We start from the raw sequence: 123,495 nt of genomic DNA, 5'->3' as shown, positions 1-123,495 counted from the left end.
GGCAGACCACACAGCTTGGATCTCAGCTGAGCTTTGTGTTGATCAGCCTGAGAACAGGGATTTCGTTATTCCAAAAGAGCGACCTTTACTATCTGCAGGATCTCCTCAGAGCAGCTCTGAGCTGAACGCAACCGGTGTGCCAACCTCAGCAATAGAGATAATCTTTCCTGAGAACAGAAAGACTGGTCTCTCACATTCAAGCTGAAAACACGCAGAGAGCTCGACCAGCACAGTCCAAGGTCAGAGGAAAACACAGGCTTACCTTTCTGCTGTCAGGTAGAGCAGGTGAGGGGTGTTATTTCCACACTGCTGTGTTTGCTATTGGCCGTGAACACACAGATGGTAAAATCCTCTATTCCCCCTCTATGACAACCAGTCCACTACTCTCCCTTTGTTTGACATTCTTTAGCGTCACACCCAGTCCAGCCACAATTACCTGGGAAAGGCTTTTTTTCTGCCCTCCAGGAAGTAGAGCTAGGCTAACGGATTGTCACAACACATTTCTTTCTTTCACCCTCACCTGCCCTCGTGGGATCAAATAACTGTTTGTACTGTGTTCTTGATAAAGTACAAAAGCAAGCTCTCCCACAAAACAAACCTCCCAGGAACAAAAAAAAAAACTGATATTGACTTTGGAAAACTGGCATTTAAAGAGAATGAATATACTGACATTCAGCATGTGCTGTATGTCAGCACTGGTGAAAGTGCTGATATAAAATAAATATATTATATGTACCAATCTGCCATAACATTATGACCACCTGCCTACAGTAGTATTGTGTTTGTCCCCCTTTTGCTGCCAATACAGCCCTGACCCTTTGAGTTCTGACGGTAACATGCAAATAACCAATCAGAGAGCATCCTCCTCTTTCTCTTTACGAGTCGTGTGGTTGTAAGAAAGAACGCCTCTCAGCACAGGAAACCCATTTAGTTGCACGACGACAACAGTTTTTCATTCTGCAGCCTTATTTTTGTTTTGACTAACAAATGGCAGTTGTTTGGCAAATGTGCACTGACTGATCAGCATCGAGTAACCGACCAGCCTGATTCAGGTGGATGTGTGCAGGCCTGGCCTGTTTTCAGGCCTTTCAATGATTCCAATTACGCCAATGAGCCAATTAAGCATTCACAGCCTCGTAAATTTTATATATTTTTTTTAACATTCATTTAATTTCATTATAGATTATTCTGAGTAGACATCGAGGTTTGATTGCGGTCAGTGGGTTTGCAGCCACCTCCATCTGCATGCGGTTTCAGGTGGGTGTGTGCTGACAGAGTAAACAAGGTACTGGTACAAACGTACAGGACATGCTAAAACAACAGAACCCTTTGATGACACTCCTCACTAATGATTAACATGACGGCCACATGGAAAACATGGACATGGAAACTTCCTCTTGGGATGAAACTGAACTAGGGAAGTTTAAACTTTCAAACAAAAAGGTTGTCTCTCTCGCTCTCACTTCCTCTCTGATAACTTCTGTTTTATTTATTATTCATTTAATAGACAAATTTCCTGAATGCATATAAATGGGTGGGAAATGAAAGGAAAGACAAATGTGAAGTGGAAAAATAAGGTTCGGTTTCGGGTCCCCAAAGGCCTCTGCAGTTGCTGGAGGACCTAAAGAGGATGATGGTTATGCTTTTAATGAGTCTTTCCATCATCATCCATTATTCAGCACAGCCAGATATGTAGCAGATTTGACTAATAGGTTCCTACATCACTTAGTTTACTGTGCCGTTCATGGTATTTTACTAAATGGTCTCATGGTTTGTTTTTCTTCTTCTGTTTAATGGCCAGAAAGAGAAAGATAATGTTTTTTAATGTGCTGTGTTTTCTCTGTGCAATGACCTCCGGTGGTGTCTGTCTTTTTATTAATGATTGTATTTTACACCATACAAAATAAAATATTTGATTAAGTCGAAAGTAAAATAAAATGAAACAAAAAAAAAACAAAAACTACTTTTACGGTTCGATTGAAGAGTGTCACCTCTTTCTGGCACAGGGTCATTAAGATCCTGGTACCACCTGCTGGTTGTCATCATCAACAAGCTGCACGGAAGGGAAAAAAAAAAAAACAAAAACAAACAAAAAACACACCAACCAACCACCTTCCTAAATAATGGCCTCACGAGAAGAATTTGACTCTGAGCCATAAAAGTCCTTCAGGAGTTTTTTCCCCTTCAAATTCCTATCACATACACAGTATGGACTAAATTATTGCTAACACAAAATTCACATATTTTCTCAGCTAACAATTTTTGGGCCCACAAGGAGGTTGTGCATCTTCACTAAAAACAAGCGCACACATAAACACAAAGACCACTGCCAAAAATAGTAAGCTCCTTCAACCTCCGGCACAAACTGTCCTCCTCTTGCTGAGTAGAATATAGAGAGCTTCAGCTCCTGTGCCATCACACAAACATTCAGCAGCTCACCTATATGGGAGAGGAGAGGCTGCCCCTGCTCACACCTTTCCGAAATGCTGGTTCTCCTGATGCAGGCACCATCTGAACTTCTTGGGGATCAGCTCTATGGAGATGGGTAGCACGGGTACTGCTGGAGCAGTGGTACCTGTGAATCAGATCTTGGGGGATTTGATGCCCCATCTAAGTCTGACTTGGAGCAACTGATCCACCAACATGGAAACATAAAAATGATGGATGCCACACATACCAGGATGCAATGAGCTGCAGCAAATCTCAGACAGCTGGTTAACACGGGGCTACTCCTGCCAGAGAGCTGGGTAGCAGAGCGCCAAGCTTGATGCTGATATCCTGACGTTTCCTCTCTGTCCCTTAGGCTTCTGGATAGTACGGCAGAGGAAGACCAGGCCTGACTGCTCAGACTGCCAATGGTGTCATGATCAAATCTAATTTAGATTTTTCTCACCTCCTTGGTTTCAGTATTATAGATTTTCATCTCTTTTTTTCGCTCCCCGATATGCAAATGTGTCCTCAGTGTAAATGATTGAGATATATACCAATGTTTCCTTGGTTCCTGTGGATGATTTATAATCAATTTTACTTTTACCATTTGTATTATGTGTATGAAAAAAGTCTTACTTCTTAATTGACTAGTTTTTTTCATTGGGCATGTTGATCCTGTATTCACTGGGAAAAAAGGAATGGACACACGTTGAACGTCTAAAAACTAACAGATGCACAAACCCTTGGTTAAGCCTCTGTGGCCTTACAGTTATCCTTCACACCACTTCACAACAAAACAAAACATACATCTGTTAAACACCTTCATCTTTTATTGACTGTACCTGTGCTAAGAGCTTTAGGAGTGAAGAGGGGTTATATGGGAAGAGGTTCTTCGCCTGCAGCCTTGTCACAACCTGTCTGAGCTCAGACAGACAGAGGACTGCTCTGGATAAAGTTTCACAGGGCTCCTGATCTGACTCAGCTGCCATCTTAGTGCAGGATGTCGGCTTATTCTCTGGCACTGGCCTTTGTTCCATTGAGCAGCTGGATTCACTCTGTAATCCTGCTGAGTCGGATGACTCATAGTGGCTGTGTCTGGTAAATACTGGTGGTCCACTAGTCTCCTGTTTCATATTGACGGATCTACATCTACTTCTTTCCCCTGCAGACATTCCTGGTTCATCCTCCGAAATCTCCATGCTCTCTGAATCAGACTCATCAGTTTCATTATATTCTACAAGGCGAGGTCCGGAGACCAGGCCAATCCTCTCCGCTGGTGGGTTAACAGCTGGGGGCTGGACTAAACAGTCAGAATGTATCGATCCAGTCAGTGACTCTGTGAGTGAGAGGTGACAGTCTGACCTGCTGATTCTTTCACATGCTGCAGTGAAACCCTGCCAGTCAGCTCTGAGGTACTTCAGGTAACGCACTAGGTACTCCAGGAAGCAGGTCTCTGTGGAGATGAGAAAGTCGAGGAGGATGCTATGGTTGAAGCAGATGCTCTGAAGCAGAAGCAGAAAATGGCAGTGAGGGTTGCAGCCAGACCCGCAGGCTGCCTCCAACACTGTGAAGTCATCCAGCCCAAATGAAACTCTGCAGGGAGAATGTGGGTGGGACATTTTATTATTTAGTGAACATTTTTCTGGAAAGCCTTCATTTACCATTCTGAATGGTGTGACTTTACAGTGAATGGTCTATTCAAACATCAGCCAAACGTTCTACCTGTGATGGAAGAATATGGAAAGCAAGGCCTTGGCTGCTTCCATCATGTCATCATCCTGTTCTCCGAACAGCAGACTAATCCATGAGCAAAGGTGAGTGACTTCCCTCAGCTGAGGACTGCACCGCCTAAGGAAGCTCCACAGACTCTGCAGACATCTCGTAACTTCTCTGGCACAGTCCACCTCTGCTGTAATAGGGCAAACAGGGGATTATCAGCAGAGCCACCCAAACGTTGAGTGAAGAGACTGCTCCCTGCTGTTGAAATGCTGTTATACAGACTGTCAAGGTATTGCTCTTATGAGGCCCTGTGGCAACTGGGTGTGTAAACATGAGAACATTTTTCTAATTCAGTTCACATTTCAAGTTTATCAAGCCGGTAATATATCGTGCCACACAAATAGAAAAATAATAAATAAATGGTGATTTAATGAAAATGTCTTGACACAGTGTAGTTGAGTTTAAAGTGCACAACAGACTCATTGCTCTTAAATAGGAGCTGTATGTAAACTCACGCTATTGCTACATATCCGGTGTTATCATTTACAACTGATTACTTACCAGTCTAAAAAAAAACATTGAGGCTTCAGCATCAAACACTATTTCTTTACTTTGAGCTCCCAAAAGCTGTAAACTATGGTCTTCATTATGTCCTTTCTTCCATTAAAAGGTAGCCATTTTCTGATAGTGAATTAGTGGAGGCCCCAGTCTGCATTTAAGACATGGAGCCGCTAAGTAGAACTATTGCAGCCTCTTGTGTGTCTTGTGAATGCAACAGTGGCAGACGCTCTTGCCAGTCAACAGTCCGTAACCAGCACCCGCTCCCAGGAAGACACCATGTCAGCGGCAGAATAAGGGTTCAAATAGGGCCTTTTTACTTTTCCCCAGTAAGATGAATCTAATAAATAAAATGTGCGTTCAGTTTGGACATTCACCTGCTTGAGCTGTTTGTGTGTAAAGCTCCATGGACTTGAGAAGAAGCAGGCTGACCGCTCTCAGCATCACACAGTCTGCTTTTTGACCCTCACCCGCTCGGAGGCGTCTGGTCCCGCCAAAGAAAGAGGCAGACTCCACTTGAAGACTTTGCAACCAATTATCAGCCACAGTTGTTAACACAGTCTGAGCCAGCATGTTGCTATTAGAGCTAAGGTGTTGATATCTCAGCCCTGTGGACAGCACGTCTCCTAGAGCCCAGTCCTCACCTGCCTTCTGAAGCACAGCCCTCTTGAGGAGCAGCAGCACTCGTTTCTTTACAAAGTACTCTGGGGAGCAACTGACTGTAGTTAAGAGTGCTGAGGAATGAAGGTAGGTTAATCTTTGACTCTTCAGACCAGTGTCACACATCAAAGTGGATGCAGTCAGCGCCTCCAGCAGGTCCAGGAAGAGGCAGAATGTGGTGCCCCTGGGTCTGCCCTGAGTAAAACCCACCAAACCCTGTGCAGCCTCCTTCCTTTGCTCAGGGAGAAAGTTTGAGCACAAGGTGCACAGGCTGGAGTCAAAAGCTGCCAGAAGTCTTTGCAGGATCTCTGATGGGATAAACACATCAACTCAAAATAAGCCATTTGGACACAATACAATAACAAAATCCTAGATTTGTTTGAAAAGTTGTAAATAGAAAATATACTCAACAAATTAATGTAAGTATTGATAAACCTACAACCTCCAACCATGTGTTTGATTTCCCCTTCATACACCAAAAAAGAAAAAAGAAAAAAAGTGGGGGGTTACCTTGATGAGCCTCTTTAAGAAGCTGTTTTAGTACATCAGTCAATGACCACAGACAAGAATCCAGCTCAGGACCAGAGACAGAGCTGTTAAAGGCCTCAACACACTTCTGTTGCCAGATGGGACTCACTGCTCCCTGGGAAATGACAGCATGTGTAATACACAAAGACACTAGTTCAGTTCTTCAAAGTATTGTTGGGTCTTGCGCCAAACACATTCTTAGACCTCTGGAGAAAATAATCTGTAAACCTGGTTATGTCTGTAGCACCACAGTGTTTATGGTTGTAACAATACATAACAACATTGTGACATATTTTACTTTTATCGAAAAGGACCAGCTCCTATAATTTTGATGTTGCGCTTGTGCACATTGTTCAGTGTAAATACATTATGGTAAGGGAGATATAGTGGAATAAAGTTAGACATTTAAATAAATACTTAAGAACAGATACTTAAAAAATGTGTGTACAGTATTCAAACAAAGGTACGACAGGATGGCCAGGACGGCCTGTCAGGGCTGACATGAGAGACGGTCCCAGATAATTCTCTAGGAAGTAGCTGTGCACTGGTGGAGTGAATAACCAGACTGGAGAACCTGGAGAAGACTTAAAGATACAGGGAAAGCAGGCTAACGCCACACAGTGAGAACCCGTAGATAGAGGTCACATCACCTTTTATGACCATTTAACTCAGCAATATGTTTTCTTTCTTCCTGCTTTTGTCTGTTACATCCACAGCTTAGTAAAAGTGAAAGAATTAAAACCTGTAATTAATTTTTATCTTTTTTTTTTTTTTTACAGCATTTAACAGAGCTTAGACCTGAGCAGGATACTCACACACTTGTGGAGATGATACACAACATTGGTGGATACAGTCTTTGCAGCCAGATGACAGACAACCTGCTCCTCGTGGTTAAAGTGATGGACCTGTGGACCAAACCGCAGTTAGTTATTAATCAGAGGTGGACAGAGTACACAACTTCACTACTTGAGTAAAAGTACAGATACTTCTTGTCAAATATTACTCCAATACAAGTAAAAGTTGCTTAGTCAAAATATTACTTAAGTAAAAGTACAAAGGTATTTGCTTGAAAATTACTTAGTATAAAAAAATACCTCAGGAAATACAGGAAAGGAAAGTAGCTTTATTGTCATTATACAACACACTGATGCGATTCTGCTCCTGACATGTTTATAGCTCAAAAATTCCTTCAGATGAAGAGGCCCTACAAGAACCGGTCTGTGGAGGGATCCGGTCTAGTCTCTAGTCTCTGGAGGGGTTTGGTCCAGTCCAGAGGTCTCCAGCTTCTGTACTTTCCTGCAGGTTTTAGATGTTTCCTGCTCCAACACATCTGATTCAAATGATCAGCTCGTCATCAAACTCTGCTGAAGTCTGATCAGGAGTCACTCATTTGAATCAGGAAACATCCAGGACTGGATTTGGGTCCGGTCTAGTCTTTAGTCTGTACAAAACATATTTTATATGGGCACAATAAACAGTCTCAAACTCCAGGGGGGTCTGGGGGACTCTGCTGGTTTGCTATGTGTTACCTTGTGTTGCTGTCTCTGTTATTCACCTTGATTCAATACTGGTTTGTTCAAAATGTAGATCACTGAAGGTATCCCACCATGCATTGCGCTCGCGGAAAAAACGGCAAATTCCAGAGAGAATATAATAAATGTAAAATATACAAATAAAAAAAATATATCATAAAAAAAGACCAAATACGAGATAGAAGTTACAGTGCAGTGCAATAATATCAAAAGCATTTAACGTAATGCAGTGACAAAAAGAAAAGTTTAGCCGTGAGTTGGGCACGTTTTAATTGCGTGACGGCGCCAAAAGTAGTGACTGAAAGCGATCGTTCATTTGGTGAAAGAGTTCACTATGCAGACGAGAATTATACATCGTGGCCATATATTTACCTGGACTACGCACGGAGGTGTGCCACAAAAACAATTATAATTAAAAACAATGAAGGAGTAATGTTAGCGAGTAACGAGAGCATCAACAGAAATGTAGTGGAGTCAAAAGTACAATATTTGTCCTTCAAATGTAGTGAAGTGAAAGTAAAAGTATCCCCCAAAAATAATACTCAAGTAAAGTACACATACTCAGAAACTGTACTTAAGTACAGTACTCAGGTAAATTTACTTCGTTACTGTCGGCCCCTGTTATGAGCCTGAACGGAGTGAGTATGGGACTCACCAGCACAGCCATGAGGTCCATGTGTTCAAACAGCAGCATCAGGACCTGGGTCCAGTAGGCCGGGGCTTGTGTTGGCCGGCAGCTCATCTGCTGCACCAGAGTCAGGCTGCAGCAGCTCAGCTCCACGCCGAGCTCACGGCAGCACTCTCCGCTCTCAGCCGGCATCGGGCCCCGCACCCCGGACAATATCAGGCCCGCCGCATCAGCGGCGCTCCGGCGGGGACACGAGCCGGCGAGGAAACACCTGTACGCGTCGGTGAGACCGTGAAAGCGCTCGGCCGCCAGTCTGCAGCTCGCCGTGTGCTCCATGGTGCTCCTCTTCCGTATACACCTGTCACGTGACCAACGCGGAAGCAGCACGACAACAATCGGTTGAGGAAGCTGAGTCGAGTCACTGAGAACTAACACAGAGAGCGGAAATGCGATTTTAGCCTTCAAAATAAACTAAATCAATTTCTTTTTGCGCCATTTTATGAGGCCTATGTGAAGCAGGACTTTAGGGTTTATCGAGGCAGGGCTGCTTATTATGATGTAATATCTGTGTGACAGTGATATGACTTAATAGTAAAATAACTTAAATGATTACAGTGTGACAGCTTTAAGTTAAAAAGGGTATTTACTTTTTGACAGGCCTACACACTACTTTATATTCAAACAGCCTGTTTTACTTCTCACTCGTTATATTATCCTGAACATTCACATTTAATTCTAGTCAGAACTCTTGTGTATTTCCATCTTCTCATTTCTTTGTGGTCCATACTTGCTTATAGAAGTGAAGAGTCTATCCCAGCCACTGTGGATGTGAAGGAGTGAATTTAGGATAGATTATACAAATGGATTTCAATGTTGAGTGTTTGTAGAGGGAGGATGAGATGCAATAAAAAATGACAATTTCCTAAAAGGTGTGTCTCCATCTTCCATAGCAGTGTTTACCAGTGAGATGTAGTGTTGATTTTCTAGATGCAAAGGATGTTTCATTACCCATTTCTTCTTGTTTATCTTTTATTTCCAGCAATATTAGTATAGTATAGTATAGTATTAGTATATATATTAGTATTAGTATAATATTAGTATTTTTTTTTTTTTAAAGTCTGTGTATAAAAGCGACACAGACTTTTGGTTTGAAAAGTGAAGCCAAAGCTGAAATGCCTTACACCTTTATTTTGTATAATGGCCATCAGTGGTATAATGTCAACTGATTGTCTTCAAATAATAACTTGTTAACAGATATTCAACGTTTTGGTTGGAAGTACTGAAGCTGACTGTCTTGATTGGTTTTAATATTGCAATTCATACTTTACTATACACAGTGGCTACTTTTGAAAGATTGAGTTGGAAATTTGCATACATTGTGAACACAAATTTTAAGTCAGCAGCAGCATTTTTAAATAAGAAAGGTGCCTCAAACATTTTATTTGTTTATTTATTTAATTTTTACCTCAATGTTTTGGAGTTGCTGGTGCTTTTATTTTGAAAGACAGTAGCCGGAAGCCCTATTGTTTTGACTGATGGGGTCACGCTGATGTTGTTCAGTGAGACTTTGTTGTCAAAGCTAATTGTTTAAAACCGAAACGATGCCCAATGCTGCTGAAACGGATCCAGAGGGAAGTTAAGAGAGACAAAATCGCCGATTCGTGCTGGATTTGGGGGCGAAAGGACAGAAATATGCAGCTTCGACAATTCTTCCCACCTGGGAGCTGATTGGCTAAGTTGAACGTCGGCGCAGCGTCTGTCATGTAAACCTTTTTTTTTTTTTTTTGTTAACAGTTGTTTAAAGTTGCTGTGTTTGTGATTGACTGTGTCGGATGGACTGCGCTCTCCTTTCACCCAGTTCAACGCGGTTTATGTTTACCCAACTGTGCCGGTAGAAAAAGTCAACACAAGCTAGCGAGCTAGCACTCGTGAATGTGTTAGCTCGCAGGCGCTAGCTAAGAGCCCGGTGTAAATATAGCTCCGGGTCGTGAGGTTTAGCAGCACAATCTCGGCGGTAATCACACATTGTGTCACTTATGAAATCAGTTTAATTCATCCGTCCGGTCGACGAGCTCCGTTCTTCGTGTCTGTCGGTGTTGTTTACTTATGTGTCGTGTGCACTGTTGGTATTGTGGGGGAAATAAAGCCATTACATTGTCCACTGTTTCCTTCAGTGACCTAACCCGACTGACCAAGTTAAATGTGGAGAGAGAGGACATACTCTGGACCTTACTGTCTTAGGTCAGTTTGGCTTTAACAACAAGATGTTAGCTGATTTTAAACTCGATATATTTCAGTTAGCAAGTTGTGCATTTGGCCACCATACTTAAAATGTGAGTCATTTGCATTGAAATGATAATTACGATGCGTACGACGATAGTAAATCCGTACTAATGTTTTCGGATGTCAATTATGAATGCATAACAAAGAAAATCAGTTGACCTGCTAACATTGTTACTGTTTTGTGTGTTGCAGGAATAACTGCTGATTAGACTGAAGTCCTGGTTTCCCTCTCAGCCTCCAGGTCAGTGCAGCTGCAATATTACAGAGGGAACTCCGATATGACTAAGAGAAGTCCATCTTTTCAGGTGGTCAAAAGGTACTTTCTTTTTTATTTTTTTTATGTCTCCTCCTTTTATTTGAGCGTGGCCAATAAGAGAGGTCCAAACACTTGTTAGCGAATAGTCATTTCTGTCAACAAAGGAAATTATAGGCATTATTCCAGTTTGTCGCTCAGTCCTAGGCTTAGTTTAAGTTAAGGTTAAACTAAGCCCAGTAGTGTCTGGTAAAAAAACATTGTGCTCTCTGAAAATCCACTGCTGTGTCTTCAGATGCTCTAAACTGCGCTTTATGTTTAGGTGTTTACTCGTAAATGTGATGGGAAAACAGGTGTGGTTTTGTTTACATAGCACAAGGTGTCTGACTTTGTGACTGCATCACCAAGGCTACCTGAACCCAAAGTGTAGAATTTGTTTCTTCACTAAATCCAGTCGAAACTAAAGTGTGATCTGCTGACCCCAGGTGGTCCGTGAGCAAATTTGTCAAAATATCATGTTTAATGTAGTGTTCCTCCATCTGTCTGAGAGGACCCACAGTTTAGTGAGTATTCCACACAGAGTCAAAATTGTACGTACAGGCTCAAATATATACAACCACCCTCACTAATATTTGGTCAAATGTTTCACCTTGATGAAATGCTTTTTGTTGCCATCAACAAGCTTCTGGCATAATTCTGGCTTAATGTTTGACCACTCTTCTTGGCAGAGTTGGTAGATTTCACTTAAATTGCCTCCTGGCAGGGACCCGGCTTTTAAGCATAGCCCACAAATGTTCAATAGGGTTGAGGTCGAGGCTTTGGGAAGGCCATTCCAGAAGCTTAATGATTGCCTGTTTTATCCATTCCCAAACCAGCTGTTGGAACCCAGTTGTGTCCAAGTTTCAGCCATCTAGCTGTTGATTTGAGGTGAATCGTCCTTCCTTATTATTCCTTCCACTTTGTGCAGTGCACCAGTACCACTGGCAGCTAAACAGCCCCAGAGCATGATGCTACCACCACAGTGCTTGGCAATTGGTGGCGTATTAGGAATCTTGTGTTTGAAAGCTTGACTCCTCCAAACAAAATTCTTGTCATTATGGCTCAATGTCACGTGACCAAACATTTCCCCAGAAGGTTTTTGGTTTGTCTATGTACACAGTTGCAAATTTCAGTCAAGCTTGAAGATGTTGAATTCGGAGCAGGGGATTGTTTCTTGCCCGGGCACGCCTTTAATCCATGGCGATGTAAAACTCGCTTCACTTTGGACAGTAATACTGGTGTTCCAGTAGTTTCCAGTTCATGGCAGAATTGAGCCTTGGTTTTGGTCCTGGGTTGTTCCTGAACATCTCAACCAATTTCCTTTCATCTGAGGGTGACTGTTTGGGTCTTCTTCCAGACCTTGGCAATGTGGAGACACATTCAAATAACTTGTACTTAGCATGCAATTGTTTGAACTGTTGATCTTGGAATCTTAAATTTTTTAGAAATGGCTCCAAAAGACTTTCCCAACTTTTGTAAATGTACACTTCTTCTTAGATGTTCAGTGTTCCTTGGACTTTTCCATTGTTCTAAGTATTGGACAAGCCAATGAATACTGTCAAACAAATCCTTTTTATGCCAGCAAACAAAACTCCCATCTGAAGTCAATCATGGTCACTAAAGAGAAGTTAACAGGGCTTGGAGTCAAGTTAAGACATTCTACAACCTTCAGCACCACTTATTAAAAGATTTGGTTGAATGCATGTATATATTTGAGCCTGTATGTTTAATTTTGACCCTGTGTGGATAGAGAAAATCATTCAGTTGTCCTTTAGTGTCTCAGTCTGAAAAGTCTTAAAAAGTCAAAAGGCCTTGATGTTTACTTAAAACCTGCTGAAAGTTTTAGGGCAGATACGTTGCTGTCATTTACAGACTTAATGACCAGAGAGGATGGGTGCAACACCAATTTAGGGCCTAATTGGTTGTTACTGCTTCATCTTCTCGTGTTTTGGCTTTGCACTAGAAAGATACTTGATAGTTGTTTAAGACAAAGGGTTAATTTCATATCAACCCTGAATGAACTGATCTAGCCAGGTACCACAAAATGTCCTGTGAAGGAAACAAACTGCAATGAACTATATCATATATGCCGTCATGACTAAGTCATATTGCAGTTATAATGTAGATCGTTATGTTTGAAGGAATATTCATTCTACATTATCATTATACTCCAAATATAAGCAATGTATTAATTTTTAAATTGATCTTTCCAATGTTCTTCAGGCAGGTAGTGATATTGTTGGTTGCCCCAGAGCATCACAAAATTGACATAATATGACATTTGAATTGAAATATCATCATACTCTACTCAGGTATTTGTCAGGTTGTTGTTAGAATATGAGAATTTGGCAGGTCTTCTTTCTCCTGAGCTTTTGCCTATTAGATGTGCATTAGACAATGTTCGATGTTTCTACGTGAGTCAAAGTGAAACAGAAACATCACACACCCTGCACACAATAGACGCTAAGGCACACAGAATGTATTCACCAGTTTTTCCTAACGACGGTTAGGTACAGATGAACATTCCCATTCCGAAATGTGACAGGATGCTGAACCATCACTGCAGAAGGAACCCTGAGCTTCACGAGGAGCTGCAGATCCAGGCTGCAGTGGCAGCTGGGGATGTCTGCACTGTCAGAAGGATGCTAGAGCAAGGTTACTCACCCAAGATCCGAGATGCCAACGGCTGGACACTGCTCCACTTCTCGGCTGCCAAAGGCAAAGAAAGATGTGTCCGAGTCTTTCTGGAGCACGGAGGTCAGAGGCATTTTTTTTTTTTTCTCTCACAGGGTTGTTCAGGATTATGCCTTGATAGGTTCATCTACAAACACTAGAGGGCATTATTTAACTGGATAAGGTAACCTGTTGTTAAAATTTATTGAAAGCCATTCAAGTTATTTATCTTTAAAGAAGTCCATTATATTTCACACAAATACTCATACAAATGTAAGAAATGTTTAATTATTCACCTTTCAACCCCTGAAAGCCACAATAGATAATTGCATGAATCAATATAACCTTTGAGTGTTGTTGGCCAACTCAAAATAATTTTATGTATTGTAGTTCTAATAATATATGTTTAATCAAAAATGGGTACTTATTTGAAAATATCCAAGAGAAATACTTATCCTCTTCATCTATCACTGACAGGGGTACTGATTTGTGAGTTGTGTGTTGAAAAATGAAGAAAAAACACACAAGGTTTTGTGCCTTCTGTAGCTTTTAATGAGATATGTTGGATTTCCATATTCATAGACTGATGGTCATTCATTTTTGCATCACAGCTGGTTTTAATTGGTTTTGTTTTTTCAGATGGAAATTACAATTTACAAAATCTAAGTAATTTACTGTTTTTTTTTTTTTTTTGCCATTTGGGGGCAGCATGGAATCCCAACAGAGACATATTATCACCTGTTAGGACACTGGGAACTGTCTCAGAATTGTTATCTAGTACTTATATGAACATTTCGTCTGTCAAAGTAAATCAAATTTAAAGGTGTCCAGTCAAATGACCCTTGTTTTTTAGTAGAAGTCACATTATTATTTGATGGGAACAGTTAAAGAGGGTTTTGAGGATTCACATTGATTGACCCAGACTGAACTGACAGCAGAGGAAGATCAATATTTCTTGTAGAGAGATCACATGTCGATTCATTCTTGACTTCCCGCAGTTTCTTCCTCTGACATGGAATCAGACTCAGATGTGAAAAAGTATACAAAGAAGTCCTGTCAGCAATGGCAGAAAAGTTTGAGTCATTGTCTTATCACAATGATTGGTGTAAGGGTAAATAGTATAGACAGATAGTTGGTGAACTGGTGAAGATGATCTTTGCGGCTCAGTTGTAGTGTCCGTTTAAGTCCCAGCTGATCACACACCATATCCCTATCAGCTCCTGTTGTACTTGACATTTCTCTCATTTCAACTCTGTCCTCCACACAGCTGACCCCACAGTGAAGGATTTTATTGGTGGCTTCACTGCCCTTCACTACGCTGCTATGCATGGAAGAGCACGCATTGCCAGACTGATGCTTGAATCTGAGTTTCGCAGTGACATTATAAATGCAAAAAGCAACGATGGCTGGACACCACTGCACGTGGCTGCTCATTATGGTAGAGACTCATTCGTACGCCTCCTCCTCGAGTTCAGGGCCGAGGTGGACCCTTTGAGCGACAAAGGAACCACACCACTACAGCTGGCCATTATCCGTGAACGCTCCAGCTGTGTACGGATCCTCCTGGACCATAGTGCCAACATTGACATTCAAAATGGCTTCCTGCTGCGGTATGCCGTCATCAAAGGTAATCATTCATACTGCCGCATGTTCCTGCAGAGGGGAGCAGACACTAATCTTGGACGTCTTGAAGACGGCCAGACACCCCTGCACCTGTCAGCCCTCAGGGATGATGTTTTGTGCGCCCAGATGCTCTACACATACGGAGCTAACACCAACACCAGGAACTATGAGGGCCAGACACCAGTGGCTGTGTCGGTTAGCATGTCTGGAATCAGCCGGCCCTGCCTGGACTTCCTCCAGGAGGTCACAAGTAAGTCCCAACTCCACACTTCTGGTCACGCAAGCAGCTCCTAATGACAGCAACGATAGTAAGTTTATCATCAATAATGATTTAAGACATTATTTTTGTTGTTAAACATGAGGAGGGTTGAGCTCAGCTCTCTTAGTAGACAATGAAATACAACTCAAGAAGTTGTCTGTCATGTTCGACCTCCTCCTTCACTGCATGTAAATAAGGTGATGAATGGAAGTGATGTATTCATGCACACACCCCCCCCAAAAAAAAAAAAAAAAAAAAAGGAAAAGAAAAGAATCTTTTTGGGGTTTCACAGAGGTTTCCTTTGCTCAATCATTATTTCCTCTTCTTCTCCAGGATACTTGTAAGGAGCTTCTTCATAATTTTTCTTTCAATCCAGACCGGACACCTGAAACACAATCAAAAGATTTCCTTTAATGGAGGTTGTTGTCTCAGTGGCTGAAGTAAATTTTTTATTTATAAGGATGGATACTGGCTGATGTTGCATGCCTGTTTGTAAATACAGCAAAGCTCAGTTAAAAGTTAACATCCTCATCTTTGAAAAGAGATCCCTAAAAGTGGGTGGAGTGCAGAAATGGTGTCCAAGTTTTGTACAAAAAGTGATGGAGCTTTTTAATGTAAGTTGAGAGGAGCAAAAGTTGAGAAATGTATAGAGTGACAGAGGGCTGCGTGCCAACACAAGGTTATAATGACCAGTGTTCAGTCACAGAACAATTCCAGGTCAGAGGAACAGGAGAGCACATTACCTGAAGCATTATGATTTAGGAGGAACAATGGCTGCATTCCTCCTCTGCCCCCTGAACTTTGATATCAGAGGTATCAAAGAGCTGCGCACTGATTCAGACAAGCCCTTTCAGAGACTTGAAACCATCAGCCAGATCACATGTCTGCTGGGTTATTGATTACACCTCTGCCCCGTGGATTAACTCCTATGCCATGAAAGGCTCATCCCACACAGAATGACAGGCACCCTCAGCTCTTTTCAGCCGCTGCACTCGTCACAGTTTTTTCTCCTGTCAGACATTTGAACATGTACAGCTATCTTCATTTAAAAGTTCCAACTTCAAGGATAACACTTAGTTCAAATTGTTTAAATTTCAGGTGATGGCTCAATGTGACATGTTAGTAGTAATAAAAAAAGTAATAATTGACTGTGCCTGATACAGTCAGACATAATGTTGGCATTACTTTTTCTTCATGTTTACACAGACCCTTAATATAAGTGGGGAGAGCAAAGAAAACCTTCAAATTTTAAACTGTTTTCCCACACTGTTGGGCCATGTTCTTGTGATTTTTTTTTTTTTTTTTTTTTTTTTCTTTGGTAATCGTCTTCTTTGGGATCTGACATCACACTTCCCTGGCCAATCAGGACCGACAACCCCTGAAAGTAGCTGTCAGGTCAACCGTGTAACTATTCAGATTTTCTCCTCTTTTTTTGTTTTCCCCAGGATGAACTTGCACCGTTTCTGAAGTAGGGTGTAACTGTAAAACACAGACTATGCAACAAATACATATTTAAAAAAACATATATACATTTAAAAATACAAATAATGCAAAATATTTTTTTTTTATCTTTAACAAATTAAAGAGAAAATGCAGCAACACTTCCAATTTCAATTGGTTTCAGTGAGAATGAAACCATGTGTTTCATTCCACCTGAACCAATAACAGAGTGATGATGATGTCAAACAAATGAACTCAAAAGTAGATTATGCCCTCTACTGTGTAAACGGGGTATCGTGTGGGGTGCTTGTGACATAGTGGGTAGAGCATGCGCTCCACAAATAGAAGGCTACAAGCTCCTTGTCTGCAACACTGGTTTGGATCCAGCGGGGGTCATTTGCCGCATATCATTACACACTCTTACTCCATTTCCTGTCACTCTTCGAGCTGTCCTATCAAATCAAGCCAGAAAAAGCCCCAAAATTGTATCTGGATGATTTCGCCATCTCAGCCAATGCGTAATCACACATTTGTCTCGTGAAGCGTCATTATATCGCCACGAAATACATTTCCTAACCATTTCATCGCAAAATTTTCCTACAGATTAGAATGTTTCCAGTGGTGGAGAGCGCCATGTCATCCATATCAAACTGATAACAACCTTACACATCGCTTCCTGGAAGCAAGAGGTTTCTTCAGCTGTTTGCATACGTCTGATAACACCAGGGTGCTGAGTGATTTGGTGAGGTGATTCATGCCTTTAGCAGAGGCTGTAAAACCATTCAGATGAACAAGGAACTTTGGTTTCATGATGGATGTGCACCACTGGAATATGGGGATATCCAGTGACACAGGGGTAATATACGGTGTATATAAATTAGCAGAACAGATTTCAAGGCGACGCATGCCAATACCTGCGGCTCCTGAGACTCTGGTGCCTCCAAACACTGTAGATGTATTTCTCAAGCTAATAGGGTGGATGAACTTCTGCTTAAAAAACAGGACAGACTTAGGATTTGATCTGTAAATTTTAATGTCAACATTGGTGCGCCAGCGAATGTCTGCAAGATAAACCCCTCATGTTAGATAATCTGAGTCAAGCAACGGTACAAACCCAGATCCACTGGCCTTTTGTCCAGACCACATTTTTAAAATTGTTTGGAGGGAGGAATCAGAGTTCAAGGGGCCTCAAACTCCTGTGGTGTGAGTCTGGTTTAGGACTCTTACTTTCATGTATTTCACACACAAGTCATCACAGTGACAAAAGATTCTCTTTTGTTAAGTCCGCATACATCTCACCTCTGTTGCCTGATTTTATTTATTTATTTATTTTTGTTATTAAGTGACCAATGTGAAAACTACTACTGATTTTGTATGCAAATATTGGGCGCTAAAAGCAGCCAAGCTGTAGTGGCCCGTCTCTCAGGTCAGGTTCCACTGTGTAATAACTGTTTCTCTTTCTCTTTCAGGACAACCGCGGACTCTACAAGACTTGTGTCGAATCAAAATCCGCCATTGCATTGGTCTTCAAAGCTTGAAATTTTTGGAAGATCTACCGATTGCAAAGGTTATGAAAGACTATTTAAAGCATAAGTTTGATAGTGTGTGACAAGGAGAAGAGCAGAGGGCGACTAAAATCTCTGTGCTATCTTTTATGAAGACTATGCAATCAAGTCCCCAGGTTTATTCCCTACATGCCGAAGGAGAGTTAGTCAATTTGTTTATCCTGTTAAACATATTAAAATTAGTTTCCTGCTTGTGTTCTCCATTTCAGCCTTTTTACAGAAAGAACATTTGCTGAAATGTGAAAATGAAGCCACCTTATTTGATTAAAGGTTATTAATTTGTGGGAAAAGAACGATCATTTGCTCATTTGACTTTCGTTACCTTCTATCATGTTGCAGCACATGGTATTGTCCCCACTATATTCTACTTCCAAATTTGTATATTTTGTTATAATAACGTAATTTATTTCCTCCAATCTAATTTTACTAAACTGTAGGAAGTTTGACTCATTAAAATTCTGTTTATATCACAGCATGAAGCTACTTTAATAATGGTAGCTTTCCCAGAACACCTGGAGAATATGCCCTCACTTGGTTTGGTGCCAAACCCCTGACTTCACCACCCGCACCTTTTGAAGTTAGCATTAATGTCCCTAATCCTACTTTATTATTCAGAGCATTGTAGGTGGGATGAGCCATGTGGGCAAAACTAGTTAGTATGCTCACCGTGTAAACAAAGAGCAGCAGTGTTCCAATCTTGCTTTGAACAGAAAGCATGGAGGAAAAACAGAATAACAGCATGTTGGATTAACAACATAGTCAACATAGTCCAGTTCCAGAGTACAGTGGTCATACCATGTAAAAGACTTTTCCAATAATATTAAAATAAGGCAGCAGCAGTCTGATTGTTGAGCTTAAAAGTCAAAATTTGCCATTGATGTGTAAATCTGAATCTTAATATGACAAATAGCTAGAGTTTGGAGTTAAAGAAGCAAATGTAAGTTTTGCTATTGCTGTTGTCTACAAGAAACCTTGTGAGTTCGTCTTTATCGTGCTACTGAAGTGATCATTGCCTACCAGCTAGTCCACTTTCTGGTAGCCCCCATTCTGATATAGGAGCTATTAAAACCTCATGCAACGACTGGAACTGTTGCCAGGTGACAATCGCACTAGAAACGACCTTTAGAGTCAGACAAAATACAGCTTAAACTGTAAAGGTGGGCTCACTTTCTGCAGCGTCCCTAAACATCTAAACTACATTTGTGCTATAAATAAGAGTAACAGTCTGTCATGGATAGCACGGACACACAATTGCAAGAAGCTACAGTCAATGTAAATATACATGTACAACAGATATTTTTGTAGCATTTATTTAAGCAATGATCTCTGGTATTGTTAATGTATTTAAAGTTTGGATATAATATTATGATCTGTTGGGTGCGACTTGCATATTTCTTTTTTGTGCATTTCTGAGTTCAAATACTTTGTTGTACAGAAATCATTTGGAATCAAGTGTTTTCCTTTATTTCTATGGCAGAAATGTTGGGTGCTTTCTTAAAGATCATCTGATACATGTTGCAGGTAACTCTGTTGCAGAGCTTATACTGTGAATTTTTAATTTTGACAGTTGAAAATAAAATGTAGGGGTCTAAATAATACCCAAGACACAATTTTTTGTTTTGTCTCTGCATGTGTTTTAAGTTGCATCGTGATCTTATGTGACACCTGAGGTTGCTTCTCCTTAAAGTATGTTTTGAATAATCTGTTAACACTGTTGGCCTGCATTACGGTTATTGTCATGGTCATATTACAGTATTATTGTTTGCCTGCAGCTTTGTATCAGGATATTTAGAGTTTATTTTATTTAAATTTTTTAGTTCAGTTGAGACAAATACCTTTCGTCTGTTTCATAAAAAAAAACAAACAAACAAACAAACAAAAAAACCTAAAATGCAATGACATTTATAGTGGGATAGGTTAGCTTTAGAAAAACTAAGATCGCCTTGGAAAAGTACTTGTGTATTCATGGGGTCAGATTGCACCTTTTGAAACTAACTACAGCAAAGCAGGACGTCGTTTTACTCTCACTTTCTCCTGAACAAAGTCGACTGTTGTTGGTGGTTAAATCTGGGGTCATTAAAATGGCCCGCCATGGAATTTTCTGCATAAACAAACATTATTTTGTTGGCTCTCAGTATTGCTTACTGAAATGCACCATTAAATGTTTCCAAAGATGAAAAAGATTTGGATTTGTACTCGCTAGCACTCCCCTTGGTGCTCAGCATTTGTACCACCTATCAGTCGGTGGAATGGAGTGAATATCTGGCTGAAGCATGAATGTGCATTTGCATCAGCACTAATACACCAACAAGAAAACTGTTCCATAGCAGCATTAAGGTCGAAAACATTTCACCTGACAGAAGGTGTTTGATGCCAATCAATGAATAGCCTCAAATGAAACAGAGTTTGAAAAAGATTTCTTTGCGTCCATATAAACACATCAATGCCACATTTGGAGGAATATGTCTATGCTAGGTGCCACTTTTTAATTTTATTTTGGAACAAAAGTGTTTGTGGATAAAATATGTCTTTGGCTTCATTTTGAAAATGTGATTTTTGCAATTTATATCTGTTTGATACAGATTGCAGCTGAGTTGCTCATCAGTTTTTAGCTGCTTGGACAAGAGGAAGTTGTCAACACAGACTTAAAAAGCTCCACGCATGTTTTTGTTTTCCTAACTTTACCTCTGGATTGCTCCATTTGACCACGTGAGATCTAATCTGTTGAGGAGCATCTGGACTTTGCAAGGTTCAGCTGATGATCCGCAGTCTTTTGTTTCCTGTAAACCAGTGCTTCTCAAACTCTATCACATCAAGGATCCGGAAACTGACACAAATTAGACCACAGACCCCTTCGGGTTGTTCATCTTTATTGAGCGAAATGACCTTTATATGGCAGGGAGGGCGGTGCTACACCTCAGTGACTATCGGGGGAAAAGGTCAGAGAAGATGCAGAAGGATGGACAGGGGAAGGGAAGCAGCTGGTGCTGGTAGGAAGGATGCTGTCCTTTTCCTGTCACCTCCCTCAGGATTATGAGAATCCAGAGTTACTGTGTAGATCTCTGGAGGGATGGTGAAGGTGTCCCAACAGAGGAGCCCAAATCAAAGATGGACTACATAGTGATGGAAGAACAGCTCAGCCCATTTTTGGCAGGATTCATCAATTCTTCATGATGTGACCCAACCAGAGTTGGCAAGTGAAACCACACATGCATGTGGGCATTCCCTAAATATGAGTGAGACCATCACCAGGGCCCAGAGTCAGGTCGGGCCCAGGCCTGCCACCAAGCGTGTGGGAGCACAAGAGGCACCACACCCAGAGAGCCACCTCAGCCACACGTCATGCTGCAGCCCCCAGTGATCCAAACGGGTAATGGCGAGCACCACTGATGGCCCAAGCAAGCACACAACGAGTGTACAGGAGGACCCCCCTGTGATGATCTTTGAGGTTGTTGCAAGTAGAGTAAGACATCGTCAGCATATAAAGTGATTTTGTGTTCGGCTACCTTTGATATTGGTGTTCTGATGTATTGCATCAGTGGTTTGAATACAGCGAACGGCAGGGGAGAGAGTGGGCCTCCTTGTCTAGGTCCCCTCTGCAGAGTGAAGCTTTGCGATGACTGTGGCCTTGGGTGACTTGGACAGTGTGGATACCTGGTGGAGAAATGACTCTGCAAAGCCACATTTTTTTGATGGGCAGCAAAGAGGAAGGACCAGTTAGCTTTGTCAAAGGCTTTTTCTGCATCGAGTGATGCAACAATAGCTTCTGTGTTGCAGCGCTGCGACATGCTGATCAAATTAAGGAGCCTTCTCATGTTTGGTCATTGAGAATTATCAATGAGATTATTGTCTCCAATTTAGACGCAGGTGCTTTGGAAATCATTTTGATGTCGGTACTGATCAATGACAGAGGGCGGAAGCTGGAAGGGACTGTTGGATCTTTATCTGGTTTTAAAGTAATTTAATTGCAGCTGTATGAATTTGGGCTCTTCTGTAACCTGTGTTTTTGATCTCTGTCACTGTCCTGAAGAGCAAAGGTTCCACCACTGAGCAGAAATGTTTCATAAATGTGGCAGTGAAGCCATCCGGTCCAGGAGCCTGCAGGCATACTTTCTACTGCAGTTAAAAGCTCATTAATGATCAGAGGCATATCCAGAAAGTTCCTTTGTTCTTCAGTCAGTTGAAGCAGATTTAGATGAATGTCAGGCCTGAATGTCTTCTAGGTTTGGGTTGTTTGTTGTTGAATATGGGTTTTGGTTTAAGCTGTAAAAGATATGATTGATTTCCTGGATGAGTCCTGAATAGCAGCTATAAGAGATTTTTCTTGGTCAGCTGGAGTGGATTTGCAAGAAATTTGGTATCTTGAGTTGTTAAAGTGAAGTTGAAGTTGAATTATGTTTTTTGGAGGGATATTTTCTTGTTGTAATTTAACATTTTGTAGTTGGGTCCATAATTGTTTGTTCAGTTTTGTTGTGTATTCTTCTGTTGGTTCTTTAATCTTATCCTCAATGTTTTTTTCAGACTGTTGTTCCTGGTTTTTCTTGTAAGAGGAATAAGATATCATTTGGCCTCTGATCACAGCCTTCCCAGCTTCCCAAATCAGAGAGGGAGATGAATTTGGAGAGTCATTTGTTTCCAAAAACGTTTTTCCATTCCTTCCTTATTAACGAGTCAAATTCTGGATCCCTTAGTAACGAGGTGTTAAAGCGCTAAGTGGGTGACGGTTTCAGGGTGGGTTCTCTTTGAAGGTGGAGGGACTCCACCTCCACATAATCACTGGCTATAATTGTGTGTATACTGGTGTTGATTTTTTTTGTCCAATAGAGTTGTTTGACAGAAAAAAGTCAATTCTTGAAGAAGGTGTATTCCCTCTTTGAATGAGATCACCAAGTCCACAGTCAAAGGATTGCATTTTTAAAGTTTTATTGCCGAAAGCTTTTCAAACATTCTGCCATTGTGTCACGTAGGCAGAATTATATTGAATTATTCCCTCTTTTGTTGAAAAAGACTGCTCTAAAGGGGGGAGTTATTAGAAAGGAAGAAAAGCAGGAGTGGGATCGGCATGTGAATTCAATGGTGTTGGACTCACATCCTGTTTCCTGTGTTTTCCTGGTGGCCCAGACACAGTTTTTAATGCCTTTAATACAGTACATTTGACTATCACTGGTGGGTTAATCCCAAGGTTCCTAATGCAGCCCTCTCCCTTTGACTCACTCCACTGATACTGGATATTCCCAGATCTGAAATAAAGTAAACACTGGAGGCGCTTCCAGAGTGTTCTCCACATGACAGCTCTGTTTCATGTTTCACACTGTCCATCTTTCTGTATCTGCTTTTGATACGATGCCATTTTTCAGCAGCAGTTTTGTATTGTATGTGAGCGAGCCTGTCGCACATAGACTGCCTTTCCTCAGCAGACTTTGGTCGTCACAGTCAGGGAAACACTCGAAATGTCATCTTGTGGCCATCAAAAGTCTTCCACACCATCAATACTGAATGTACAGAATATGCAGATTTTCAAATGTAAAAAAATAAGATGTGAAAATAAACTAAAATGAACATTTCTGGGTTGTTAGCTGTTTTTGTTTGCTGAATGCATGTGATGAATAAAGATTCATCAACAGTGACAGTCAGTCAACAGTCAACAGTGAAATCACCAAAAGGAGTTCAGACATGTAAACTAAATTATTTTAGAATAATTTTTTTAAAGACCCCCTTCTCATAAATGTAAAGGAGCACACTCGCTTTTTTTTTTTTTTTCTTTTTTCTTTTATCTGCATTTGTCCTTATAATTTAACACCACAAGGCTTGTCAACTTCTCATGATATTGATGGACTTTTAGTCTCGCATCCAAATGTTTTATTATTTCAGTTTGTGTCCGTAAACATCACCTGCCCTCCCTGGAGGCTAGTTGGTTGAGCTTTATTGAGGATTATGAGAGTCCAGAGAATTTGTTGATCATCAGAGAAGTGGGAGTCCAGATACGACAGAGGAACCGAGTCAGAGCAGTGTAGACAGTGGATACAGTGATAGGTTGAGACGATAAACTGTAACTATATCCACTGTTGAGATCAGGCTTCAAACCTTCATGTAAAACAAAGCCTACAGTTAAAAATGTAAGATTTAATTACCGTTTCTTAAGTCTCTGCAAGTCCTGAATAATTTCTGCTCAATACAAGCTGCTGCAAAAGTTATCATTAAACGCCACTAATCATTCCCATTGTTCCTTCCTCTGCTAAAACCCTACTTCCCCTACTGCTAAGATTTACCGGTGCACATTTAGTGGTACCAGGTTACAATCACTATTTACATCTGTATGTTTTCCTTGCATTTTTAATGGCACCTTCTCTCCTCCTGCTGTAGTTCTCTCTCCCTCTCTCTAACACCCCTCCGCTCCGGTGGCAGAGGCAAAGTGCCGGAATGCCTGCCAGTGAGACCAAAGAGGACGATACAGATCCACCCTAGGCACCTTCCAGCCCCACAAGGGGATAGATGTAGCATCGGCTCAAAGAGAAACACACAGCACACTGCAGGAACAGGAACAGGCCCAGGCCCCCGCAGCCACCGTGAACCAACCCTCAGTGACTCATTTTTACTGTAGAGGGTTTGGGTTTTCTTTCATGTCTGACCCCAAGTTATGTTACTGTGCTGGATGACGATACTGACTCTTACACAAGTACGTAAATTTGAGATGTTTTGGGAATTTTTCAGAAATGCACTTTTTTATTCAGTCAGTGAGTTTCTCAGGTGATCTCAGCAGATCATCCAGTCATCCGTCCCCTGTGGACACAGTGCTGTCCTTCGTTGGATCAAATGGTTTGGTTTCGATATCTTGGACTCAGCAGGTCTCCAGAGAACCAAGTGATTTGGAAACTTGTAAACACTGTTAGGCCACTAGGAGCGTTGTTAGAGGCTGGGGAGAACAAGGGGGAAATGTAAGCACACCCACCTCTATCCCATGAATTTGAACCAACAACCCTATAGGCAAGACTGTTCGCTGCGTTGTGCAGTGTGTTTGAGCAGACACCTCGGGTGCAGAATGAGTGAAAATAATTTTAAAAAAGGATTTTACACGCGAGCACACAACATTATTGTTTCACTGTCCCTACAGATTAAACCTTCAGTAACTGAGGCCCGGACACAAATCCCTAACAAAGGCACTGGGGCAGGATTTGAACTTGATAAGGTACTTATGGAGCAAATTTTTGATTTATAGTTCAGTCAGATTCTGGCTGTTAATAACATCAGACAGATGTGTACAATCAGACTGTAATGTTCTTTAATTACCTGTAGGGACTAGAGTCACATGATCCCATTCATTTTGTGATACACAGCGAGCACATTGAGGTTTGTCTTTTCTGGTTACTGAATAGTTCTTTCACTCACTGTGATAGAGAGAGAGGTAAGAGCAGTAAGAAGAAGGTCCACAATGACGATGGTCTCCACAAATATGCCTTTACACAACTTTGATGTAGTACTACTGTAACCCCAGAGAATAGTCACCTAAACCCTGGTAATGCTGCGTTTAGCTACAGGAATGGTCCGGTGGGTAATGTCAGCGACCATCACCTCAAGCTTACTGTGTGGGGTCGGCCTGTTGGATGTTCGACAATAAAAAGAGAAATGATTTCAGTTTTATTTCAAAGGAAATACAAACAGGTTTTGGAGGCAAGCTGCTGTGGTGGATGTCAGTAATCATCTGATTATGATCCCCACTGAGCCTGTTCAGGTCATTCCTCTCACGCTGGCACACCACCAGGGTGTTACCTTTCAGAGGATAGCTTTGCACTTTCCCCCACCTATTTCCCCCCACATTCTCACCTGCAACAACAACAACAACAACTAAATGTACAGGTGACAAAAACATTTGAAAATTGCACTTTATCAAACATTCCCACTGAAGCACTTTTTCTTTTCTTTTTTTTTAAACTTTCCTCCGGAATGCTGTCTTAAGAGTCGGTTTCTGCTTTCACCTCCATTTGTTCTCTGCAGAACTCATTCAAACCCTGAGCTGAGGTGACCTAATAGTGGCTGTGATATACTTCTGTCTAACTTTACCAAACATAGGGTGCTATCACTGACGAGATCACTGGTAGCATTACATGATAAAACAATGCCATCCCTCTGTGGGCCAGCAAGCCTTCAAACAGCGGGAACAATAGCAGCTTTGTCTCTACAGCTGTGTGCTGTCTAAAAATACCTAAATGCCTCTTCCTGTCATATCTGATACAGCACCTCCATACCGTCCCACCTAAATATGTGCACATATTACTTATGATTAGTTTGCAAAAAAAAAAAAAAAAAAACGGTCATGCAACCCCAGTGCATGAATGTTTTTTAAGTCCTGTATGTTTCTCCGTAATGTAATGTGAGACAGGGAGCTCCTTTCTCCAGGCCACATCAGAATAATACACTCTGCCAAAGTCTTTCTATTGTATTAGGAGAGAACAGAGTTGTTGGTAAAGTTGGCAAGGTATAAAACTTACAGGGAAAAATACAATACAAACTTGTTGTTGTCAGTTTCAGATTTTACAGTGTATCTATTACACCAGGCTTGGAGGCAATGAATAGTAGAAATGTGCGTTTAAAGTACCCAGAAGATAGAAAATCAAGATCGCGATAAACAAGCCTACAGCAGAGGTCAACAAATCTGCATTTATTATAATTATTATTGTTAGTGCAATCACAATTACAGGCAACATCATGGTCAACAATTATTTTGACCAAACTGACAGAGCAATGACATTTTCAGATGTGACACGTTGTTCGTTCTGAAAAAAAAAACAAAAAACAAAAACAAATCTATTAATCCATTTGAATTAATAGTATTTCTTGTGTTTGTAGCCAAATTGATATCTGCAAGTACTATTGTTGATGAAATTAATGTAGAATTTGGTTTCCTTGCAAACCAGGAGTCACAATAACAGAGAATGATCATGCCGCTGTTGATCGTGAACTTGATATAAAGAAACTACCATTTTTTTCTGATTTGAATGCGAAAGCCAACAGGACACTTCATGGGCCAGCTCTTTTAGTGAGTGCCAAGCAATTCATAAACACACAAAGCATTCAAATGACAGTCAGCTGCTATAAATTCTGAATTTTACTGTCCCTATACATGGCTGCTGCGAGATGAATGAAACATATTTGTCCTCCAGGAAATGAGAAGGCATTCCAGGAGCTGGCGTTGGCTCGTTTCCACGGGGTTTGTCAAGGAACTCTTTCTCTTATTGCTCGGTCCAGGAGACAAGCAGCTATCAGGGGTCAGCTGTGTGACATTCAGCCGCCTTGTGCCCAATGATGAGAAAACAAAGAAGCTCTTTCTGATGGCCTTCGTCCCCTGTTACCATAACCAGCTATTAGCTGCACCATTTTATCAAGACTTCATTTGGTGGTGAAAGCAGCTCACCTTCTTGCCATCGGCAGCCCAGACACCTCAGGCAACAGAAAGTAACTGGGAGTCCACACTGCTTCCTGCTCTTACTGAGGTTAACTCTCCCTTCACGCCATGTCTATGCTGACCGTGCAAACTCTGTTTCAGCGTAGGCCTGCTGTCGCACTGATGTTGATCCTTTTTTATTTTATGTCTTCACGTTTATAATCTTGTTTAAATAACTCTAGTGGGAAAAAAATCCAAGGAGATGCTAGTTTGCACTGATATCGCTGTGTAGCTCACTATCATAGCGAAGGATGTGGATCCCAGTCCGTCCATCCCCAGAGGTGGACGGAGTACACAACTTCACTACCTGAGTAAAATTACTTCAGTAAAAGTATTAAAAAAATAAAATAAATTGGTAACCATGGTAACCAGCAGTCCGGGCTAATTTCACACACAGAAGAGGAGAGACAGAATAGTTGAACACGTGGACCGGCTTCATTCAGCTCTTTTCTTCCTTCAACATCACAACACAGGACTTTTAGGAGTTTCATCACACTGACTATGAAGCTTACAGCGGCTACAGCTGGAGTTACTTCTCACACAGTTCACCGTAGAGAGGGACAAACACACAACACAACATGGCAACAGGCTGACTGCGTCACACATTACCCACAAGCCCATCTGCTTAAAGGGGAATTCTCAGGTCGGTCACACTGAGCAGCGGCCATGGGACAAGTGAACAAGAGACTCAGGACATAGACCTGGAGTCGGATCCCCTAAAGTGGAGCTGTGTGGATATTAACCAGCTGTTTTAGCACAATAGCTCTTGTGCCACAAGAATCAACATACATTTCAGTATAGTTCCCCACTGCCGAGCCTATTTTGTGTTTGTAAACCTTTCGTCATCTAATCTCTACAAAAACAAGCTGTTTGTCATGTTGGGAAGGAAAGCACATTGCAGTGTAAAAGTGTGGCAGCATGTCTGTATGTCTGATTGTTTGTCTGTTGTGTCAGTGATGCATGTCAGTGAATTACTTCTCTTTAATGTTTTTTTTTTTTTTGTGTGTGTGCAGAACAGACAGAGATGTATTCAGCTGTGACTGATGAGGAGTTGGACCGTGTTGTTGTCAGTGATGTCCACAGATGACATCCAAACTCTGGATACAAGCTAATGCGTGTTCCAGGTAATAATATGACCAGGTAGGATACATCGTGGATACATCTTATTCTTACCTGGAACACGCGCAGAGGTGTGTTACAAAACCAATTATAATTAAAAACAATGAACGAGTAATGTTAGACTAGCGCAAAAATAGCGAGTAATGAGAGCAAAACATACAATATTAGTCCTTCAAATGTAGTGAAGTGAAAGTAAAAGTATCCCCCAAAAATAATACTCAAAAACTGTACTTAAGTACTCAAGTAAATTTACTTTTGCTGTCCACCCCTGCCCATCCCAAACAAAAACATATTTTCTCACTTTGCTCGAGATAGTTTTGGTTTAATTCTGTAGTTAAGGCTCCAGTTACTGGAGTCAGAAGTATCCCAGACCACTTTCCCTGACACTTCACGATACCCCCCTGTCTAATTTGGATATTGAAATCTAGTTAGATGTGGGCAGAATGGAAATAATGATAATACCTATTAATGCAAGGTGGAAATGCAAATGGATGTGATCAGGTGTCGTGATACAAATGGCACACACAAACAATGGATGGCAGTTTGGATGAAGCAATCATTGACCTCTGTTTGTTTCAGTCAATAGAGACTAACAGAGAGTACAGTCATTATTCTAATTTAGTGTGAATGATCCATAAGAGTCTGAAGATTAGACCCCACCGGGTTCATGACTTATAGGTCTTTATTATCTCATAAGCTGCATATTAAAGTGAAGATCTGGGCGGATGTGCAGCTGGACATCTGATGAAACCAGGACAGGAGCAAGATGAAGACAGCTGATAACAACAACAAAGTTCATAATTTTATCTCACAAAGTAACCCCGGTTAACCCCAGGTTAGACAGCCTGCGTGACACAGAGCTGTGATTCACTAATGTGAACAAATGACGCAGTGTAACACAAAGGTCGCGTTCAAGGGCAGTCATTACCAACACACACTGAGCAATTATGAAAATCCTCGCCCACACATCAACCGCTGCATGTACACCACACGCTACTGTTCTCTACATGCTCAGGTTTTGTCTCTAACATCCATTGTCTTTTAAAAACAAGTCCAAACAGTATCGCACTGTGTAATTTTCCCACTATGAACCAAATGGTTCTCTGCACGTTATTAATATTTCATGTTTCTGTTTACATTTTCAGCTTTGTAAATTCACTGTATTTAGACAATGGAATTATTATTTTATCACAGCTATATTGTAGCTTTTAATTTAAAATGTCCTTTCTTTGGTTATGAAGCTCCACTTATCTGATTTTTGGAATTTATGTCAGGTCAGAGGACTTGATCTTCCCAGAAACATTGATAGGTTTAAGCCTTGGATAGGTTAGTTCCTGAGTGGTCAGGACCGGTCTTTTCTTAAAGGTCCAATGTGGAGCTGCAGCAATGCTGCCACTATCAAAACCTCCACCTATTATATTTCGTACCTTTTTTTAAATTGCCGTGCTAGCCAGCTAGTTCAGGCCCATCATATCCCGTCCATACATCTGTACTGCTTGATATTGGGCAGTTTATAGTGTCTGATTACCTCTAGTGTAGCGCTGTCAGGGTTAACACGTTGTAGTGGTCAGTTAAAGGCATTATTTTTTGAAATCTCATTCTTTGTATTCTGCTATTTTGACAATCAAAAGTAAATAGCAAATCAATCGCAAATCGATAGCAGAATGTGATGAGTGCAATTTAAAAAAAGTAATTAATCACAATTAATGCATTAACGCTGACAGCCCTATTCTAGCTGTATAACTTAGAATTGAGCCCAGATAATCTTAATATTGCTTTCATCATACCAGGCAATCACGAGTCTCAGAGTTTGTTTAGTCCATTTGGTCCACTTTGCCACTCAGCCCAGATCAGTGGAGCTGCAATGCCCAAGTGCTCCCATATCCACACAGAATCTCTGAAGTCTGGCAGCCATCCGGTTCTTAGTCTTTGGTCTTACCTGGCCCTATTTCCTGCTTTACAGCCAGGAGTGTCCCGAACCTTTTCTTCGGTTTGCGCTTGTTAGCCATATTTAAATTAATGACAGGGCCTTTCAATCTGGAGAACATCACTGTATCCCTTAAAGTTTCTATTATTTAAAGGGTCTTTATTATTCTTTGGAACAGACATTTTTAACTTAATTCAGCCTAAAGAATAAATGCACCTTTATGAAAAACACTTCCTTTGGTTCTGAGTAGTATCTGCCCAGTGTTTCATGGCAGACCCCATGTTCCTTCACTGCTCATCTGACTGATTTGCCCTTCTTTGTGACCCAATAAGATGCTCTTTTTTTTTTTTTTAGACATCAGCAGGCACAGCTCCCTCAGTCTATCTTTCCCACTGCCCAGGCATGCTGTAACACGATTCAAATCGAGAAGGTGTTCTTAGTTTTATGTAATGGGGTGGTTTTACCACTTTTAAAATATATGTTACAACCCACCCCACACCTGTCAGCCAGTGTTTAGCTAATTGGATTGGCATAGTGGTTTGGAATACATCACATTTTGCCTGAGGAGCTACAATTTAATCGACTGTAAGTCACGTGATATTATCTGCAACTGTCTAAGTACTAAACAAAATGTAGTTTTGGTCAAAGAAACTACTTTCTGCTTGCACCTGTTTCCAGCCTTGACAATTGGGGATGTGAGGTGCAGAATGTGGATTGATGAGAAAAATGAACATAACAAAGGGTGAGAAATTGAAGGGGATTTGTATGCACTGTATATTAGGGTTGAATGCAGCGAACATTTAATTTGAAGACTGACCTGGATACACAGCACCACAATTTACTATTCCCCTAATAATGTAAGGAATCTCTTCCCAGTCAGGCCCACTAGTGGCCTCTTGCCCAGGCACAATCTGAGGCTGATGTTCATGCGATCAGTCCTTCTCCTTTTATGTCCCTAACATCTGTTGCAGCGAGGCCGTGAGTCTCAAGTGAATTGACCAACAGATGATATTGTGATAACTGAGAATGGCCCACTCCTGTCATACGCTCCAGTATCTGTAGTGGTTTCTCAAACTCCCACCCATGGTCATGCTGGGGTTTATTGCCAAATCTCAGTATGAAGTCATTTCTTTTCAGAGGTGGTCTCTCCAAATTTGTTTTCATTGGAATATGCCTACATAAACTTAGTGAAATGGTCCATGAAAACAAATGCACTCATATCCCTTCCAGATGCTTCCTGATGTATGTCGTCTACAGAGACTAACCCTGATTTTTACAACTGTACATATATATATATATATATATATATATATATATATATATATCCAGCAGTACTGGTTTGTAACAGTCCTCTTTGCCCACATTAACAAAGGATCAGTCAAATTAAATAATTGAATAACCCCTCATTTACTTGTTGGTCCATACTGTGATGGATATGTTTCAGGAAGTTTGTACTGAATGATGAGCATCAGATAGTGACTAGAACATAACTGGTTTGTGTTGCAGTATTTGTGTGAGATTGTGTTAGAGATAGGTGCTATTTTCTCAAGATTTCCCCAGCTTGGGTTCAGGACACCAGCGACAGTTTGGCAATCCACCTACACAGCTATTTGCTGATGGACAAATAGGCAAAGAGCTGCGGAAGAGTGGAGGTTAGAGGAGTGTAACAGGAGGGAAGAGGAGTTGAAACATGAGGGGAGATTCGTGCCTGGGTGGATGTCATGACTCCAGTTGGCTGAAGTGGACATAACAGCATGAGAAGTGTTCACCAAGGGCAGATTAACGCCGTACACAACTGTGACACATGCATCACTCCCTCAGTTTTTCTGTGTCCAGTTTGAGAGAGGTTGGTATCAATATGGATTATATATTAAAGGGAGGATGAAACACGATGAAGGAAGAGTAGGCGGTTCATTATTCAAAACAACAACTGTAACAACTGACTGTAATCTATGTAGCTGTAAGTAATCTGAATCCCCTGTACCGATATGTACCAAGATGTTCCTGCTCGTCAACACGACTTGAACCAGAGCCTGGAGAAGATGTGCCTTCTGACTCCCCATGTAGGGATGTAGTTAAAATGATCTGGAACAGGAATGTGTTAAAAAGCCAGATATATCTGTTTGTACACTGCATGTAAGTGCGTAAGTTTTGTCTCCTGTAGACATATTTTATCCAGCCAATCAGTGGTCTTTGTGTGTTTGCTAAATTCTGGTTCAGAGTGCAGAGTTTCGGTAAAAAACTCCACAGCACTGACACCAAGAAACAGCCTTTCTTTGCCTCAGAGCGTTTTGGGTGAATGAGAATACCATCCTGAGACCATTCTCCCTACATCTTCGGCCTAACTTTTGGAGAGTTTGCCCTTGGTTAGCTGCTGCTTCATTCAATGGGTTTGAAGGGCTCCACTCAGCTCCCTAGGAATATTATTCCACAGAAGAGGGTGTCATCAAAGTAAATAATTTCTATTTGACGGGGCACCAGCGAGGCTGAGGGGGAGAGATTAAACACAAGGCAGTGGAGGCCGTACCACTCATGCCGCATAAGGTGATTTCGAATTGCTATTGACATCTTTGCCAATAGAACTCAAACTTGACCTTCTTGTATTATGATTTAGGACTATAACCATACTTTCTGTCCTGAGTTGAAATTGACTTTTGTTGATGTCAGCTTTTAATTCAAAAGGAGGGTGGCGATATCAAATCAAATCAGATGTATTTGTATGGCGCCAAATCAAAACAAAGTTACATCAAGGCACTTTACATATAGAGCAGATATAGACCAAATTGTTCATAAAATGATTTAAAGAGACCCAACAGATCCCCTGATGAGCAAGCACTTGGCGACAGTGGCAAGGAAAAACTTGTGCGGGGGGTAGCATAGGGTGAGAATAAGAGCAAGACGGAGATATTGAAAACAGGTGTAGGCAGGAACTTGATTGCATGGAGTTCATGGAGATGATGCTGTAGTATGGAATTCATAAGGATAAGAGAGCAGCAGGCATTACAGGAACATGGAATGGCAATGAGTCACCACCTGCAGGATGAGGAGAGGAGGTGGGACGGTGAGACAGATATTTCGGGAAAGTATGGTTAGTAAATGCAGTACAAGGATCCAAACAAGGATTTCTAAGAAGCATGGTTATTGTCAGCGCATGAAATGGTGGGGGGGTGCTCAGTCCTTCCCCCAGCAAGCAGCCTAGCTAAAGAGTAGATGGACTAACTTTTTAACTATAAGCTCTGTCATAAAGGTCAGAAAGGTTTCAAGCCTGGTCTTGAAAATTGCTAAAGAGTCCGCCCCCGGACCAATACTGGAAGTTGGTTCCATAGAAAAGAAGCCTGATAACTGAAGATTTTAAATTCTACTCTGTATTTTACCGGCAGCCAATGAAGAGCAGCTAATACAGAGAAAAGATGTGATCTCTTTTCCTAGTTCCTGTTAATATTCGTGCAGCAGCGTTCTGAATCACACAAAGGTCTTACAGAGATTTGTTTTAACATCCAGATAGTAATGAGTTACAGTAGTCCAGCCTAGAGGTTACAAATGCATGGACTAGTTTTTCTGCATCATCTTGAGAGAGCATGTTTCTGATTTTCCTAATGTTTCTCAGGTGGAAGAAAGCTGCCCTACTGACTTGTTTTATGTTACGGACAAAGGACATGTCCTGGTCAAATGTTACCCCAAGGTTTCTTACAGTGGAGCTGGAAGCCAAACTAATGCCGTCCAGACTGATTAGTAGATTAGATGTTACTCTAAGGTGCTTAGGGCCGAGTACAATAACTTCTGTTTTGTCAGAGTTAAGGAGTAAAAAGTAAAACGTTTTGGGTTATGTCTTCAAGACATGTCTGCAGTTTGACTATCTGACTGACTTAATTTGGCTTCATTGATAAGTACAACTGAGTGTCATCTGCATAACAGCGAAAGTTGATGCTGTGTTTTCTCATAATGTTGCCTGGAGGAAGCAGATAAAGAGTAAAGAGGATTGGTCCAAGTACCAAACCCTGTGGGACTCCATAACTTACTGCGGTGCATGAGGAGGAGCTATTGTTAGCATGAACAAACTGATGTCTATCTAATAAATAGGATTGGAACCACCTTAGTGCAGTTCCTTTAATCCCAATTTCATGATCCAGCCTCTGTAGTAAAATATGATCTATGGTGTCGAATGCAGCACTGAGATCTAAGAGGAGAATTATGGAGGCTGATCCATTGTCTGAGGCCATTAGAATATCATTGCTGTTTCTTTACTATGATGGGATCTAAATCCTGACTGAAACTCTTCAAACAAGCAGTTCCCATCCAGATGGTCGTGTAACTGGTTTGCTACTGGTTTGCTAGGGATAAATGGAAGGTTCGATATGGGTCTGTAGTTGGCCAAAACATCATCATGATTCGGCTTTTTAAGCTGGGGTTTGATGACTGTGGTCTTCAGAGCCTGAGGTACATAACCCAAAGATAAGGTCAAATTAATCAGATCTAGAATGAACGACTCAATTAAGTAAAAAAATCCCTTTAAAGAGGCTAGCAGGTACTGGGTCTAATAGACAGTTTGACGTCTGGATGATGAAACTATAGAAGCTAGCTCTGAGAGGTTCAGAGGTGAGAATGATTACAGATGTAAAATAGGTGTTGCAGTTGATTCAGGAGTTGCTGTATTCAGTAGAAGATTATTGTCTAATGTAGGTAAGAGCTGATGAATTCTTTCTCTGATTGTGAGAATTATATCTGTAAAAAAGTCCATAAAACCATCACTGCTGAGAGCTAAGGGGATCACTGGCTCAGCTGAGCTATGGCTCTCTGTCAGCCTGCCTACAGTGCTGAAGAGCAACCTGGGGTTGTTCTTGTTTTCTTCTATTAGTGCTGACTAATATGAACTTCTAGCACTGAGCTCTTTTATACGTTTTTAAGTCTTTCCAGTCTCTGTGAGACTCTTCCAACTTAGTGGAACGCCAACATCTTTCTAATTTCTATGATGTCTGCTTTAAGGCATGAATTTGGGAATTATACCAGGGAGCCAGCCTCGTCTGTTTGATTACTTTCTTTTTGAGAGGGGCGGTAACATCAAGATTTGAACACAGTGTGGCCATAGTGCTAATCACAAGGTCATCAACCTGTGTATCAATTTTGGGATTTAAAATAACAGCCTGGCATCACACCTGAGGGCCGTTGGATCAGGTGGCATGATGTCACTGTGCAGTCCACCTTCAATGAGAACTCATTAAGGCAGTGAGCACGCTCTTGAATGAATCTGGTGTTTCCAGGCCGCTGTGGTAAGACTTATAAAGTTCAGTGAGCACATGGGAAGCATAGGGAGTCATAACCGAATGATGAAATGGCTGGTGTGTGAATGATCATGGAAGTTCATGTGACAGACAACAGGAAACGAGTGAGGATCAGGATCAGGTGACCTGGATAGGGACTAACCTCTGTGGACATTTGGCAGGTGAAGGGAGAGGTCGAAATTAACAGGGCTGAGACATGAATAGGGCAGTAGTGGTTAGCACTGTTGCCCCACAGTGTGTTAGGCCTATAATGGACTGGCTACCTGTCCAGGGTTTAACCTGTCCTCGCCCAGTGTGAGACGGGATTAGCTCCAGCAACCCCTGTGATCCTTAAAGAGATAGTGGTAGAAGATGAATGAATGAATGAGAGTTGAATACATGTAGGAATAGTAGGTCCACAAGACAGGCAACCTTATTTGGTTGATGTCCCACCCCACCGAGTGGACAGTCCTACAAGCAGCATCCGGATCCCAGCTCGGGTCCCAAGGACCAGCTCTTCTACCAAGACGGATGTGCTGCAGTGGGCCAATTCATCTAAACTCACCTGCCACCCCGGGGCCAACCAAACACTCCAGTTCCTGCATCATGGCTTCTGGTTGATGCAGGAACCTCCCTCCAGACTCCCTCCAGACTTCTGCAGCTTCTCCCTGTTCCCAAGTGCGCCTGGTCACATCTTTCCATCGACTTTCATCAACTTCCATCAGTCCAAGAAACTGCGGACCCCCTGGTGTTCCAACTCCACCGTCTCCTGGTGGACATAGTGTCAGACGGTGGACCCCAGTTCACAGTCCAGTGTGTGGCAACCCTAACACAAGGCCATTGGTGCCTCCTCCAGTCTCTCGTCGGGCCATCACCCTTAATCAGACGGCCAGTCTGAGAGGGCCAATCAGGGCCTGGAGTCAGCGCTTCAGTGTGTGTCCGCACGTCACCCTGCCTCCTGGAGCCTACATCTCTCGCGGGTGCAATATGCCCACAACTCCTTCACCTCATCCTCCACGGGCATGTCTACTTTCATGGTGGCCTATGGGTTCCAGCCCCCGCTCTTCCCCTGCCAAGAGTGGGAGGTTGCGGCCCTCAGTCAGGACCCACCTACACCGCTGTCATGATGTCCAGAAACATGCAAGAGCCGCTCTGTCCCGCACTGTCCAGTGGGACCAACTGATGGTGGATAAACACTGGGTTCCTGCTCCTGAGTATCGCAGGGACAGTGGGTCTGGCTCTCAAGCAAGGATTTGCCACTACCACTAGACTCCCGCAAACTGGCTCCCAGATTCATTGGACCATTCCTGATTAAAAAATGAATCAGCCCCACAGCAGTCCAGCTTAAACTCCCAGCTTTGCTTCAGGTTCAACACACCTTCCACATCTCACTCCTGAAGCCCCCTCAGCCCTCCTGCCGAATTTTTTGTTGTTGGATTTTTCTATTTACTCTAGTGTTGCTAGTGATTTCCTGTTCATAGCATTTAGCTTCCTCTCCTAGCATTGCTAGTGATATTCTGTTGAAACTTTCTTATAGCATTATTCCCCTGGAGTTTCCAGCGCCTTTTGTTTATTTACCCAAAAATTCAGCCCCATCCAGCCCTCCGGTTTGTTTGTTACTTTGTTAATAAAGTTCCGTTTAACCATCTCCTGAGCCTCCCGTATCCACTCTTGGGTCCAGCCACTGTCTGTCCCATGACATTAGTGTTTCCTTGCTTCATTCAATCTTACCTGATCCCGAGCTCAAGCAATAGTAATAGCAAGTATACTTGGCAAGAAAATAGACCACAGGAACCCTGTGAACAGGAACCAGAGTTGAATGAATGGATGAAAGACAACAACTTCAAGACAAAATGGAAGAAGTTACTTAACAATTCTGCTCCAGTAGAGCCAATATAAACTTCACCCTTGTTCATCCATGTACAGTACAAGCACAGAGCAAGAAAAAATAAATAAATAAAATAAATAAATAAATAAAAACAGCCTGGCCGTTTCAAGTGGCTGACGCTCAGATCTGAGCAGGCTTCCTTCACATTGACTTAGTCATCAGCTATTTACAGTTCATTTGGAGCACTATTGCTTCACAAGCGACTTCTGTTAAAAATAGGAAACTATTCTTTCCTCCTTCAGCCTCATCTTTGTGCACATTAAGGGCTCTTAATGCTTTCTTTCTTTCCTCCTCCTCTAAGCAAATACTAATTGCTCTTATCGTGACTGTAATTTGTTTGCCTTCCAGTAGTTGCAATTGTCATGCATTCCTCTGCTATTTTTTTTTTTTTCATCGGCATCAAGAGAGCACTGAGATTAGTCAGAGTGAGGGTTAATACAACACATAACTGGACGTACAGTCTGGAGACAAAAATCCTGCTTCAAAACTCTCTGAACAACTCTCTGTAGAAAAAAATATTATTAAGTAAAAAAATTGTTACTTTTATGACTGAATATTTTTATTATTTTTTTTTATTTTTTATTATGGCTTTCCAACCTTCATTTAACCCCCATAACAAATGTTTAAATGAGGTTTTAACATAGAAAATAAGTGTTAAATAAACTGTCAGGTTCATTCTTGGAATGATTGTTGTCACAGTTATAAGAATTAAGCAGCAGCCTCCTCCAACACTTTGAAATATGTATATAAAATGTATAAATCGATCATTTAAAAGTGCAATACAAATGTATTATTATTATTATTATTATTATTATCTCTTGTAAAGGGTGACTGTTCAAAACACATGGAGATAAATAACTTCAATATTTGAATATAAATTTGAAGTTACATATATCTATATATAAATATTAATATATAACGTACTGATTGTTTTACTTAAAGTTTAGACTTTAACACTGTCGATATATACTCCTTGATTTTAGCTCTCAACAATGTCAGCAGTGGCAATCTACTGTAAAAGCCAACAAGAAGCGCATTCTTTACTGACTCAGGTGACACTCCTGCACAATGATGCTGTGCACCAGTGTGACTACGTTTTCTTTTCATTATTATTCACGTTTATAGACTGTCATGATGCATCCTTGAAACATTTGCGGGTGGAGAGAGAGAGGACTGTGTCTGAACAGGACACACTGTGTGCTCTGATCCAGGATCCCCTCATGCTTCCCTGAACAGCAGGGGAGAGCAGAGCAGCTATCCTAGATGCTGTGGGAGTCGGTCCCAGAACCGCCCTGACTTTCCAGACAATAGAGCGTATTGATTCGACATGTATCCTGAACGTTTCCACTGGAGCTGTGTACTTTAAGTAACCTCTGAGAATTTCTGTGCAACAGGAGAACAGGTGATATGTCCTCTGTGGCACTGCCATTAAAGCATTGCATTTCCTAGCAGAGAAACACAGCCCCAGGTGCGGCAGTTTGAGTGTGTGTGTGTGTGTGTGTTGTGTTTGTAAATGCTACATCGTGACCAGAAAGAGTATTTTCCAAACAGAGTGAGGATATTTTGACTGGTCCCTGCAGCTCCAAAGGTCCGTTTGAGGAATTTTTTTACTGATGGGGAACGGCATTGATTTGCCGTAATTAAACTTGTGTAAATGTGTAGGGAATCAGTTTGCAGAGGGGTGCTAACTTTCCAGTACAATTTTCTGGGAAATTTGGCTGAAGAACTTTAATTTTTGAGATAACTTTCCAGTGGAAAGTTTCCAACTTTGAAAATTCCAAGAATTTTGCAAACCAAGGAGCATCACATAAGTGATTGTCATATCAGACATGGAAATGTGTATGTGTCAGTGTATATGTGTTTGAGTTTACAGTTTTGACTAAATTAATGTTAAAACTTGAGTCCACATGTTATCTTCTTCAGAGTTTTCTGTAAGGTGTTAACATCCATAAAGAGATATATTTGTGGTTTTAAAAACCAAGAACTCTCACTGTAGTTTTGCATCTCCTTTCTCAAGCTCTGATGTTCCTCTCTTCTGATTGGCTGGCAGTTTCCTGAGTAGTCCAATACTAATATCACAGATTACGACGAAATACCAAAACTAAATCCTGTTAGTTTGGATGGTGGGGCTTGGAGCATTACTGAGGATGGTGACTGGTTTCTTGTGAAATTACAAAGTCCCACAAGTCCTGACGGCTGATTTTAAGGTTAATTATTTCATTCATTCATCTTCTATGCTTATCCGTTTCCATGCTGCAGTGCTGGAGCCAATCCCAGCTCACCCAATGTGAGCTGGGATTGTTTTTTACAAGTTTTTTACATTTAATATTTGTTTCTAAAACGTTTTTTTGAGCATGCTAATGAATATTAATCGCGATTAATCTAAAGTAATCCACCGGGCCATGCGATTAATCTGATTTGGAATCTCAATTGTTGATTGTAGAGTGATCCACATGAATGTGCCCCTCTTATTTATCTTTCAGCCAGCTGCTGAGACAGCAGCTGCTTATCGGAGAGGAGAGCTGACTGAATGAATGAGCTGATCACTAGTGATTGAGGCATTGAGTGAAGAGTGAATGTTCCTCTTTTGAGAGAGGAGCTTGGACTTCTGAGTTCACTGGTCTTGTTTGGCTTTATCTGAAAAATCAGAAGTCACAAGCCCAGTCAGTGGAATGAGGGAGGAATATCCTCTATGTGCACTCCACAGTTAAATGGATCTTTCACCTTAACCACCAATTTCCTTACAGTTCAGACTTTCCTCTCCAACAGTGCAGTTAAATAACTGAGATGCTGTCAGGTAGAAAAGTTTATCTCCTGGCTATTTTAAAACGTAATGAAAGATTCTATATCTAAGCTCCTTTTGTTTAATACTGTTCGCGAATGAACTTGCAAATTGGTCTGATCTGAAAACACAAAGGACTCTCTCACTCCTCCTAACAGAGCGGGTAAGTGGCTGGAGTGATGTGAATCGGTGAGAAACAGCCAGGAGTAAGAATCTCTCCCTGACATCAAAAGGCTGCCATCACACGTCTGTCAGCTTAGGCAGGGAAGGATGACAGAAGGCCGCCAGGCAGACACATATCCTTCTGCAAGCTGAGCCCACAGAGTCTGCCCTGAATGGATGTTGATGCCGAGGCCAGCACCAGTGATGACACCCCTCATTAAATATAGAGCAAAATGAAAGATGAGAATTATCCTGAAATGTCCTGGTGCTGAAAAATAGCTGCGACTTTTAGCTAGATTACAATCTGAAAATCTTTTTGATAATTATCAGGATCTTCCGCTTTTCTGTGCATGACTATCAAGTACACCTGATGACCTTCACGATCAGTTGCATCTATTTTACTCAGGGCTGAATCAGACTCAGGCTTTTAGCTGCACATTCATTAAATTCTGCGACAATGCAGTTACACATTTCGTATCATGTACAGTAAATATCCCTGTCATTACTGTTTTCGATTCAGTTTGTATAATGATTAAATACTGCTTTACATTACTGAGCACTCTGAAGGCCTCACTTCTTTGTGTAGTCATAACTGTTTACATGTGCAGATTTTTTTCTTCAGATTTATTCTATCATGCCAAACACTTTCTTGCTCGTTTTTTATTGCTTATCCTTAAGGGTTATGGGGGGTGTTGGAGCCAATCCCAGCCCACATTCTGGAAGGGGGGGGGCCCTGGACAGGTAATCATTCACACTCACACTCACGCCTCCAGGCAGTTTAGAGTCCTCAGTTAACCCAAACATCCATGTCTTTGGACTGTGGGAGGCAAAAGGGGCATCCATAGGAAACCCACCAGGCACGGGGAAAACAAACGGCGCACAGAAAGGCCCCAGACCTGGGAATCGAATCCACAACCTTCCTGTTTGTGAAGCAACAGCACTATCCACTTTTCCCCCATGCTGCCCCAGGTAAGGCATAATTTTACAATATTTTTGCATTGCATGTCTATAATTTTCAGCTGCATCTTCATTCAGAGGGTTATTGTACATTTCAATAAGACTGATGTCACAATCGCATGTCAGTGACAGACACACAGAATTTACACCAGATTTGGGTTGCTGAGGTCCTCAAACGGAGGTAAAGACTGAGTCATCATTCAGGTCTAGCTAAGTGCCCCAAATATAACCATGAACAGAGTGTAGAACACCTCAAATGTTGACACCCTAACCCTAACCCTCGCAGTGGGCGTACCTCAAGGATGAGTATTGGCACCTTTGCAGTAAACATTATGACAGCATCCACTGTCATGGACTCACATATAATTGCTATGCAGATGACACCCAGCTATGCCTGATAAACTAATCTAAATCTCTCAACTTCAATGGAATCAATAACAGACTGGTTGTAGTGAACAGAGATAACAGTGTGAAAGCCATGTTAAAATAACATTCTCCTGCAGGGGGGCTTCTGCTGATTATCTTAAAGACTTGATTAGACGAATGCAAGCACAAATCTACCAAACTTCACTTACTGCTGCTGTTCACGCTCGTGTTGACTGGCAGCAGTGATTGGACAAACCTTCCCGGCTCCATATTTTGCTTCTGTTACAGAATAAAAGCTTTTGCCTGAGCTGTGCTCGTTTTTTCTATCTTGTATATTTTGCAACAAGTGGAGGAGCAGTGCGTTCTCATCACGGCCTGAAAAGAGCCTTTGTTTGGCTTGGAACACCTGGACAGAGTTATCTCAGCGCTTCAGACTCTCCCTCCCTCCCGCTCTCCTTCTCTCTCTCTCTCTCTCTCTCTCTCTCTCTCTCTCTCTCTCTCTCTCTCTCTCTCTCTCTCTCTCTCTCTCCCTCTTCTCTCTATCTGTCATTCTTTTTCAATCTGAATTGTTCTCACCACCCCCCCCCACCTCTCACCCACTCACACCACCCACCCCCCTTTCTCTGTGTGTGTGTGTGTGTGTGTGTGTGTGTCCAACTGCAGCAGTGTAACTCAAAGTGCAGACAAAGAGCAGCAGGCATGGGAAAGAGCTTTAGGTTTAAAGGGAAAGCAGCACAAAGTCGAAAGATATTTATCAAAAAGGCCACTTCTCTGCTTGTGTGAAGGAATGAGCCCCTTCCCAGTCCGGGTCCAGCAGACTCTCGGCCAAATGATGATAAAGAGATCAGGGCAGTCTGGAGACCTGCTCATAGGTTTAAATCAGTTTCTACTTAATCAATGAAAGCATACAATTTTCTTTTGTAACGCTACGCTCCCTCCGTTGTCACAGCCACGGTGAGAGAGCGACAAAGTGGAAAAGACACATCAAAGAGTTGTGGGTCAGGTTTGAACCCGAGTCACTGTGGTTAGGAGCGAGCCTGAAGGATTCGCTCTACTGGGTAAGCCACCGAGGCTTTTTACATTTAAACTATGCGGAGGTTTAAACTAATTGTGTTCAATAGTCCTTTGTAGCTTTGATTCAACGTTTTTCAATTTATCACTTGTGGCCTGAATGTATGGAACAGACAAATAAATTAACAACAACCTCATTTCACATTTCTATGAATTCTGAGATTCTGAAGATTCTGCTTCAGCTGCTGCTTTAGTTGTTTGTCTAAGTGTGTTTACATACCCTCATTTTTATTTCTGAGGTTGTGCTTTGGGTGTTTTGACACATTGTAATGTCTATTATATTATTGCTTTATCATTTGTTGCTGTAAATAAATGAGCAGCTATATGACAGAAAACATTACTTCAAACTACAAATTTAAAAATGTAATATTTTGTTGGGAAAATAAATTATTAAAGGAAACAAACTGAAGGTGTGTAACTTTTGATGATTAGCAGGTGGTATAATGAGAGTATATATACATGGCAATGTTTTGTTTTGGTTAGAATCTGTAGTTTCTATTTGTAACCTTGCACTGATGCATGTTGTCATATTTAAATGGATTGACTTTTTGTTTATACACTTCATTACTTTTAAAATTCAGAATACAGGAAGTTAAATAAACAATTCATCTAAATGCCTGCAGCTTCATCCACACTTTAATTAACAGATAAAGTTCACCAGTTCTTCGTGTTCTATTTCTGATATGAACTGTGTCAGTGACCGAAGGGGAAGTCACTCCCTACTTTTTCAAATTTTGTATTTATTTAGATTTGTATTTATTTAGTATTAGAAATTGTTGGGCTCTTTCTACGTCATCATCTACATCAAGACCCAAAACCTTTTGTCATCGGACTCATTCAGGAAAAGTTATTACTTAAAACGGCTCAATTTTTTTATTTAATTTGATTCTTTTTATTTTTCTGCATCAAACACACTGAGACGTGTTTTTGTCAGTTTTAATCCCATGATGTTGCTGCTGTTCTTCTACAGTGTTGTTGTTTCGGCTGATTTACACACATAAGGGTTATTTGTGGTTTTAAACTAATATTTCCAACATTGTACTGTTCTTTGAAATTGTTGCTGTAGTCTAACCCCATCGGCAGATATTTATATTTTTATTCTTTATTCTTCTTTATTCACGCCTGTTTTTTTTGTTGTTTTTTTTTTTTTTTGTAAAATAATAGTTGAGGTTGTTGTACATATTCTACCACCCAGCCTTCATGGACATGATTTTAGGGATTTATGATCAGTCAATCTCCCTTAATAAACCATAGTTGTGGCCAAAGTCATGATTAAGCTTCAGACTTTCTTCTCTTGTTATTTTCCATCACAAAAAACTTCATACGCCTTCATAATTCTTCCTCATATATTTCCACCCTGCTAATTCCTTATCATTAGTTCATTATGTAATTTAAAGTGTAACTTAATTATTTTTTTGTGTTCCTTAAATGACCATGTGTATTTCCTCCGAGACCAATGGCAGCTTCGCAAGAAGACATATTGCTGCAATTAGCTATCTGTGTGCTGACTGTAATTGGCCTTGAAGTCTGCTGATGGAAGAACACTTGACCGTCATCAGAAGGTGTGCAGCACGAATTAGCCTGAGCAGCCAACCCTGGAAGAAAAGGTCACCTGACTCCACTTTCCCACGACAGGATGCTCTCCCAACACTCACTCAGCCAGAGCGGTGAGGATCCTTCACGTACAGTAGAAATACACAGCCACATTCTGATCACACAGCTATTTCCCATCGTGGTTGTTGTTGCTTTTTTTTTTTTTTTTTGGGATTTCAGAAACGGTTCTTGCTCATCCTGTTGAAGAACACATCCCTCCAACGAAAAATGTCCAACCCACCTGATCATTCAACCTGCTTTTCCGTTCACTTTGGGCTCGCACGGTGCTGAAAACAAACACACCTGCATCACATTCATATAAGCATAACAAAAGTGTTGTTTCATTTTCATTCATTCCTCCCAAGAGCCGAACTAACCTTGAATGAAACATACTATCTTGACAGCGGTGTTGCACCGGGTCACCTCTTCCTTCATTACCGTGAACGCACACACACGCCATCCTGCTGCCCCAAATATTAAAAAATATTTTTGAAAAATTGCCACCAGGCAATTCAACCATTCCTCTCTGTTTTAACAACAGGTAATTATAAATTGCTGGGTTGTTTGAGGAAACCGTCACCAACCACCTGAGCCTGAGTTCGGACGTGAAGTCGGTCTGCACAATATTTACAGCTTTGCTGATCTCTCATTTGCAGTTAATCCCTCAACTGTTTGAGAAGCAACTTGTCCCATCCAGAGCAGGTTCCTGATTATTTGCATGGGTCTGGGCCCGTGTTTTGCATTTCATATTGCCTCACCATGCACACACACACACACACACACACACACACACATCTTATCCTCTCTCCCTCTCTGTCTCTCCCTCCTTTCAGTCATGCCCTTTGAGTCTCTCTCTCTCATTATAAAGTGTTAGAAACTTGCTGAAGTGAGAAATGAGCCTGTGAAAGCTCGTTGTCCTAATTAAACTTTGACATAAAGAGTGACAAGAAGCGATGAAGGGGAAACAATAGCAGGCTGTGTATGAGTGCAAGTCTGGAGCAAGCAAGCAGCTTTGTCCCCAAGAACAAAAGCATGTGTTCGCATGTGTTCAGCTCCATTCACTTCACCAGGCCCAGGTGCAAAAACCAACTTTGTGAGGGAAATCACAACTGATAACACCTTTCCAAGGCTGATGAACAAGCCGCAGTCAGTGCAAGTAGGCCGACAGCAGCAGATCAAAGCTGCTGTGTTGCGATGTAAATATTGTGCAGCAGAATGAATTCCGTCTAATTGCTTTCATTGCGGCGGCCAAATAATTCAGCTGTGAAATTTTTACTCTTGACTCTCCATTTGCTATTGGAGAGGTCCCCGTCCCTCCCAAACACACACACACACACACACACCTCTTGGATACATGCTGGAGTGACAATGAAAATACACAGAGTTGGGTTGTTTTTTTTGTTTTTTTTTTTTTAACTTTTTCATCACTAGCTGTGAACTGAGGAGGGACGGGCCCATTTTGGCTGACGTGGTGGAACAATCAATGTTCCATGATGGCTCTGTGGAACTTAAAGGACCCTAGGGTCTGCGTCCCAAGCACCGGGGCACTGCCAGACGACCTGGCCTGGCAGCAAATCAGTGTTTTCTCATAGCGTTCATCAGCGTGTGAAGGCACAGAGCGAGATGAAGTGATCCTTGGCGTGCCACACAGTCCTATCCTATCCCACTATTTACAAAGCATTAGTAATACACATTATACATGTCACAGGGTGTTTCCAAGGTGGTGCAAAACCCAGATTCCCCTCAGATAAGGGCCCTTGATATTTGATAGGGGTGGAGCTTGGCTCTCCTCAACCACTGCGTGAGCAGGGAGGAGTCCCGCATTCTTATAAAGACACAGGGGAAGAGTTGACATAGTTGGGTCCACGGAGCCGTCCGAGCATTGACCTAGAATGGCACAGAACGGATTAACAGGGAACGGAGTGACTGCGGGGATCCCAGCTCTGCCTCAGCCCGTCAAGGTCCAGGAGATCCGGCACAGCAAGGTAGAGAGCCGTCCAGAGGGCTGAGCTGATGCTGGGAGCTGCTGTCAGGTCCAAACTTCTCCTCTCTCCACAGCTCTTCATCAACAATGAGTGGCAGCGGTCCTGCTCAGGGAGGACGTTTCCCACCTTCAACCCGGCCACAGGGGGCAAGATCTGCGATGTGGAGGAGGCGGACAAGGTAGGATCTACCACACAAGCCAGCCTCACCATGAAACCTGGGGCAGATCCTACCACTGAGGAATTTACACCCATTTTCACATTATCTGCCTCTTTTCTTTCTTTCTTCCGCCAAACTTCAGTCAGCAGGGATGTCTGACAGGACGCTCCATCTTCACCATTTAAAGAGTAGCATGACCAAAAGAACTGTGAGTTTTCCTGCTGTGAAGCAGATCTGACTCTTCTTCTGTCCGTGGCAGGAGGACGTGGACCGGGCGGTGCAGGCGGCCAAGGCGGCCGTGCAGAGGGGCTCCGTGTGGCGGAGGATGGACGCGTCCCGAAGGGGCGGGATGCTGCACAAGCTGGCCGACCTGATGGAGAGGGACCGGCTCCTGCTGGCGGTGGGTTCATATCTGTCTGTCACTCCCAGCATCACTGCTTCTCTGATTTTTCCTTCAACATAAGCTGTTCAGTGGTTCTTCACTAAAAAAAAAAAAAAAAAAAAAAGTGTGAGTTTTCCTGCAGCTGGCTCAGTCAAATGATCCAGAAGCTTATTGATTAAAACATGACACAGTGCATCAGTGTTACATATTGCATGGATTCATTGGTTAGTGAAAACGTGTTACTGTCTGACTTCTTTATGGGCTGAAGTGATTTTGCTGAAAAACTCCACTAAAATCTTCTTTTTTTTTTTTTTTTAAACCAACAAAAGTTATGAACATTATAAGAAACGTTTACGTAAAGTCTCCAAAGTTTCAGTTGATCTGGATGATCGAGATATTATTATATATAATACTATTTGATTATATGTAACATTAACTTGTAATCGGCTTTGTCAGTTTTTTGTTGAGTCTAAGTGGTGAGAGACTTTGGGTTTAGTTTTCTTTGCTAAACAGGACGCAATGTTTTCATTACAACAAAGTCACCGGAGCACTAGTAGATGATAGATAAACAGAAAGGAGTAAAAACTACAGTCTCTCCTGTCAGATGCACCGAGGTAGAAATAGCACTCGGAGGCATAAACTGGAAATAGAACGGGAAAGCACGAGAGGATTGGAGGCATTAAGGAACATGCATAGCGGCAGCAAACGTATGTATAGTGAGAACAGTTTTTCCAGTGTGGCAGAATAAGAATAAACCCAGACGAGGACAAACACTGGCTAGTCAGATAGTGTCCAGTCTATAACTGATTCTATGTGTTTCCACTGAATGACACTGTGTCTGTGGCTCAGATGTAATTCATAACAATATATCTCAATTATAGGAACAAGTTCAGTTTCATATGCAACAAATTAGTGGGATTTTCCTGCAGCTGTTCATGTGCTGTCATAGCACTGACTTATTCATATCAGGGATTGGCCTATATCATTGCATGACATCATGACAGTGTGGCCCCACCCCAGTCACTCTCGCTCTCTCGGTAATGATTGCTGGATGTTACTCTCCCTTTCTCTCAGATATTGTTTGGAATGAAATCCTCATTGCTGTGCCTTGTTCACTCTGTTTAGCTGCCAGCTAGCAGTTAGACTCAGATCTGTAAATGAACCCTTACAGATGAGAATGAAGTAATGATACAAGATTGCATGTGACTGCTAATTGCAAACATGCTCTGGAGTGGTAGTGTGCAGGGTATGGCAAATTACACTAAACTCCCAGCTATGTTTGAGGAAATAAGGTCCAGATTCAAGCCATTTAAAGCTACAGTAAAGTGGTACGGTGGTTTCACTGTCTTCTTGAGCCACAGAGCTTAACTTTCTTCCTATTTTTCCTTTTATAATGAAATTATGCTCCATCTATTATCCATTGTTTAGATGTTGGAGAGGACCATAGACTTTAGCTGACACATTTAGTTATTATTAGTCTATATCGTGATAAATTATAAACTCAGCATTGCTTGCCTCTGCTTATTGACATTTATTTACAAAAACGCTGTACACCACATTGGCTTGCATCCTACTGCACCACCCTTGGCTCTGCAGAGAAATGAACTCGCCAGACTCATACAACTCACTACCTTTGTTAGGCCCTAAATTAATTCTCCATTACATCTGGAACCAACAGACATAACATCATATTACATTCCCGGTAATAAAGCAGTTTGTTGATGGCCAGCACAAACTTTATTGGTAATGTGCAAGAAGAGGCCTGGGAGCCGCAGAAAATTATAGATACTTTCATAAATATTACTTTGATTTATTCGACTTTTTTTTTATTTTTTTCTGTGGATTGTTCAACATGTCCCTAACATGGTAACTCCGTACTCCCTTCCTATAAGTGGTTCACATGCATGAACATGATGTAGTCAGATGATCAGAGATAGTGGACGCTTGTTCAGCTGATATAAATCACTTCATTTGGTAGTCACACGGAAACTGATGCGAATCATCCTGCAGTGCTCAGGACACCTGTGTGTTCATCTACAGTCAAAATTAGAGAAAGGAAGTTTCTGTCCAACAGCATTTTTCCAACAGCTTTCATGCTCTTGTAAAACACTGAATGTTTTTTGCCTCTGAAGGAATTACTCCAGTCTAGAGAATATTTACGAGGTCAAATCACTGCAGCTGAAACATGCATAAATAATAAAAGTTGAAAATATTCTGTCGTTAACACTGCTTCATCGCTGGCAAAAATCTCCCCCATTAACTGGAGTATGAGGAGGAATTACAAAGAATGAAGAGTGATCCTGAAGCATTTTTATTTTTAGTGACACCTTAATAACAAATCTCACTTTATTACTTACTGCTTGTCAAAGACTTGAGGATTTCATTTGCAGAGATGTAATACGACTTTACCTGCTTTGCCAGACACTGGAGACTCTGGACACCGGGAAGCCCTTCCTGCAGTCCTTCTTTGTTGACCTGGACGGCAGCATCAAAACCCTCCGTTACTACGCAGGCTGGGCCGACAAGATCCACGGCAAGAGTCTCCCCGTAGGTGAGTGTGTGTAACAGGCCAACAAAGATTCTGTGTGCTGTCTGGAGGACTTTCTGGTTCTACAGGGAGGAAATCCTCCCCGGGCAGGCCCTGAGAGCTCACTGCGGCAGTGCGTGTAAATCTGGAATAATAGTGATGGTGATATGTGACTGAGTGGATCTGAGCTATTACATTTCACATGAGACTGAAGCAAATGGATAAAATGCTTTTTGGTTCAATCTCCAGATTGTTTCTCACACACATTTGCCACAGCACATTGTAACTTGTGGTGAAAACCAACTGCTGCCGTGTTGGATCTTAGCTTGACCAGTTTAACATTAATTAGAAAAGATAACTTTGTGACCTCAAATTAGTAAAACATTCACAAATGAATGATTTGGCCTCACATCACAAAGTCATTCATTTAAGTTGTTATTTTATTATTGTCTTAATGCGACAGAGCGAAGTGCAAGTAAAGAAGAAGGCGCCTTTATGGGGCTTCTAATATTTCATTCATTTATTCAGGTATATATTCAATCAAAACATTTGTGAAAAAACACATTTCTCGACACAAAATAATGCATAAAGACTACAAATGAATAAACAAAATAATTTAGAGCAGTACGATAGAATTAGAAGTGAACAAGATGAGTTTCCAGAATCGATGGGGTGATTTTTTTGTTTTTTGCCAGGGAATCCATGACCAGGGCTCCACTGAGAAACAACTTAATTACTGCAGAGCAAGTGACTTGGCCTGGTTCAGGATTGTCTGCATCCCTGGGTGGTACCTAATTCAGAGTCTTAATACTTCCCCCTCCTGTCAGAGCCTACTTTGCGTCTCTTCTGCCTCTGCAGGAGAGCATATAGACAAAACACGCTTGCCTTTTCCTCCCGATTAGATCCCAATAGAGTGGTGAGAGACAAACGGCGTGGCGGGACAAAAGGAGGAGGAAGAGGCTGAGATAGTGATCAGTGAGGTGCAACAGTCTGTGAGGATTAGCGATCAGTGTTGGCTCGACGCCTAAGCAAACCAGCAGCCAGTAACCTCCACTTTTAGAATGGAGTGGTCCCACTACCTGACTCACAGTAAAAGTAAGCCATAGTGGCAGAACTGCTTTTTAGATGACTTATTTATATTTGATTAATCTAAAATCAACCTGTAAGTGTAGAAGTACAAACAGGCAGTTATTTAGCGGACAAAACCTCCTCCGTTTGCGAATAATTTTGTTTCCTAGGATTAAAAATGTTTTTAATCACAGCTGAGGAAAGCCTGACCAGAAACTGCTGGAGATAGATGAGAAATAATTTAGCTTTTCCTTTCATTCACTTGTTGTGCTGACTGTGACTGAATCACCGGGATTTCAGACATAACAAGCAGTTTTCATTTTCTGTTTTAATGAAGTTGGAGTCCTGTAGAATAAATTGAATAAGCTTGGGTTTCATCTCCGCCCTGAAAGAGAAGTCGCACTTTGATATGCAATACTAATTTTGTTTAGTTTGGAGAATGTCATTTGCATATCACAGTAAGTCAAAAAAATTTTATAGCACACATCAGAGGTTAAGTCCAGCACACGAAGGCTGTGGAGGGATGTTCTTGGTGGTAACTGCAAATCCACCAGTAAACTGACACAACCAACACCAACATTGGTAAAATCCGTTCAAGACAATATCTGATAGAACACACAACTTACTGTGCAAGGGTTTGTTTGTTTTTTTTTTTTTTTATATGAAAAAAAAAAGACCTCATCATTTAAACAGTTGTGTAAAAAACATTATTGATCAATATCGGAAAATTGGTGGAAAAAAGTCATACTATCCAGGATCGTCCTGTTCCAAAAAAAACAAAACAAAAATGGACTTCTAATGATTTATCTTCTCATTTTTTACTATCTGTAGAAGCGGCTGAATATATGGAGCACATGTGTCAAATAAAAATATATAATGATGAAGAAGAATGGTCCATGACAAGCAATCAACCAACTGAAATCTGCTGGTTAAGCATTTCAGTGTGAACGAACAAGCTTCTGGTGAAGCTCATGATAGTAGCACACTTCAGCCCGCTCTGATTGAGGACCCCCCCTCCTTTGACTGCATGTTACCGTCAGTAAGCTGCAGCATAACATGGACTCACCCAGTTACTCAAAGATAAAGGCAGCTGGAGATGAGTCCTGCTGTGTGGGAGTCATTCAGCCTGTGATCAGTCACACGGGAAACCAGAGAAGGTCAGTGCGCTGAGCCTCTGACACATCCATGTACTGGCCTGAGTTGTCGGGGTTGGTCTCTGAGGATTAAACGATACAAGAGAAATACTGCAAGTTAAGTAAAGTCAAGAAGCACAGGGAGACTGAGCTGTGACGCTGTGTATTAATAGGTTTTAGATGGAGGTAAATGCTTATGAATCATTACGATTTTCTGAAATGAATGCATTTACTGATGCCCAGCTTTCCTCCATCATGGGAAAGTATCTGGTTGAAGAGAAGGTCACGATGATCATCAGGGTCATCTCCCTGTTTCTACCTCACCATTATGAGTGACATAAATCCATTTAATAATCTGGTAGCACCATGTGTTTAACCTCTGCTCAGGTTAGGGAAACTTCATTGAAATATATACTTTGGTCGTCAGCGCAATGCTGGCTGGTTTTTGGGAAAAGGAAGAGAGGAGCACTCAGCACTCAGTGTTATGTCCAACATCACTTTCCAATCTCTTCCCTGCACAGACTGCGACTCTATGACACAACCTCCCCCTGGAGCCCCTGTCTTATCTTCTTTGATGGGAGCTTTGTCACATTGACTTAAACAAGCTGTTCCAGTATTACTAGCAGAAATGAAGACCGATACAAGTAGCTAACATCCTGTGGAGGATGAATGAATAATGAGTTTATGGGCTAAGTCTATAGTTTACATTTTTCAAAACATGCTGTTTGTTCCAGTGGCTCTGGTGATTGAGTGGTTAGAGCACATGCCATAAAAACACAGTGTCCTGAGTTTGACTTTGCTTCATATCTTTCTTTCTGTTTCCTGGGAGAAACACATAAAAGTGTCCCCCAAATATATAAAAAAACACCATGATGTTAATTTTTTAGATTATCCTCCCATTTAGTGGAATATAGACCATAAATCAGGAGATGAATCAGGACGTGGCTGGCCATGCAAAAAAATCAGAATAGAGTTCAGAGCAGGTTAGATCCAGCCCTCACTCTTCCTCAGCTCCACCTTCTCCTCAAAATATGGTTCCTATCAGATGCCCGAGAGACAAATGACAACCTGGAGGTTTCAAAACAGTAGCAGCTCACAGTGGGGCTCCTCTCAAAGCCGTCAGTGATGCTGTTTGTTCGTCTGTCACAGTGGAACCTGTAACACAGTAATTATGTGTGTATAAGTTTTGTTAATCGTTTTTTTGTTTTTTTGTTTGTTTGTTTGTTTTCCCAGATGAAAGTTTCATGTGTTTAACCAAACACGAGCCCGTCGGTGTGTGTGGAGCCATTATTCCTGTAAGTCAATAATTACTTATGATAGGAATGAACCTTACTGGTCATATTACTTTGCTTTGTGTGAAAGGAATCTTTGCAAAAAACAATAAATCAAACTGCTATAGATTTGTGTGGACAAAAAGCAAGTGCACATAATGAAAATCATTATGTAGTTTCTGTAGTTTATGTAGTGTAGATAAGTTCAGGTTTAAATTTCAGTTTGGAGCTTCATTTTTCCACAGAGTTGATTGTTGATCTACTGTATTCCTGCAAACAGGTCCAGCTCACACTTCAGCTGTTAGATGACCAAGTGCACTTTTGTGTAGTAGTACAGTTCACCCACTGGGTGGCACCTGGCACAACCCCAATGATAAATAAGCCAAAATGACTGAAAGTTAGTGAATGTCCTCTGAAGTGACGTTGACACAACCGTGTGTCAACTGCGTATGTGTGTGTGTGTGTTGTGATTCAGTGTTGAAGATGACAGTAGAAGGAGTCTAAGGATGTCATATTTTGCTGTAATACAATCTGGGCTTAGTAAAGTTTAAAAAAAAAATCCCATTTACAACCTCGGGACTCAGAATCCAACACACTGCTGCAATGCCAGCTTCTTTCTGCTCCCTTCACATGTCACCATATGGTTAATAATCACCATGCATGTGTTTTAAGTATCTCATCAGAGAGTTATAGGCATGCTCTGTTATTTGGGGAAAACACGATTGCTCTTTATGTCTTCTCCAGAGTAAGAGCGTATCCGTTTCATCCTTCAGATCAGTGCATAGATAGGGCCAAGCTCCCGGAGCAGAGCTGGGCTGTGTGGCATTTTTGGCACAGCCCCGGACACATGACACCCTGAGACACAGTAAAAAACGTTTTTGCTCAACGCATCTATTCCAAGAGAAACATTTCTAAGATCAAGATACACATTCAGAATGACTCTTTAAATTCTGAAAATGTGAACCGTTGGGTTCAAAAATGTCAGAGTTCTCTCTCGCTCTCTTTTTCGCACCCACAGCCCCGATACATGAGTAAACTGCCATATTCGGATTCTTTAATTCTTCCACAGATCTGGTGACTCAGCTTTGATGAGGGTTAGGTTACTGTACTTACACATACGTACAAATATGAAACACATTCGATGCAACAAAGACGCTAAAAACAAGCATTCATACACACACATATAAAAACACAGTAAATAAGTAATTTGAGAAAATAATTAAGTCAGTGGGTAAATTACTACAAGTTTTTCTATCTGAGTGACAGAATAAATGATGTTATACTGCTTGACCCTGCATCATTACATCCAACCATTAAAATGGAGCCAGCTCTCCACTGCCATGGTCTGCGTTAAGCTGTGATTCACCAGTCGGCTACTGGACCATTTAACGATTTGACGGAGAGATTTTCTAATGTTTAAAGACAGATTTCCAAACTATGATGACAGAGACAAAGATAAAAATTATTTAACAAAAGCACCGTAAAATAAGATCACCAAAGTCTCGTTTCCACAGACACAGCAAATGCTCGTGTCCCTTCTTATACACATCTTCACAATTAGCCTACAACCAATTTGTAGGATCACCTTTTAATGCACTGACCAGTCAAAGAACTTGGTTTTTAGTTTATATTTCTAATCTTTTTGTCCGGGGACAGTTCAGCCTTTGCATATGGCAAAAAGCTCATTGTACTGCACATGCTCGTTAGTCTCCTCTCAGACAAATTAGCATCAAAGCTGATTTATCACACCATCTCCAGCTCTATTAATGCAGTTAAGTTATGGACATCCCATCTTACACAACACAGACACACAGACCCATCTCAGAGTGCTCTTTGAATGCACTGAATGTCAGCACATTATAGTTTCTATGTGAAAGCCTCCATTATATACACTGCCTTCTCTGGCTGTCCTGGAACTATACTAACCACTGTAGACGTAGCTTAACTTTCCAAAGCACTGATCATAAATTTGCAGCAGGAACAGGGCAACTGTACTCATTAGCAGGACTGTCTGGAAGTGAGGATAAAATCAAACAGTGTGCACCAGAAACCTTATCTTAATCTTCGCTCTCCCAAAACAAGACCTCCTCTCCGCTAATCCCTTTAGGGTTGTTCTTACAGGAACTCTCAGACTTAATCCTGTGCTCCTTGGATTCACTTTCACACATTGGAATATATGTTTTTGTTTTTTTTTTCTTTTCTTTTGATAATAACTTCATCAGATTTAGGGTGGGGCAGTGTTTGGTGTTTCACTGTATTGTGTTTCACTTTGTCAACGATCCAGACAGACGCACAAGTATAATTTCGACATCATGACAGAATACAGCCATTCACTTTTTGTCTTTTAACATAAGCCCGTAACCTCTAATGTTGCTTTGGCAACAAAGGAACAAAACATCTGTTGTTTGACATGAGACCTTATAACATAAAAGTGAAATTTATACTGAAGAACATTGGGCAATTAGTAAAAAGTACTGTTGGCACACGCACGGCATGACTCATTGTCAGAAGAAAACAGGAAACCTTTCTCCTGAATTGTGATCCCAAGATCCCTTAATGGTGCTGATGGTTTCCAAAGTGTTGTAAAAGTTAACAATGCCTAAACAATAAGCATGCCGTACTCACATATATTGCTGTGTAATTTGGGTTTGAGTGCCCAATTATTTGTCCATTGGTTTCCAACATGGAAACAAGCATCTGGAAAATAAATGTCGTCTCTTTGGAAATTTGTTTACTTTGAATCATCTCCAGTCCTGATGCCTTAGAGCTCCTTTTATTGTCTTGTATACTGTCCACCAACATCCCACCGATAAAATGGATTTAACGGAGAGAACCGAAGCACTGATGAAGTAGTGTTTCTTGGATTATTTGCAGCTTTTGTGTATTAGTTATTATTTCCATTGGAAATGGCTGTAGCTGTGGCTTATACCAGAGTTGTAGGAATAAGCTTCTGTTTACATTAGAAACTTTAATACATGTAGAAGGTCAGCAGAAATTTTCAGTGTGATTTGGTTGTCTTACAATGAGAGCAGGTACCAAAAAGCCTGCTGCTTTCTTTAATTTCTCGACACTGGCTGGTGTTGAGCTATCCCTTCCTCTGTTTATCCATACCTAGGAAAGGTAACGTAGAAGCTCCTCCCAAATAGCTCTCAGGCCAGGCGGAAAGGTAATCCTTCAATGTGTTCTGGCTCTGGCTGTAGTCTGGTGGCCCAAAGGTTAAGTTCAAAAGTTAAGTTCAAATTCCCCTGTTCCAGAAATAGCAGAGTAAATCTGAATGAAGTGAGCAGCACCTGAGACCCATCACAATTACTAAGGTGCTCTTAACCAAGGTTAGAAATATCAGACTGTTGCGGGACTCACATGTGACTGTGTTTAACTGAATGAATGTGAAAATTTTGTGACCTTAAGATCCCTTTTTAACCATCATTGTTGGGCTTTTGTACGAAAGAGACAGTGACATGATGTGATGACTCCTGTAACACACATTTAAAACCTCTTGAGTATCAGGAAGTAGCAAGGACGTTTACTTGGAACAGCACAGGCAGGGTCAGTACTGGGAGGAGAGCGCAATAAGGCAAATAAATCCCCCAAAAAATGGGCAAGCAGGAATACAAGGTCTGGGCAATAAGCATGCAAAGTCAAAAAACAGGAGAAACAGAATCTATCTGGAAGGCCGGAGAGCTTAGTTTAACCACACAAGACAATCTGGCAGGGAGCATGTGAAAATAGATCATTATATACACACAGAAGGACAGCGAGATCTGAAATGAAAGGAGAGTCAAAGACAAAACAAATCCAACAACAACAACAACAACAACAACAAAGAAACTTCGAGCTAGTTTTATTTACTTACATACTTACTAACTCTGAGCTAACATTCGTTCTTCTGTCTGTGTTAGTGGAATTTCCCTCTGCTGATGTTCACATGGAAGATCGCACCGGCCCTGAGCTGCGGAAACACAGTGGTCATCAAACCAGCAGAGCAGACCCCCCTCACAGCCCTCCACGTTGGATCGCTCATCAAAGAGGTGTGGCTCAGACAGGTTTAAAGTGAAAACCGCAGATAATCCTCGGATTGTGATTGGCTTTATAGTAAATCCTGCTTCATGGACAGCTCCCTTGAGTTACATTTACAGTCTGGACTGTCTTTAAAAGTGGACGTATACGCTGGGTGCCTAAAGTGCAGATAATGCTCAAACGTCTTAAACCTGCATTCTATCCAATGTCCACCAGAGGTCAGCTCGACTGGTTTCAAAAATAAGTCACATCCTATTGAAGTGTATGTGAAAATGTTCCTGTACCGCACGATGTGGCACAATTATCAGTATGCCTTTATTTCTACAAGATACAAATCAAAAAGATACAAGAAAAAAAGGTCAAATTGGAAGGATCTTGGATATTACATCCTGGTGATTCCCATCATGACCTTGCTCTCTGTTGTTTCCATTTCAGGCAGGATTCCCTCCTGGAGTTGTGAACATTGTTCCAGGGTTTGGACCAACAGCAGGAGCAGCCATCACCAACCACATGGATGTTGACAAAGTGGCGTTCACTGGCTCGATGGAGGTATGTTAAAGGATAAAGACACACATTTTGACATTGAATGAAATCTTGACGTTTAATACAGCTGCCATCTGAATAACGTGTGCCAGTTCTTTGTCTCTTTGTTCTGAAACCAAACAGGTTTCAGAAACAATCGAGTAAATATTTGACTATGGGATGAAACTATTTATTGGTTGTGTTTTTGAGTTAGAACTTAGACCACATAAAACTGATGACATTTCTCTTCCTCACCCTAACGGCGACAACCTCAATAGTTCCACATCCCCCAGTGGCGAGACCTTTTTTTCTCATACCTGGAACTATCATACAGGAAGTTAACTTCAAGCCAGAGAGTGAGGCTGAGACACCAGGAAAGTTTTCGGGTTCCTCTCCTCGTTCCTGGTCTATTGAAACATTTTCAACAATGGAAATGCATTTTCAAATGCATTCAAACCACTTATCCATAAATATATGAACATTACAGGCTATTTCCTCTCCATGTTGAAAGAGAGAAGAGAAATAAAAAAATATAAAAAGAGAAAAAAGTGAATTAAAAAAATAGAGAGAGAAAAAGATCATCTTAAATTAAGTAGCTTAGTAAAGTGATTACTCTTCATAGCATTCTGTTTCTCGATATTGTTCATTAACACAGAAAAAGGGTCAGTTGAGACTGTATCTGAAGAATCCTATGTTCTATTACTTGTTTTTTTTTTTTTGTCAACATTATCTATAAACCATTGTGGTATAATTCCTAAATGCAGGTGGGCCAGCTGATCAATGAAGCTGCAGCCAAAAGTAACCTGAAGAGAGTAACTCTGGAGCTGGGAGGGAAGAACCCCTCCATTGTGTTTGCTGACTGTAACCGTAAGTTAACCCGCCCTCTCTCTCGTTCTCTCTCGTTCTCTCTCTCTTGCTCTCGCTCCTTTTTGTCATTGTGAGGAATGTGGGAGATATTGTTAAGATCACGGCTTCTGTTGTCTTTGATGACACTGATGGACGTCCTCAGTATTTTATCTCCCAATATGAATTCTGAAGCCATGACTCAAGCATGTCCTCCTTCTTTCTCACTGTCACTGTAAAATGCACCCACCGGCGTCTTAATGCTTCAACTGATTAACAGTTAGTGGATCAGTTCGGACTCACTTTGAATGTGTATCTGTGTGTGTGTTTGCATGTACATACAGTGCAACTAGCTGTGGAGGAAACCCAGAAAGGAGCTTTTTATAACCAGGGTCAGTGCTGCACAGCGGCATCACGGGTCTTTGTGGAGGAAAGTATTTATGAAGAGTTTGTTCGCTGCAGCATCCAAAATGCCAAGAAGACTGTAATTGGAGACCCGCTGGACCCCCAGACCACACAAGGGCCACAGGTAGGACACATGGACTGTCCAATAAAGTGTCTCAGAATCTGGGTCTGACAGGTGAAGCCAATCCTGAAGAGCCTTAAATCTGTATTCTGTCTAATGACCATCAGGGGGCAACTCTGCTGGTTGTTTCAAGAAGTCAGATTGTATTTAAATCAATGGGAAAACTGCCTTCCTTCTCACTAGATTTATTATTTCAGTAAACATTTTTGGAATGATTTTTGGTCTCAGCTTTTAGTTTGAAGTGTTCAGTACAACAAGATATTCCTTTTTATGATATTCTTACAATATCATTACTTCCAATAAAACAGAACAGAAATTAAACTGAGGTTAGTTTGTCATTTAATTTTGCCAAAACTGAGTTTGTGTCTGTGTCATTAAAGCATCTCCTCCCCTTGTCTTGTCTGCCGTGCTCGCTGCAGATTGATCGACTGCATTTTGACAAGATTATGGATCTGATTGAAAGCGGGAAGAAGGAGGGAGCCAAGCTGGAGTGTGGTGGAGCTGCTGTGGGTGAGAAGAGCCTCTTCATTCAGCCCACCATCTTCTCCGGGGTCAAAGACCATATGCGCATCGCCAAGGAAGAGGTTATGACATGATTCAGTACATTTCAAATGAACCTGACACAGACAGGGTTTTCAGTGTATGAAAGTTAAACCTGAAACGCTGCGGAACGTTGCTTTAATTACAGCTCAGATGCAACAGCACAATTCAGCTCCAGCTTCTTTTTTTCTGGCTTAAATTGTACAGTAGTAATACAGTATTTGGTTACTGTTCAGATGTTATAGAATATATGTGATCTTACTGTCATTTAACAGACCATATACCTCAGATATAAACTGAATAATCTGCAATGTCGGAGAGACATTGAACTGAACAGAAGTTACATTTTGATAGGGAATTAAATATAGGCTGTCAAAACATAAAGATGTCTGAGATGTTTGGTTTTGCTTCGGACCAAAATATTGGTATATGATACTATATGTAAAGATGGTTTGTGCATGTGAGTATGAGAGAATGAGAGAATATTTTACAATGCCCAGTATCACAAAATACCAGTCTGTCACAATCAGACCAGTGCCTGAGGTAAATGAAATGCCAGAAGAGGAAACAAGGAGAGACACAGGGGCACGTCCTGGATGTTGATGTGGTTGAGAGTTGCAGATGTTTACAGTAATGTTGTCAGCAGTTTGTGGGAGAGGGGGCAAAGATAAAGGCCTGAAGTCATCACAGAATAAGCTGCTAACATAGAGCCAGGTGCAAGTTGCATCAAGCAGAAAAGCTTTTCAACTCTGGGGACAGAAAGGAGTTGTGGGGTCTCAGAGCAAAGAACACAGGTGGATTAAAATGCTTAAGGAGATGAGGCAGTTATGAAATTTAGGATTTTGCTCATCATTAGATGCACCGAATGAAAGGCCAGTCAAGACTGAATTTTATCTCTGTTATGACGGTGAAAAAAGGAAATGAATGACAATTGAATAAAAAAAAAGGGAAATGAATTTGATATCTGCTTCTGATATGGCAAAGCAGTGAAATTTAAGGAGAAGCAAGGGGCAGAGAACAGAGTCCTATTATGCCCATATGTCAAGAGATACTACTAATACTGATGTATTATTATAGGAAACACACTCTTTCAGATTAGTGAGATTTAAATAAGGTAAGAAACAAACCAGAGACGCCAGATTGATTTTCGGTATGGGTCAGCAGTCGATGGCGTCACGGGCTGCCGATTAAAATTTCCATCACAAAATGAACTACAATTTTTATTTATGTGCTCAGATCCTTTTCTAGTTGGAGATATGATAACAGTGCCATGTATGTGCATTAGTATTGTGAGCTGTGTATTCCTGTCTGCCAGGATACCATAACAACTAACAGGCTCACAATACTCCTTTTGTATGCATTATTAAAGAATGGAAATCATTGTTTTTAAATAACTCCCTGTTATTTCTGTTATATTTTAGGCATGGAAAAAAACATTGATTGCTTTAAATGACTTTTCTGTAAGCGTGTCTGAACCTGATATTTTCGCCCTGTCAGATCTTTGGTCCGGTGCAGTGTATATTCAGCTTTAAGAGCCAACAGGAGGCCATAAAGAGAGCCAACAGCTCACAGTATGGCCTGGTGTCTGCAGTCTTCACAACAAGTATGGACAGAGCTCTGTCTGTGTCTGCAGCCCTGGAGACTGGCACTGTCTGGTAAGTCTCTGTGTATAGTCCTGACACCAGAGTAAGTCATTTGTGTTTGGGACTGCTGCACCTGGTTCATAGTCTTTATTGATGAAAAATGTCTCATATATACATGTTCGCGCCACAATTATTATATTATTGCATTAAAAATTTTTGACCCATGTTTTCTGAGAATAATTGTCAACGTACAATCATCCATTTATCAGCTGTGACAAAACAGCATATTGGACTCAACGGCATATACAAATGTTTATTAGTGACCTTTGCATTTGATTGAGGGCAACACTGATAATTTTACTCTTATCAAGGGTGAACTGCTATAACGCCCTTCACGCCCAGATGCCCTTTGGAGGATATAAGATGTCAGGCATTGGACGAGAGCTGTAAGAACCATCAGTGTTCCTTCTTGTTTCACGTTCTTCGGTCGAATCTGTCCACAGCGTGTTTACTGACCTGCCTCCTTTGCTGTGTCTGTCCTCTCAGTGGAGAGTATGCTCTGGCTGAGTACTCGGAGGTGAAGGCAGTGACCATCAAGCTGAGCGAAACCATCTGAGCCCAGCTGGGAAAATCCCCTCACATCAGGCCTCGATGCGGTTCTCTACAACAACCTGAGGATTTTTCTCATTTTCTATGGACACCTTGACACCTTCTATGGACACGTATCCACTAAGATGTGTAGATCTCGTGTTCCCAGAAAGCTGGTCACGTAGTTCTGTTCTGTTTCTTCCAGCGTACTGCTAAGATCCACACCCTGCGCCCCCTTACCCCTGCTGCATCTTCCTATTTTTTAGGTCCTTACTTTTTTCTTTTTTTCTTTTTTTTTGCACTTCCTTGAAGGCATTTTATCACACTTAACCATCAATTATCAAGTCACTGAAATTCTGTATGAGAGGATATCGGATCCATCTAAATGAAATGTTAAGAAACTTTGAGAAGCCAATGAGATACTGCTACATAATAAACCTCAGATCTGAGGCTGTTTTCTGTCCCCCAACACAAATACTGCCTTCACAAATCCTTCAGTAGTTATAATGCTGCCTGAATTGTCAAGCCCTTAATGTGGGAAGGTTAGACATTTTTTTTGTAATTGTTGCATAGCTGATGTGTGCTCATTAAAAATCTCTTTATTATTTGTAATTTGCTGATTCTAAGACAGTGGGATTTAATAAGTTCTCTCTTTGCTGATGAGAATATGTTTTCTCTTTCAAATGTTGGAAGGAACTCTGTTTCCTGTCCCAGAAAAGGTAATATTTACCTTTCCAGTAGCATTTAGTAATGTAGCAGTAACAATATTATTGCTTCACCCCCCCCCCTACACATTTTTTTGTTGGTTTTATAAAAACAGTATTGTGTAAAAGGTTTAGGAAGGTGTGAAAATGTTGCAAAACATATATTATGTTTAAATCATTAAATGATAAAGCGTTGAGAGCCTTCTTACTTTTACTACATTTTTTCACACCTGCCTAAACCCTTTACCCAGTACTATATATATATATATGAGTGTTGTGTATTATCACATATGGAGAACAAGTCTGTCTCATTTCTTTTCTCAAAATAGTTTTGTAGAAAGAACTCAGAATAAATGACAAAACATTTATAATATGTCACTCTTTCACTCAGTGTATAGGATATATTTAACATTTTGTGGGATTTGGGGGAGCGGTGAAGAACAGGCCTATGTGTTTTGTCTGATGCCAATGTTTTATTATTTTTATTTTTTTACAAGGGCAGGTTTGTAATGAGGACTGAAGTCGCATACATTATTATTTACAGCAACCGGCAGAATTTTTAAGTGAGATTGAGAGCTAAAAACAGTAAATTGTCCAAAATGGAGCTATTCAGCAGCTCTTTATGTTTAAAAAAGAAAACAAAACAAACAGAAGAAAGCAGCTCACAGAGCACTTCACAGCGATGATGAATAAAGGTTTGTCCCTCCGCACTCAGTCTGGGACGTGACGAATCGCGAAGCGTGAGAGCAAGAACCGAGTCGAGCCGAGTCGAGCCGAGTTTCTCCAACCGAACCGTGTCGGCAGCGGCCCGCAGGAAAAGTTACAATGAGAGCCGAAGAGGGACGAAGAATTAGCCAGTTAGCACCTGCACCGCTCCGAGCAAGCGCCACTTCGTCCGGCGGCGCTGCGGTTACTCTGCTTTGATTTACGGCTCGCCCAGCGGACAGAGAAAGGCTGAAGCTCGTCGCCTGTGTCGGCCTGACGTCGGTGCACACTGTCCGGTTATTTCCTGGAGGAAGGGGGGGGGGGGTCATTGGTCGGTGTGGATCTGCGCTGACTTTACGCAGCGTGCGCCTGGATTGGAAAGTTTGCATCGTGGAATCAGGAAGTGGAGTGAAATGTGGGTGTCACACAGTAACACAGTAATGTGTGTGTCCGCCGCCGACGACCACGGCTTTCTAACCGTCTCGTGATGACTGCTGGCTCTCCTGCACGCGGTGAGTGGACTAATAATAATAATAATAATAATAATAATAATGACAGGTGTCGTTTCGGTGTTGTGGTATTTTCTCGTGTGTTTTTGCTGCAGTTTTGAGGACTACCGGTGTGTTCACAGTTTCTAACTTCTTCTAACTGTTGTTAAAGAAAAAAACAAACAAACAAACAAAACCAATCCATTAAACCATTACAGATTCCCCAAACTGTGCACAGTAATCCAAATGTAACTACAGACCAGCAGATTCACGACGCTGTCTTGTTATTCATGCATCAGAAAAAAAACCCCAGAAAGAATCACAGTTTTTATTTATTAAATAAATAAAAATTAAATTGCTATCCCGCTCGCCATCATGCTGTCTGCTGTACTGACATGGACCTCCAGGCGAAGAAAAGCCCCGTTCATTAGACAGCAGAATCTTAGAAATGAATGGATCGTTGCAGAAGTGGAAACGATCCGACTGTCACTGGAGGCTCAGTGGCTCAGGTCAGCTCTTCGCCCACCAGGCTGTCATGCCTCGCCCTCGTGTTGGCACACCAGGCTGTGACATTTTTATATTGGACTTCTGTTCCAGCCGTCGTGAACTCGTCCAATAAAAATTGACTGTCGTATTTTCTGAATGACCCACTTTTGTTGATGGCATTTGTTTTGTTTTGTTTTTTTTCTTTTGAGAATGAATATTCACCAGAGACTGTGAATGTGCTGATGTGGCAGGAACCAAATGATGCTCAATCTCCTGCTGAAGTGAAGTGGCCACGGTCCAGACTGGGCCTATAAGGAAAATTACAATAACTACATTCAAGTGCCACAGCTATAATTTGAGTGAATTTGCATCAGCGCTGAATGATATGTTGTGGCTCAGGTTAGTGGCAGAAACTGAGAGAAGGATGGCACATTTAAATGACGAGGCACTGAGAGAAGGATGACACATTTAAATGAGGAGATACTGAGAGAAGAATGACATGTTTAAGACGTGTTTAAAAAAAAAAACATGTAAACGAAAACCCCATATTCTATGAAAAGTGTGAGCTGCTTGTACAGACTCTCAGCTGATCCAAGGAGTTCAGGTTGGAGCTCCTGGAGCCTACGTGTGTGACGCTTTGATTGGTGATTGTGTGTTATTTTGGGGCCTCAGCCCACTCTTGCTGGCTGGAGCTTTGTGTAGCTGTGGAGCCCTTGTGGTTTGACCAGTGGAAACGTGGCTTCGATAATAATATGACATACAATACATGTTACAGACCTGCTTGTAATAATTTATTTCTTTTATATATATATATATTTTTTTTTACACAAAAATTTCTCTGTTGACTCTTCCTTGTTGGCATGGCATAGTGGGTTTGCTGCTTGTTCATTAAGAAAATTACAAATCTTTCTTCGGATCATGGTTCTGTTAACTTTTCAACCTGGTTTGCATTTGCTAATATCACACTGAGCCAGAACATGACAGTAAGTCTTATCATCCAATAACTTTTGGTCTTAGAAACTGCACGTACCAGACACACATTTACTTAACATCCTCTAAATGAAAATGAGGCTGCCTACATTATGAGAGTGGCCCCCTGCCACCTCTTCAACACCCAAGAGTGTGAGATAAAGCCCAGCTAACACAATGTACCCAAAATCCAGGTTTTAAGCGAACTGCACTTGGAGCTAACCGATGAGATGACATTCAGTTTCAGATGGATTTGTCTGGCATTCAGTAAAGCAAAGAACTCGGCATGCAAGTAAAGGAGGTAACAACAACAACTTATAATATTCTGAAAATATTCAGAAAATGGGGGTATGCATGGGAAGACTTAAAAAGGCAAAAAAAAAAACCAAACAAACTGCCTTATGTCTTGTCTGGAAAATCTTTTGGATGGGGAAGAAAGAGTAGCGTATGTCTGCACGGGAAGGCAGGAATGTTCTCCATGATGTAGGTGGACATGTTTTATTTTCAATAAACAGGAGAAGACCTCAGGACAATACATCAGAGGGCTGAATTAAGACAGAAAGCCACTGGTCAAATTCACAAACAGGAAGGCCAGACTGCAGCAAAAACAAGAAACTAAAGCTCAGAATCGCGAAGCATTTTAACTTCATACAGACAGTTTCCTCTTCACAAAGCTGCTGAGACCAACATTTGACACAAAAGTAAAAACTCCTGAGCAAGGAATACAACTCCATTATAATGCCAATTTTATAGTTAAAACTTCCATTTAATTCACTCAGTGGAATAATAATGATGATGATGATAATATTAATAAACTCATCTGTCATAGGGTAGCTAACTCAGCCCAGAGCCTGCTACATACCTGCCGTACCTGCAGCTGCAGGTTGAGGTCACTTGGATTCAGACAGATTGCCATGAAGCTGTTTTATTTCTCTGTCCCTGGTGAAAATTGTGTGTTCTCTGTTGCTAAGTGGTGCAGTGTTGTCAGACAGTTCATGTCCACACTTATTGTGTTGTCTTAGTATTTTGCAAATATGACTATTCCACAAAATTCATTATTCCCAATTGAGTCTGCTGGTAATTTATTATTATTGAATTTCTATTTTTCTGCCATTGTCATTTCATTTGAAATTTAATTTGGTACTCTTTCAACTGCTGGTCGGGCTTTGTTGTGTTTCCCTGTAATGTGAATCTCAGCTATCATTTTGTCAAATGCCAGATCACTGAGTCGGGAATAAAGTAGATGAGATCACAGTGCTTCTCATACATGAGGAATGAATTAGTTGAATTCAGAGTTGGTCTTATCACGTCCTCTGCTACCAGGAAAACATTTTACTCCTATTATGTCCACAAGTGTAAAAAAAAAATCAATAAAACAGTGCAACAACTTTTAAATAAATATTTTACCATTTGGGCTGTAAAGCCAATCTGTGTCTATGTTACGATGGTTTGTGTTTGTTCTTCATCAGTGCTGGTTTATCTGTTTGCAGGCTGATATCTGAATACATGCCTCCTGTATGTGAAGGAACCGAGCTCTGGTAGTGCTTCACTGGGTGACCAGTAGAAATGTCTTACTGGTCTGTCAACCTTCCCCAGGACCCTGCAGACCCTCAGAAAGAGATGGAGCAACAAAACGGTGAGTGATCCACCTGCCTGCACCTCATCCACCTCTCATGTGCTGCACATGGCCCTGTTTCAGGCAGAAGCAGGAAGGACGTGGCAGTAAATGGAGATATATTTGTTCGTGGAGTGACTGCAACTCCCCTTAGTCTTAAGCGAAAACAGAACTGAAACTGTGATTGTTGACAGTGACTGGGCTTTTTGCTGCTATGCGGCTGTTACTTTTATTTTTGGTCTCATTAACCCTTCAACATTAACATATTGTTGTAAAGTCAAGTACTAAATGACTACAGTTGACAGTGACAAATTAAAGTGGCAGGTAGAGGAGTACATTTGATTACTGGAGGCTTTTTGCAGCAGCAAAAAGGAAGCTGCTGCCATTATATTACATTTTTTTAACTTCCTGACTGCATGAGAAATGAAGATCCAACTTTTTGGTTGGTTCAGTTTGCTTTCTGCCTGTGACCACCTGGATGGAACAATGTAGAGAAATTATATTGTTATTATTTATTGTAGTCAAATGTTATTGTTTGTTTGTTTGTTTTCTTTTCATAATAAAAAACAAAAGCAAAAAAACTAAACATAGAACTAAAATAACAATTTTTATTGCTGGAGTTCCATCTGGACAGAGTTGAAGGACAGAGTGTCTGTAGATTCATTAGTAATGTTATGTCTTGATGCGTTTTACCCTTACCTTCATCTTAAAAACATAGTGAGAGTCAGAGACTTACAGGAACATAATCAAGCCTTCAGACTCCATCAATGCAACAATCTCATCACTTGTAATCAAAGAAACCAACAATTGCCTTATAGCAAGAAAGTTCTGTGTTTGATTCCCAGGCCTGGCACTTTTCTTTTTGGAATCAGCATTCTGTATGTGTGTGCTTGTGTAGGTTCCCTCCCTGTACTCGGGCTGCCTGAGTTTATTTTTCTGCGGCCTTCTACTCACTTTATAATGTTGGACATTACCAGATGATTGGTTTTAGACACGGTCCATACTTTTTTACTACTTCCCACATGTTGGAGAGCAACAGTTCATTGAGATTAACAGCTGTCATTAATAATGGAAAAAATGGTTGCTTTCCTACTCGATATACAGATGGATAGACGGGGAGAATGAGAAGACATTATAAATGGGTTTTAGACCGCGAATGATTCTCACTCACGTTAGTTGATTGTTTGCAGTGGCTTGGATCTATATCTGTTTTCTATTATCTGCTATCTTTGGTTTTTTGCCTTTTGGATCTGACAAAACAAGTGTTTGTTGACATTCCTCTGGACCTGCCAGCTGTGAATGAGTCTAATAACGGCGCCACAGGAAGGAGTGATTGATCAAATCAGGGACAGTGAGGGAGAAAGAGGCAGGAACCTCAGAGTCTGGCGTGGCTCTTGAACAAAGGCGCATCATTCCCCGCTCCTTCTCCCAGCTACCCCGCCCCTCCTCCTGTTACTCTACCTCCCTTTCCCTGCTTCCCCCGTCCTCCCTCGCTTTTCAGCTAGTCAGAGGGTCAGAGAGGAGGGAGATCATCCAGGATGCGTGAGGATGCTGGAGAGAAGCCACTCAGCAGCTGAACGGAAGCCATGAAAAGGGAACAATCAGCTTTAGATGTGGTGATGGCAAGAGGAAGAGGGGGATTCGCTGTGACACCGTAAGCAGGTTTGTAGGAGAGAGAGAAGCAGAGGGGCAGAGCTAAATGATGACTGGAGCCTTGTTTATATGCTGCACATGTAGGACTGACTGAGCCTTAAATCTACTCTGCACTGAGCTTTGGTAAATAGACAGATATGATGTCAGCAGTTTACTGACACCATATCTGGATGATCCAGTGTGTTCTGAGACAGCTCTAATGACTTCTGTTCTGTGCAGGTCATTAATGCAGAAGCGGCTGTTCGTGAGAATCCCTTAACCCGGTTTTGATGAATACAATTCTGCCGTGCTCTTGTGGCTGTAAATCACTGCTTCATAGTGGAGGATTTTGTGTGATATGTTCCTCATCTTGCCTCAGTCGCTTTTCAGCTCTGTAAAGACATTACTCACTTTATAAAGAAACTGATAGATAGAGAAAAAGGTGTCCAGGCTAGGATGGAGATACCACTGCCTGGTGTCAGACCCCAGGCAGGAATTGTGACTCTGCATTTCCCATCCAAAGTAAAGTTTTTTGTTTCTTGGGTTTTTTTTTTTTTAGTAACAGCAGAAAATAATAGGGACAAATATTGATTCCCGTGGATACAGGCATTATTCCATCCCACTAACAACCTGTATCATGTTTCAAGATCAACTTAGATCTCGGCATTTGCTTGAGACAGGATGTTTCTGATGTTTGCAGTGTAGTGCAGGTGGGAGAAGTCCATCTTAGAGACTTGTTTCATGTGCGGGACAAAGGAGCATTTCCTGTTTAAAAAAAAATAAATAATAACTCCCATGATTCCTTACAGTGGAACTGGATGCCAAGGTAATGCCATCCAGAGTGATTACAAGATCAGATAATGTCTGTTTAAGATGCTCAGGGCCAAGTACAACAACTTAGTGTGGTTCTTTCAATCCCAATTTTACATTACAGTCTCATATCCAGCACTAAGATCTAACAGGACAAATATAGAGACCAATCCGTTGTCTGAAGCCATTTGCCAAGTTGGGTGCGTTGTTCCTGTTTTATCTGTGTGGGTTTCAAACATCATAAAGGTTATGGTGGCCATGGGCTTTTCCTGACTGGTGACTGTGTTTTGTTATTTGCCGGTCAGCTAGGATCACCTACTGTTTAGTGTGCTTGAACCATCCTGCCATTGGATCGGCCCACTCCACTGTTTTTAATAGCAGGATCTTGTCGTACCTTTCTGCTGTCAGTACACGCTAGTTTATTATAATATATATAGCATTGGCAGTAACCTGACATGAACACGAGCACATGCAGAGTGGATGCTATTGGAGGTTGTTTGAAAGAAGTGCAGAAATTAAACATTCTTCCACCAATACCTTTGACGCTAATAGTTACATATATATCAAAAGTATGCATTTTTCTTTCTATTAGAGTGATTCCTCCTGGACTGCACTGTCTCATAAAAAGAGGAACCCTTTGTTGTGGTTGTCTGTGGACCTTTAGTATCACTGAATCACCAGTGGGCTCATGGCTTGTGAACTGTCGTTTTAAATATTCCGTGAATGTTGCCATCAGATTGTTGTTTTTTTTTTTTTGTTTGTTTGTTTTTTACCCAAAGAAACTGTATTTGGAAAAGGATTGAAGCATTTGCTCCACTTCACAGCCACAGGGCTTACATCCATTTTTACATACTTTTATACATACACCACAGGTGGAGTCTAATGACCACAACCAGTAATTCATCTGGAGACAAAGTCTCCTGTGCAGCAGACAAATGTTTCAAGTTCATTAGGCGTCAAAGCTATAGTGTGGCAGACTTGATGGAAATTATGTTCCAACCGCTGCATGGTTTTAGGACTGAGCAGTGTCCACAGTGGATGTGAAACTGGTTCTGTCTTGTGGTCCATAACTGACTGAGGGAAAGTGAAAGTCAAAGTATTTTTGGTGGATCAAAGTGGAAATTCCCCTGAGAGCTTCTCACTGTCACAGGCAGCATTGGTGAATCCCTGCCCATTCATGTTGGTCGTTTCATTAAATGCAACTGCAATCAAAATCAGCTCAACTTTAAAACTGTATCCTACAGATACTGTACAGCTGAAAGTTTGACTATTTCTGGGGCGTCCTACTAACTTATTTCTTTATTTTACTTTGTCTTTCTGTCAAGCAGATATGTACAGGCACATGTCTGCATCTTTCAGATCTGCTTCAAATTCCTCTGTTACCCACAGCTGCCATTTATGGATGATCTGTTTTTGAATATGCTAATTGGTAGATATTCACCTTAATATTCAGGTCAACCACTTTTCAAACAGAGCAGGTCTAGACTGTCTCTTTATCATGTTCCCATCAAGCGCTCAATCAAAATTGCAAGGAGCAACTTTCTTTTCAGAGGCAGAACATTTGAGCAGAACCTGACTCAGAGTGTGTGGTCATCTATCTCAACTTGTTCGGTATTCATATCTTTAGTCAATTAATTTTAGGTTATCATACCATAGAGTTACCACTCTATTAAATCAGTTAAGGCCTGAGGACTCAGTATGCTTCTGAGGCTTAAATAGTTGACAAAAACCCAGACGATCTTTATGAAATAAAAAATGATAATGTATTATATTTTTTAAGAAAGGCTCTCCTTGTCATGTCGGTTGACTTCTGATTAATCAATTTTTACAAAGAGCTTCCACAAGTGACAATAAATCAGACAAAACGGTTGATAGCAGAGAAAAGACCCATTCAGTCGAGTGGAAGTGCTTCGGTGATGGAAGATCAGACGAACTTTAAGTCGCAGTATGCTGCTGAATCTGGCATAACGGTGCCGACCAGCAACTACCTTCTGGCTCCAGATGCTGACAATGACTGGAAGCCTCTGGATTGGTGGAAATTCTGTCAAAGGAACTTCACCATGCTCAGCCAACTGGCTACGTAACACTGGTGTATTCAGGCCTCGAGATCCACCTCTGAGAGTGTTTTTAGCACAGGTGGCAACACAGTTACATGTGAAAGGGCAACTTTGAATCCAGATAATGTAGACCTGCTTGTATTTCTTGCAGAAAACCTCGAGGGTCCGACATAGGGTGCCATCAACCCTCAGACACGTCCCTGCCCTAGCAGCATGTGTTTATATTGTTTTTTCTGTATTCCAATCATTTCTGAACAATTTCCATTTTCTTTATCGTGGCTGAAGCTCTTCTGTTACAATCTCTTCATACAAAAATAAGATCATCAGTTTATGCTGTAGTTTGCATATGACGGCTGAATGCAAATAAAAGGTGAACATTGTTTTAATCACCAAAGCATTATAGCTTATAGGACAAGGTTTCATAAACTTGGCAAACTCATTTTGGTAGGGGTTCTTGGAAGTTCATATTAATATCTGAATTATTTCCTACTGGCCAAAGTTATGAAGTATGTTGCAATATAAACAAAGCTGTTCAGTAAGAATGCTTTAAAGAAAGTGTTAATAGATTGTTTTTATTGTTAAAAAAATGCAAAGTGTTTAATTTGACTAAATCCATATCTTAAAATAGAATTCATATTAAAACAAATGAAGGCACATAATTCATATTCATATTTATGGACAAACTGAGAACCATTTACACCAAATGATGGATTAATAAATTATTCATTCATTCATTCATTTATCTTCAACCACTTATCCATTTCCCGGTCACAGGGGGTGCCGGGGCCAGTCCCAGCTCACACTGGGAGAGGGAGGGTTACACCCTTGAGACGTCGCCGGTCTGTTGTAGAATCAATATACAGAGACAGACAAGAGGCAAACAACCACACACACTTGGACACAGACCTATGGACAATTTAGAGTAACCAATTAACAGGCGGGATTGGTTTTAGATGTTTGCACTATACACCTTTCTGCCGTGCTACCCTCATTTAATGAATTAGTTAAATGATAATTCGATTTCAGTAATTTCTTGTGAACTCTTATTACAAATAGGTGAGACATGTATGTATACTGATTTGCGGCTGCATTCATTAAAGAAGCTATTTGCTTGATTTGCACTGATGCTGTTAATTCTTTGTAAAATGAAAGTGTAATAATGTCACGCAAGCCCCTTTTTCACTGTCCAAAAACCCCACTAAGACCTGCTGCCTGACTACTTTCAACAATAGGAAAGGCTTCAATCAGTGTTTGGCTCCAGTTTACATGACTCTGGGAAGGCATTGATTTATTGTATCACAAAACACCTGGGTGAACATGCTGTTTTTAGCCTCTTCTCTGGCTGGATTGTCACTGACACAGACACAAACCTGTCCACAAATTTGTCCAGTGCTGTGCTGTTAAACCGGAAAGGCCGTAGTTCTACCTTCATTTGAGAGTGAGCTGAAGCTCAGCTATAACTTTCAGAACAAAGCTTCTGACAGAGACTCAAGCTCTTTTACTGGAGATCCAACCTGGGAATGGCAGGAGATATGACACATCTGTCATATTGTCTGTTATTCTTGGGTTTACCTGCGTTTCAAAAAACCTGCTTGTACCTGGTTATTTTGTCTGATTCAGGAAATGCCATCCGCATTTGTTCTCTAAAGCAGGTCAGCTGCTCAAGTTTTAGTACAACAACAACTTCTGGCTTCATGTTACATCATATCAGGTTTTAGAGTTTAGATGCGCTCCACCTGGTTTTGTTAACAGATTTTAAATTTGGGAAAAACACAGGACTGGTATCATATTGTTCTTTTTGCCAGCAGATATCCTGAAATAGATGAGATGAATAAATAATAGATTGAGATCGAGGTAGAAAGTGTTTTGGTTAATTGATCCTTTGCTGGTTAATGGGTCTTGACCAGAGGGTTTCATGTCTGTGTGGTTTCTGTAAAATGATCCTGTTTCATTTCTCTGTGTGAACTGATCATCCTCAATTCCTTGACATTTGTCTCAAAAACAAAGCCGCCTCCTCTTCTTTCCTGAGCTCCTCTTCTCTTACATTACTTGCTTATCGCGCTTGTGTTTAGTTGCTGCTTTTGCTTGTTCATGTAGCAGAAGTCAGATTGTATATTTCCTTTGATCTCTGCATCTGAGGCACAAGTGAAAGGGGAAATTGTGTAATGGAGGAGATGTTGGCAGCCTCATCCTCAAGTCTTCTTTCAGCTTTCCCAGACAGGTCGGGAAAAGCTGTGAAAGGTGAGTATTGATGGTGGATGGAAGGCAAATGTGGGGCTAATGGTTTCACTGCCTCAGCCTTTCTCATATAACCTCGACAGGCCAGTCAGACTCCATGGGTCTTAATTATTCATAGAAACCTTGCTTGACTGCTCAAAGCGGGGACCAGCATCTCAGACGAGGCTAAAAAAAGAAACAAAACCATTTGTTGGAGAAACTAATAACCACTCTGACAAACATGAAGACAATAAAGCTCTTTATTTGTGAGCAGAGGCTTCATTTACCGAGAGATTTACAGAAGCATCCATTAAAAAAAAAAAAAAAAAAAGCCAGCTTAACTGAAACTGATTCATTCTGTGCAACATTTATGTTTTACAGTTGAAAAACCACTCACTGTGGTTGGACTGCCGTTGGCGCAGGACTCATTTAACCTGAGGAAGTGCGCTGATGCCTGACACATTGATCTGTTTATAGCACAGAAAGTTTCATAGTTGTAAATAATCAAGAATGAGAGAGGAAGAATTCTGTCCAATCCACATGTCTTGTGGGAAATCGTCATTGTTCATTGAGAAGAAATATTTGTCCATATGATAACTTGGATTAAGATTTGATTTACTCACAGGAAAGCAGGGTATGGTGATAGAGTGCAGAGCAGGTCCCATCCTCAGCTCCATCCTTTCCCGCTGGTTTGAAAAACAAAGACATCACGGTGGTTGGCAGTTGTTTTAAGTAGTTTTTTTTTTTTTTTGTTTGTTTGTTTATTTGTTTTTGTTTTTTTTTAGAAATATTTAAAATAAGTTATCTAAGCTTATTATCGTTTAATTTAGTCAAATGAAGGTCAAAAGAAGCTCGTCAAAGCCATGATTTGAATTTAAGTATGATAAGAAGAGGTCCTGTGGGTGGTTGTTACCACACAGAGCTCTGAATTAGGTTCACTGCTTACTTGAAGTCACTCTAATGCTCTGTTTGAAGTTGGTCCATTTGTAGCAGAAAACAGTGTTTATGTTTATTAATTCACATTCAATTATCAACATATTTTGCACAATTACATTGCTTTGTCAATGTAATTGTATTGCATATCAATCTGAAGGGTGGTAAGGTGCTACCATGGTTGGAACATGGCTGAATAGCAGTCACAAAAATATTATAAAACCACCACAAATCTGGATGGGAAGTCTCATTTTCCATATTTAGATACAGAGAGGGTCTGTAATAGTATTTACCTTTTTAAATAACAATATGTCTGTGTGAAGTGGGTTCAGTGTCTGGTGTTATTCCTCATGCCGCCAGAGGCTGGTACTATTTCACTCTGTGTGTTAATCCACATGTACTTCTGCTCGCTCCATAAGAGCATTCTTTAATAAGATGACCTAGTTCTGGGCTGCTAACTGGACTACAGTAATACGGTTCAACCTGCAGTTAGCTGCCATGCAGTAAGTTCCAGTGCTTCCTCACAAATGTTCTTTCAAACTGCCATGTGACCGTTGTGTTTCCCTTTGGATCTGTCCTCTGTGTTACCAGGCCCTGGGGAGGAAATGGGAGGCAAGGTGTCACTGGTGGATGGCATGGGGCATGGCTCTGTGCTCATCCCTTCTCTAACGCTGGAGAACATCCAGGCAGCATATGAAGAAGGAGAAGAGGGGGCTGCCAAGGAGCTGATCCAGCAGGCCTGCTGTGTGGACTGCAGCACAGGGACGCCGCACATTGATGGGGTGAGTACATGTGACACGACCCCAGTCACTCTGGCAGCAGCACTGGCTGTCTGCTCATCACTGAAGCAATATGTGTTATGTGAGATGTGTGGTGGAGGCAAAACCACAAAACTCTTCTGGTGAGAATAACACGAGGAGACTTTGGTGTCCTGGTCTCTGTTTATTGCATATCGTGCAACAAGGGACACTCAGTCACACAGAGCTCAGAACTTTGTAGCAAGGAGTGAGGTGTGACCCCTTCTTAAAGCCCTCAGTAGATGTATGTACAACAAACAAAGAGGGGAAAGGCTGGAATATCTGCAGATACCTGTCATAAAAAGGCCAGGATGAAGTGCAGCGAACGCTTCTCTTGTCAGGTCACATTCTATGCAAGGGATACAATAATAATGAATACTTTGCAGGAGTAGATAACAATTACTGCATTTGAAGAGTAACACACCTGTCACAGATGTGAACAGCTACAGATCGGGACCTTTCCTGCATCTGATTAGTAATATTCATTTATCATTCATCTTCTACTGCTTATCCGTTTCTGGGTCGCGGGGTGCTGGAGCCAATCCCAGCTCACTCTGGACGAGGACAGGGTTCACCCTGGACAGGTCAGCAGTCCATCACAGGGCCAGCACTCAGAGACAGACAGGGACCAACAACCACTCACACTCACACGCAGACCTACAGACAGTTTAGAGTCACCCATCAATCTAGACATGCATGTCTTTGGACGTGCAGTACCTCCAGGAAGTCCACACAAGCACAGGGAGAACATGCAAACTCCTCACAGAAAGGCCGCAGGCCTGGTAATCAAACCCATGACTTTCTCGCTGTGAGGCAGCAGCGCCATGCTGCCGTGCTTTCCTGATTAGTAATATGATTTTTTTTATTTTAACTGATTAAAATAAAAATAGGTCTATATTTTAAAATGTGCTATTCCTGCTTTGATATTGCTGACTCTCCCTGACTTTTAGTCACAGCTCTATAGTTGGAGTGATGCCCACCCACATAGCTATTTGATCGGTTGCACATTCCAGATGGAGGCAGTTGAAGGCAAAATGATAGAAGTTAGAACATGTCCCAGAACTGGTGTAGACAAAATAATAAGGCTTTAAGCGTAATCGAAGTCCCGGTATCTAAGCCCTCAATTCAGTTGTTCAGTGAATGTCCATTATCGGTCTGATCACTGGAGTGATAGTCAGTATTGGATGAATGGTCTGTGTATCTGCCAATGAAGATATTAAAATCTAACATTCAGCAGTGGCTGTTCATAAAAATGTAAACAAAATAAACAAGACATTTAAAAAAAGGCTGCTTAACAACAACTTGACAAAGTCTGAATAATTTTTACCATCACTGCTGAAATGTCACTCATCTTGCTCAGCGTTTAACAGATTAGATTATGGTGTTTAATAATCGCTATAATAGTTCTCACACGCAAGTGTACTTAATTGTGTGTGCAAACATTGGCGATATGACTGCTCTCAGTAACACTTCTCTCACCAAGTTTTGTGTTGCATTGCATGGCTGGGATATTCACATATTCCCCCATAGTGACTGGAACAGGACCATCACACTAAGTGTTAAATAGCATGATCATGCTGTTGAAGTTTATTTAATTAAAGCAATAAAAATGTACATTATGATTCACTGGCCTCAGTATGACCACTAACAGGACTGACTCCACCTGTGTTTGTGGACCCGTAACACAGCTATAAAATTGTTGATTCATTTTTATTTGAGAAACCGAGCTTCATTTCAGACATCATGTTTGGGTGGTTGCACTTTTTTGTTCATCATATTTAAAAGTATAGTTAGATTTAATCTGAAGCGAAGTCATGAATACTACCTGGTGCTAAGTCTCATGATTGAGTTCAATAGCTTTATAACAATATAGATATACCCTGCAGGTTAAACATTTTCACATATAATGCCTCCAGCTTTCAATGTCACACATTACAGCTTTTTTTTAGCCTCATTATCATATTGGCACACATGCTCTAAATTTGACAACTCTTTCTCTTTCAGTCCTTGATGCTCAGTCAACGCTGAGCTAGTTTATATTGAAATAATACACAGAACAAAACATTTAGTAAACAAGTGATCAACGACTTCTGAACCTTTACAACTAAATTATGTGTTAAAAGGCCTTTGGACCATGTTTTAGCCCCAGGAAGTTTCAGCATCTGGGTCAGCTGTAAACACAGTAACACACCAACAGCTTAACAAATGGAAAGAGGCTTCTGCAGGAGACACTTTCATTGTGTGGAATATAAAGATGGTAATAAAGAAAGAGATAAAGCTGGGGATTCAGAAAGCATTCAGGCCCCTTCACTTGTGTCTCGTTTTATTATAGAGAAGGTAAGTATTTTAACACTGTAGCTGGTCATAATACAAATTTGCTTTTTATGTCTGGCTGTACAATGATGACTTCAAATGGCTTTTTGTTATTTCCAGCACCAGTCCATATTTGCTATCAGGGAGTCCCTCTGCCACTGTGCCGCCACAAAAATAAAACTTTATATTGCACCCTTTGTAGTGATGCAAACTACTAAAGTTAAAGCAGAGACTTGGCTCTTTAATATTGAAACCATTAATGTATTGCAAACTGAAAGTGTTGAAGCTCCAAGCCTGAAGAACATACAATATGCTACTGTTCAAGGGATTGTCTTGTAGTTTCAACGACTTCAGTCTCTGCTGAAACTTGGCTATTGTACTCAGTAAGGTGTGGAGACTGATTCCTCTGAAATGCTTTTCTTTTTCTGGCTTGTTTGTGGTGATAGTGTCATTACTTAGCAGTGTGTTATAATACATTTACCAGAGAATCCTTCCTAAGTGTCACCAGGGACATGACTTACTTCTGCCTCTGCCAGTGTAACCAACTGAGCTGTTAATAAGCTCTAGTCCTCCAGGGAAGGATGTAAAGATGAATACAAAGAACACAAGCTCAAATCATGAGACTGAGACTGGTTCTACGTAAATCGACAAATAGACTTGCAGTGTCACTAAATATGGTAAGTGTAACTAACTTAAATATGGTGCAGTGTAACTGATTTTGTCATAAAAAGTCAAGTTTATAAACCAAAAGAACTGTGTTGGATTTATTGATTAACCGATAACTGCAGTATTTGATGAATTTGATGGATCACTGAAGTGATTCTTAAAGTAAAACATTTGCTGGTTAGAGATGATCATTGACAGTAGAGTGTGGTTATCATATGACTGACAGACTGTACCACGCACAACAGTGAACCCTGCCCTCGCCCAATATGAGCTGGGTTTGGAAACAGATAAGCAGTAGAAAATGAATGAATGAATACTAATAATCAACAATGAGATGGAGATGGTTGAGCAGTGAAGAGCGAGAGGCTGCACTGGCTCTCCATCATGCTGCCCTCTGGACCATTTCTCTTTCTGTCAGTCGAGAAATGTCTGCAGACGCATTTTCAAATTCTGCTTTCCTCCAGTCTGCCTTTACATCATTTGTATGTTAAATGTGACGACTCATTTAGAGGAAATAGAAAATATTGCACAATGAATGCTACTTCTGTGACAATTAAGTGTTAAAGGAAGAAGTGTATTCTGTTCTGTGTTTAACCTGAAAAACCAGTCCTCAAAAGTTTTTTCCAGTGGTGGAAAGATACCACTTTTGCTTCCATCCAAAAGTTAATCCAAAAATAGTAGTGCTTCCACTTTTGTTTATTTAATTTTTTTATTTTTTTCGACTGAAGTTAGCATGCTAACCACATAACCTTTACCCAGTTTTCTCTTTTTATCATTTTTGGATACCAAATCACAGTAGTGGCAAGTTTTCCCTGAAATGGTGCTCCTCAGAAGGCTGTTTTACAGCCTCTTGGATTGCAAACTTCTTCAGGGTTAACGCTCTTGACAAAACAGGTTAATAAACAGCTCATAAGACACCACCTAGCTGAACCTCCCTGGTCATTGCACTCAATGCCAACTCAATGCTAAAGTGTATTGTTCTTACATTATTATGGTTGCAAGATATTGGCTCTGTTATTGAGGTAAAGAACACGATAACATGCAATGAAAAATAACCAAACTGCACCAAGTTCATGATATTCAACAGAACTCTACCTGCCAGGACTAAATCACAGTTCAGTAGATTTGGAGGGATAATTTAAGTTATTTGTTTTTCTGAAAAGCAATTTCAGGCTTGCCTTCATGTGAGGGGAAAACAAAACAACAACCAAAAAAACCCCCAAATATTATTCATATATATATGTTCGCAAAATAGTTTGCAATATGAATGACACTGTGACATGTGACATGAAATTAAGTCAAAGGTAATAGTTTGACTTCATACTTAACCCTCATCAAAAAGCTGACTGAATGAATTATTACTCTGGGTAACGATTTTTCAGCACCATGAACCATCCCAGAATATGCATCCGGGCTTCTGCATAAATGGGAGTAAAAATGTATTAAAAACGTTAGTTTCATTTAATACATTATTCTGTTTTCATACAAACTTAATTAGGGCACAGAGTAATAATGTACACTGCTATTAGAGTCCTTGTTTTTTTTTGCATAGGCCAGATACACTATTATTTCTCTGACATGAATAATAAACTTTTGTATTGAAATAACAATTACATGGCTTGAAAAACAATTAAAAACTTCATTGTTGGACACCCATTTATTGTTTTCACAAATATTTATTGAGACAGCCGCAACGTGATTATTACCAATGTGTGTGCAAGGATGGCGGTGCAGCTGTGGATTGTTCATCAGTGATCCCCCTAACATGTACTATCATTCATGTACTCATCAGTCACTGATGCTGATTCTGATGCTATGATTGTGCACTTGTGTTGTTTCAGGTACACCTTCTGTGCGTAGCCGCTCAGCATGGCGACTTGGAGAGTGTGCGTTACCTCCTAAAAGAAGCCCATATCAGCGTTCCCCAGGAGCTATCCAACAGCAACCCAGCCATCCTGGCAGCGTACTACGGCCAGACAGACATAGTCAAAGAACTGCTGGATTCCATACCTGGTAGGAGGGCTAATTATTAATGATATTTAATTTTACATCAGAGGCCAGATGGTGTCCTCCAGCCGTGACAGGATGTGTTTGAGGCAGCCAATTAATTGCATGTACATGATGTTACTGTTAAAGCTGTAAAAGTAAATGCGTTTACACCTTACAATAATTGAAGGCAGGACAATCATATATTTGTCGAAGTAGTTTACTCTGCTCAGCCTGTTGACAGCAGTTGTATAATGTCAGTTGTGTCAAGTCTGAGGGGGTTGAACAGTAAAAATTCAGGACACAAACTAATAATAAGTTGTTTTAATAAGAAAATCGTGAGAGTTGAGTTATGGGAAGTCTTTGGCTCCCTCTCAGGTCCATTTCTGAGGAGAGACTTACTGAACTGGATGCTGGCCACATCTTGCCAGCAGGGTCATGTGGATGTGGTGCGGCTGCTGGTCCATGGCTATGAAGCTGATGCCAGGGACTGCGCCATCCACAGTGATGAGTTTCCTGTTGTCACAGGGCTGCCGCTGTACGCTGCTGCACGAGCAGGTGGGGAAACACAAAAACACATCACGTCATCTTTTATACACAGCAGAAGGGAGGGACATGGAGACCATGTTTTAGAGTTGCATTTTCTGCAAAACCTGTCCATATTTAGGTTTGTTATCGAACCTTCCTTTCAACCGAACGTTCACTCAAAGCTTATAATGATTACACCTGTGTGTCCTGAGGAGGAAGGAAATGAGTAGAATGGGAAGCCCCTGACTGTGTTTGTATTTGACACGCCAATAGTAAGTGTAAGCGTGTTAAGTGGCACGACTCTGACATATGAGCGATAGAAAATATGAGAGAGACAGAAGAGAGAGGAAGAAAAGCAGGAGAAGCAGAAGAAGAAGAAGAGGAAGTAGAAGAAGAAACTGCCACTGCACTGACTGGTGGGATGATTGGTTATTTGTTTGGAGGCTTCTCCTGGAATCGCCTCGTGTCAGTTGAAGACTGTCTGTAATGAACCAAATCTGATGTCAAATATGCTTTAACAGAAAAATAAATCTCTGTTGAAGTCATGTTCCTTGGCTGTGAAAACTGCTGGGCTGCGGTATTTTGGTGCCAAGAACAGGAAGTAGTTAAATAAACTCTGCTTCAACCAAATGAGTAAAACAGGTCAAGGCAACCTGTATTTATCTCATCTATGTTGTTCCAGTGTCTGTTGTTCTCAGTTCTTAAATAAATCTTTCTCCTTCAATTCATTAAATTGCTTCAACCACAAAAAGACACCAGGTCAGAACACAGTGACAGCGCACACATATTTACGAAGTTTATCACTTCTATTTCTTTACGAATAAGAACAGTTGGTATTCTGTTGATTGGATTACAGTTCCTCTCTGCCTCCTGTAGCATTTCTAATTTACTTTGTAAAATGGCTGTTTATAATGTGAGACACAACGGCATTAGGACCATTTTACTTTTGTTACCATTCTGCGGTGCAAAAAAACGTTTTCACATTTATACCGTTAGTGCTTTCATTTGATTAGAATTGATGTTACGAAGTCATCATGAATGAGGAACCACCATGCAGCTGTGTCTTTTACCTCTCACAGTATGTTAGGAGTCTGAGATTTCCAGTTGGTCATAAGTTTGAAGTGCTGGTCTATAGTTCGTCCAGTTAGAGGGTTTGATTTTTCTCATGATTGTTATCAAATAACCAGTGGTGGGTTTTTGTCAATATAATCAGAAAAGGAATGATGTGCCATTTAGAGGAAAATAGACCTTGAAGCAAGCCTCCCTACTAGGGGAGATACATTGTATGCAGTTGTGAGCTACAGAAACAGGTTTCTATAACAGTAGGTACCGATTACAAATGGAGGTGAAAGTTAACACAACCTACAGGGGTTATGAAAATGTCCTCTCCTGAGGTTGAGATGAACTGTCACTTTGAACGGCATGGACAAAAACATCAGAAAGCATCAGTGCTATGGTCTATGTGCATAATGCTTCCTTATTTCTTCATATTTCCTCATTTTTATTTTGTGAGCTTGTACAAAGCAGATAAAGAAACAAAGTGAGGTGCAGATGATGATTTTACTGTTTACACCACTATGGTATTAACTGTGTTGATCAGATGATATAAAGGTGCATTTAGCAAGATCTTTCTTTGTGGAAACTTGACTCTGTGTAATTATTTTCATCTGAAGAATTGAAACGATACACAAAAACAGAAAGATACACATACACCTGATGCTGGGTAGCCGCAGGAATTTTGAATTGAATTCATTTGGCAAAACCACTAGATGTCGCATTGACATCAGCAACGCAGCATTACACATTTGTATTGTTTAAGATCAGGCAATATTCTGCTTTAGTTATATTCCCTACATAAACTAAATCGAGCCACAGTCTCAGCACCATTTGGTTTGTGAGTGCCATTTTGGAAAAATAAGTGCAGCCACTAGAAAACCAATCACAAATTAAAAAAAAAAAATAATAATAACATTAACAGCTCAATCAGACCCGCCATCTATTAAGGACTGGTGTGATATAACTTATAGGAAGAAGCACTTTCTCCAGGAAGAATAGAACAATTATATTTCTTCTTTTGTTTAATCTTGTTTGTTTATTCTTTTGTCTTTTTAGGACTCAACACACATTTAAATTTTCTTGTGATGTTTATTTTTATACATGCAAATTGAAAAGTTGACTCTGTAAAAGAAGTAACAATGGAGTCCTGTAGCTGTCATGCAAATTCAGATAAGGATATAGTTACAGTAGTTACATCATAGTTACAGAAATGAACATGATTAAAGTTGTGGAATATGACTGAAAGAAACAACGCTATCAGTTTGACACAGTGTCCACTAAGCAGACACTGTCCTGTTTGCTGCGGACAGACAGAGTGAGTGCGGAGTGTTGTGTTGCAGGTAACGAGGAGATTGCTCGCTTCCTGCTGCAGAACGGTGCAGGGTTCTCCTCATACACCCTGATAGACCACCCAGCCTTCAGCAAACAGCTCCTCAGGCTCAAACTAGAGGAAACACCCAGCCGGAGAGTAAAAGAGGTTAGTACTCTGGAAATCACACGGTGATGCTCTAAACCACTGAATGCAAGGTGGCCAGATGACACCAATGTCGTCAGGATTCATATCCAACATCATTTCTCAACGAACAACAATCTCAGAGGGATTCAACCAATTTAATGTCTTTAATTTCAATTACTAGATATAATCAGCGCTGCAATAATAAGAAATGTAAAGAAGCAGAGGATATAACATTCTAAATTTATCATTAAAATACCATAATAAAAGGAGAGGTCCATCCAGAGGAGCTGGTGAATGTCCTGCCTGGAGCTTCACAATGACCAAATAACAGTTATATTTTGGACTGGCCTTCTAACTTATATTTAGTGTCTGGTAGAATTTGCAATATCACTTCACAGCAAGGAGGATCTTTGTTTGAATATGGGACATCTGGATTCTCTGACCTCTTCCCCTAGTCCAGACCTGTACATTACATTAATGATGATTCTCCACATAAATAAGAAAATAGAACGATTAGAAGGAACTTGTTCTGTCTATTGATGATTCAGGACAAAGTGATTTTCTGGCAGCATGCAAAACTGATTTTGCATACTTTGGTTTGATAATGTGACTCTTTGGTGCTGTTGCAGCCTAAGCTGAGAGATACCCCTCTCTCTCTCTTACTCTCTCTCTCTCTCTCTCTCTCTCTCTCTCTCTCTCTCTCTCTCTCACTCACTCACTCACTCACTCACTCACTCACTCACTCACTCACTCACTCACTCACTCACTCACTCACTCACTCACTCACTCACTCACTCACTCACTCACTCACTCTCGCTCTCTCTCTGTGTGTGTGTGTGTGTGTGTAGGCTGTCAGTGTCTGTTGGAGTGGTCTGCAACTGCCCTTTTTAGAGCTGGATTGGTTCATGGATATCTCCTCACGTATCACCCGCCTGGATCTCTCCTCCAACAACCTGGCCGCCCTGCCCTCTGTGGTGCCTTGGGGTCTCATCAACCTGCAAATTCTGGATCTCTCTAATAACCTGCTGAAGGAATTGCCGCCTACTCTTAGCTCCCAAGAGGTCATCTGTTCCAGGTACACATGGCAGCAGGAGCTGGATCAGGCCTGATGCCAGACTACTTGAATGTTGAATGGTTACTTAACTGCCAGACTTCAGGACTTAACTGAACCAAAGCCAAAGCATCTAATAATACCTATACCCATGATGCATTTCATTTTAAAACCACCTCCAACCTGCCTGACCATAAAGTGACCATTTTATTTAGGTCTGATATAGTAAATTAAATTGCAACTCGACAATGCAGTTGTTTTTAATTTCATAACTGGCAGTGCTTTTTAAACAGGGTATAATGTGATAGTGTTCACTGTTGTTAAATACAAAACAATTTTAACCTTACCATAAGTGCCAAATCTAAGGAGTGGAAGAGTAATTACCATGATTAAGTTGTTGGTTATGCCCTATTACTTATATGGTTATTTATAATATAGGGAAAATAGCCTGTAATAGTCATTACATTTGGCACTATGTATGATATGCCTAATAATGAAAGGACGTGCTGTAGATTATAAAGAATTGAGCAATTTCTCTCAAACTGTCTGTGCTCCTTCGCTGACTGTACATGGTTGTATTCTGCAGCTGCTCTTTAACATCAGACGAACCGACAAAGAGACTTACTGTAAAGAATTGGATGCGTCGGCAGCAAAAGAGCTGAGTCACTGATACACTGCCTCGGATTCAGCCCTACATCTATAGGCTGCAGTGTTTTTCTTTATTCTGGCAATCACAGTGTGAGAGAGAAGAGTAGCATGATTACATATTTAACACATTTTCTCACAGCACAGAGGGGCATCGGCAAAAAGAAAAAAACATTTTTTTTTTTTTTTTTTAGATACTAATGAAATGCCAACAATCTCCTGCATGTTGTACACCGACTAAACATGAGACACACAATCCCAGGTCAAATAACCTGAACACAAACTTTAAGCACATTGTTTTTGATCAGATGTAGAGAACCTTATCATGCCGAAGGGTTCATGTACCTGCTTGTCCCCCCCCCCTTTCCTCTGCTTCAGCTTACAGCAGGTGAATCTCTGTCAGAACAAGCTCTCCAGTTTACCAGCTGGATTTCTCCATCTGACCCACCTCCAGAGAATCGCTGCTGCCAAGAACCAGCTCACAGTCCTGTTTGACAGCCATGCCAGTACGTTCCACCTCTGTTGTAGTCAGATTGTTGAAGAGCTGTCAGGGTCACACTCGGTGTGTCAACCCCTGCTGTTAACAAGTGAGGTGCCAAAAACTAGTTCTGTAACGCTCTTTCAGAAGCTTTGCAGCTGGTGGATATGCCTAACCTGAAACCAAGCTGAATCCCTTTTAAAGCAGATATTCAAGTTATTTGTATTAATGGTGTTGATGCTGGCTTCCTAATGCCGTTTGTGTGGATAATACACTTCAGCCCAGTCAGCTCTTCTTTCTTGCGTGCATCTTCATCAGCTGCTGTGTCATAAATATCAACAAAGCCGACTTGTATTTAAAGCATGCTACAGGTTCCCATGTGTTTCATTTACAGCAAATAAAGAAAAGCAGGAAATCTTCCCATTTCAGAGGATGTTTTGTATTTGTACATGCAGTCTTTTATGATTACATTGATCATCATTTTTATTAATTAGTGCTGCTCCCCCATCACATCATCACATGATCAGTTCAGCACACCTCTGTTTGCCGTCTTTAGTCTTTAGTCTGGATATATTGTGAACAATTTAAATACAGTATGTGGTTTAAATGGAGGATTCTATACGTTATACTTATCGAATGTACCATTTTAAAACAGGCTCAAGCTAATGTGATTGGCTGAATGGCTTTCTTTTCACTACCTGTTCTTTAATTGCAGCTACAAACTGGATTGGTCTTCGTAAACTAGAGGAGCTGGATGTGTCAAATAACTCTCTCACCAGTTTGCCCACTGCAGTCATGCACTGTCTGAAATCCATGAGCTTCCTCAATGTGTCCAGGAACAAACTGGGCAGTTTTCCTGACCCCTGGGCTTGTCCACTGGTAAGAAAGCACACTGATTTTGATACTCTACCAGTCAGTTTCTGTTGATATTTGAATATTAGTTGCTGGGATTCAGCTTATTTATTCGATGCCTTCTTCACCGATATTTTTGTTAGTGTTTTTTTTATTGTGTAGCATTCAAGGTTATTTGTCATCTACACAGTGAAACCTCTGGAGTGGTCTGCTGTAATGCATAAATCTGTCTTGAAACATCAGACAGGTTATAAAGAAACACGGCCTGCTTTTAACAACTAATATTGCTGTATTGTTGTTGTCTGCACTGTCTGACAGAAAAGCATGAATAAAACTGCTGCCCTCCAAAAACACTGAATGATTGTGGTCTGTCAAAGATCAGATTGACTCTCTGTGAGTGGAGAATATCCAGATCATAGCATAACATTATGACCAGGCGAAGTGACGAATACTGATAATCTCTTCATCATGACACAATATTAGGCTGTTTGTCATAATGTTATGCCTGATCAGTATAAACGATCCCAGATCCCAGAAACTACAGAAAGACCACATGAACTAGATTTCTACTGTGGCACAGCAGCACCTTAATGTGAGCATGTGGGGCGACGTGGTAGCTCACCTGGTAGAGTCTGTACCACATACAGAAGCTGTGTTTGAAACAGCCTGTGTGTTTCTGACTTTCTTTCTCTCTCTAAAATGTGAGATCTTGCCATAATGAAAGATATTTCCAACTTAAATCTGCTTCCATCAATCTGAAGCTAATTATTTTTTATACTTTTATTTGTTTTTGTTTTTTTTGTTGTTTTTTTTCCCTCTCTCTCTCTCTCTCGGTTTTTTCCCTATTTGGGAACACCACAGCAAGTTAGCTGTGTGACTTGCATGATTGATCTGGCTCCAGTTTTGATACCACATACCCTTCTTGTTACAACCCTCCCCATTTATCCAGCCCTACCCAGGGCCTCTACATGCAGAGCATGCATTCTACCACTGAGCTACATCCCCAGGCTGTACTTCTACTTGAATAAAATTGGCAAAGGAAAAAGGTGAATTAAAATGATTGATTCCACATATTAATGCAAGGATGCTCTCTTGTGTTTTACAGAAACAATGCAAAGCTTCTTCCAACGTTATTGAGACTCTTCCAAATACGATCTCCATCTTCTGGAGGACGAAGCTGCAGGAGGTGGACTTCTCTGACAACAGTCTGAAGGAGCTGCCCTCATACATTTTTGAACTGGAGGTAGGAGCGAACATCTGGATCTCTTACTGCACATTTGTATGCATTAACATGTCTTGGATAAAGAGAAATAAGACGATTAAACCCGAACATTATAGATAAGAGTTTGCAGACAAAAGACTCGCTCAGTGTAATAGTCAAATCTCCCAGAGACATTGCAGACAAACAATGTTTGCTGTCCAGCGTCAGCTACATTTATATTTTTTTGACGTGGAGGATACCTTAAGACTGAAAACTCTGCTTTATGTACTCTGGGTTCATCTTGACAGATGGTTTCACACAGTGTTCAATGCTTCAATGGTCAATTAGAAATCATGTTTTCCTCCACAGGTTAGTTAATTGTAGTTGCACTCAGACATCTTCATTCTCTCATAGGAGAATTCATTGGCTGCACTGTGTTTCAGATCAGATTTCTGCTTTTGAGCCATCTTAGAATTCTCTTACATTTGAGCTAATGCTAATGTTAAAGCATGATTACTAGCTGAGAGCACCAGCAATTCTGTTTGGAGCTTCGTTCTCATCTCTTGACTGGTCAGCTCAGCCACGAAAGAAAAAAGTAGATGTGTCATTCTCAGTCTCTTGCACTGGCTCTCTCCAGGCTCTGGTCTCATTGAGACTGTGTGGGAATCACATTGTGACACTTCCAGCCCCCAACAAGTGGAAGTGCTCTCAACTCAGGGCCCTCGATCTTTCCAGGAACCAGCTTGGCAAGTAGGTCAATACACAGGTACACGTGTGAACATGTACTCAATAACATCATGCAGCACAGTAAAAATCTGGTCTAATGAACATCCCAGTAAAATAATCTATCCAGATATGGGGTGAAATTTGATAACATCCATAGACTCTGACACTAGTATCACTCCCAGGTTCAAGTTAAGGAATGTAAATTGAAAAGTAAAAAATATATATATGGCATTGACACGACAGTTTATAAGCTGTAGATTAATTTATGTTGTAAACAAGTGTTAAGTCTCAGTTTTGAACTTCAGAGTGAGCTGCTTTGCCATTATAGCAGTGCCTGACTCCCACTAATTCAGTGGTACAAAGTGTGAAATTTTATCATGAGATTAGTGTCAGCAGAGATGATTCAGCAGCCGTAGGATGGGGACAGGAAGAGAGAGGACAGGAGGGACAAAACACACTACAGGAAGAACCAAAGGTAGAGACGTGTAATGTTGTGATGCACATGAATGGGGGAGAGGGAAGGGCTCAGTGCAGCCTCCAGCAGTCGAGGCCTATAGCAGCAAAACTAAAAGAAACTAACTGTAGTCTGTAGGTTTGAAGCCTGATCTTTAAAGCTGCGACAGATTCTGCTCCCCAGGCTGATAAGGGAGTCTTTCCATAGAGGAGGCCTGATTTACTCTTAGAGACTCTACGAACCACAAATAAACCTACATCCCGAGAGTGAAGTGACCTCCTGGAATAATGAGGAACTGTGAGCTCTCTGAGATATGATGGAGCTTGGTCATCAAGAGCTTTATATGTGAGGAGAGGGATTTTAAATTCTATTCAATTCTTTACTGGGAACAAATGAAGATGATGATGGTGATAAAAAGCGTTTTGGTTTTGTTTGTTGTTGTTTTGTTGCCACATGTTGACTGAAAGGATAATTGCATAAATAAGCAGGTATAAAGGTGCTCCTATTAAAGTGCTAGTGGTTTATTTATCACACTAGCCTGAAGGTGGACACCCCCTCTGTCTTTAGATCTGAAGCCTGCCTCCAGCACAGTTATATCGACAGATACACCGAGATACTTTCATATTTTGTGTTTTAGAACTGAGGAGGGGCCCAAATCCAGAAGGCTGGCCTTCCTAACTACATGGAACAGGAGGGACCCTGACCCAGGTAGACCTACTTTGCATACATGGGAATAATAAGAAGTGTAATGAAATTAGGTGTCTTCTTTTCTTCCAGCTGGTAAGATCTAATGATTGGAACAATTCATACAAGCTCAATCAGTATCTTGTTAAATGTGGACATCACTGTGATGTGGGAGCTTCTTCTTTTCTTTTTCTTTTCCCCCAATCAAAAAAGAACTGTTAAACGAAATCACATTCCCTGGTGAAAATATAGTTGTAGTGTCATCTCTGCTGCAACTGCCGATTTAAGTGGATTGTGGAAATCATAACTTCATCACGTCACTTCTTCTCCTGTGAAAACAAAGTCAAAATTAAGTCTTGAAGAAGTAAAATTACAGATAAAAAAAAGCCACTTTTGTTACACTGAAAACAGTAAATTTAACTCTTGACCTTTTCCCCTGCTGTTGCAGTAAACGCTTACACATATAAACATGTCTATTTAGTTAATCGTCTGGATCTCTTAACACATAATGATAATTGCTGAGTTAACAACAATCATGACCGGCTGCTGATGGTGACTGGATGATTAATACTGTAAATTAAGCGTGGGCTTCACCACTATCTGTCTCCTTATATCATAAAAATGTTGTAGTTTGGTTCAAGAGTTACACATTGTGTGACAAAAAAACAAATTTCTGTTAATATCCAGAATCCAGCTCCAGTGAGAGCTGGTTTCTTTGGAAAAGGCTGGAGTCCAGCTCTAGTATTAGTTATGTTCTAAGAAATGTCTGTGTGTTTGAGTCATCCTGTGACTCTCTGCATGCCTCTGTCTCGGCAGTGTGCCCCATAGAGTTTCCCATGATATTGCGAGACTCACTGGAAGTTCTGTACTTGAATGACAACCAGCTGGAGTGTGTTCCTCAGTCCGTGTGTGGTCTGCACAGCCTCACCGAGCTTTACCTCTCCAAGTGAGTCCTTGTGTGTCTGCACCAGCCTTCATCTGCACGCTGTCGCACTGTCACACTGATAACAGTGGTGTAATGTTCCTCAAGCTGCAGTCTAGACAACCGTGTTTTCATCCCTTCTGCCACGGACAATTGGTGTCAGTTGAAGTGCAGTTGGTCTGATTTTTCTGTAAGGGTCACTGTTGTCTCACTGTGATAAAGACGAGGCTGGAACACACTGAAGGATCAGGGATAGTACATTTTCCCATACACAAGATTGATTGTAGAAGACACAACAGCTCAACATTTCCTAGAGGGAAATGTTGTAAACTAATGGGACTTTTTTCCAAATCCAGCCTCCTTCAGGACCAAATTACTGAAGATAGTTTTCTTGTATTTTCACGTTAAGCTTTGTAAGCAACCAAAATTAAGTTAACCCTATTTAAATGAAATAGATTTTGATGTGTAGCTAGAACTCAGCACCTTTATTCTGAGACAGTATTGAATTGAGATTTAAGCTTATCGATATCACCCCCCCCGCCCAAAAAAAAAAAAAAAAAAAAAAAGAAATGGCCGCCATGACAGGTCTTCTCAGGATGAACACAATTTGCCTCTGTCACTGGGAACCACTGCTTGGTATGAAGCCAGTCCTCCTGCTACAGCTGTTTGCAGCTGTTTTATACAAACTGCAATTTGCTCAATTCTCATACACATCATGGATCCGCATTCTCGATTGCTGCCAAAAAAGCAACTTGTCCATCTGGCTGTGCCTCAGGGACCTTCAGACACTCTTTAAATGAAGAGTGTCTTAACAGCTTGATAGTGATGATAATAACAAATGAACTCATTAAGCTATTAAAACCTGACCCATTGTTTGAATGGAAGGTAGCTGTGACTGTACTGCCTGTAATTGTGGCATGTTGACCTGTGCTGTCTCACTTGCTCTGGGGACAGTAATCCTGGAATCCGGGAGCTCCCAGCAGAGCTCGGTCAGCTCTCGAACCTGTGGCAGCTGGACACAGAAGGCCTCAACATTTCTAATGTTCCCCAGGACGTCAGAAAAGAAGGTACTCTCCAATTTTCATTGTGTTACTAAGCAAACATAAACACTTTATTTGAGACTTTTTACTAACTTCAGATAAACGTTCCATCTGTGTGGAGTAAGGACATTGGCTTTTGTCCCTGATCACTCATATTAGAAACCTACAATTTGGGTTCATATGAATTTACTAAGAGTCACTTTGAAACACAGGAAGGTTTATAGAAAACAAAGCCTGTTTCAGTCTTCACAACACCTGACTATCATTTTGAATTAGACTTGAAAAAAACAGACGGGCCTTTGAAGTAAAACTATGATTTCCAGTCAACGATTCAGGTTTCATTTCAAATGTCCAAGTGATTATCTCAAATTATCTCAATTTCAAATCAAATCAAATTTATTTAGATAGCGCAAAATTATAACAGAGGCACAAGGCACTTCACATATAGAGCAGATCTAGACCAAACTCTTTAGGGAGTTGTTAAAGAGATGCAAAAAATCCCTCCCAGAACAAGCACTTGGCAACAGTGGGAAGGAAAAACTTCCTTTGAGGCGTAAACCAAAGCCATCTGCCTGGACCAGTTGGGCATGCGATATGGGAGGGTGTATGAAAGTTAAAACTTCATATGTGCAGTGAGCAGGCAGCACAGCAGCATAGTGGTTAGCGCTGTTGCCCCACAATAAGAAGCTCGTGGGTTATGTTCTCGGCCTGGGGCCTTTCTTTGTGCAGTTTCTCCCCGAGCCTGTGTGGGTTTACTCCACCGTCCAAAGACATGAATGTTTAGGGTTAAGTGGTGACTCTAAATTCTCTGGATGTCTGAGCGTGAATGTGAGGTTTTGTTCGTCTCTGTGTGTTGGTCCTGCAATGGACTGGCAGGTAATATCTGCAGGTATATATGGTTATGCATTCCCTGAGGGGTAATAAAGGTTTCCTTCGTTCATTTATGGCAGAGCTATATATATATATATATATATATATATATTTAATTTTTTAGCCTTCTAGTTTTGGTCCCAACCTGTCTGACTGTGTTTGTTGACACATCTGTCACTGTAGGACAGTTAATTCTAAATAAATAAACGAGTAAATAAACGAATCCAAATGTCTTCAGTGAACAGAAACAAGGGAAGTGGCCTTGCCGTTCCAATGCTTTTGGAGGGAACTGTATGTGGTTGGTGGTACCCGTTAGACGCTGCTTTGTAATGAAAATGAAATTTGGATCTTTATGGTTTTTCAGGTCCTGCCTCTGTCCTTGCTTTCCTCCGGGCACACCTTCGCAAAGCAGAGCCATGTAAACTTCTGAAAATGCTGGTGATTGGTCCACCAAGGCAGGGGAAGACAGCGCTGCTCGAGGCTCTACAGACCGGCAGGGCATCTGCCTTCACCCCGGCAGAGTGCAGCATCTCCACCTCCACCTGGGAGCTGGAGAAACCCAACAGTGGCAAAAACGTGAGGAAAAACACAGATGGTACCGACACATACTGTATATTCAATGTGCACACAGGCACACGAGAGCACATGTCAAGATATCAGACTGATGAAATCAAAGTTATTCAGTCCTCTCAGGCTCTGTGGATGCAAATGTCTCTGGGTTGGATTTCTGTGTGTATACCTGCTGTATATGTGTAGAAGTTCTGTCACTTTAAAAAATAACGTACTGGCATTTTTATTTAGCTCTTAAGATAACCAGAATACAGCCATGCAGAGCTTCTTGCTACATTAAATGTATTTTCTCCTTGACTAGCAAAGACTCGCAGATGCTTTTGCTTTTTTTTTTTTTTTTTTTCACAGACTCACAGACTGACAAAATTCAAGTTCTTATACACTAAAAAATCAATAAGCTTCCACTTCCTGTACTGCTTGAGACAACCATGACAAGGATGCAGTTGAAAGGCTGGAATGCTCCTAGTGGACAATGACTCTGGTACTGAAAAGTGAGGCCAAAGCTAAATGGCCTTAAATCTGCATTCTGTTTAATGATTGACAGATTGTAACACACAGTGACCTGCCAGCCAATCAGGATTGAGTCGAGAGCAGGTTACGCCTTCTCAGCTCTTTCTTCTCTTCCAAATATGGTTTCTGCTGGTTTCAAAACATTAAGATGGCAACGTGAAAATTACAAACTGGAGTCAGTAGCTCATAAACCAAGAGGCAACCTCGCAATAGGTTTCCACTTAACTGACAGGATCCAAATGTTTTCATTAACCCGCTAATGTGGGTTTGTCTTACAGTTTTGGTTTTTTACAGTTCTTCAAATGGTTCCTGGAGGCTGAGTCAGTGTCCATTAACTGACTCACTTCTCAGTCTATGGGGACGTTAGGTGGTAAAATGTCTAATTGAACATCAGAAATCTATTGGATTAGCCGGGAGTTAGGCACTGCTAAAATGATGACAGCAGAGATTGCTTTTCAGATATGTGATAATTTAATTAGTGATGCTCGAAGCATTCAAACAGTGTGTCTGTGTCTGTGGATAACCCAGCAAACATGCTGTCATTGCTTTTATAGGGATTACTGGCTCATCTAGTAAAAACTATTCGCAGTGACTTCTGTGGATTTTGTCTTTGGAAACTAAAAATTGAGGGAGTGGATCTAATAATAACATTTTCATATTTTCAGAAGACTGAGTCACCACAGCCAGTTGCTGACTCATCGCATATTTGCTTTCCAGACGCTTAAACTCACTTACTTCTCGTCTTGTTTCACACAGAAGGACTCGGTGGCATTCAATGTGTGGGACATTGGTGGTCAGGCCAGCATGTCCACAGTGAACCAGTGTTTCTTCACTGATAAGGCCCTGTATGTGGTGATTTGGAACCTGGCTTTGGGTGAAGAAGCTGTGGCCAATCTGCAGACATGGCTGCTAAACATTGAGGTGAAATTTACCTCTCTCTCTCTCTCTCTCTCTCTCTCTCTCTCTCTCTCTCTCTCTCTCTCTCTCTCTCTCTCTCTCTCTCTCTCTCAAACCCTCACAAGACAGACACACACACACACACACACACACTTCTGCAGACTAGACCAACTGAAAACTTGGATCCAGCTGTACTTTAGTGTGAGCTGGACAGGTTGTGAAGGGTGTGACTGTGTGAACCAGACAGTTGTCAGCACCGGCTGGAGATATGGTTTTGGTGTTTCCTGAGGAAGGGTGGAGTGATCTGATTTTAAAGGAAAATGATTTTGTTGTTGAACCACAAATTACACCCCGATTAATGACATATAAATGTCATGATAACATGGAAAATGCTGAAGCTGCTTACATCATTCCATTAAATGGTACTTTGGATCCTAATTACCAAGTAATGTTTGGTAATGCCCTCCCTTTGGTTTCCTCTGATTGGTGTGGTTCATTCACACTATTAATTGAGTTTGCCAGTTTCAATATAAAGTGGTCCTGTCAGTTTGACAGAATAAACATCTGTTCCCCTCTGCCTCCATTTCACATCGCAGATTCCTGGTGGAACATATTTTCAGTGTGAAGGCTCTTCTGGGTATAATGTCACTGTACATGTCATAAACAACTGACAGATGTTGCACATATTCCATTCCATGTAACTGCTCCATGGTTACATGGAGGTCACTGCAGGATGACCAGTGTATGTCTCAACCAGCCACCTGCCGCCTGCCTCTGTTGTAACACCACTTCGCTGATGGTTTATTAGACGCGATCTTGGATTGAGGGGGAAATTTGTGGTGTTCACGTGTTTCTCATTATAAACTTTGTTCACGGCATTATCTGTAATTGTAAATCAGAATTGTAATTAACTTTGCTCCAGGTGAACAGAATGAATGCTTTAGCTTTTTTTTTTTTTTTTTTTATCTCAAAAAACAAACATTATCTGCTATGTGCTCTAGGCGCGGGCCCCCAACTCTGCAGTGGTGGTTGTGGGAACACATTTGGATCTGATTGACACAAAGTTCCGCACAGAGAGACTGGCAACGCTGAGAGCTTATATCCTGGCTCTGTGCCGGTCCCCTTCTGGAGCTCGAGCCACGGGCTACCCCGACATCACTTGGAAGCACTTGCAGTTAACACATTTTTTATATTTTCATTAGTTTTTCATATTCATAAAAATCAACTCCATTCATTGTATATACTTCTGATAGATTTCTGTAATTATTATAAGTATCACCAAACATTTGAGTTTTCATGTGTGTGTGTGTGTTTGTGTGTTTCCTTGTTCTCAGTGAAGTGTCCTGTAAAACCCTGGAGGGATTTGATGGCCTGAAGAAGCTGATCTACCAGGTGACTCTGTCCATGAAGGACAGCAGTAGCTTGGCCTCAGGCAGCAAACTACTGGGAAGACTGGTGAGTGAGGTGGTGTACCTGCCAGTTTAAACCTCAAACTCACACCATAGTAAGAGGACACAATTCAAAAATACACCAGCGTCCATCAGTAAGTCCCTGTTGTGTTTAATCACAAAATCCATTGCAGGAAAATATTCATAAGATTAGATCACGGAATGATTCATTAAGAAGATTAATTTAGCAAACGATCAACTTCTTCAAATTGTCTTTGTTAGACAGATTTTTATCATTGTCTCCTTTACCAGATCCCTAGGAGTTATCTCACACTCCAAGAAGCTGTGATAGCAGAGAAGCAGAGGCGAGATGCTGAGAAAGAGGTCCAGTATCTAACTAACGCCCAGCTGGACTGCATCATTGAACAAAACCCAGGAAGTGACATCAGAGACTATGAGGACCTACAGACTGGTAAGGTTACAAATAGAAATGACAAAGTGATCGATACTTCATAGTACCTGGAGCAAATTAATTTCATACCCGTCTTCACAGTTTTCCTTGAGAGAGATTCTCATTAACTTTGGAAACAGCCACAAAAACAATCTGTAGGAGTGTCTGTTTTTCATTGATTTGGTTCAAGAGCTCCCCATTTTCCACCAATATTTGAAGTTTAAACATTATCTTGTCCATCATTTTTAATTAAATGACACATAACTGAAAACTGTGATCAATTATCCATTGCATTTTACTCGCTGAAAATTTCACTACTACTACTACTGTTTGCAGAATGAGGACATTGCATTGATTTCAATATTACGTTTCCTGTTCCATCAAAGGTGCCTGAAATGCTCTGAATCATTGGCACCCCTCTTTTGGGGTGCCTTTTGTACTTATGAACAAGTAAACTTATGATTGGTCTTCCTTTGGTAGAGGCTTTACCAAGGTATTGTGTCCTTGACTGAACTCATCCAAAACCCAAAGCCATTTCAACTAATCCTATTACTCAATTCATAATTGTTATCTTCACATTATTAATGAAAAAAGGAATCACACCGCAGGCACATGTCAATTCCATTTCACATTTACTGAACTCATTTACTTTTCGCCGTAGGCACTTGCGTCAATACAACTCTAAAGCTAACTGACAAGTGGCAAGGCGATTGTCACTATTGATCAGATCAGCAACCTTGACAGTTAAGATGGACAGTGCAAGTGGCCCCTGTTTTATATTCACATCCAGCCATCAGCTTCTTGATAGAGACAGGGACCCTGCTACACTTCCCGGACACCAGCCACGGCCTCTGCACCCTCTACTTCCTGTGTCCTGTGTGGCTATCAGAATGCCTGGAGAGGATCATACACCTGAAGTCCTCTCGCTCTGTTGCCAGGAACGGAGTGATTCAAACTGAAGACCTCAGGGTGAGACTGTAGCAATATCAGAAAGAAGGTTTGGGCGTTGGTAGTCTTTTAAGGGTTCCTCACAGCGTTGTTTGTTCTGCAGATGTTGCTGGTGGGAACGGGGTTCACCCAGCAGACAGAGGAACAGTATTTCCAATTTCTGGCCAAATTTGAGATTGCCCTGTCTGTGGCCAACAACAGGTAAGATATTATCTGTCTACAGATTTTTACTTTATAACTAGCTGAACCTAGCTAACCAGCTAGCTGAGGCTTGTTCGTTGTAGCCTCCAGTCCTTCCTGTAGACTGAGAGCTACTCAGAAAACACATTGTGACCTCATGTTATAAAAATCAACAAATACTGATGCTTCTTCTTTCTGTAGCTACCTATTGCCCCATCTCCTTCCCCCCAAGCCAGCTATGGACATCCACGGTTTCCGCCAGCAGTTCAACAACACTTTGGAGCGCCTTTTTAAGATGAGCTTTGTCCCTGCTGGATTTTGGGAGCGCTTCATTGCCAGGATGCTCATCAGCCTCACAGAAATGGACCTGCAGGTACTGAATCAAAGAGATTCTCATCATTCGCCTAATGCATAAATACATAAGTTTTATTTTTTTTTGTTTTTTTTTTACATTTCTGGCCTGACATGTTTTGTTGTGTTTGCTCAGTCATTTGAGCTCAGAAGGAATACCAGGAGCCAGCACAACAGGAGCTCTGTGATCTACAGCTTTGCTGGAACCCAGCAGCGGAATCGCTGCAGCACCTTCAGAGTCCGACGCAGCCAGACCATCTACTGGAAGGAAGGGCTGCTGGTCACTTTTGAGGGAGGTTACCTCAGGTGAGAGCATGACTAGCATCATTTGGGATTAAAGGTAATTAAAGGAGCTAAATCTTTGGAGGCAAATAGCAGATCAGAACAAGAATTTTGTCGTCTTGAAGGGCCTTCCAGCTCACAGGAAGTGGAAAGGTTTGCATGTTTTAACACTGTAAACTGAAGTTTAAAAGAGGTTTGTGTCAAATTAGTAATTTTTAAGAAGATCTTAAACAATAAGGTCAGACTTTGTGTGTTCCTTCCTACTTCTCCAAGCCAGCTGAAGGTTGACCAATGGGCAGAAAACAGATTAACCTTCTAGTGAATGAGGCATTAACATTATTTTGTGTCTGCAGTGTGGAGTCATCAGATGTCAACTGGAAGAGGAAGAAGAGTGGAGGCATTAAGATCATCTGCCAATCGGAGATGAGAGACTTCTCAGCCATGGCCTTCATCACAGACCACGTCAACTCTCTGATTGAACAGTGGTTCCCTGGTCAGTGCTCTTCTCTTTGTGTTCCTGACACACTGACTCTACTGGGAGCTGAAAGGCTGGTCACAATAAAACGGCTCCGTGTTAATAATAGTAATAATTCCATTTGAGATTTGCAAAGCGGGTCCTTATGTCAGGCATGGAGAGGAACTTCTGATCTAATAATTAGGGGTGACTCCTTTTTTTAGTGTTGTTCAGACTTTTAAGTACGCCAAATGCAGCACTATTCCACCACCATCCATTTATTTGATATGCCTGCTTTGTGATGCAGATGGTTTATCAGAGCTGGCAGGGAGGAAAGTACACGGATATTGCTTCACAAACAGAGACTGCTTCATGACCCAGGGTCACAGTTGCTCACTCTGTCACAGAGGCAGAATATATTTTTTTTTTTGTATGTGTGGGAGACGTCATTACTGCCTGTGTGGACACATGTTTTTCCAGCAGATGTTTCATATCTACCACAGCTGGAGTTTCAGCAGCAAAGCAGTTTTCAATCAACCATGGAAATATTTGCATTGCTAAAATGGAGCAAATCACACCAATCATAATATGGATGAGAATGAAGTATGAGACTGACTGAACTACTAAGCACTAGTGCATACTGGCAGTGTGTGATTGGAATATGATGACTGCCAAATCTTGCTTAATTGATCTTTTTTCATCTCATCAATAAGAGTTTTCCATTCTTATCCGTCACTGCTATCTAATACTATAGCACTCCATCTTTTAATGCCGTGGCATCACACCGCAGGCATCATCTGTGCATGTGTCCATTTTCAGGAGCACTATTTCACTAATCCCTTAAGGGAAGGTAACATTTTACCAGACGCTCTCTGAAAGGGACACCAATTAAGTAAAGGATAGCCCAGGATTTTTTGCATCTCTTTGAGACTTTAATCTTCCATGTTTCTGGTTATAAGTAAGTGACAAAAATCTTCGCAGACAGTCCTTGGCAAGAGTGAGAGCAGTGCGCTGAACAACGCTTTACAGCTGCTGCAGTGTAAACAAAACAAGAAAACAGTAGCATTATGCACAGCTTCAAATCCTGAGCACTGCAATGGCTTCACAGACGTGGATTAGTCATCAGCAGAAAGGAAATGCCTGTACTCACAATTAGAAAATCTTGTATCTTAATGGTGGATCAAGAAATCATGGCTCAAACATCAGCTAATGTGCAGCTCGACCCCATCTCCTGAGGATTCAATGTCTGAGTGGTTCTTTCACAGATGCACATCAGGCATTCATGCCTAAAGCTCAGCTCTGCTGTTGATGTCTTTTAGCTGGAATGTGTTTGTCGATTGTGTAATTGTAGGTAATAAGACTATTTGACTGAGTGCCAACTTTTGTTTTGTCAAGTGAAAAAATGCTTAGCCTATAATAACAGTCTAAACCGGTCAGTGGTGAGAAAGCACAATTTTAGTGGATGCGTTGTTTTGTTCGTTAACCATCAAAGAGAAGCACGATGAAAAGACTTTTCACTTGTTTACCAAGGTGCACCTCTCTTTCTGGATCCAAACAAAGATTGCAGCCATTTGGTTACTTTGGTATGAAATGGCGTCACAACTCCAGTAGCAAGTTCAAACTTACTATTGTTCAGATATACGTGGTTAGGGATGAGGACACAGTTCAGAGAACTATAAAAGATGTAGAAAAGGTGTAAGATACACATAAAGGTGCACCCTCCTAAGTGCTAAAGTTCATTCTCACTCAGCGTGGTGAACTGCAGTTATGTGCAAACGAAGGCAGTCCAACAGAGGGAACCACCACATCACGCTTCAATTTATTTTAAGAAAAAGCACGATGGCCGCACCATTCCTAATCTGGATACAGATACAGACCCCTTTTTGGGGTCACCACAGCAAGCCAGGTCTGTGACTTGCATGTTTGATTTGTTTTACTCTGGATGCCCTTCCTTCCTCCCCTTTTATCTGGGCTTGGGACCGCCACAAGCCTATCACCAGTTTTTTAAATATATTTTAGTGATTTCAGCGCCCACGATCAATTTTTTTGATGTTTCCTTCAACTGTGACACCATCACAAAGCAAGGTCCTAAATCAAAAATGGAATATTGAAGGAGCCACTTGCTCGCATTTGACAAGTGATCAAGTTGTAGTCTTGGAACTGAGATTTTTCTAACCCCAAATGACATACATGTGTCTTTGTCTTAACCTGCAGCTTTGACAGCAAGTGAGAGTGATGGGAGTCTCCTCATAGAGCAGTATGCCCCCTGTCCACTCTGTGTTTCTCGGGACCAACAAAAGCCAACCAAACTTCTAACTAGCCTTCCCAAAGGGAGAGGAAATCGTGGAGGAGATGATGGAGGAGGAGGGGAAACAGGGGTCCATTACTTTAACATGGAGGACTGTGTCCTGGCTGCAGTGGAGAAGGAGCACATCATTTGTCCTCAGCATCCTAACCAGCCAGTCCTCCTCCAGGAGCTAGTCCCAGAGCTCTTCATGACTGACTTCCCTGCACGGTAACCTCTCACCCTTTAATGCACCGTTTCATTTTTGCTCTGTGAGGGCTGCACACACCACCAAATTAGCTCCAAGATAAATATGGTTTAGCACAGATTTAGTACTTTCAGGCAGTGCTGTCTACCTGAATGACATCTGAGAACTGTTGGCTCAAGAGCAGGATGTCCCCCAGCTACCTCTAACACTGTAAAAATTTTGTTCATTTCATCACATAAACATCTTAGTCTGGAAACATTAACATGACAAATATGTGTTCATAGCATGGAGACCACAAAAGCGCATGATAACTTCATGTCTATCAGCTATGTTGATAGTACCGGCGCCTTTCTCTCGGTGTTAAAATCATTTCTAAGTAAGATGGGGCACAGTGCACCTGTTCAGCTCCTGCCAAGGCTCTTGATGAGACTCCTGCCGCGGTGCAGCGGGGCATTAGCTAATAGGAAGGCCGACGGTTCAAGCCCTGAGTCCTTTAAATTTCCCCTTATGGCTGTTGGCTCATGAGCCATAACTTTATGAGCACTGACATGTCTGGGGAATAACATTTGTATCTGGTTACTGTGGCACATATAATTGAGTGGGATCCACTGGGCATCAAGCAAGCATTTAATTGTGGATGTGTTGAAGCAGAAAAAATTATCAAGTGTGAGCAAGTGTGTAACTTTGACAAGCACCAAACTGTAATGTATAGGTTACTGGATGAGAGCATCTCCAATGGCCGATGTTCCCAGTCTGTGCACAGCCCATCCACCTTTTAAAAGACTGTGCTGCAAATATCCGTAAATTAGTGGTCATGGGGTCAATGCTGTGCAGCGTATCTCTCGGTTTCATCTGAACAAATAACATGCTGCTGATAATTATCAGGGTTCTTTGCCTGTTCTTTGGCAAAGTTCAATCTCAAACTAAGCAGCAGCAGCAGTAGATCTGACTGCAGGCAGACTGTTTTGAGCGTAAGCAGTGAAACCTGCCCGAGAGCAGAAGCTATTGGAGAAAGGAGGGAAGGTTTGAATGTGGCATGAGGAAATAGTGCTCTCAGATTGAAAGACAGCCTGAGATCACAGCTACTCACTGAACTTCAGACTGATTGCCTGTCCACCAGACACATTCAACAGCAACTGGATGAATCACAAAATCTAACTGTTTCTCTGTCTCTCACATACACTGACAGTCAGCAGCTCTCCTAGGCTCTGTCTGTATCATGAGTTCAGCTGATTAGCTGCCAGTGACAGTATCTGTTGATGTATTGTCAGGGCTCAAGAGTAACCACCACTCCTTCCACTAATGTTGCAGTCTGGTCTGTGTCCTACGCACAGAGACAGACACACACACACACAAAATGTCTGCAGTCTGTGAAGTACCCTGAAGCCCTGTGTGTTTGTCGGGTCAGGAGGGAAGGGTACTGAGTGGGCGGCCAGTTGAGAAATCACATTTCTGTCTGTATAAAATAGCACAGGCCCATGGAAATGTTTGCTGCAATAGTTAAACAGCCCTTCCAAATATTTGTGCAATGGAAACTGCAAACGTTTTGTACTGGAACTCTTAAAGATGTGAGATGGATGGTGGTATACATACAAGTGCCACCAACAACCATCCTCCATCCTCCACAGATGAAGGCTGCAGCATACCACCACCAGTTCTTACCCAAACTAAGGCTGTAAAAATGACCCTCTATTATACATAGTGGCCCCAGTCTAGAAAAAATGTAGCAAGATCCGAATCAAACTTCACTCTTTTGCTTACCAACATCTATCTGCAGTGGTAGTAATTACTGTCAAGTAATGTTAAATTATGTTTGCAGGTTGACTGAGTGGTCATGCTGACCTTTATGGCTTTTGACTCTTAAAATCCCATACTTTTGGCCGTAATTCATAAATTCAAACCATAAATTTACCTAAAATGGCTATTAGCATACAATTAAATGATGCCTTTTTTTTTTTTTTTTGATTTGTTTGTTTGTTTGTTTGTTTTTTTTAATACAGGGTTCAAAGGTCAACTTCAGTGTGTTATTATCATGTTCACTAAAGACACCTGATGATTATTCACTACAGCTGTACTTTCAGACTGTAAGGCTGTTGATATAGGAGAGACTTTGTTTCCCAGATATCACTCAAGTACAACATGGGTAATGTTGAAATTTGGATTCTGCGTAAATTAGCTCCTTAGTTAAGCTAATAATGATGTTACTGGGGCATATCTGCTGATAGTTAATACCCCACCCCACACCCATCACCCGGACTTGGTCTTTAAAACATAGTAGGCAGGAGGAATATACACTTTTATTTTAGAATGGATAAAAACAAAGAAATCTCCATTGCTGGAAAGATATCCCTTATTGTTTTCATACCAGGAGTCAAGACAGGTGAGATTATCAATTTGAGTTTTATCTTTGGGTCCAGTATAGCGAGAGAGGCCTGGAGCAGGTTAAGCTTTTGGATATGAATTGTTAACAAACAAAACAACAGCTTGTGTGTGTCTGTGATTTTAGGCTCTTTCTGGAGAGGGCACAGCTGGAGTACTCTGCGGAGGAGAGTAACATCCTTGGCCAGGGGGGCAGTGGGACCGTCATCTACAAAGCCCGATATTGTGACAAGTTGGTGGCCCTCAAATGTTTCCACTTCAAAAAGTGCCGACAGCAGCGCATCAGCAGCGACACAGGTATAGAGGCATGTTCTTTATAGTGACAGGTCTAATAAATATAAAATATATATCTGATTTGATTTGATTTGATTTGATGCGCACATTAGGCACGAACTGCAAGGCCATTTTAGCTAGGATTATTCTGTCCAACAGTTCCACCTCATGTTAGCACAGATGTAGAAATAGCGGGACACAGAGTAAAAAGTCTAAAATTACCAGTGATTGTGAGAATGATTGATTTTGAGCTTATGGAGCATTCCCCAAAGCCTCAGATCTGTTCTGAATATCCTTTTTCAATTGTGTTCTCCTTTCTCATTCCTCTTCAGACACCATGGTGAAACACCTACAGTCTGCAGATGCCTTTCGGAGCTTTTCTGAGTTTCGCCAGGAGGCCAGTATGTTGCACTCTCTTCAGCATCCCTGCATTGTCTCTTTGGTGGGCATCAGCATCCACCCACTCTGCTTCGCCCTGCAGTTAGCCCCTCTGGGAAGCCTCAACACTGTGCTGGAGGAGAAGCGCAAAGGCATGTAGACAGATATTCATCTGTCCCTCTGGAGTTAGGCCTGTTTCTTTGTTTGTTGAACATTATGGGGTTTTTTTTATTTGCAGACTCCAAATACATGCCCCTTGGTCACATGTTAACCTTCAGAGTCGCCTATCAGATTGCAGCAGGTCTTGCATACCTCCACAGGAAGAGCATCATCTTCTGTGACCTGAAATCTGACAACATCCTGGTGTGGTCTCTGCAGGTCTGTGTGTGAATCACCATGAGACAAACTTACATTGTTGTTGATAATATTCAATGTGACTGTTTTGTAAAAGAAGAAACAGGCTGATTTCGTTCCTGTTGTCTAATTCAGCACTTTGCATCTTCCTCCAGGTGCATGATCCAGTCAACATTAAACTGTCCGACTATGGTATTTCTCGGCAATCTTTCCATGAAGGCGCACTCGGGGTTGAGGGCACACCAGGGTACCAGGCCCCCGAGATCCGACCAGGCATTGTGTATGATGAAAAGGTACTGCCTCTCACCCCTTCACCCATACTAATTTGTAGCATTTAGGTCTTTGTCAGGCTGACTGAGATCTACTTTTGGCACGATGGCAGTGGTGAAGTTGCATACATGTTATCCGGGGGCACCTCCGTCACTTGTATCTGTCCGTACCGTGCATGTATCCATGTATCAAAACTAAAATCTAACTCTGAATGAAATATGTACTGAATCTCCACTCTGCAATGATAGTGCTGTCCATATTGTAATCATAAGTGGCTGATAGTGTGTACTGGACATCGATATGCTGAATTTCAGACTGAATTGACTGATCGTAGAATCCAGCCCAGACTGTGGATGGGCAGTTGTTTTTCAGCTTTTGAGCTTATTGAGATAACATAAAATGGATAGTAAAGGGCCAAGTCTCGGCTTTAATCTGTGTCGATTAACATCAATGTAGAAAGAACTGTGTGGGAAGGTGTCCCTTTTAACACATGGTGCTTAGATTGCAAATGCTCAAAGGTAAATTCAGAGCCAAATGACAGATCATACGTTAATTCAAACTCAGTGATTTTAATGTACTTAATATCTCCTGGAAAAAAAAAACCTTTTCAGTCATTGACTGAAGGCTTCAACCTACTTTTAGTCCAGAGTGACATCACCCATTCGTCAGTGAAATGCTGCTTTGAAACTTGCAGTATGTTGTGACCTTGGTTTTATGAAACCACATTTGGTGGAGAAGGTGGAGCAGAGGAGGGATGTAGAATGGATCTGTCCTGCGTTGTACTCTTCTTAATTGTCAGACAATCACGTGTTAGCCCCACCCCCTAACTCATCCCCTGCTTTATGGTCTGTTTTGCTCTAAATGGGACCGTCATTTTAAAAATTTGCATTACGTTGTCTTGAAGACCTTAAACTAGAGACTGAGATCAATTGGGCCATTTTCGCATAGACTTCTCGACATTTGTCTTCGTTTAACAACCAGTTGAGTCACCCTCTGATGGTGGTTAAATCGAATTCCAGAAGCAATGGCTTCAGGGTTATGACTAAATAGCCTGTGGCCCCGTAGATATCAACAGACCCTTAAGTCTTCCTGGTGGTGCTCTCTCTGGGCTTAATGCAGCTGCGTTAAGCTCTTAACTACTGTTGTCTTTAATCAGTCTAGTCTCGTCTTCACAAATATATTGGAGTGAGATCAGGTGTCTGATGGTGGCTGTTAAACCTCTGCATTCTGTTAGCAGGGAAATCATCAGTCAGCTTCCATGTGTCAGTTCAAATGGCAGCAGTCCAGACGTGAGCCTGAACAGACGCACCGTCATGTTTGACAGATGAGATTATGAATTTGAGTCATGAGCTTTTCCTCTGTCCACTTTCTTCTCCCTGTCATTTTGATGAGGGCTGATGAGTTCATACACCTTTGCAAGCAACCTTGTCTTTGTTTTTCTGAGGCTGAAGAGAGGTGTGATCTGTTACAACCAGATTTCAATCTGCAACAAACAGGGGAGGCAGACAGTGTCCTAATAATGCATGAGCTAATGTTGAAACACACATCTGACAGAGAAACATTTTCGAGCCAAATATCCACTTACTTTAGAACCCTTGAGATTTAGGACGGTTAGGTTCAGGTGATGGTTTGAGTGTCCATGTCCCCGTCCTCCATTAGATGTTTTATTTAGTTTATCTTCATACCTCTAATGATCTGCATTCCTAACTGAAGACAGGAGGATTATTTCAAAACAAACTCAGCTGGGGTTTATTTCAAAGCGGATCACTCGCCACAGCCAACACAAACTCTGTTCATTACATTTGATGGAGGGGAAGTCTGTGAAGGCACTTGTTGCTAACATGTTGAAATGATAATAGATTGTAATTCGTGAGGACAGTGTCTTTGTGCGATCAAGTAGCTGCAGTACAGCACTACATGAGAGAGTCTGATCCTGCAGCAGAATTCAGTTTGGTCTGTTTGAGCAGAAAGTGTGAGGAATCAAAGAGCTGTCCCTTCATCAGTATTTCATTGTCAAAGCAGAGGACTTTCAGTTAGTGGGGTCCCGACTTCCCCTCTGTGTCTGTCTGATTAGTCCCATATGTTTCCTTTAATTGCAAAGGAAGAGGAAACACCAGACCCCTGCAGCTTTTACTGCAACTGAAGACTTTTGCATCCGCACAAAAACTGACTGCAGTCCATGGCTGCAGTCAATAAGTCTGATAAAATGGAAATGTCACAAGGTTGAGGAAAGATGTGAAGGAGAACTCCTGAAGTAAACAGCAACATGTGTGAGAAGAAGCTCTTGCTGCACTTTCAATTGTATTTAAACCCAACTTTATTCATAACACATGGACCATAAATTACTGCTCCTTAAACACAAGCAGGGTTAAAATGTTGAATAAGAAAACATAGAAGCTGAGTAATTGATTCAATAAAATGTGTAAATAAATTAAATGTGCTATGACTATAATTAGAAGCATTTAAAAAATACCTTTTTTTTTTTTAAGGATCACAGCTCTTGAATGTTAAAAAATGTTTCCTTTTTTTTAATTCATGCTGTTTGACCAACACCTCAAAGGGTTTGTAATGACAGGAAATGATAGGAAAAATAGGAAATCATCATATCAGGTGGAGGAACCAGAGAACAGTAAACATCTTTAAAGTTTCATACAGTGTAAACGTAGACATCCACATCTCCTCAGATTAGAAATCAAGTCATGTTCTCCGTTAATGTTCAAAGCTTTTATTCAGAGACTGAGACTTAAAACCACCTGTCATGATTTCTGGAACTTTTTGTCACAAGAAAGAAGTCAGCACCAACGCCACCCCCCTAGGCCCCCTGCTTTCAGTGTTTACCTTGAATTTGTCATTTTGGAATGATGTTTTCAACTTTCAGTCTTTTTGTTTGTGTGTGTGATACAGTCATCCCAATGACGCCTAAGGATCAACACAAAATAGGAGCATTCAAAGTGAATTAGCCTTAGGTATACATTATAGCAAGTGACAAATGTAGGCAACAATCACTACCTGTAGCGTCCATCACTCAGAAAAGCAACCTGTTATTACTACAGATCCAGAGAGAGGACGACGAGAGAAAAAGAACGTTTATTTCTACAGCACTTGTCACAGAACAAATGGCATCAAACAGTAAACACATCATACAAAAAAGATAAAACACAAGACAACAACATAAAAGTAACACAATTATAGGCAGAAGGGCTAAACAAAAGTCAGTTTGAACAGATGGGCATTCAGCTGCATTTTAAACGACTCAACAGATTCTACAGACTTTAAATCCAGTACTTCAAAAGCCCAGTCACCTTTTGTTTTAAGCCTGCCGAGAAGGAAAGTCAGCAGGCCCTGGACTGAAGACCTCAGCGACCTAATGCTAGAGTAGGGACAGAGGAGGTCACTGGTATACACAGTCTGAACATGTCTGAACATGTAAGGCTCTATATGCAACAAGAACCTTAAACTGAATCCTGAACCTGATCAGGAGCCAGTGTAGAATCTGAGTAATGTGACAGCCCCTGCTGGACTGACTCAGCAGCCTTGTGGCAGCATTCTGCACAAGATAAGGACGTTCCAGAGATGACTTTCTGAGTCAGGTGAAGAGAGAAACACGGTAGTCCCGTTGAGAATACGCAAAGACATGAAAAAAAAAAAGTGCTGGGCAGCAAGCATATTGGTCAAAAATAACACCAAGCTTCCTGAGGTTGTTCTGTAAAGCAGACGACAGGAACCTCATAGTGTGCTAGACACAATACTGCAATAATGACAACCTCAGTTTTATTTGCATTAAGCTGCAGAACATTACTGGCCATCTAGTCATTAATAACACTAAGTGAAGACATTTATATAAAGATGTTCATAAATTCATCTCCTTATGAATACCAACACTTCAAACAGCACTAGAAGATCGTAAAAAAAAAAAAAAAGAGAGAGGGAGCCAGTGGATGAAGTGTCTAATACGGAAACTAATGAAAAACATCTTTCATTGTCGTTAACTTGCCAACTGTGATCACCATTGGAAGTATTGGAACACATGTAAGTGTTTTCATTCGAGGATGTGCAATAATATTACACAAAAGTTTCCCCTTTGTTTAGGCTTGGATAACATCCACACTGCTCTGTGACATAAGGAATCGAAAACACGGATTGATTATAATAGTTACACTGTAATGAAAAGTGTAACACATCCTCAACTATCATAAATAATTAATTTCATTTGAGCTTTGATTTAATTAACATTAAATCCACTGCTTAAAAAAGGAAAGGCTAGCTTAAATTTATTTATGAACAAACAGGTGGCTCTTATTGTGAAATAAAGGAAACACAAAACAACGATTAGCTCTTCTCTGATTGACTTGGTGCTGATCACATGGTTGCACTTATGTCCTGCTGGTGTGGCTCTGTGGCTGAGAGACAGAACATTTTTACATTTAGCATTTTTTATATTAACTCTATCCATATGTGCAATAGATGCTCAATGTTGAAGTAATTATTGAAGGGTGTAGTTACTCCTTCTGTCAGTTCTGGTCAATACCCCATCACAAAAAAAAAAAAAAAAAAAAAAGCCATATGTGTGCTCTTCCAGTTCATCCTGCCTGCAAACATTTTACTTACATGGATCGATATAGCCAAGTGTCTGGTGTAGTGTACAGAAACGTCTGTGCTGAGTGTGGGCTGGAATTCCCCAGGTCAAAATGGGATGCACCTTAGGTGGGTGATAATAACAGACCTCCAGAAACTGACTGACGTACCAGACAGTGTAGAAAAAGGCAGTAATGACAGACGGAGCAGTCCCAAGCAAGAGCAACATTAGGAAAAAAGAACGTGAGAGAAAAGTGAGAAAAGGTGTGGTGAAGGCAACAGTGGTTCTGGGGGAATGAGTATCTAATGACCCAGGAATAATAGAAGTCTGTCATTGATGTGATATATTAAGAAAGCAGTGACTTCCTCTCACCGATAAGGCTGTTGCAATGATTTCCATGTCTCTTTTCAGTAAAGGAAGATATTTGGCAGCCTTGCTGAGTTTCCTTTTTCATTGCAGTTCTTTTTCATAATGAGATGTGAGAAAGTGAAATGATACATTATTCAGCAGCGAAACCGTCCGGTTAAGGTGGCTTGTTATTTTCTGTCTGAATGAGGACTTTTCAATCTTTCTGTTGGTCCTCACTTTTTTTGAAAAGTCTCCTTCAGTGAGCCATCATACTCTCCATTAGTTTTTCCATCTACTTTCAACCTTTTTCACTTCATTAATCTCGTGACTGTTTATAAGTCACCACGTTTTAATGGAACATAATTTGATGACTCCAATATTGATAGAAATAGTTCCAACTGGTGCTGTAGCTGTCTTATCTAGGTTTCAGACAGCTCAAGGTTTTTCAGTTCTATTATTCACCAATGATGAGAATCAAGTCTCTTTCTGTTTCTGTTGAGAGTAAAAGCTGCAGTCTAAATCAGGCTGAGGTCAGGAGCACTTCCTTATATGAATATGTCATGGTTTTCCATAGTCCTTGAGACGCCATACCATACCACAGACCTCAATTGTATCTGGAGACACTGCCAAGTGATGTCACCTCCAAAGTAGTTGAGTGTTCTTGGCATTGTTGTAGTGTCTGCCTCTACAGCTATTCTGGGAATTCTCTCATGGGCTGACAACCCCTCCACACTCCCAATCACTATCTTTGCCAGAGGCAGGAATCCACTCGTGTATTTTGGTCCTCAGATATGGGTCTCAAGGATGAGTCGGTCAAGGAATGAAATTATCCTTTTTTCTTTTTTTTTTAATCACACTTGCTCTTGGGAGTTGACTGAGTGCTCCCAGCACCTATGATGAATGGGCTGTAAAAGATGGGAGAGCAACATAAGGCAGATTTGCATTTGATGTAATTATTAGTGAAAGTCAAGCTGTTGTTGCACTATATTTATCTGCTGATAAGAACATAATGGGGGTTTCCATTTCTCTGGTATAAGGGTGTTGGATTCATGGTCTGTAGATAAACATAGACGTTCTGAATGAGCTGCCAAATTAACACAATCCCACCAGTCCCTAACTCTGATGGACTCTTTGCTAAATGAGCAAAAAATGGGCAAGTAAGAGGAGCACTCGGGGACTGACTCTCTGCTAGAGCCACAATCCAGCGGTGTGTCACTGTCTTACCTTGCCTTATCTTAGCTGTGGTCTCATAATGAAATATTCCCATCTTTAGCTGGACCTTCACATTCATGTTTACGTTTGCTTTGCCTTAACCCTCACCCTACTTTCACAGGGACCACCAGCCACATCATAAACATTGCTCACACGCTATATAACCCATCTGCAGCCGCACACAAAAACATTAGGGCATACAGATCTGAAGATCTGAATGGCATCCTCCAATGAAAACTGGTCTGTTTCTGTTTTAATCCTCTCATCGTGGCCGCCGCCGGCAGGTGGACATGTTCTCATATGGTATGGTGCTGTATGAGTTGCTGTCTGGACGGAGACCAGTACTGGGACAGCACCAGCTTCAGATAGCAAAGAAGCTCTCCAAAGGAGTACGGCCGATGCTCGGCAGTCCCGAGGAGGTCCAGTTCCACTGCCTGCACAGGCTGCTGACTGAGTGCTGGGACACCAAGCCTGAGAAGGTGAGCCCTCAGATCACAAACTCAACACAGAGATGCAGGGTCATTCCTGCAGTTTGGCTGTGGGGCGTTGTGATCAGATCTGGTTAGTGTGAGTCTTCCAAACCAACCCTCCTAATGGCCTTGGGTCGACCTGGTGTCAGGTCTAGGGTCAGGTGTAATGGCATCCAGAGGTGGTCTGGACCCCATGTTGCTACATTGTTGCTTGAAAATGCACCAAATATTTTACTAGTTTTTACTTGTCCACAAGAAATCCCCTTAATCTTTACGAAAGGTGAAGCATTTCAATCACTTGCGGCTGTAATTATAGAAATATATTTATGTCATAATAATACAAGAAAAATAGTTTCGAGAGGTAGGAAGCTGAAAGACAACAATATAAAATTATGGATAAATGAATTGAAGGAAAATTTAAAATAGAAGAGCAGTTTCATAACCAGTTAAACTGGATGTTTTAAGATTATACTCTGTGTGTGTGTGTGTGTGTGTGTCTGTCTGTGTGTGTGTGTGTCTCTGCCTGCAGAGGCCAGTGGCCATTCAGTGTGTAAGGCAAATGCAAGAGCCCAGCTTCCCCTGCCTCAGGTATGTTTTGTCCTGTGACAGCCACTCGCAGCTCTTCCTGTCCCAGCTTCAGGGCTACAACGCTGTCTTCTGGAGTGGAGACAAAGAGGACAGGTAGGTCTCAGCTCTTCGGTCTCCTAATCACTCTTTTTCAAACCACATTAAAGTCTGTTCCATTAAGGAGTTCTTTTCACACATTTCAACAACACAAAATGTAACAAGTGATGACTGAGAAAGACACAATAACAATTGTGTCATCGTGATAATGGTGTCATTGTTGATATTTGCTTTCAGTCGATCACGGAATGAAGTATATTCCTTGGTAATTACTTTGTCCCTCCCCTGACATGTAACGGTGTCTTTGTGTTGAACAGGAACTACAGTGTGGTGAATGTGCAGAAGGGCCAGGTGGAGGTGAAGCGGATGTCCTGTCCAGGCAGCAGGATCAGCTGTCAGATGAAGATGTCAAACACTCTGTGGGTGGCCACTGAGGTGCGCACCACCCAGTTACACCACCCTCACAATAGTATCCATCTGACACCACCCACCCACTGTGGGTGGTGTTGACTGTTTGGGATGGCCGACACGGTGACAGCCACCCGAGACCAGACTTTGTAACAGCTACTAATGCTGTTACCAAAGTCCGAAGACACAACTGAATTCACAAATAACAGTATATACCTTGTGAGAAAATGTAGCATCCCTTCTGACATGGTTGTTCCCCAGCATTCTGTGTGGTATCAACACAAAAGGTGTTTTGCTTCTTTTCGTCTCAGGAGCAGGAGGTGTTCATCTACAGTCTGAAGGACATGTGTCCACTCAGTCAGCCCCAGAAACAGTTCTCCTGTCCCGCCGTCATCACATGTCTGTTTGCTGTTCCGGCTATAGAACAGGTGAGCTCAGGTTTTAAAAAGCACGCACCCAAACAGGGTGTTGTATTCATGTTTTTTGTCATTCATCATTGTGTATATTAGCAGTTTGAAAAGCACACCTGTCTGTTAGTGGTTGAGATATATTAGGCAGCAAATTAACATTTTGTCCTCAAAGCTGATGTCTTAGAAGCAGGAAGTTTGACAAGTGTGACAAGGGCCAAATCGTGCTGGCCGGACAGCTGGGTTGGAGCATCTCCAAAACGGCAGCTCTTTTAGGCTGTCCCTGGTCTGCAGTGGTCAGTATATATCAAAACTGGTGAACAGGCAGCAGGGTCATGGGCACCAAGACTCTTTGATGCACGTGAAGGACAGAGGTTGGCCAGTGCTGTCCGATCCAACGGTTGAGCTACTGTTGCTCAAATTGCTGAAGAAGTTCCAGCTGGTTCTGATAGAAAGGAGTCAGAATGCACAGTGCATAGCAGGTTGTTGCATTTGGGGCTGCATAGGTGCAGGGTGCCCGTGCTGATGAACAATGAGCACGTGAACATCAGATCTTAACCACAGCGCAACTGAAGAAGGTGGCTCTATCGGATGGCCAGGTGCATGTACTCACTCACCTGGGGAACACACGGCACCAGGACGATGGGTCCTGCATCAAGGTGCTCACGTTCTTAAAGACCATGTACATCCTTTCATGAAAACGGTATTCCCTGTTGCTGTGGCCTCTTTTGTGCTGCCAAGCAAAAAGGATTCAGCAGTGATGGAGGAGCACAACCCCAAGTTTAAGGTTTTTGTTTTTTTTTTGACTTGGATCTCATTCCAATCCAATCGTGCATCTGTGGAATGTGCTAGAAAAGGGAGGCACCCCACCTGCCAACTTACAGGACTTAAAGGATCTGCTCCTAACATTGTGGCACCAGATACCACAACTTCAAAATGTTACGCCTCATCAGTTTAAATGACCAAGGTCTCATTTTGCTTAAAAGGCTCACTTTAACGTTAAGATGGAAAGTTGTGAAAATGAATTGGCATTTCTTCATAATGTTATGCTTCATCTGTGCATATTTAGTCCGTGTTACCTTTTGACTTGTAAATGAAGGAATCCAGGTGTTATTGAGGTGTGGTTGGTGGCTTGGTGGCTGCTGAATGATGGGAAGTGGACTAAATTGTCTATTTTCATAAATAAATAATTAAATTACATATGTTAGATTTAGATTTATTTATTTTTTTTTAGATTACTAAATAATTCGGCATAATTTCCTATTACAGCAGGAGGAAATGTCCAATGACAGTCATACATGCAAAAGAAGAGAGAACAATATACGATGAAGGAAATGATGGAAAAAAAATGTCAAATTCATGAAAAAGCTTTGTAAATAATAAGATATGTACAGAAATAATGAGTCTTCAGCTGTTACTCATTTGGGATAACTTTGTCTGTTTTTCTTAATACAACTTACGCGAGCCACATGTGACAGTGAGAGTTATTGGTGGATTTAATTATTACAGCATCCGCTCCGGCTGTGAGAAGAAGCCTTTTTAATTTGACCTCACAAAAGATCAAAAACTATAATTTTGTTGAAAGTTAAGATGAAACTTGAGTTTGGCAAACGCTGCGGCTGCACGTTGGTTTATTGCAGGTGCGTTTTTGCTGGCAGTGCAACAGGCAGGATGGATCCCCACTGTGTCTCAGCAGGGAAGCACTGTGTAGAGAAACATACACTGGGTGGGGGTTTCCTGAAGAGGGCCGCAACTTCAAAACACCTGAAAGCATGTTTTCGCATAAAACGGGGGTCATGAAATTTCTGCTGATAATCATTGTGTCCCTGGGTTTTCCTGATTCAGCTAGTCAGGAGCTCCTTCTCTACAATAGAACAATGCAACACAAAACTTTTTATTGCATTGATCTTATGGTCTCAGCTGCTGGTTAAAATACAAATGGGATCTCATCGCTCTTTTCCCCTCTGAAGAGCTTGGCCAGAGTTTTTGCGGGGATGTCCGACGGCCTGCTGGTGGTGTACACTCTGGTGGAGGACCTTCCTCTCGAGGGGGAGACCTACCTGTGTTCACACACCCTGAACAAAACAGTGTTTGGTCTGAAGGATTCAGATCCCAGACAGAGACCTTACCCAGTCCGGAGCATGGCTCTCGTCAGCAGCGGTTCGCAGGTGAGTTAATACTCCATCACAACGGTCACAAATCGAGGTTCTGAATTCAGACACTCGGCAGGCTAAAGCATCATCTGTACATCCTGGTTACACACCCTCCTCACTGTGCTGCCCTATACCTGTCCGTCAACAGCTATGGTTCTCCAATGGTCCCGGTGTGCTGATTATTGACTGTCTGAGTCTTGAAGCAGTTCGAAGACTAGAGCCGTACAATCCTCCGTCCTCCATCATATCCATGGCAACCAGCTTCAGTCTGTGGGGAGAGGAGGCTGTCTGGCTCCTGGATGACAACATCAACACTCTGCTGCTGTATCACGTTGCCTCCTATGAGCTCTGTGCCAAGTACTGGTGAGTGGAGATTTACTGCACAGGAATGCCACTGGAAGATCTTCATGGCTCCATGCCTGCAGTTCAGAATGCAACAATTGTCAAGTGACTCATCAGCTCTGGCTCCTGTTGTCACTGATGTAAATACAATTCCAGGCTGAACCTGCTCATTTTCAGCCCTGCTCGTGCTGCAATGTCTCAGCGCACAGACACGGTAAACACACCTGTCACCTGTCCAGCACAGTGCAGTTAAACCAGAGACCTGGTAGCTCTGCTTTCCTGTGGGATGGCACTGAGCTTTTAAAAATACCCCACTGAGTCACATAAAGCCTCTAGTTCAGAGATAATTAGTAATTTGTCCATCACTGCACCCTCTTACATTGTAAATAGGGGCATTGAGCACAAACTCCCGTTCAATGATAGTACTGACGATTGTAATTATCAGTCTCTTTACTTTCCGCAGGTGTTAGTGTGTCAGAAACTTGGGCTCTGGTGTGTGTGTGTGTTGGCTAGCTGATTTGAATTCAGAAGTTTTCTCTGACATCAGGGATTTGATACATCCTCCCTCGCAGCTTAGCCGCAGCACAAATCTTCTTGTTTCAGTTTCAGTGGCTGCTCTTGAATTTATGTTTTGCTTTCAGCTGCAGAGACAGCAGTCCTCTGCGAGACATCTTCACTGTGCAGCGTCCTACAGGGATTACCACGGTGATGGCCACTGACCTCAAAGACACGGACCAAGAGGAGAAGCTGGAATGGACGAATGGAGAAATGTCTCTGATCTACAGTGAGGAGGCTGGTACTCAAATCATCCAACACCAGGACTCACTGACAGACTACTGCTCCATATTGTCCAACTGCTCCCTGGAGCCCCGGGGGTCAGACTGTTCCGACGCCACCGACCTCTGCTCGTTAGCCACCCACAGCAGTGTGCCGCCACCTGACGAGGACGGGATGTGCAGCGAGCCGGCATGCATTAGCCCTGATCTGGACTCTCCAGAGACTTTGAATCCAACAATACCTCAGCTGCAAGCTTTCAAAGTGCTACCAGTAAATGGTACTCTGTGGATCCCCAGGTACAGAGAGAGCATGGCAACTAACAACTAACAACACACAGCCACCAGCTCACACATAGATGATGTACAAGGGAAAGTAAAAATAATGCAGAAGGAATAAAAGTACATATCTGCCAAATATGGATCAATGTAACTTTTATATGTTATATAAAAATATGTGGTTTATAAGATTGGATATACACTCGGGCTGACAAGCCATCAGAGGACGACCACACTGGCTGTCAAAAGAAGCCAGCTTGTGTCGAAGTCTAGTTTGAAGTCTTCAGTAAAACATGGTCTTCATTTTTAAATTCTACTCCCCTTGAGAGAGAAATGATAAATAAATACATTCTGAAATATCGATTACGAACATTGTTAATAGGAAGTCACTGCAGTACTTTACAAACTAGAGGGGTTTAGCAATAAAGCTGGTAATATTTGACTTGACAAGTGGTTTGGTTAGTCGGTTGAATATGTGTATTATGAGTATCTTTGTCGTCTGGCAGGCGGGGTGGTGATGTGATGGTTATTGAGATGCAGTCACATGGTGATCAGCTGAGGGGACGTGTCATCGCTGTCCTCATTCCTCCCGAATGTTCCTCATTAGGGTGAGTTTGTTGTTTCTGTGCTGCTCTCTCAGTTTTTAGTTTTTAGCACAGGCTTGAATCAGTAGAGTGGGAAGGATGCCGCCTGTTTATTTGATCATGAATCATTTCAATCATTTCTGGCGGTTTTGATTCTAAAATGAACTGGTTCATGTTCATGATTTCTTTAAAGAGTTGCAATGTTAGGGATTCAGGGTATAGTGTGAGTTACCAAAACTTGCATCATCCAACTTTAGTGCAGCATGAAAGAGCTGCATTGGGAACATTGGAGTCAGGCTAAGAAGCTGCACACAGCGCACATCACAAATGATAATGATTGATATAAAAGAGCTGAAGAGAGGGAAACAGGCTGGCATGATTATTTGGTACAACCCCAGAAGTAATCTGAACTCCGCTGTTTGATTAGCTACACCCCCTGCACAGTACCGAAGTCCCCCTCCAGGGGTTTTTAACAGTTTGCCTCAATTTGCTTTGACACCTCCCACATTAAGAGGCCCCGACTGACCGAATACATTCAAGAAGAGCTACCCTTCACCTGCAAAGGAGTCAGGATAGACCAGGACAAGGGAACCTCACAGTTGTCACAATCGTGATGGCTTTTATCGTGGAACCTTCAGCTCCCAGTAGCGACCCCTGACCCCTGACAGACAAACATAGTGGTTCCAACCTCACTAGTGCATGAAATGCACTGGCAGTTGTAAATCAGATATGTGTAAGTCAAAAAGTTAGCACGGCCGCTGCAGCTGTGCTCTCACCGCCTCTGCTGCCAGATGACACCTGGCACAGTGAGCACAGAGAGCCACGCTAAATGTTCTGAAGTGGAACCCTAACACAAATATCCAGTCGGCTTAGAGGATGTAAATGAAATTATTCAACACAGTCACACAGACTGTATTTTGCTTTACTTTTGAAATCAGTTTCAGCTGGACAGGCTCATGAAGCGTTGCACTGGACACAAGCACACTGATCTAAAGCTGAAGTCTAAACTAGTGGAAGATGTGACATAATGTGGCATCCATTAAAGATCTCATGTTATGACGGGTAGAACTTTTTATCTACTGTAGAGTTCAAAGTGTACGTTTTATTGGAGTAGTTTTTATGTGTGTTAAAGTACGATTTTCTATCATAAACTGTAATTTCACCCAACCATTGAGACATACCAGCTGCCACTTACAGATGTAAGTGGCTCAGTACGGATCCACTAGTAATAATTTATAGATTTGTTGAATCTCCTGTTTTGTTTTTTTTTAAATGGGCTTCATCCATGAACATGTTCCTTCTTACATTAAACTGGTTTTTTTTTTTTTTTTTTAATCCAACTACATGGAGAAACCGTTGAGCACTGGGGAAGCACAGGCCAATAAGCTACATGTGAGTTCACCGATGCCACTTCACAAGAGCGCAGCAAGATCCTTCATCATGTACTTACGGCGCTTCGCTGAGTCTGTAATTATTTCTGTAAAGACACCAGCAGCTGGTCCCGCAGAAAGGACCTCTGTATGCACTTCCACAAAGAGGCCTGGCCTTTTAGCAACAGGCAATAAAAGGACCACCTAGAATAAGGTCTTTAATAAGCAGTTATTACTCAGCGCACACGTAACATAGGTGACATGTTGGGAGGGCGTAGCTGAAGTCGAGGGAGGGGTCATCAGGCCTGCAGGGCTGCCGTGATTTTTCTGTAGCTCTAATGGTCTGGGGCAGTTTCACTCTGTAAGTGTAACCTTTAAACCCTGAGTTATTGATGGTGTGTGTATTTATTTTAACTTGGCCCGGCCTCACCAGCCGGTCTCCAGGAGGTGAACAGCAGGAGAAGATAATGACACGCCTCACAGAGATGAAACAACGATGGAAGAACATAATTCAGGGTTGTTCCGGCTGATACATGGCTGTTTTAGCTCAGAGCCTGGGGTCACAAGAAGCCTCCCTTTCTGTCACAGTCTTCATAAAGTAGAAAAAGTTAAATTAGACTCCAACCCTTAACATCAGATTTTTTTTTTTTTCTCTCTTTCACAGAAACGGCGTTAAGAAATGTATGAGCTTTTTCTTCACCGGCTCTTAAACAAACACTAACCTCTGTGCTAACAGTATATTCAGTGTCCTCTATATGGAGCTGCTTCTTAGAACTGCCCACTGGCTTCCAGGAAAAGCTAATTACAGTCCATGGAGATGTCCCACCAACTTTAGCTCCGACTCTGCACTGCATCCCTGTCTTTGCCTCACAAATTGATCTTGCATCCCTCACTCTCTCCTCTCTCCCTTTCTCCCAGGATCCTGGAGGAGGCAGCACTAGTGGCAAAGGACACAGTTGTATGTGGCTTTCACAAGGAAAACATGGAGTGGTGCCTGTGTGTCTGGAGGGGCTGGGGCTGCCGCGAGCTTGAAGTCTTCTACCAGTCCTACGAGGAACTGGGCCGCTTGGAGACCAGCATGAGGAAAAGAAGGTAGCTGTTGTGTGAAGATGGCGAGACGCAGAATCAGAGCTCTGTATGGAGGGCAAGCCGAGGGGAATACACACCGACAGACTGCTAGTGTTCAGAGCACAGAGTGGCCAATGCTGACATCAGGACAACGTGGGGGGGGGGGGGGGGGTCGGTCTGCCATAAGGGCTGAGCCTCAAGCTGTGCACAGTGGTCATATCCCCTCACCACATACTTCAGCACCTATTGTATGTTAAGACCTGAAAAATCAGTAGTCTCACTGAAAAGCCATGGAGCCGAGTCAAAGATGGAGCTTTCCAGGATTAAGGAAGCGACTTTACTTCACAGAGGTTATAATTACATTTTCACAGTGAGCAATACATTTCATCTTCGCCTCGTGGCTGTCGTCGGTAGATTCAGTTCAAGCTGTGGTGGACTGCGTCCGGTTCCAGCTGCTGCAGCCCATTGTTTATTCTTTGTCTTTTTCAGTCTCCCTTCATCTAACGTTTCCGACGCTGCTCCCTGTGGAGGACAGCAACGCTCTGAAGGGACAAGTTGACTGCTGGTTTTTAAATGCGTTTGTAGAAATAAAGCAGCTAGTAAACAGCTGTGTTGCAGGAAGAGACAGCAGATAGTGGATGGATGGATGGCAGGGACACTGACGCCCAGATTCTCAGAACACAATGTTCCCCTCTCCTCCAGTATGTTTTAATGGCTAAACTGTACCATATGAAACTGCATGCCAGCCACAGCTGCCACTGTTACCAGAGTGGCTGGTAAGCAACAAACTAACATATGTGTTCCTTGAAACATTATGCAACAAAACAGTTGTTCCAAGCTCTCAGACGCACCAGTGCTGGCAAGTCCCTGCAGATAAAACTTCTTTTAAACAAAGCTCAGACTCCAGCATGTTCCTCACTCGCACTTTTACACATAAAACTTCACAGAAGAAACACGTTGTTTGAGGTTTTTAGTAGTTTTAATTGTTATTGGTCTGCCTTTGCTTCACGGAAGCGACATTGGCACAGGGGATTCACAGGAAATGAGGCAGCACAGACTGGACACCAGGCAGAAGAGAGAGGCTGGTTAATGTGCATGTTTTACATAATGTCCGCTGGACAAATTCCCCTCAGTTGTTATGATTTTCACTGCGTCGTAAACACATGCACCGGTTCTGTTCCTGTTGTGTATCTGAATGATTGTCCAAACAGGTTGCATCTGAGAAGTGTTACCAAAAATCAGGCAGGACAGTCAGTGGGACTGTAACCTTTACGAAGTTAGACTGTTTCATTATCTAATCACGGGTTTGTTGGAATCCAACAAAACAACTTGGATACTTGGATAAAATGCGTGCCGTGTGTCCAGGTCAACAGCAAACAGCAGGAGCATCGGCTTTTCAGAAGAAGCTCGGACACTGGTGCAGCAGAGTCCGCAGGTCAAACTGCTAAAATGTATCAAATACATTTTCTCTCGTGTTCGTCCTTCCTGGTCTGTTCACACAGGCCCTGGGTTTCCAGGGGAACTCACAAGATACAACTCTATCAACTCTATCCAGCGTGTGAGTTCACACAGGATTCTTCATTCAGCTGATTGGACCAAAACACCTGGATGACAGACTCATCACTCTGCCAATACTCCTGAGAGGGCAGGCAGAGTGCAAAGGGAAGCTAAAGAACTGATGCTTATTTTATCAGAGGAGGTCTGTTTGTGGATTTGTGACAAATCACACAAACAGTCATGTCAGATTCATGCAGGATGGAAACAGGAAGCCACTCCAGGAGATCCCGCCTCCCACATGCTTTTACACATTTCAGAGGTTTTAAATCCAAATCGTTTTGCTGACCAAGAGAAGCTAATTTTTCAGTTCATCAGTGGCCAGTCAAGATGTGTATATAACGGAGAGGTTGTGTATTTATCAGGATGTATAATAAAGTTTGTGAGTCAGTGAGTACCTGAACACTGTACAAAATGGTACTGAATAAAGTTCTTATGATAATTTCTGAATATTGTGCGAATGATTTCACATTCAGAAACTTCAGTTCTCTCGAACCCTCTCTTCATTCATGCTCCGTTGGCTCTCGGAGCCGGATGAGGTGATGATGACAGATGGGAGGAGGAAATCGGTAGCTTGTTGTAATAGTCATTGATCAAGTGTTTATACTCAACCAATAGCTGTTTGTATCAAACTCGGCCCCTTCTCTTCTTCATCTTTTAAAGTAGCTGTCTCAAACACAATAGGCTGAGATGGACTTTAGCCTGGTTAGCATGTTAATGTTCCAAGTGAGAGTAGCTTCAAGAGACAAATTAGTCAAAGCGGACATGACTGAATCTCCATCAGCAAGAAACGTAGCAGTGTCCTGTTCACCTGCACCACCTTTAGGATCGGGGACAATACGCTGTACTCTTTCAGCTGAGCAGAGAAATGAGCGGAATAAAGACACGCACAGAGGCCTAACAGCTAATGTAGCCTGGACTCACAATAACACAACAAGCACAAACGCAAACTTTAGCATTCCCTGCTGTTTTAACTAACTTTCCCTGGTTCCCCATGTAAATGATCTCTATTCTCCTAACTTGGTTTTCATTTCACATTTCCTTCTACCTTAACCCTTTTTTACCCTATTTTAAATCTTGCGTTTAAAAAAAAAGTTCACTCTGTTGCAGCTCCTTTGGGTCAGGAAGCTGGTTCATGAGAACTGAGCCTGATAGGCCATGTTTCTGCTCGGTGAGGAGGAGGAGGCTGTTAGCGTGTTGACCCCACGCTCAAACATTCAGGCAGTTCAGTGTCAATGAACTGAAACGTAACATCTGATTTACTCATCACTAACCCTAACCCTGTCCGAGCTCATTCCCCCAGTAGGTTCACGCTCGATATGATAAACAGACTGACACTTTAACCCTGACGACAAGGCTAAGTTTAGGAGTGTTTCCATGGCAACAAGTTAGTTGGACAGAAATCAAATTGCAAATCGGCTGCATTCCTGCCTGTCATGTATTTATGTGTATGATAAACAACCATCACTAGAAAAAAAAAAAAAAAAATCATCCAGGATCGTGAGAAGACAAAAAGCTACAGAGATTTTCTTGGATGGATATACAGGCCTTCCTGTAAACAAAACAACAGGCAGCTGCCAGGAGTTTACTCAGCAGCCAACATGGTGGCACTGCAAATATCATGAATGATGCTCTTGTCATTTAAAAAAACTTGGCCCTTAGTTGGACTGATATGAATGAATCATGCTCAGTCTTCAGGTGCTCTCATTTAACCTCTGCTCTGGCCAGAGTGGCCGCAGCAGCCAGCCAGCAGCTCACACTGCACGGCTCTGCTCAACACAACGTTTAGCCTCATCATGGCCGGATTCAAACGCTGACACAGGAATTACTCGTCTCTGTGTTACTGTGCAAAAACCCATTTTCAGCTTGTCACATGGATTAATGGTTCATAGTTGTAGTTTTCTGCTGAGAGGATCGTACAGCAGAGGGCAGTAGAGAGCGGACCGGTTGACACTGAGATGTTCATGCTGCTGTCGGGGCCTCTTCTCCTCAGCTCTTCGATTTCACCTTCCTAACAATGAACCCTTGCGTCCACGCTCTGGACCAATCAGACAGTTTTTGTTCTTTGCTTTTCTCTCTTTTTCTTGCCACCACGTTAACTGGAACCTCTCAATGAAAATGCACATTAGCAATGTAGTTCAGCAGATGCCATTCATTTATAATCCCTTGCATTGATTTGGCATTCAGGAATGAAACTTTAAACATCTTCTTCTGTGTGCATAAGTATGTTAAGGTCATTGTGTGCTCAGGCTTTCAGGTGAAGGTCGACATCCTCCAAACGTAGCTCCTGTCCCAGAACGCTGATGGAGCTGCAGAGACAGTGAGACACAGACACTTGGCTGGAGAGGCTCCCTATCTGCAGAGCATATCAGGTGTCTCACTGCTCTATCACACAGGAAAACAATTAACAAGCCAAACAGGAACTCAAAAAGCTATGATAACGGCCGACTTGTTCCTCTCTCTTGCTCTGAGATAGTTCCCATATGCAGAGGTTAGAGTGGAGGCTGATGAGCACCGAACCGCATCATTTCACCTTCCTCATTATCTGCTTTGGTATTTCTGCTGCAGCTGCGTCAGTCAGCCTGAGGATGTGCATCAGTGACAGGAAGGACATCTGCGTTTGAGTGTAGACAGGCAGAGACTGAGCGAAGAGGATAACACTGCAGGGGGCAGTACAAACTGCAGACACACACAGATGTACTGTAATGAGATCCTCAGGCCTGTTGTCCGGTCCATTTTTTTCGCCACCACGATGCAGCATAAAGTCCACAACATCGACATCGCGGTGTGGCCCACTCACTGGATCTGCACATCCACCTGCAGGGTGATCCACTTCTCGTCAGCCCAGCGCTCCTCAGATCCCAGTCAACCACTTGTGTGTGTCGCACAGCAAGACACAAAAACGCCGGTCACAT

At 41.6% G+C, this 123,495-nt stretch overlaps 5 protein-coding genes across 13 annotated transcripts in view; 3 read left to right on the top strand and 2 right to left on the bottom strand.

Moving 5' to 3' along the window:
• Positions 1 to 3,375, bottom strand: part of cers3a (ceramide synthase 3a) — a 15,917-nt gene extending 12,542 nt beyond the window's left edge. Inside the window, exon 1 of one of the 4 annotated variants that reach the window (XM_029498071.1) lies at positions 3,273 to 3,375. The gene's annotated coding sequence lies outside the window, so the exon portion shown is untranslated. Of the gene's footprint in view, positions 1 to 194; positions 217 to 262; positions 525 to 2,439; positions 2,973 to 3,272 lie in introns of those variants that run through there. The other 3 variants (XM_029498068.1, XM_029498067.1, XM_029498072.1) reach the window with 3 other exon arrangements.
• An 827-nt stretch (positions 3,376 to 4,202) lies between these two features.
• On the bottom strand, positions 4,203 to 8,400 carry lins1 (lines homolog 1). Of its 2 annotated transcripts, none has more exons than XM_029498074.1 (6): positions 8,083 to 8,400; positions 6,711 to 6,800; positions 5,878 to 6,010; positions 5,352 to 5,675; positions 5,085 to 5,191; positions 4,203 to 4,336 (listed from the first exon to the last, which is right to left on the bottom strand). In XM_029498074.1, the coding sequence occupies exons 1-5, from the start codon at positions 8,389 to 8,391 to the stop codon at positions 5,151 to 5,153; spliced, it is 897 nt and encodes a 298-aa protein (XP_029353934.1). In that variant the 5' UTR covers positions 8,392 to 8,400; the 3' UTR covers positions 4,203 to 4,336; positions 5,085 to 5,150. The 2 variants fall into 2 exon arrangements, with proteins under 2 accessions (XP_029353934.1, XP_029353933.1); XM_029498073.1 differs by having other exon boundaries at positions 4,205 to 4,339.
• Positions 8,401 to 9,597: 1,197 nt separating this feature from the next.
• Positions 9,598 to 19,800, top strand: asb7 (ankyrin repeat and SOCS box containing 7). 2 transcript variants are annotated; one of them, XM_029498668.1, is made up of 5 exons: positions 9,598 to 9,818; positions 10,531 to 10,654; positions 13,176 to 13,387; positions 14,571 to 15,176; positions 18,095 to 19,800. In XM_029498668.1, exons 2-5 carry the CDS (start codon positions 10,617 to 10,619, stop codon positions 18,232 to 18,234), a joined length of 996 nt encoding a protein of 331 aa, XP_029354528.1. In that variant the 5' UTR covers positions 9,598 to 9,818; positions 10,531 to 10,616; the 3' UTR covers positions 18,235 to 19,800. The 2 variants fall into 2 exon arrangements, with proteins under 2 accessions (XP_029354528.1, XP_029354529.1); XM_029498669.1 differs by lacking the exon at positions 9,598 to 9,818 and having other exon boundaries at positions 10,530 to 10,654; positions 13,141 to 13,387.
• A 26,798-nt stretch (positions 19,801 to 46,598) lies between these two features.
• aldh1a3 (aldehyde dehydrogenase 1 family, member A3) lies at positions 46,599 to 62,891 on the top strand. 3 transcript variants are annotated; one of them, XM_029497507.1, is made up of 13 exons: positions 46,599 to 46,737; positions 46,811 to 46,915; positions 47,154 to 47,294; positions 49,698 to 49,827; positions 53,238 to 53,299; positions 57,175 to 57,303; positions 57,728 to 57,841; positions 58,579 to 58,681; positions 59,002 to 59,186; positions 59,603 to 59,767; positions 61,221 to 61,378; positions 61,678 to 61,752; positions 61,853 to 62,891. In XM_029497507.1, the coding sequence occupies exons 1-13, from the start codon at positions 46,645 to 46,647 to the stop codon at positions 61,920 to 61,922; spliced, it is 1,530 nt and encodes a 509-aa protein (XP_029353367.1). In that variant the 5' UTR covers positions 46,599 to 46,644; the 3' UTR covers positions 61,923 to 62,891. The 3 variants fall into 3 exon arrangements, with proteins under 3 accessions (XP_029353367.1, XP_029353368.1, XP_029353369.1); XM_029497508.1 differs by lacking the exon at positions 57,728 to 57,841; XM_029497509.1 differs by lacking the exons at positions 49,698 to 49,827; positions 53,238 to 53,299; positions 57,175 to 57,303.
• Positions 62,892 to 63,644: 753 nt separating this feature from the next.
• Positions 63,645 to 121,016, top strand: lrrk1 (leucine-rich repeat kinase 1). 2 transcript variants are annotated; one of them, XM_029497946.1, is made up of 38 exons: positions 63,647 to 63,815; positions 66,737 to 66,882; positions 75,102 to 75,292; positions 80,128 to 80,299; positions 80,651 to 80,830; positions 83,197 to 83,333; positions 84,161 to 84,387; positions 85,387 to 85,514; positions 86,202 to 86,365; positions 87,444 to 87,581; positions 88,177 to 88,289; positions 89,357 to 89,427; positions 90,220 to 90,349; positions 91,280 to 91,392; positions 92,600 to 92,811; positions 94,072 to 94,236; positions 95,214 to 95,386; positions 95,547 to 95,667; positions 95,913 to 96,072; positions 96,842 to 97,020; positions 97,103 to 97,200; positions 97,381 to 97,552; positions 97,667 to 97,836; positions 98,166 to 98,305; positions 100,481 to 100,781; positions 103,265 to 103,434; positions 103,743 to 103,940; positions 104,027 to 104,166; positions 104,298 to 104,435; positions 110,833 to 111,027; positions 111,548 to 111,699; positions 111,960 to 112,077; positions 112,362 to 112,478; positions 114,428 to 114,625; positions 114,759 to 114,973; positions 115,594 to 116,025; positions 116,511 to 116,612; positions 118,877 to 121,016. In XM_029497946.1, the coding sequence occupies exons 2-38, from the start codon at positions 66,813 to 66,815 to the stop codon at positions 119,052 to 119,054; spliced, it is 6,078 nt and encodes a 2,025-aa protein (XP_029353806.1). In that variant the 5' UTR covers positions 63,647 to 63,815; positions 66,737 to 66,812; the 3' UTR covers positions 119,055 to 121,016. The 2 variants fall into 2 exon arrangements, with proteins under 2 accessions (XP_029353807.1, XP_029353806.1); XM_029497947.1 differs by lacking the exons at positions 115,594 to 116,025; positions 116,511 to 116,612; positions 118,877 to 121,016 and having other exon boundaries at positions 63,645 to 63,815; positions 114,759 to 115,586.
• The last annotated feature ends 2,479 nt before the right edge of the window (positions 121,017 to 123,495 follow it).

The sequence above is a fragment of the Echeneis naucrates genome, chromosome 3, assembly GCF_900963305.1.
Source record: "Echeneis naucrates chromosome 3, fEcheNa1.1, whole genome shotgun sequence".
NCBI classification, from domain to species: Eukaryota; Metazoa; Chordata; class Actinopteri; order Carangiformes; family Echeneidae; genus Echeneis; species Echeneis naucrates.
The sequence above is the reverse complement of the archived record's forward strand: the minus strand, read 5'-3'. Positions and strand labels throughout refer to the sequence as shown.

Bases quoted from the DNA above. Each gene is read 5' to 3' on its own strand.
- lins1 (XM_029498074.1), bottom strand. From the start codon at position 8,391: ATGGAGCACACGGCGAGCTGCAGACTGGCGGCCGAGCGCTTTCACGGT. The intron at 6,011-6,710 runs GTGAGTATCCTG...GTCATTTCCCAG, and splicing joins TGTATCATCTCCACAAGTGT to GGAGCAGTGAGTCCCATCTG. The intron at 5,676-5,877 runs GTAACCCCCCAC...TTATCCCATCAG, and splicing joins TCTTAAAGAGGCTCATCAAG to AGATCCTGCAAAGACTTCTG.
- asb7 (XM_029498668.1), top strand. From the start codon at position 10,617: ATGACTAAGAGAAGTCCATCTTTTCAGGTGGTCAAAAG. The intron at 10,655-13,175 runs GTACTTTCTTTT...GAAATGTGACAG, and splicing joins TCTTTTCAGGTGGTCAAAAG to GATGCTGAACCATCACTGCA. The intron at 13,388-14,570 runs GTCAGAGGCATT...TCCTCCACACAG, and splicing joins AGTCTTTCTGGAGCACGGAG to CTGACCCCACAGTGAAGGAT.
- aldh1a3 (XM_029497507.1), top strand. From the start codon at position 46,645: ATGGCACAGAACGGATTAACAGGGAACGGAGTGACTGCGGGGATCCCA. The intron at 57,304-57,727 runs GTGTGGCTCAGA...TTTCCATTTCAG, and splicing joins TTGGATCGCTCATCAAAGAG to GCAGGATTCCCTCCTGGAGT. The intron at 58,682-59,001 runs GTAAGTTAACCC...ATGTACATACAG, and splicing joins TGTGTTTGCTGACTGTAACC to TGCAACTAGCTGTGGAGGAA.
- lrrk1 (XM_029497946.1), top strand. From the start codon at position 66,813: ATGTCTTACTGGTCTGTCAACCTTCCCCAGGACCCTGCAGACCCTCAG. The intron at 88,290-89,356 runs GTAGGTCAATAC...TTTGTGTTTTAG, and splicing joins TCCAGGAACCAGCTTGGCAA to AACTGAGGAGGGGCCCAAAT. The intron at 89,428-90,219 runs GTAGACCTACTT...CTGTCTCGGCAG, and splicing joins CAGGAGGGACCCTGACCCAG to TGTGCCCCATAGAGTTTCCC.